At 39.6% G+C, this 144,179-nt stretch overlaps 3 protein-coding genes and 1 non-coding gene across 4 annotated transcripts; 3 read left to right on the forward strand and 1 right to left on the reverse strand.

The window, feature by feature from the left end:
- Positions 1-19,880: 19,880 nt before the first annotated feature.
- Positions 19,881-37,258, forward strand: LOC113116586 (sodium-dependent dopamine transporter). Its single transcript, XM_026284826.1, has 15 exons — positions 19,881-20,067; positions 21,160-21,504; positions 22,154-22,285; positions 25,160-25,373; positions 28,304-28,442; positions 28,780-28,914; positions 29,841-29,944; positions 30,056-30,180; positions 31,903-32,015; positions 33,972-34,100; positions 34,187-34,286; positions 35,943-36,043; positions 36,144-36,311; positions 36,547-36,618; positions 36,875-37,258. Exons 2-15 carry the CDS (start codon positions 21,216-21,218, stop codon positions 36,896-36,898), a joined length of 1,845 nt encoding a protein of 614 aa, XP_026140611.1. The 5' UTR covers positions 19,881-20,067; positions 21,160-21,215; the 3' UTR covers positions 36,899-37,258.
- Positions 37,259-51,081: 13,823 nt separating this feature from the next.
- Positions 51,082-80,366, forward strand: LOC113116587 (doublecortin domain-containing protein 2). Its single transcript, XM_026284827.1, has 9 exons — positions 51,082-51,614; positions 52,790-52,838; positions 58,011-58,087; positions 59,722-59,856; positions 64,569-64,718; positions 64,792-64,846; positions 64,926-65,100; positions 79,508-79,563; positions 79,682-80,366. Exons 1-9 carry the CDS (start codon positions 51,328-51,330, stop codon positions 79,979-79,981), a joined length of 1,284 nt encoding a protein of 427 aa, XP_026140612.1. The 5' UTR covers positions 51,082-51,327; the 3' UTR covers positions 79,982-80,366.
- Positions 68,329-68,410, forward strand: trnas-gcu (transfer RNA serine (anticodon GCU)). The gene has a single exon. It is a non-coding gene; the product is annotated as a tRNA-Ser (tRNA).
- Positions 80,367-82,338: 1,972 nt separating the features above from the next.
- LOC113116588 (neurensin-1) lies at positions 82,339-95,868 on the reverse strand. The gene is made up of 3 exons (XM_026284828.1): positions 95,746-95,868; positions 88,486-88,692; positions 82,339-83,739 (listed from the first exon to the last, which is right to left on the reverse strand). Exons 2-3 carry the CDS (start codon positions 88,681-88,683, stop codon positions 83,341-83,343), a joined length of 597 nt encoding a protein of 198 aa, XP_026140613.1. The 5' UTR covers positions 88,684-88,692; positions 95,746-95,868; the 3' UTR covers positions 82,339-83,340.
- Between the last annotated feature and the right edge of the window lie 48,311 nt (positions 95,869-144,179).

Consider the following 144,179-nt stretch of genomic DNA (forward strand, 5'->3'; position numbering starts at 1 on the left):
AGAGCCCCAGATACAGATCCCCTGTAAGGACCTTGTCTCAGATGACCACCAAGACAAGACCACAAGAAACAGATGATTCTTCTGCTCAATCTGACTTTGCTGCAGCCTGGAATTGAAGTACTGGTTTCGTCTGGTCAGAGGAGAACTGACCCCAACTGAGCCTGGTTTCTCCCAAGGTTTTTTTCTCCATTCTGTCACCGATGGAGTTTTGGTTACTTGCTGCTGTCGCCTCTGGCTTGCTTAGTTGGGGTCACTTCATCTACAGTGATATCGTTGACTTGATTGCAAATAAATGCACAGACACTATTTAAACTGAACAGAGATGGCATCACTGAATTCAATGATGAACTGCCTTTAACTATCATTTTGTATTATTCACACACTGTTTTCCTAATAAATGTTGTTCAGTTGCTTTGACGCAATGTATTTGTTTAAAGCTTTATATAAATAAAGGTGACTTGACTTTACTTGACTTTCAATCTGGAAGTGGACGCCAGTCATGCTGGACTGGAAGCAGTCCTTTCCCAGGAGCAGGGAGGCAGGGTGCAGCCTATCGCATACGCCAGCCGCAGTCTTCGGCCCACCATTTGGAATATGTCCAATTATAGCTCCACGAAGTTGGAGTTCATGGTGCTTCTTGTTGGGAAAGAAGGACAATTCCTAGTCGTGAAGAACGTTGTCTATTCTCTAAGTCAGCTTTAGTCCTGGCCAGGTGGCCAAGGACTCACATCCATTTTTGAGTTTTTGAGCCCCAGCTCATGTAACAGTTGTGCAGTATATTGTTGAGGGTTCTCTCGGTACGCCTTACCATCCAGTCGGTAATGGCCAGTGCGAGCCATTCAACCATATGCTGCACAACCTTTTGCGTACCCTCCCAGTTTCCAGAAAAAGAGTTTGGGTGTCTTGTCTCCTGACATTATTGTTTTGTTACAATACTACTGCCCACCAGACCACACATGAATCACCCCTTTCTTTCTTTCAACTTTTATTTTTACAGGCAAGTCATTAAGAACAGGTTCTTATTTACAATGGCAGCATGACAAGTGGAATGACCACTTAGGGAAAGGGAAGTTGGGTTAAAATAAATACAGAACATTAGAAATACATACAAGTTAGCATTTACATAAATACATTTTAAAACATCAAACATCATCAATCTATTTACTGTTATATTTTAAAAAAAACATTAAATAATTGTAGTGTAGTGTAATTGTAATAAATTTAGTGAAGCAACTGCATTCGTCTGTGAACTAGTTTTATTATTTATTTTATTTAAAGTTTATTTAACAGGGACCATACAAGCAAACATAGTTACAATACAAAGCCTGTAACTGATGTGCAACATATAGAGTTTATAGCTAGTGCTAATTTTCAACTACTGTCCCTGGTTGGGCATTTCTAAGAACATTATTAAACAAATACATACATAAAAACAAGAAATACCACAAAACTATGTATATACCTGTATAGATATACACATATATATATATTTTTTTTTGTTGCATCTTTCCTCCTTTAGGTATGCGTTGATTTTTATATGCTTCTCAGCCATAGAAAGGGCATAAATTTAGGGGAAGTCGTGGCCTAGTGGTTAGAGAGTTTGACTCCTAACCCTAGGGTTGTAGGTTCAAATCTCTGGCTGGCAATACCACGACTAAGGAACTGTTGAGCAAGGCACTGAACCCCCAACTGCTCCCCGGGCACCTTAGCATAAATGGCTGCCCACTGCTCCGGGTGTGTGTTCACAGTTTGTGTGTGTTCACTGCTCTGTGTGTGTGCACTTTGGTTGGGTTAAATGCAGAGCACAAATTTTAAGTATGGGTCACCATACTTGGCTGAATGTCACATCACTTAAAAGCAATTTGTTAATGTGTACAGTGTCAGCTGTTGCATATAAGCTCTGTATTTAAAATTATGGCTTCACCTCCTTTCCGCAGCGATCGTTTGGGTGGATAATATCCTCGCAGTGGCAGCACTGCTGTCTCGTTTGAGGTCAAACTTCACTGAGTCTGTGTGTTTGTTAGAGCACGGCCGTGTTGTCGGACCTATGCCAATGGATTTTGTCTTAGTTGTGTATAGGCTTTGTTTCAGAGAATTTAAGTCTTTATTTTGTGCTGTAGTTTTGTTTGTGTGTTTTTTATTTTTATTATATTCATCTTTTTCAAATTAGTTTTTTTTTTCTGTAAAGGCTATATTCATCTGAGTGGATTATGTAGCTTCTTAATATTGTGAAATCTTGTTTTGATTAAAATTTCTGTTATTTTGAGCTAAAGTGTATGGTTAAAGGCTTGTGTAGGTTATGATCTGGGACAACTTGTATTAATCTCTCTCTCTCTCTCTCTCTCTCTCTCTCTCTCTCTCGGTGCATGCTGGGAAGGGTTGGGGTACGTGTGAGGGTGTTCACGAGGAGAGGAAGACTGATTTTGTTTTTGTTTTTTCCCGCATATATTTTTTTTATTTTTTTTTTATTTTTTTATTTTTATTTTTTTTATATTTCTAAGTCTATGAATGTTTGGTTGTTTTTCTAAAAATAACATCTGATTTGTTTTGTGAGTGTTTGTGAGTTTTTGAGGCGGCACTGGGATGGCGTCTGTTCCTGCGAGGACAGTGTCACAGGTGTCGCTCCGCCATGGAATCAGGTGTGTACCAGCTCAGGGCGTCACTGTTGAAGACGTGTTGCTGGCAATCGGTGAAAAAGTTGGGTATGAGAACATTACTACAGCATCCAGGATGAATAAAGCAGTGGTGGTTTTTGTCGAGAAGGAAGACATAGTAAATCAGTTGATAAGCGACGGAATTGTGGTAAGTGGTGATTTTCTTATTATCTCACCGCTTGTTGCTCCGACAACGAGAGTTACGATATCCAATGTGCCGCCTTTTATTCGAAATGACGAAATTGAGAAAGCTTTGTCGCGATATGGAAAAAAGGCTAGTGAGATTAAGATGATCCCGCTGGGGTGTAAAAACGCTGCTCTTAAACACGTTATGTCTTTCAGGCGGCAGGTGTTTATGTTCTTAAATGAACCAGAGCTGGACATTTCGTTCAGAGTCATGCATGAAGGGAAAGCGTATTTTATTTACGCAAACACGGGTAGTTTGAAATGTTTTGAGTGCGGGGATATCGAGTAACCCCAGAGTGCAGTCTGGACGATGGGGCGGGGCGACACTTCGAGGCGGAGCGACACGTGTCACCCCGCCCATATTTGTTTTCCCCGCCTTTGACATTTTCCTCCGAGCCAGCAGGGGGCAGTTTGCGTTGAAACAAACAGAACGGTGGCAACTACAGCAGCAGAGTAATAACGCTATTCCGTTGATTGCTTGAGGTGAGTAAAAGTGGTTGTGTAAATATCTTATAATATGAAATGCGATGTTCGATCATTTATTTATCCATGGTACGTTCAATTTGAATAATTATTGTTAATAATTGTTATAAATTGCTCATTTTATTGTTCTTTGTGGATTGTAACAGTACACTGTACATGGCTTTAGTTCATAGGTTCGATTTTACAGAGGTATGGCATCACATTTGTCAAGTTATTTGAACAGACATGCATGATTTTTGTGTGTATATTATTATTATTATTATTTTTCAGGATGACATGATCAGGAGGTAGTGGTGTTCTGTTCTCCTGGACAGCTTTACTCCGCAAATGTATGTAGCTGTTTGAATGTTGCTACATGAAACATTACTCTGTACTATATCTAGCAATATACCTACCTCTTGACATTTGTTCTTTTAGAGCTCAACCACTGAGGAGAACTTCACCATTCACCATGTCTTCAGGCAGAGTCCAGCAAAGCAGGTTATTACATTCATTAAGAACTAATAATTACATATGTGTGTACATGCAGAGGTATTTTAGTTATTACAGCTACATAGTTGTTCAGATGTGAAATTGGTATTATGTACAAGTACTATATTGGTCAATACTGTGGATTATTTAATATGTAACTATCAGTTAACATCAGCATCAAAGACATTTAAAAACATTTCAGCTTAATTCATTTTCAGACAGCAGCAAGTTTTTTAAATAACTTCTGTTTGCGATCTAATGTGGATTTTGTTCACCATATAAGATAGAAATATTTATATTCAATGTAAAAGATCTTCATGTGGATCATGCATACAAGTATATACAAATATCTCACTGGATTATTACAATTAATGGCAAAATTAATGTGTGGAAATGTAAACTAATATATCCTACTGACACACAACAGCAAAAGATATAAATAATTGGCTTAAAACTGTTTTTTTTTTTTCAATTTGAAAATACTAACACTAATACTTCTGCACAGTACTGTATATATTAACATTTTATTAGTGTTATTATAAAAGAATGAGTATGCAGTTGTGACAACAATCTATAGAATTTTTAATGAGAGTTTTAAAGCAAGGTTGACTGTATTCAGTGTTTATATAATGTTTAATAACTTTAATATACATATATAAATAAACCTATGTATGTTTTTGATTCAACAGCTTCCACTGGAAATCCTCAGGGAAGTTATTTTGTCGGCGGGTGACTCTGCATATTTGACACTTTCTCTGGTTTGCAGATGGTTTAGGGTTGTGCTCCGAAGTTTTTCGGAAAGCGGCACAGTTTGCCTGGCTAGAGAGTAAGATTTCCCCGTTTAATGCTCATTCTCCAATTGAATTTTGTAGTAGAAGGCTGTTAAACTTTTTTTGTATTATTATTATTATCTTTCATGTATTTTGTCTTTACACTATAAGTTGTGGCCAACTGGAAGAATTGTCCTCTTGTCTCCTGACCGGAACGAGTTCAGACGGATGTACAGCATCAGGGAATGCTTGCAGTGCAGAGCCCTTTTCAAGTTTAACCCACCAGGGTACAGGGAAGAGACCGGCGTGGTGATCTTCTGGGCTTTTGTTTACACAGGATTTTGTTCCAAGGACTGTTTTTTTTTTTTTTTTTTTTTTTTTTTGCGGCATGAAACACATTTGTGTGTTAAGTTCATTGAAGGGAAATAGAGAATGGGCTGAGATCAACTGGTTTTGATGTATTAATTGATGTCATTTAAAGTTAAACTTTGCACTGTATAATGTTTTAATAAAAAAGCTATGGAAAACACGTGCATGACAACAGGTTTCAGTCATTTACATCAGTCTATCATTCTTTAAGGTTTCTCATATTTGATGATAACATGATTTGCTATGCATTGCTCATAATGGATTCTTAGTTTAGTTGTGACAGGATTGTGAGGATTAATGAGGTTTTCAGTAGTGCAGTTCAGAAAACAAATAACAGAAAGTAACAAGTGTTTTTGGGCAAGTTCTTTAGAACCTGTATAGTTCCTTCCTTGCAAAAAGTAACCATGGATTTATTGTAGTAAAAATATTTGTTGGCACATTAATTACTGTGAGCTGTAATTATAAAAACACCATAGTTTTACTATAGTTACTGTAGCAGAACCATAGTAAATTTTCGTAGGGGCCAAGGGAATGTTCAGAATATTATTGGTGACGTTCAGAGACTGGTAACAATTTGTTACACACACGACATACACACACACACACACACACACACACACACACATACACATATATATATATATATATATATATATATATATATATATATATATATATATATATATATATACACACACACACACACACACACACACAAACATATATATGTATGTATATATTATTTGAATATATAAATCAAGGTACTCCATGACTATCTACATGACCATACTTCGCAATCGCATAATATTGCCGTGACATTTTCAAACCAGTGAGTAATGCCGAGGTAGCGTCTACAATACAGCCATTGAGGGAGTAGACCATTTATTTTTATTCTGTTCGTCGTAATCCAAAACTCTTTGTATTTATATGGGATGTTGTGGAAATGCAACAATAAATGCAAAAACACAACATGTATATTCACTTTTTAATTTATATTAAAAGTTTATTCATCTTAGTGTCTACTTCCGCATTCCAATCCTGCTAAAAGCGTCAAAATTCTCTATACCAATAAGCTGTAAAATCGTCACTCATCTGTACACCAATAAGCTCATCTTAATCATAAACCAATAACCGCTGAGGTGGGCGGGGCGACACGTGTCGCTCCGCCCCAACGTGTCGCCCCGCCCCATCGTCCAGACTGCACTCTGGGATACTTGGGGATATCGGGCATAAACGGCACGCATGTCCACACAAGGCCCAGGTTAGTGAAGTTGAAGTTAGGCCTAGTACTTCTACTGCTGGTGAGAGCAGCAAGTCAGCTTCTGAGGATGTGCAGCCTCAAGCTGGATCACAGAGGAACATCGACAGTAATGGAGTGAGTGAAAGTCAGACTGAGAATGTCCATGAAATGGTTTATTCTGGTAAAAATAATGATATTTCTGAATTGGAGGACGCTAGTGTACTGAATGATGATGTAGCTACGGTAAGCGTTGAAAGGGTTTTTAATGAAAATTCTGAAATGTCTAATTCTGGTGAAATGTGTGATGCTGATTCGGGGATGAGAGATGATGATGCTTTCTCTGATATATCTGACATTGGATCACAGTGTGGAAGTGTGGACGATGTGTATAAATTGCAAGATATAAATAACTTCCTGGATGAGACCTTTGGAAGAACTGTTGAAGTTAAAGAATTTTTTCCTGATGAGAATAAATTCATACATACAGTGAAATTGTTGCAGAGAAATGTTAGCTTTGATGCGTTAAGCAAACAAAAAAGATTCAGGTTGAAGAAGATGTTAACAAAGCTAAGAAGGGATAAAATAAACGTTTCTCAAAACAAATCAAATGTTGAAGTCACATGTGGTGAACATTTCTCTTTGTTTTTTTGTTCTTTTTCTATCCTCTTTATATTTTCTTTCTTCCATGGAGTAGTTGAGGGTTGGCTCTTTAAATATTAATGGGGGTAGAGATGGTAATAAATTAGCAATAGTATCGGAGTTATTTGGTATTAAAAAAATTAATGTAGCTTTCTTACAGGAAACACACTCAAGTGTAGACAATGAATCTGAATGGAGTAGATGGTGGGAAGGAACGAGTGTTTTAAGTCATGGGACAAATATGAGTGCTGGCATAGCCATTTTATTTGCTAAAGGAATGAATGTTAATATTTTAGCTGTTGAAGAAATTGTAAAATGAAGAATATTGTTGTTAAAAATCAAATATGAGGGATTTGTATTTGTACTGATAAATGTTTATGCATCCAACAATGGACCTGAGCGTGTGAGGTCTTTTTTACAATTGAGGAGTGCTATTCAAAAAATTTATGACGATGTTTGTACAATCATTGGAGGTGACTGGAATTGCACTATTGATTTTATTCTTGATAGAAATGGAGAAGAACCCCATCATGAGTCAAGTGTTGTATTGTTAAAAATTTTAAAAAAGTTTGATTTAATAGATATTTGGAGAAGAAGAAACACGGGAATCAAACAGTATACTTGGCTCAAAGCATCTAATAATAGGGTAAGAGGAGCTAGATTAGATAGATTTTATATAGGTAAAGAATGGAATAATAAAATAGCTGAGGTTTCTATTTTTCCCGTTGGTTTTTCAGATCACCATTTGATATTGTTTACTTTGAATATGAAAAGAACTTCAAAACCAAACTATTTTTGGCATTTTAATACTAAACTATTACAAGATGCTTTATTTTGTGAGAATTTTATATTCTTTTGGAATGACTGGAAGTTAAAAAAGGTTTCTTTTGAAAACGTGCTTATGTGGTGGGAGGTCGGTAAAGCAAACATAAGAACCTTTTGTCAGAATTATAGTTCACATTCTACTTCCATGGTGAAAGCAGCGGTACAAAAACTTCAAAGGGATATACAATCTTTGGAGAATATTCTTGTGATTAATAAGGATGATGGAAGGATAAAAAATGAACATTTGAATAAAAAGAAAGAACTTGGTTCATTATTACAAGAACAAGTGAAAGGAGCATTAATAAGAGCAAGAATTTGTTCTATTAAAGACATGGATGCTCCTTCCTCATATTTTTTTTTTATCTTGAAAAGAAAAGTGTGCAGCAAAAGCAAATGTATCATCTTCGGCGGCCTGACGGGGTCATAACCTCTGACCCATTGGAAATAAGGAAACTGGCAGTCAATTTCTATGCGGATCTGTATGATGTTGAGACTTGTGATCTTGAATGTATGTCTGATTTGCTGAGTGATCTACCGAAATTGACAAATGAACAGAAGGAATCCTTGGATGGACAGATTACTTTCCAGGAGATCACCGAGGCAATGAGACAGTTATCAAATGGCCGTTCACCAGGAATTGATGGCTTGCCGGCAGAGTTTTATCAGACATTCTGGAATGTACTTGGAAGTGACTTGTATGAAGTTTTATTGGAAAGTGTAAGGAATAAGGTACTTCCTGTAAGCTGTCGAAGAGCAGTCCTTTCCTTGCTCCCTAAAAAGGGGGATTTGTGCCTGCTAAAGAACTGGAGACCTGTCTCTTTATTGTGCATGGACTATAAAATAATTTCAAAATGTTTAGCAAATAGGTTGAAACATGTTTGGAAGTATTAGTTCACAGGGATCAAACATACTGTATTCCTAATAGGTCAATTATGGACAATCTTTTTTTGTTAAGAGATGTCATTGATCTTAATCAATTCAATAATGTTGACCTGGGTGTTCTGTCGTTAGACCAAGAGAAGGCTTTCGATAGAGTTAATCACACATATCTTTATGAGGTTTTGAAAAATTTTGGGTTTGGAAAGAATTTTATATCTTATATTCAACTGTTATATTCTGAAGTGTTTGTGATTGTGAAAGCTGGTGGAGGATTGAGTGCACCAATACCTGTGTTAAAAGGGATCAGGCAAGGCTGTCCACTGTCTGGACAATTATATAGTCTTGTTATTGAGCCTTTGCTGTGCAGGCTAAGAAGAGATCTCAGTGGAATTAATGTCATGCGTGGAATCTCCATATCAGCTTATGCTGATGATGTAACTGTTTTTATTTCAAATCAAAATGATGTTAATATTTTAACTGAAACAATGAGAAATTATGGAAAGGCATCTTCAGCTAGGGTAAATTGGGGAAAAAGTGAGGGACTTATTATTGGTCAGTGGAAGGGTGGGAAAGGACCTCCAAAACTACCTGGTGGATTGTTGTGGGAGAGGGATGGGCTGAAAATGCTAGGGTGTTTTTTTGGAAATAAGCAATTTCAGAATAGAAATTGGGAGGGAATGCTGGAAAAGGTGTCTGCCCGATTGTTTAAATGGAAATCGCTATTACCATTGATGTCATACAGAGGAAGAGTTCTAGTTGTGAACAATCTGGCTGCCTCAACTTTATGGCATAGACTCATTGTAATGGAACCACCTGAAGAATTGATTTGCAAAATACAGAGGACATTTGTGGATTTTTTTTGGAGTGGAGAGCTTGGGATTCGAGCGGCAGCTCTCTACCTTCCAGTGTACGAGGGAGGTCAAGGTCTGGTGGATGTGCGGAGCAAGATCTCTGCTTTTAGAATACAAGCAGCACAGAGGTTTCTGTATTGTAAGGATTTAGCTTGGACTGAGACTGCAAAAATGATTCTACAAAAAGCAGGTGGTCTTAAATTAGATAGACATCTGTTTTTAATGGAACTGCATAAAGTGAATCTGTCCGAAATTACACCTTTTTACCGGTCAATGTTGCACTCTTGGAGAACTGTTTTTAAAGTGGAAAGAGATGTTGATGAATCTGGGAGTTGGATACGAGAGGAATGCTTGTTTTTCAACCCAATGATTCAGACAAGACTTTTGTCAGCTGTAAGCGTGCGTGCATGTTTACAAAGACATGGCATTGTGAAGTTGGGGCAACTTTTAAATAATGACCGATGGGAATCTGTGGAAACCTTGAAAGAATTGACAGGATTAAAGTCCTCACGCTTGACGGAAAAGCTGGTGGAAGAAATTGTCAATGCATTACCAAGTGGTTATAGGAAAAGCATTGGACAAGGATTTCTGTCAGACCCAAGTAATGAACCGGACTTTCCAAAAATAAGAGTTGCTGCTGTCGTCGGTGAAAGACAAGAGGATGAATCCACAGGTTCAATTTTGTCTTTTAAAACTCCACAGCTGGATTTGTTTAAAACAACATCAAAGAAAGCCATATATAACACTGCAGTAAAAGTTTTACATCAAGTGTTACTCAGAGGACAAAAGATCTCAAGGTGGCCAGTTTTGCTGAAGGCAGACTTTCTTGTAAGAGATAGATGGAGAACTCTGTATAAACCTCCAATCGAGAAAAGAACAGCGGATCTTCAATGGAGAATAATTCATGGTGCAATAGCTACGGACAAACATGTGGCACACCTGAACCCAGTAGTAGGGGTGGGATGTAGGTTCTGTGGGGAGGAAGAGAATTTAGAACATTTGTTTTTAAAATGTAAAAGATTGGAAGGTCTTTTGATGCTCTTAGTAGACTGTTTCAAGCTTTGGGTGAAGATTTCTCAGAGGAAGTTTTTATAGGGGGTGTGAAATATAATTTTTCAAAAAGAAGGAAGATGTGTCTGTTAAATTATTTAATAGGAACTGCGAAATTGACAATATGGAAAACCAGGAAAAATCGAGGTTTACAGTTAAATAGTACTGATGTTGAAGTGATGTTTAAGAAATTAGTAGCTGGCAGACTAAAGATAGAATTTGTATATTATAGTCTTGTAAACAATGAGACGGGTTTCAGTGATCTGTGGTGTGTTAATGAGGTTTTGTGTGTTGTTTCTGATGGACATCTGGTTTTGCAAATGTAATTTTTGTAAAAAAATTATTTCTTCTATATAATGTGAATTGTTGAAGATTTAGTGTTGTTTTAAATAAAGTTTTGTAAACCTCTCTCTCTCTCTCTCTCTCCCTCTCTCTCTGTGTGTGTGTGTGTGTGTGTGTGTGTGTGTGTGTGTGTGTGTGTGTGTGTGTGTGTGTGTGTGTGTGTGTGTGTGAGTTTTTCTTTAGGAGTTGCTGGTCTTCATAGACCAGTGTCGATGACTTCCTCTTTAGATGGTTGTGGTGTTTCTTCATTGTGAGCTGTGGCCTTTGGCATGCACTGGGGTTTATATTTTGGTATGCAAGTGTGTTTTGTAGCAATTTAGTCCCTGTAAATTTAGGCCACAGCTCCATGATATTTTTGATTGTAAGCTTTTCTGAGTTGATGTTTCTTTTCTATTGATTTTATGCTACTTTAATAAAAGATTGGTTTTTGAAGATTTTTGCCACTGGGCAGAGGACCTGTGCAAAGTTCGAGATTTTTTGGGTGAAAGTCCCAAGTGGCATAGTCAGGCATTCTTAGTTTTTTCATAACACTTTGGATTCAATTTAGTTTATTGAAACCCAATCCGGCCACACAAGCAGAGAGATGTCATGACAAACGTCATGACAAATGAATCGCAATGCAACTGTTTGATTGGTGGGCGCACTTCTTATTCCATTCATTCGTATCATATCGTAGCCTAAGGTTTAAATCATTGCCTTTTAAATATATACAAATAATAGAATGCGTATCTATTATTATAGGTGATATTACTTTTGCCAAGCTCTGATTTCTGAGAGACGCACGGAGAACCAACTGCAATGCAGTGTTTGATTTGCTCTTTTCATTCATAAAGTTTATATTCATTCGTCTCAAACACCAGACTGTTCCAGCCTCAGCCAAATATCCTTGCTGAATTATTTCTTGTCCGTTATTCGTTTTTGAAGCCATTAGCCATTCTGAATACAGTATTCTGCTTTGGGTACACCCTTAATTATTACATTACATATTTTCTTTTACATGCAACATAGATAAAGTCATAGAAAGTAACAGCTTTCAAGTTGTTGATTGTTTCTGACAGTGCCGACTAGTGGTTGAAGTAGGCTATCACTCAACTATGAAGTAGGCTATCACTCAAGCATGTCCCGTGGCGGCGGGACATGCTTTTACATCAATGAACGGTGGTGTACAGATGTAACTGTGTTAAACAAGATGTGCTGCTCAAATCTCGAAACACTCTTCATTAACTGCAAGCAATCCTATTCGCTGCAGGAGTTTCTCTCAATTCATTCTGGTCAGTGTTTACATTCCTCCGCAAGTGCATGTGAGCTCAGCTTTACAGAAACTCGCTGATCAGATCACAGACACAGAACATTGGAGTGTTTTTGAAGCTGCTGCCACCGATCTGTATGAACTGACAGAGACCGTAACATCATATATCAGTTTCTGTGAGGATATGTGTATTCCTACAAAGACTCAACTAAAACTCAGACATCTCCGTCAGGCCAAAGAAGATGCTTACGTGAAGGGGTACAATGTCTTGTATAAACAGGCTAAATACACACTGGAAAAAGAGATCAAAGTGGCAAAGAGGAATTATTCTGAAAAAATAAGGACTCAGTTCACTTCCAACGACTCCGCATCGGTGTGGAAAAGTCTGAAAGAGATTACCACCTACAAGACACCACCCCCCAGCACTGTAGAGAATCAATGACTGGCAGACGATCTGAACGAGTTTTACTGCAGGTTTGAAAGAACACCTATCACCTTCCCTGAATGCCTCCCCACCCAACCATTCACACCATTCACAACTCCTGCAACCAGCCCTGAATGCCTCTCCAAACAACCGTTCACATCATTAACAGCTCCTGCAACCCATCCTGAACACCTCTCCAATCAAGCACTCTCACCATTTTCACCTCCTGCATCCCCCTCTCCCCCACACCTGCGATTCAGATCAGCGAGGATACGGTGCGCCAGGTCTTCCGGAAGCAGAAAAGGAAAAAAGCACCAGGCCCAGATTGTGTTACACCAGCCTGTCTGAAATCCTGTGCTGACCAGCTGGCCCCCATCTTCACACAGATCTTCAACAGATCGCTGGAGCTGTGCGAAGTCCCTTCATGCTTCAAACGCTCCACCATCATCCCCATCAAATTACAGGAATAAATGACTACAGACCTGTGGCTCTAACGTCTGTAGTCATGAAGTCATTTGAGAAACTGGTGCGGGCCCACCTGAAGGACATCGCCGGGCCTTTGCTGGATCCTCTTCAGTTTGCCTACAGAGCAAACAGGTCTGTGGACGATGCAGTAAACATTGGACTGCATTATGTTCTGCAACACCTAGACAGACCGGGGACTTATGTGAGGATCCTGTTTGTGGACTTCAGCTCGGCCTTCAACACGATCATCCCAAACCTCCTCCTGCCCAAACTAAATCAGCTCTCCGTGCCCACCTCCATCTGTCAGAGGATCAACAGCTTCCTGACAGACAGGCAGCAGCTAGTGAAGCTTGGTAAATACACATCCAGCACCCGTAAAATCAGCACCGGAGCTCCCCAGGGCTGTGTTCTCTCCCCACTGCTCTTCTCCCTGTACACTAATGATCGCACATCTAAGGACCCCTCTGTCAAGCTCCTGAAGTTTGCAGATGACACCACACTCATCAGCCTCATTCAGGACGGTGACGAGTCTGCTTACAGACGGGAGGTTAAAGAGCTGGCTGTCTGGTGCAGTCTCAACAACCTGGAGCTTAACACGCTCAAAACAGTGGAGATGATCGTGGACTTCAGGAGAAACCCCCCTGCTTTCCCCCCACTCACCATCATGAACAGCCCTGTGACTGCAGTGGAGTCATTCAGGTTCCTGGGCACCACTATCTCTCAGGACCTGAAGTGGGACAATCACATTGACTCCATCGTGAAAAAGGCCCAGCTGAGGAAGTTTAACCTGCCACAGGAGCTGCTGAAACAGTTCTACTCCACCATCATTGAATCCATCCTCTGCACTTCAGTAACTGTCTGGTTCAGCTCAGCTTCTAAATCTGACCTCAGAAGACTACAGAGGGTAGTCCGGACTGCTGAGCGAATCATCGGTACAACCCTCCCTTCTATACAAGAACTGTACTTATCCAGAGTGAGAAAAAGGGCTGGCAAAATCACTCTGGACCCCTCACATCCAGCACACTCCCTCTTTGAACTGTTGCCATCTGGTCGACGCTACAGAGCACTGAGCACCAGAACGACCAGACACAGGAACATTTTCTTCCCTCAGGCAATCCATCTTACAAACAGCTGATAATAACTGCGAACACACTACACTTTATATTTATATACACACACACTTTATTTATCTAACACACATACTTAGTATACACTTACATTTTGCACATAATATACATGTACATACATAACTGCATTTTGTAATATACCTGCCTACAATTATCAATTTGTATATTGTCATTCACTATCTACTTATTTGTATTTTTTTTACTTTTATTATGTGTTTTATGTTCTGTCACTGTCATTCTGTTGTACTGCGGAGCTTCTGTCACGAAAAAAAATTCCTCATATGTGTAAACATACCTGGCAATAAAGCTCATTCTGATTCTGATTCTGATTCTGATACTCTAATAGTCTCTGCAAGCTTAGTGGGTAGAGACTCGTGTGTATGCGGGATGTGGAAGATTAAAATTATTTTTGGGACTCCAACAAAATAGAAATATCTAAACATAAAATATCCAAAAACATATAAATGTTTATTTATCTATTGCACAAAAGCAACAAGAACAACTATTATAACATAAAAAAATGATTAACAGGCACAAGAATAGGCATTTTTGATTTAAAACACATGTTTGCAGCATGAGCAGTGTAGCCAATTACAGACATATCTGTTGGTTTCTGCAACGCAATGACCAATCAAAAGTGTTTAAGAATCTACTCACTGCTCAAGATGATTTGTGAGCATGCAATATTCAGCATTGCATGAGAACTTTTATTAACATGCAGGTTTTAAACATTATGAAAGATTTATTGTACATATATTCATTGTGTTATAACAGAGCTTTATAAGATCGCAATGAACTGAGATGTCAGCTTTTTATACAGTATTTATGTGGGAGTGGGCGGGCGTGGGACATAACCTTGAGGGAGTGGAACTGAAAAATCTGTCCTCTGTAGGTCTCTACTACAAATACTCAGGAAGCGATTTACAAATGATGAAAAGTTGTGATTGTGACATAAGAGGATATTTGTGGACATATTATTATTATTATTATTATTATTATTATTATTATTATTATTATTATTATTATTATTATTATTATTATTTGCAAATCTCTTTTTTTTCCCTGTAAATTAAATTAATGTTTGAGAAACTCAAGACTTAAGATTTATTTGTGGATCTCATTGTATTTATTTGTCAATATAATATGTTTTATTTTTGTTAATATATATTTGTATATCATATATCATATATTTGTAGATCATAATCTATTTGTTTAGAATTGTGCAACAATTCTACACCCATACATAACCAATGTTGGCCATATGATACTTTCAGTTTTTCTAAATTTTGTCAGTTAATAATGTCTAATTCCCTTTCAGAAAATGGCCTCCCACTTTGCATAAGCATGCTTATGGGAAAAATCCTGTTAGTCTGAATGTTGAATCATGATTTGTTCATGTAGCTACATGAACAAATACAATTTCAGCCTGCCAGTACAGACAATTCATTTTCTCCTTCAGTTCAAAGATCATCTCCTCGCTGGTCACTGAAGAAGAAGAATGAAGACACCTGCTTACTCACCATAGAAGACCCCTGGCAGCAGAAAGACGTTCCTCTTCAGCGCATTTCCCCTCCACCCATCCAGCAAACACAAAGAGCAATTTCCTTGCGCCATTAGTGTGGCTTCAGATGGGCACAGTGAGTTTGTCGCCCACACTGAAGCTTTGCTTGCTGAGACAGACTGCTCTCACTGCAAGAGTATGATTTACATCTTCACCATGCTGTGGAGGAACTTAGGTTAGAAGGGTCGGCGTTCAGGTGTTTTGGAATGGGTGAGGTTTCTGAGGTCACAACTTCTTGCTATTGGGGTTTCTCAAGGGTCTGTACGTGAACCACTTCTCTTCTCCATCTACATGTCTCCTTTAGAATCTTTAACTCAGAAGCATGGCTTTTCCTATCATTGCTATGCTGATGACACTCAACTCTACTTCTCATTCCAAACAGACGATCTGACAATAGCTGCTTGCATTGCAACTCAACCTTGCTAAGACAGAAATGCTCATGATCTCAGCAAACCCAGCACTTCATCCCAACGTCTCTATTCATTTAGGTTTATCAACGATAACTCCTTCCACGACAGGCTGGAAACTTGGTGTTGTGATTTATGATCAGTAAACCTTCACAGACCATATTGCTACAAAAGCCCGGTCTTGCAGATTTGCCTTATACAACGTTAGGAAGATTAGCCCCTTCCTATCAGAGCAGACCTATCCTGCTCATTAACAATTCAGAGGCTAGCGGCATTATTCACATTGGGAGCTTTTCACCCCCTCAAAAGTTTTCCAGAGTATGCTCAGCCTCATGTCGCCTGCCTCTTCAGTGATTTCTCTGGGTCTGCTTCACATTTGGCACCTCCAATTCTGGCTCAGTGACCATGTACCATCCCACACTTGGCTTCTGGGATGCCTTCACTTCAAGGTGAACCACCACTGCATCAGAGCGGTGGCTCCTTGGAAGACCCCTTGCCTGTATCAGATCAGGAGAATAGAGACTACACTCTCAGGTGGTTCAGAAAATATGGTCTGTCTATGGAAGTACAGAGGTGGACCTGTTTGCCTCAGAATACTCTCACTGCCCAACTTATTTATCAAAGGAACCATTGTCTGCATGCCTTCCCTCCATTTGCCCTGCTCCCTCAAATCTTCTCTCCCAATCTAGAGGATTGATTTGGCAGCTCTGGCTCGATCTGTGGAGCCTTCATGTTTGGTCCCTCAATGGGAGTCTTGACAGCTCCACATGATAATAACTAACACCATTTTAGAGGCTAAAGCTCCATCTATGAGACACTTCTATGCCTTCACATGGTCTGTGATCTCTGACTGGTGTGCAGTCCAAATTGAGGAACCGTCCTCATGTGACGTTTCACCCATTCTAATCTTTCTGCGAGTGCAGCTGGATCAGGGACACACCTCTTCCTTTCTCAAAGTATATGTGGCAGCTATAGCAGCAAATCACTCTATTGTGGGTAACCAGTCAGTCAGCAATAATGACATTGTTGTTAAGTTCCCAAGGGGAGCTTGGAGATTGAATCTGCCTCATCCTCATACTGTACTGATTCTGGAGTTATCCACGGTCCTCGAAGCCCTTCCCTTTGAGCCGCTCTAGTCGGCAGACAGCCTCTGTCATTTAAGACTACCCTCTTATTATTGGCTTAAGCATTAATCAATCGACTGGGTGATCTGCAAGCACTTTTACTCAGTGCTTCTTGACTTGAGTGGGCTTAAAGACTGTAAAGTCATCCTTAGACCAAGACATGGCTAATTGCCCAAGGTAATCTTTACTTCTTTCAGAGCACAAGTTATCATCCTGCTGGATCTTCCTAAATCAGAGGATGAGCAGGGTCCTTATGCACTGTGCCTGGTTAGGGATCTTAAAGTTAATGTAGAGTGATCTAGACACTTTAGGCAATCAGAGCAGCACTCCAGAGGAGCCTGAATCAGAGATATCTGTGTGGCAGCTGGCGGTTCTTGATTGTCTACCTTCCCTAGCTTTTATAACTTGGATGTCCTTGCCCTTCAGGCATGGTTCTTGTCCACCTGATCACCCTGATACCCCATATGACTTTAAAAGGGTTTTGTTATGTGGACCCAGAGTGTTCCGGGGCTGGGCTTGCTTTTTTTTTTTTTTTTTCTCTGCAATTATTTATAGCACAGTGTCATTGGACTCATTCTCCATAAGCGTGTGTATGCAAAGTGAGAGACCATTTTTGAAAGGGAACACTCCAATTACTAACATAACCTTGGTTAACTGAGATAACAGGAACGAGTGTTGCATAGACCTCCGTACTATACAACTGCACATGAGTCGATGGCTGTTGCTATCAGTTGAATGATTATGTTGAAACTGCATTCATGTCATGTCTGCTGTCTGATCACCCTGTTCTTCGGTGTGTGTTTTTGTTTATGTCTTCATTTCATGCGCACATGGTGTTTTGTTTTGTTTTTGATCATTCGTCTTGCACCTATCTGTGGCGTTCCTTTTTGTTTGACTCCACTCACCTGCATTCAATGTCTGTTCATCTCTTCCTCTATTTATTCCCATCAGTCGCGCCAATCGATGCCAGATCGTTGTTCGACTACAGCCCATGTGTAGCCATTCTGTCTAGTCCTGCTCTGTCGTGCTATTGTCTGCTGCTACTGGTTTTGTTTTGTTTTTTCTATTTTTTCCCCTCCCTCATTTCCTAGACCGGACACCTGCATTCCTCAGAAGTGTTTTTGGTTTGCTCTGTGACGGGCTCTCTCGTGTCCTCCTCCCTCCTCCACTTTCTATGCGGCCGCGCCATCGGGCGCCCCCTGCCGGGTGTTTACGAAAGGACATTCAAGTTTCTTATTTTTCTGTTGGACATTTTTCCATTATTTCCCGGCCTGTTTTTGTTAGTTGGAGGGAGTTTTTCTTTTGGACTTTCTGAATAAATTCTCACACTATACCTGCATCTGTGTCCAGTTGTGTTCCTGACAATTCACTGCTGACTTATATATAAGCAGTTGGCTCCACCTGTTTTGGCGGGCTGAAATGCCATATATTTGTACAGCTACACAAACATGAGCAAATTAGGCTTCTGCATTCAGAGTTACAGGATTTTCCCCATATACATGGGCAACACTCATTCCTATTATCTCAGGGAACCGAGGTTACATTAGTAACCTGCCAGGATACTGTCTCACAGAAACTGATGTATGTTCTGTAAACGGTGATGAATTCTGGTCTTCTTTACTGTCTGTTCAAGTGTTTTGGTTTGGTAGAGTCAGATTACGTTTTTATTCTCATCATCAACAGAGGTCTTGTTGTTTGGCTGTGGATCTGTGATATGTGTGAAAGGGTAGGATGATAACCTCTGTTTGATCTGGTATTTGCTGCGCTGGAGCCAAACTGCTGTCTCACTTCAACAGATGCAGTCTTCAGATGATTAATGCTCAGCCTCAGGCCAAGATTAACACACTGAAATATCATCACATCGCCACAATCACGCCACATGCTTCCCTAAAACCACACACATTTAATTTATTCATTGGGCAGTGCTGTGGGCCACTGAGATCTCCTCAGTGTCTCAGTAGTTTCTCCATGAGTGTTAATGGAGAGCAAAATGATCACCTGCTCCTTAGACGTTTCTCTTCTGTTATCTCACATGATATTTAATAAAACAATCTCGGTGTTAACATTTCTCATCAAGTTTATCTTGCTGCTTTCCAATTATGTGGAAAAAAGTGAAAAAAAAGTGAAAAAATAAATAAATAAATACAATAAAAATAAAAATAATTTTCACTCAGAAATTCCTAGTAATCTTCACAAACAATTATAGAGAAACAGCAGGTAGCACACTGAAATATGAGATTTGGAAGCAGAAAGACTGAGATGGTATTGTCTTGTAAAATATACTCTAATGATCTAGTTTTTTATTTATTTATTTTTTATTAGTATTATTAGTATTATTATTATTTTACAGCTCTAGATCCAAAATTAGAACATTATAAGGTGTCTTTAGCAAAGACCAACCACTGATAAATCAAAATGAGATGTTTGTTTTTGTTTTCTTGTTTTAAGCATAAATCTAACTGTTTTGTTTCACTGTTAAAATGTTGAGTTTATGTTTAAAACAAGAAAACAAAACCAAACATATCTCAATTTAATTAATCAGTGGTTGGTCTTTTCTAAAGACACCTTTATCAACAGGCTGTTTAACAGGGTGTTTTAAAAAGAGGAAGAAATGAAATTCAGGATAATCTCTGAAAACCAGCCTCATTGTCTCCTGGTGTTGCTTCTTCTCTGGATTTGATGAGATTTAATGAAATGAAGGAACAGATGAGGAGGTGTCAGAGAGCAGGAGGAGGAGGAGACATGGGAAGGTGCTTGTCCTTCATATTCCATCTGCTGTGGTCAGGGGAAGAGTGTCTGCTTCTACCTGTGTGGGAGAAAGACCGTCCACGCTCCTCATTCACGTCTGCATTTGCAAAGAATGGCCATAATTATTGCACATGCTGACGAGGATCATCAACACATGGAGAAGTAAGAGGCCGTTTGGAGAAGTGCTTTACCCTACATTGAAGGTAAAATTGTATTATGCTTTTACACTGTTTTTATGACATGATTGCTTCTTGGACAGATAGTTCAGATCTCAGAAACCCAACAGGTGCTGCTTTTCTGAGAGTCGGGTTTTGTGCTCTTGTTTGGGCTGCTGTTGAGTTGGTCATAGAAACTAGATTCTTTACTAACTAAATTATTCTTGTGGTTTTATTTTTTTATTTTTTTAATTATTCATTTCAGTATTTGCAGCTTAATTGTGGTAAGACTAATTTAATATTTTGTTGAATTTATTCTATACACTGGGGGGAAAAAGTGAGGAAAAATATATTTTCTCCTAGAATATGCAAGTAACTATCACAGATAATAAAAAAAAAAAAAATGAAAGAAAAAAAAAATGAAAAATTTAATGAAATGTGAAATTTGTGAAGTAGAAAGACTCAAATAGTGTGTTATCTGTACTACAATAATCTTTATTTTATTTGGAACTTAAAAATGTTTTACTCTGTATATCAGTTAAATCAACCACACTCTGGTCTTTATTTAGCAATTAAACATCAACATATATATATATTTTTAAACTGATATAATTGGAGTATGTTTTCCAAGAAAATACCATTTCACTCTTTTTACTTCCAAAATTCATGTTCATTTGTGAAATTTGCCAAAATTTTTTTAATGAAAGCAGTTTCCTCACTATTTTTTTTTCAGTTGTATGAACATTATTTTTAAACAGTAAAACTTGAAGGAGATATATTTTACAATGACTTTCAATATTAGAAGAATTGATTTGGTGATTAGTAAAATGTTTTCATTTGAGTAAAACAGTTTATTTAAATATCTGTGGCTTTTGCTTGAAAGATTTGGCTATTCCGAGACATTTATAACATGTTTATTACAACATAATAACATGTTTACTACACCATAATGACTATTTCAGAGTGATTTCTTCTTGAATGGTTCTATATGTGCTGTATTTGCTTCTGTGGAATAGCTCGGTCTAGTTCAGACACTTAGTGAGCTCCGTCAGGTCTGGTTCTCTGATCAACATGGCTGATTTGCTCCTCCCTCCGTCTCTCTCCTCCTTGCGTCCATCTCTGCACTCTTCATCCCGTCAGAGAGGCTTCTGCATCTGAGCCGCTCTCTCTTGTTCTCCACGGCCCTCTGGCGACCCATGCTAAGAGGCAAACTCCCGGTCACACACATGTCCTCGGCCATCGCACCCGTCAAACCCTCCGGCACCGCCGGCCCCAAGGAGGTGGAGCTGATCCTGGTGAAGGAGCAGAATGGGGTGCAGTTCACCTCCTCTGCCCTGGTCAGTCCCAGTGGTCAGACACACCCATCCGGAGAGGAGCGCGAGACCTGGGGCAAGAAGATTGACTTCCTCCTGTCCGTCATCGGCTTCGCTGTGGACCTCGCCAATGTCTGGAGGTTCCCTTACCTGTGCTACAAAAACGGTGGAGGTGAGAGACAGACAAGTCTGAGATGTGCTACACAAAGCCATTTGGATGAGATTGATTAAACTTTTGCAAGAATATAGATTTTCTGTGGAAATCTGCCATTTATGGATAAATTAGACCGTTTGAGAAATCAAGAGAGACATTGATTTAAAATGTAAAAGCTTAACGATATACAGCCTGTAAAACCTTGACGAACCAATAATGTGAACTCTATGTACATCACCAGTTTGGACCAGGGTTATTATATTTCACTATAATAATAATAATAATACATTTTAAAAGCTTTAAAAAAAATCACAGATTTTTTTATTTAGTTCTAATTTTTATTTAGTTTAAATTGATATACTAAAATAACTTAAATTAAATGTACAACAACTATATATATATATATACATAATTATATTATATTGCAAAAAAAAACAAAAAACATTTTAGTTGTTAATTTGATCATTTTTAAGAGTTGTAACAGTTAGGGAAGAACAGTGCTCCTCTGTTTAGAGTGAATCTACACAAAGAAGAAGCTCAAACAAAAGCGAGTTTTCATTTTCAGATGATTTCAAGACTTCCACTGGTGTTATTTCAGAGATTTCATCATCATACTCTTTCTTTAACATGTACATCTGAGTAATGTATAATGGTGCGGTTGTGTCAGGTGCATTCCTGGTGCCGTACCTCTTCTTCATGGTGATCGCTGGGATGCCGCTCTTCTACATGGAGTTAGCTCTGGGTCAGTACAACCGTGAAGGAGCAGCAGGAGTCTGGAAGATCTGCCCCCTCTTCAAAGGTATGTGACCTTCAGAAAGTTTCCCTTAGAGAGAGCTTTACTATGATTCTCTGGCCTGTGTAAGTCTTATGGTGACAGTGCTGTTATGATCAGATGTTCAGTGGCTCTCGAGGCAAAAGGTGTTTGTGTTCCCGAAACAAACTCATCATGGCAAGCGGCGGACAGGTGCTGTTTATCTTCAGCTCAAATCATCTGCAGTCAAATGGAAGACAGAAAAATTGGCTTTTAGTATGAAATTTGCCTGCCAGGCCTCAGTTGTTGGTGTCACTTCACCGGTGTTGCATTATGACACCAGCATACAGAAGATAACGAAGCACAGCGACCTTAAGTTCTTCACTGTTCCTCAGTAAACAAGACTTTATACTGGGATATGAGATGCTGTCTGTAAAGAACAGATTATTCTGCAGTTCCTCAGAAAACCAGCTATGTGTCTTAAAGATCACAGAAACCAATGTGCTGGTCTAAAGAGACTGCAATGACACAGACTTCATTATTCTCCAATTAATCATTTAGAGTACATTACCAGTTTGGACCAGGGTTATTATAGTTCACTATAAAACCAGTGAACAATTCTGACATCATTTATTCACCCTCACCTCAAATCATTCCAAAGCTGTATGAGTTTCTATCTTCTGTCAAAGACAAACATAGATATTTTGAAGAATGTTGGTAAGCAAACATTCTTTTATTTATTCTATACCATATTCTATATCATATTATATATGATATACCATATTATATATAGTATAGCATACTTAAAATACACAATTAAAAGGGCTTTCTGATGTGGTAGGTTTAAAGAAAACCAATGTGTTGGTCTGAAGAAGAGAATTGGGACTTTATCGTTCTCCAAATGATCACAGCTGCTTGTCACAGCTGTTTGGATATATTAGCTGTTCCGGTGTTGGTTTGTTAGAACTGTTGGTGCATGTTGGATTTTAAGTGGAAAATTTGGAAAATCTTCTGAAGGTGATATCAGTCCATCACTGTAAATGCCTTTCAGCTGATACTTTATATCTAAACCTGATGTAGAGCCGTGTTTGTGAACACTCTTCTGGGCTGACAAAGCCTCATCTGTTTCCTAAAGACGCCTGTTTTGCGAGTCTATAACGGCTGTCAAGCATCTCGCGGAGAGAGAGAGATGGAGACGGACATTTTAATCACAAGTTCAGCTCTCTGTAGGCCTGCCGCTCGAGGAGAGATTACTGTAATTAGCACTGATCAACATGTTTGCTTCCTCAGGATCGATGGCCTGCGAGGGCCGGGAATCACACATGTGCTGCTGATGTATGACGGGAGAATCCTGCTGTTTGCTGTTAGACAAAGAGCTCCGTTAGATGAGCCACGGGGGGTTATGAAAACTAACTCTGAACACTCAGACTAGCTCCCACTGTGGTTCACTGGTCTTTCTGTCATTTGGATTGATGTGCTGCAGGAACTTCTTCAGGAGTAAAGACTGCAGTAAGCAGTTATAAGAGATAATGCCAAATATATATATACATATATAAAAAATAAATAAATTATACCAGGAATGGAAATTTTGTCTAAATGAGTCTTTGATTCAGCAGCTAGTAGCTAATTTGAGATTATTTACAGTTACTATGTATTTATTATTATAGTTTATTGATACAGTTTTTATTGATATGGTTATTGATAATGTATATTTGTTAATATAATCAACATTATAATGTTTGTATAATTTATCATGAAAATTATTATGATTATTTACTTGTCTTTCTGTACAAAGAGTTTTTTGGGGAAGTCGTGGCCTAATGGTTAGAGGGTTGGACTCCCAATCGAAGGGTTGTGGGTTCTAGTCTCTGTCCGGCAGGAATTGTGGGTGGGGGGAGTGCATGAACAGTTCTCTCTCCACCTTCAATACCACGACTTAGGTGCCCTTGAGCAAGGCATCGAACCCCCAACTGCTCCCCGGGCGCCGCAGCATAAATGATGAACACTGCTCCGGGTGTGTGCTCACAGTGTGTGTGTGTGTGTTCACTGCTCTGTGTGTGTGCATTTCAGATGGGTTAAATGCAGAGCACAAATTCTGAGTATGGGTCACCATACTTGGCTGAATGTCACTTCACTTTTCACTCACTTTAAAAATTATGTCACTTCCTGAGTGCGCTATAAAGTAAAAGTTATGTTCTAGTTATGTTCGAGTAAAATTATGTTCTAAGGATCTTTTACAAAAGTTTTTTGCTGAAAAAAAGTTAATGAAACAATAATTATTAGAAAATTAGGTTAACTTTAGTTAAATTAAAGTAAATTAAATTAATAATGATATTTAGATACATTTTGATAAGATTAATGCTAATTTGATTAGTCTTTTAAAATGTAGGAAATATATAAATAAAGCATGCATGCATACATAAATTCATTAATGAATAAACTAATTAATAATTGATCACTGGAGTACTGTACAGAGAAAATACTATTTCAGTTTTTTTTAATTCTGCTACTTGCCTTTTTTTATTATTATTATTTGTGAAATTTACTAGCAATTTCTGAGAGAAAATTGTTAATTGTTAAAGTAAATTCTATACCATTTATTCCACAGTTTCCGTCATCTGAATCGTTTGTTATTTCTTTTATTAAATTTTCTGTTATGAAGTTAAATATAAATGTCATCATCTAATGTCCCTGCTGAAAATATAATCTTAAACCAGGTAAGTGCCGGTTTGCTGCTGTTTTAGCTGGTGGTCTACCATAGGCTGACTGACCAGCATGGTCTGTATGGTGAGACTGACCAAGGAAGACGTGTTTGTTAAAATAGTTAGTTAACCATCACACCATCATTCAGAACATAAGCTGGTGAGCAGCTGATGGTGTTTCCAGCAAGAGAATCTTCATGTTTCTGCTTGTTTTGCTCAGGTGTGGGCTTCACAGTGATCCTGATCTCGCTGTATGTGGGCTTCTACTATAACGTGATCATCGCCTGGGCTCTCTTCTACCTGTTCTCCTCCTTCTCCGCGGAGCTGCCCTGGATCCACTGCAACAACACCTGGAACAGTCCCAACTGCTCCGACCTCAACTCCACGCTGCTCAACGACACGTACAAGACCACGCCGGCGCTCGAGTACTTCGAGTACGTACACATGACCTTGAATTCAATTCAAGTTTATTTGTTTAGCACTTTTCACGATACATATTGTTGCAAAGCAGCTTTACAGAAAATGTACATTTCTATTTTAAAGTTTCTACATTAAATTTAGTAGTAGCTTATCAGTGGTGAGTATGTTGAGCTGATGTCCATATGACAGAAATGTACGGTAAAAGCCATGCAGTTACATCTAATCAAACAGATGGTGAACACTATTAACAGCAACGACTATATGTTGCAGTCAAACTTGTAGCAAAGTTTGGTAGTTTTGTTCTGTTGTCTGAGGGGTTGGCATCATCTCTTCACAGGTTTCTGGTCATCTCAGGTCTTTGTAAGGGTTGTATCCAGACTGAAACTTGTGTAATTCGTAGTTAAAGTCAATCCTGTGGCAGAGAAAGAGAAACAAATAGAGATAAAACTAGCATAGCTGCTATTCAAACTAAACGAAAAATATATGTTCAACCCAAGCAAAATAATGAATATGTGCATTTGTACACATGATCAGATATAACTGCAGTACAAGATTATGAGATATCTTAAAGGAATGCTTGGCGAAAGAGATGTGTTTTTTATCTAGATTTAAACAGAGAGAGTGTGTCTGAACCCCAAACATTATCAGGAAGACTATTCCAGAGTTTGGGAGCCACATGCTAACCTAGGTACTGCCAAAAGTCCTGAGTTTTTCGACCTTATGGTGCGGGATGTATTGCAGATTGATAGAAGATTAGTTAGGTATGCAGGAACTAGACCATTAAGGGCCTTAAATGTAAGTAGTAATATTTTGTAACTGATGCAGAATTTAATAGGTAGCCAGTGCAGAGACGGTAAAATTGGTAAGAAAGTTGGTCTTTTTTCTATTCAGTAATGAAAAGATAGATTGGTATTATGTGTATTGGAAAAGTAATGCTGATGTAATAAATATGGACTCTCTGTGTGTATTTTGCTCCAAGTTCTCACATTGACCTAGTTTTCCCTTGTGTGTGACATGCCCATATTTGGATATTTTCCTATTCCTGTTCCGATTGTGTTTGATTTATCTCAGGTGTGTCTCATTAATTCCCTCGTTTAGTTCAGTATTTAATGTTTGTCCTGCCCCTTGTTTCCTGTCCAGTGCTAAACATCTTCCTGTCCATTTACGATGCTACGTGTGTGTTTCTGCCTGCCCTGTCTTACTCTTCCAAGGATTAATAAAGACTGTTATTCATATATTTTCCATCATCTCCACATTCCTTTGTTCCTCACAGTATTAAACCCTGACAGAACACTGGAACTACTTACAGTATTACTGCATGTTCTCTACGTTTTGTCCAGTGTTTTTTGTTTCCATTGTTCCACATGGATTCCCATCGCCCACCCTGAATACCGTCTTCTCTTGCTGGAGCAGGGGGAGTGATCATTCAAGGGTAATAGCAAACTGTTCCTGGTCCTCATGAGTCTCACCAGCTACCTGGGCAACGTACTCTGTCTCTCCACAATGCCAGTTTGAACACCGTGTGCAGAGCTCCATCATCTGATGACAGTCCTCAAGTGAATTTCACCACCTTTATGGAATGGACACTGGTGAAAAATGGATCTCCATTCCCCTTCTGTTCCCAGGAGAATCTTGCCAGTTAATTTTGGGTCTGGGACTGTACAAGCCCTGAAAACCTGATGGCTCACAAATGCCCACCTACCCGCCCGCTCCGGCCTCCTCCACCGCTGTTGTCTGGCTGCCTCTCTGCTTGCTCTCAGCCCACAATCAGTACAGTGCGAGCTCCGTGGATCAATGGTTCATCGTCACCATTGCTGGAGAATTCCTGGCCTCTCTGCCTCCAGCTTCTGAGTCCTGGACTCCACCTCGGCCCGTCAACCCAGTGGCTCCACCATGGCACTTAGCTCCATTCTGTCCACCGTGGCTCGTCTGTCCACTGGTTCTGCCGGGCTCCGGCGTCCCTCTGGATTTTTGATTTGTCATCGACCATCCGTCGCCTTGGGACTCCACTCATCTGGTTTCACCCTTGTCCCTTCATCCCTATGGTTCTGTCAGGCTCCTCCATCCCTTCGGCTCCATCTGGGTCCTCTGTCAGTCCAGCTCCACCGGTGCTCTCTGGATCCCCGCCTCCACCTCAAGCCTGAGCCATCTGCTCCACCTTAGACCTACTGATCCTGCCCAATGCCCTGGATCATTGGTTCTCCATCTCTGCCTTCCTCCTCCATGGCTCCTCCCTCTGTCGGCTCCACTGTGGGTTGCCGTCATAGCTGTGGCCTGGTTCTGGCTTGGCTCCTCCTGCTTCAAGTTCCCCCTGTTATCTCCATGGCTTCTCCCTCCATCTGATCTGCACTGGTTCCCCCTGTTTCCTCCTTGGCTCCTCCCTCCATTGTCATCTCCATGGACTCTGTCTGTTGGCCCCCTCCCGGGAGTCTGTCGTCTTCCTGAGCCTCCTCCCAAGTTCACAAGATTCCTTTAACAGGTTTTTTTTTTTTTTTTTTTTTTTTTACAAATCTTTGCAAAAATGCCTTTCCTAATAGCGTGCTAGTCCCAATTTGCATTACTGAACAATCGGGGGGTGGCCCGATTTTTCTGTTTTTCTATTGTGTTTTCTCAATATGATTATTTAACTGCTTCCGATTGATATTTACGACTACCATAGCTTAAACTTGTGTATGGTCTCCCATGGTTTTTAAATCGGTTAAGATTTGAAATTTGTCTAGTGTGCAGCCAGCTTAATTACCCCTTGGCAACTGTAAGTTGTCAGGACCACTCTTTCTGAAAAAGATTACTGTAGAGATCCTGAACTGTATATTTGGTGGCAGGTTATCCACAAGCAAAACCCGTTCAGGGTTTGAACCACCACCAAACTATCAAACAAGTTTAGGCAACTAGCCCATGAACCCGTAAATGTAGAGTATGATCATGGGTTGATGTTGATCTGCAGGCGAGGCGTGCTGCATCTTCATGAGAGCTCCGGCATCGATGACCTGGGTCTGCCGCGCTGGCAGCTCACCTCCTGTCTGGCCGTGGTCATCGTGGTGCTCTACTTCAGCCTGTGGAAGGGAGTCAAGACCTCAGGGAAGGTTTGAGATCTTACATAAACCTCCGGTGGTTTGATGGTCTTCTACTTTCTCCAGACTGGTGCTTAGGGCGGAAGCGCACAAACCAGACTGGCCAGGCCAGAAGACCAGCAAACATCTATCAATCAATGTTTCTGATAGACTAGATGTGCTTTCAAATTTTCACAACACCATCTTCTCCAACCTACTTTACAGCTGTCATGCAGTTCTGTTCTTGGAATATAAATATTGTTTGGTAGTTTAAGCATCGTATAAATGTGAAGTATTTATGTTGTATGGTGACATTCATGATGTGTGTGTGTGTGTGTGTGTGTGTGTGTATGTGTGTGTGTGTGTGCAGGTGGTGTGGATCACAGCCACTATGCCCTATGTCGTCCTCACTGTCCTGCTGCTGCGTGGCGTCACACTGCCTGGAGCCATCGATGGCATTAAAGCCTACCTGAGCGTGGACTTCCTGCGCCTGTGTGATGCTCAGGTACACACACACACACTGGTTTTTATGGTTTACGGAGACATTCCACAGGCATAATGGTTTTAACTGTACAAACATGTTTTCTATAACCCTACACCCTACTGTATCATTTTTTGTCAAACAAATGCAGTCATCTTTCAAAAACATAAAAACATAAAATCCTGATCCCAAAGTTCTAAACAGTAGTGTATCTCATTTTATATAGACTTTATATAGAAAGATAATAATAGTAATCGTGTTGAAGCCTGTGCAATCTTTTTGGAATAAAACAATATTTAATATCCAACAACTGATATTTGGATCATTTTAGCTTTGAAATGTCCCACAGCTTTTGGGAGGTTTTATCAGAGCAATACACTTCTGGACTCTCTCTCTCTCTCTCTCTCTCTCTCTCTCTCTCTCTCTCTCTCTCTCTCTCTCTTCTCTTCTCTTTCACACACACACACACACACACACACACACACACACACTCCTATCTACTGAGATGTGTAATGCTCTCCTTTAAACGCACATACAGTATAATTGTATTAAAGAGCAGCAGAAGGTTTATCGCTCTTTGAGAGCCTGTGACATTTGTATTATAATTTTGGTCGGTCAAGTCTCACAGATTTAGACTTGTGTGTGTGTGTGTGTGTGTGTGTGTATTTATGAATCAATCTCATGTCCTTGTAGCGCAGCGGCAGGTGAAGTTACTATCAGGCTTAAGTAAGTTTTTCCACGATCTGCGATTCTTTCCCGGAGCACCACTTGGCAAAGAGACCTCAAAGCGGCAATTTCAGAATTAGATTAGACACATGTGTGCAGCAGCAATTTGCAAAATTACCCTGTATTCACAAGTGTCTTTCATCTTTCTGCTGAATGAGTTTCCTGCAATTATCTCTAATGATAGCTGTTGTGCGGCCCCTTTGTGCGGGCCGTTTGTGTCGCAGGTCTGGATCGAGGCCGCCACGCAGATCTGCTTTTCTCTGGGAGTGGGGTTTGGTGTGCTAATCGCCTTCTCCAGCTACAACAAATTCAGCAACAACTGCTACAGGTGAGCAGAGAGTTGTGCAGTGCAGAGCAGAGAGAACGCAAACACAGTTTCACAAACGTCACAGCTGAATTCACATGATGCTTGTTTGAAGTGAGTGATGTTGTGTTACAGAGACGCCATCATCACCAGCTCCATCAACTCTCTGACCAGCTTCTTCTCTGGCTTCGTCATATTCTCCTTCTTGGGTTACATGTCGCACAAACACAACGTGGCTCTAGATAAAGTCGCCACAGATGGTGAGTAAGTTTCTGTTGTGTGCCTGTCATTTGACTGAAGACGTGCAGCTCACAATAACATTTATAGACCATTTATTAATATTCATATTATTATGTACTAACACATTTGAACTTTCAATTAACATTAACTAATGCATTATAAACAAACATGAATTAACAATGATCAGTAATATTATAGTTTATGATAACATATTAACAAATGTTACTATTTTGTAAAGTGTTGCCATAATATGTTGCCATAATATGAACATGAACTACAGTACTTTGGGAAAATGAAGTGTTGTTGTTGCACAATAATTAACAACCCCTGTACAAGTGTTATACAGCATTTAAATAATTTACATTCAAATATATATATATACTATTAGAATTATTTAATTTTATTCATATCAATTTAAAATACATTCTAAACTATATAAGTAAAACTACATTCTAATAATATGAATTGGCTTTAGAGCTTAAATGTGCTTGATGTGGTCTGTAAATGTGAAGTCCTGATTGCTGTTCACCGTGACAGACTCTCATAAACAGCAGCGTCTGGAGACAAAAGAGCAAAAGTGAAGAGCAAAATCAATAATGCGTGAGAGGCAGAATGTCAGTTGAACAGAAACATGTCGATTTGTCTGATTCTAAGCAACGTTTCTGTTTCTGTTGGACTGATTTGTATTTTCCGTCAAAAATGCATGACTAATTTATGTTTTCTTATGATCTTTAAAACCGTTTGATCTGCTGAGTTGTGCCCAAATGCTTGGAATTAATTTTATAGATAAATATCCATTCGAAAGAAAGAAGTCTCTTCTATTCAGTTGATTAAACATACAGTAGGCCTAAAAATTGCAATGTTAAGAAATATTTTTTAAATTATATTTAAAATGTTTTCTGTGTGAATCTCTGTTAGAGTGTAATGTATTCCTGTGATGTGCAGCTGTATTTTCAGCATCATTACTCCAGTCTTCAGAATAATATGATGATTTACTGCTCAAGAAACATTTCTGATTATTCAGTGTTGAACACAGTTGTGCTGCACAATATTTTTTCTGGAAACTGTAATATACGAATAGAAAGTTCAGAAGAACAGCATTTATTTGAAACAGAAATCACATTATAAATGTCTTCACTCACTAATGATCAAATTTAATGCATCCTTGATAAATAAAAGTATATATTTCTTAACACACACACAACTTTCTAATCCTAATGGTTTGAAATATAGCATAAATTATCTGCATATGTACATATTTGCAAAAAAAATAATAATCGTAATAATAATAAAAATAATAATAATATATATCCGTATATATATTTATATATATATATATATATATATATATATATATATATATATATATATATATATATATATATATATATATATATATATATATATATATAATGTATAAGATAATTCAGATAATGAAGGAAAATGTTTATTTCACCACCTGATGGAGTTTGTAATTCCACTTGTTTTATCGCATCACTTAACTATTAAACTAACATGTGGAAAATAGTAGCAATAAAGTAATAATAGATGTATAGTCAGGTGTTGTGTAAAGGAAAATGTAATATGTATGTTTTTGGTGATGGCTTATAAAAATATAAAGTGTGCTGTTATAAATTGAATTGATATGATTGTGATACTCTAATCAATTCTAGATTAATACAGCATCCTTTTACTGCAGTGTATGTGGAGGTGTTGAGTCTTTGTTGTTTGCGTCTCACCAGGTCCCGGTCTGGTGTTCATTATTTATCCAGAAGCCATTGCTACACTGCCGGGTTCATCAGTGTGGGCTGTGATCTTCTTCATCATGCTGCTGACTCTGGGAATCGACAGCGCTGTGAGTCTCAGCATCTTCTCTGATCTGATCTCCAACACAAAAGTTTGTCAGTACAGTATTAACACTCAAAATACTATACATTCAAAAACCTTTAGACTACTTTCACGTTCTGGGTCAATCTGGACCTGAAGAATTGATACATAAAACAGTCATAACTTCATATTTTCCAACTAAAACCATATCATATCTGATCGGCAACTTCTCAATAATGATAAAATATAAAAAATAAAATATGAAATTATTGAATTTTATAAGCTCATACAAAGAATTTGGTTCCAAAACACGATATTTTGTTGTTGTTGTTGTTGTTTTTTTGTTGTTTTTTATGTTTTCGCCAAAATCAGTGTGGTTACTGGTCTGTTTTAAAAAGTACATTTTACATTTTAGCGCAAAATGTGATATTCACAGAGTTATTAGGTCATGTTTTCTCCCTTTTTTCCCCAAACGCGACAAGCATCAGTCCTGCTTTTTTTTTTCAACCAATCAAAGTGTACCATTCCATGCACCATGAATACACTCCGCATCTTAGTTTTACTCATCTACTTTATACTTTGTGATCAACATACATGGGCTGCACGATAAAAAGAATTAAGCCTTTATAGAAGTAACAGAGCTTAGTCTTGGTAAAGAAAACACATTATTATGCAAATTAATCAAAATGGATGCATTCCATTTTTATTAATCACTTTGGAATACATATAATTTAATTAAATTCTTTGAATTTATAACACAAGATTGGTCAAAAACCAACATAGACTGAAAAACAAATGTATAAATGAATATATATATATATATATATATATATATATATATATATATATATAAATAAAATAATAAATAAAAATAGAAAAGCAGCACCTGTGGTTGTCAGAATAGCAACATTTTAAGTTTTATGGATTTGACTTACATCTAAATACGGTAATTTCATTAACTGATGTTATATTAATATTCAAACCTACTGAAGTAGTGAAATCTGTTGTGTATCTCTGTAATACACTGATAACCACCAACAGCAGACGCTGATGAGAGTCACATGACGAACCAAAGCCTATTACAAGGTGCACACAAACACTAATCACCATCATGCTAACCCACATGAAACTGAAATAATACATTCATCTAACAACATTAGATATACAACCCTAATATACATGACTCAGTTATTTCTATAAGAAAATAAAAAAAAAGTAAAATATAACCCAGGGAATTCTGGGAAGGGCAATTTATGGTTATGCACGGTAAATTATACTTTATTTTTCACTTCCAAAAACTGTATACTGCTGTAAAATTACATGCAATGTCCAATACAATTTTTCACCGTATATAGTAGGGGAGCTTAGCATTAATCAATTAACAGGTTTTTTATATAGCGTTGTACAGTCTTTTACCTTTAAAATTATGGTCATTTTTTACATATTTATTTCTAACAAAACAACATCAACACAACATTGATATTACTCTAAAAAGATTTCAAGCAAAATAAAGTAATTTTACGTGCTTTTTAATTTGCTTTTACTTGCAGATGAAAAACTGCGATCAGTTTTTCATGCTGCAGTGGTTTGTCAATAGGTGAAGTATTCATGTTTATCAACAAAATTCAGCCCAAAAGTGTGTGAAACATGGGCAAATGTTTTTATTTTTATTTATTTATTTTATTTGATGATGCCTAATGGTACTCCATACATACGGGGTCCAACATTACTTGAACACAAAATATTGTTAATTCATTCATACAGTCATTCAAATTCTCATATTTTCTAAAAATATTTTAAGTTATTCTGTTCAAAGGGTTGTTCCATTGCTAATCTTTTTTTTTTAATATTTATTTTCTATGTCTGTATCTATTCCGGGTCAAAATGGACCCGTGTGGGTCAGGGTCAGTGCTGTAAATGAAGACCGCAGGCTCAGTCCTGATGAACGCCAGTGCTGTAACTGCATCTGAACGCTGTTTTTCAGATGGGAGGGATGGAGTCTGTGATCACGGGACTTATCGACGAATTCAAGTTCCTGCACAAACATCGAGAGCTCTTCACACTCTTCATCGTGGTCTCCACGTTCCTCATCTCTCTCAGCTGTGTCACAAACGTACGTGAGAATGAGTTTTCTGTCTGATTATGAGGAGCGTCTGGCGTGGAGTCTTGATCTGGTCTCGTCCCTCGGTCTCTCTGCAGGGGGGCATCTACGTCTTCACGCTGTTGGACCACTTTGCTGCCGGGACATCGATTCTGTTTGGAGTGCTGATTGAGGCCATCGGCATCGCCTGGTTCTACGGTGAGACGTGTGCTGCTCCTGCATGTGTGGTGAAGCTGATGTGGTATTAGGGGCTGATGGTCTATCAGACGGCTGTGCTCCGGGGCCGCTGGCGCTCATTAGGACCCCAGAGCTCAGATATCAGCCGAGGAACGCTCTTCATACAAACACCTATCAGACATTCAATTCTAACTGCAGATTGACAGTTTGATCTAGTTTTGATCTAACATAAAATGTTTCTTATTTTCATTGTTTAATTTGATGTGTTGAAATAACTAAATCTGAAAATAAAAATAATAGTAATAATAATAGTAATAATAATTATAAAACAAAACTATATAACTAAAAAGACTAGTAAAAACAACAAAACATATTTACATATTTATTTAAAAAAAATGATCTGAAAAGTTTTAAAACAAAACAGATGAAAAAAGTGCTCAGTTTTTCATGCAATGGTTCATCATCAGGTGTTAATCCAGCCCAAAAGTGTGTGAGACAAGGGGTAAAGGCAAAATATATTTGACAAAAGTTTGTGCTGTCAAACTGCCTGCATCCAAAATAAAAGTATGTGTTTAAATAACATATGTGTGTATACTGTGTATATGTATGATGTTTATTCTCCTCAAATGTCTCCATGTAATCCAAACACTGACTTTCTCCTGGAAAAGCCATTTCTTTGCCTTCGGTGATCTGGCATGCGGTCGCAGGGATGTGATCTTTGCAAACAGACCCGAGGCAGCGAGCGGTTCCTGAAGACCTGATCTTCAGCGTGACTCAGTCAGCTCAGGACCATCAGAGCGTTTGACCTGTGCGGGTCACAGGCTGCCAGACACACGGGCCCCGGGCCCCGCTGGCCTTTCTGGAGGCTGCTTTACCTGCACCTTTGTCCCTGAGCTCTGCTCTCGCTGTCTCCTGCGATCAGACGTCAAGTCTCGATCAAACCCTGCAGCCACAGACTCACGGAGATCTGCTCTACAGGGCGTTTGCTTCCAAGGATCCTGTCATTTTCATCAAAACTCAAAGTGATAGTGTTTCCTGTGGAGCGTGGCTTAATGCTGTCACTTTGTCAGTATTGCCATATTCACATGTTAAAATATGCTGTTTGTTCAAGAGCGTTTAAGGGGAAGGGACTGTGATCTTTATTATGTTTATTAGTGGCTTCTACAAATCTACATGCCAGCTGTGATATACCATGATAAATATTTGTACTGGCCACTATAGTTCAAAAATTATATATATATATATATATATATATATATATATATATATATATATATATATATATATATATATATATATATATATATATATATATATATCCTATTTATCAAGGATGCATTGAATTTATAAAAAAGTGACAATTCTAATGTTCCAAAAAGATTTATATTTCAACCAGGTTTCTATTCATCTATGAAAAATAAAATATTCCACAAAAAAATAAAAAAAAAAAAATAAATTGTGATGCACAACTGTGTTCAGCGTTGATAATAATCAGAAATGATTATTGAGCAGCAAATCTGATTTGATACGTAGAAGATGTCTTCAAACTATTTATAATTCAGACCAGCCGCAATAACATCTTTGATTTTTGTGATATCGATTGACCAACAACATCAGTAGATATCATTCAGAGTTTGGATTGAATGGCATGAACACTGTAATGTTGTTGGTGTTCAGGTGTGGATCGCTTCAGTGATGATATCGAGGAGATGATCGGACAGAGACCTGGACTCTACTGGAGACTGTGCTGGAAGTTTGTCAGTCCGTGTTTCCTCCTGGTGCGTTCACCGTCTCTCTGTCCAGCACAACACAAGTACAGTATCATCAAACCTCTTCAGACACCACTAACCGTGCCTGTTTCCTCTCCCCTGCACTCAGTTCATGGTAGTTGTGAGTTTTGCGACGTTCAATCCTCCCAAGTACGGCTCGTATTATTTCCCCACGTGGGCGACGATGCTGGGCTGGTGTCTGTCCATCTCCTCCATGATCATGGTGCCGCTCTACGCCCTCTACAAGTTCTGCTCTCTGCCCGGAAGCTTCTGTGACGTGAGGATTTCATATTCATCAATACACAAAACACTTCATCAAGCTGAATCAAGACACATTAACTTCTATAGGGCTTTATACAAACACTGTTGTGAAGCAGCTTCGCAGTAATAAAGTGGAATAAGGAATACTTAATTAATTATGATACAAATTCAGTAAATTTTAATCAGACTCAGATCAATCGATGGTTGTTTCTGTGACTCTGTGTGACTGTGCTGCTGGATTATTTCGGTAGAAACTGGCGTACGCCATCACTCCTGAGACTGAACATCACCTGGTGGAGCGTGGAGAGGTGCGGCAGTTCACGGTAAGATCATGGCTGCTTTCATGTGTTCGGATGAACAAGGAAGATTACATAAATTTCATGGGTGAACTTTCAATTATGCTAAACGTGACATTTTACTGCACCGTTATCCCAGTCCATCTCCGGCGCAGATATGGTGTGATCGTTCTGGACTCACTAGTGTTGAATCTTCAGTGATTTCTGATCTGATTTCTGCTGGTTGTATATTTTGAGCTTGTGTTGTGAAGAGCGCTGAATGAATATGACTTGTTTCTCACAGCTTCAACACTGGCTGGTGGTTTGAGGTGGTGATGAAGATGATGATGATGATGGCACACGAGGACTTGCTTCACGAGGGAAACGCTGACAGAAGCGTATTACTAGTTGTTTCTTTCTTGCATAATCAGACATGTGGCTGTTTCGTGACTTGGATCACAGTGTGTCAGTATCAGTTTTACTCTCTCCCTATATGATGACTGTTATGATGCCTGATGTTGTCCCCACTGACTGTTTATTATATAGCTTTTGTTTGTGGTCAGGGTTCAACTGAGCCTTATTGAAAAATGTGTTTGACGTGTCAAAAAATGTACAAAATACATCTTTAGCAACACTGACGTTTAGAGACGTGTAAATAGTGCTATTGCAAAAAAAAAAAAAAAAAAAAGTAAATAAATTAACTCTATACTCTCTGTGTCTGAGAAGTGCAAATGCATTTACGACTGAACAAGTTCAGTTGACCACAACAAAACTCTTTCATTTTCATGCTTGCTTTCAGTGTGGATCATCTGCTGCATTAGAGCAGAAGACATTAGGTCAGTGGAAGGTCAAAGCGCTGGTCACTGTAGGAAACAGCATGCAGTGATTATACCGTTTGCAGACTTCTACAGGACAGATTTACTCCATGCAGTGGTTCACCTTCCAAACCAATAAAACACAGCAGCTTTTAGAGGATTTCTGTCGCACTGAATGTTGTCATCTACAGCTGTATTATGGGACTATCAGACTTTTATTTACATGAAAGTTTATTACAAATATTTAAAGTCTTTACATTTAATGATTTCAGTGCCTGCTGAAATTTGTCAACTACTGAAATGTCAATAAAAAGTGTTTATGAAAAAAAAAAGATTTTGATTAATTTTTTTATTTTTCTGACACTAATGCACGATGCATGTTGTTTGGGTCAATATTCATGGAAGAGAAGAGCTTATTTTAATGGTGTGGTCATATTAAAATATCTCAAAACAAGTGACAATGATGGGTATAAATGCAGGGTCCAGTTTCTACTCAAACTAATTCAGTTTAGGATATTTTATTCTACTGCATAACAGTCCATATACAGTCTACACTGTACTATAAGTTAATATTGTGTGGGTCAGAAATTATAAGCAAATCTTAAATATTTTCACGAATATCAGAGTAGATGAACTGTGCATGAATGTGTCACTGCTCGGGTTAGGGTTAGGGTTCTTCATTAATTAACATTTATTAACAGTGCCAATTAGTTCAACATGAAATTATATATGTAAAAAATAAATAAATATAAACTGCTGTGAATGTGCTCACACTCAAGTCATCTGAGATCAGGATGAGTTTGTTTCTTCATCAGGTTTGTAGAAATGTAGCACTGCATCAGTGTCTCATCAATGGATGCTCTGCAGTGAATGGGTGCCGTCAGAATGAGAGTCTGATAAAAACATCCCAATAATCCACAGCACTCCAGTCCATCAGTTAACATCTGGAGAAGACAAAAGATGAAACACATCCAGCATTAAGATAATTTATAATCTATAATAACCCTTCCTCCAGTGAATAAGTGCATCTCCTGTTGTTTCTCACATATTAGTTTAGAGCTGTTCAAACACTGCTTGATTTCTCTCCTGGTTCAGATCAGAAAAGGGCAATTATGAAGCATGTCTGTAACAAAGAGTTGAATTTGTAGCTTTAGCGGAAGTTGTTTTACCCCCCGCGTCTCATGTTTATAACAGTGATCTTGAGGGGTAGACTTGTTTAAAGTGGTGCAATCATCAGGTTTTAGCCAGGTTTCTGTCAAACAGAGCACATCTAGTTTATAATCAGTGATCACATCATTTACAAAAAGCACTTTCATAGAAAGAGATCTAATATGCATCTTATGTCTGTTTGTTATTTGTTGAACATCAATGAGATTTTTACCCTGTCCTCACATGGAAACTAAACCAGTCCTTTCAGCAATTCACTCAAACACACCTGCATCTGATTACAAACATGACCACTTAAACATTCATGCATTTAATTCACTTGATATGTAAGCTTTCACTCAAATTATTATGCTGATATAATAAACAAAACCTCATAATATAATAAGAAAAAAGAAAAAAAGATAGGACCATTTTCATTATCATTTCCCTTAATAGTTTTTTTCTTTATTTCATTTATAATTATTAAACTCATAATCTTTAAAGATGTAAACCATCATAGTTGGCCACTAATCACTTATTTCACCAAACTTTTATCACAAAGTTATTCTGAAGCAGATATAGGGGTGGGTTCTAAATGGTTTTAACAAATTATTTTTTGTTATTTCCAATTTGTGGAAATTTTGCAATCTACAAAAAAAAAAAAGAAAGATTTGAAGCGTGTGAATGCTGTTCACTGTGCTAACAGTGAGACGGTCTAGAACAGATTCATTTAGACACATGCAGGTGCTTTAGTGAATGAGACACATATTTGAGTGTCTCTATACTGTTAAACTACTGTAGAATAAAAACGAGCTGTTGCACACACATTAATGAGTCCATACACTTATCGTTGATAAACACTGCCAGTTTCCATTTTTCTGGCTGACATATTTTCTGGGATGTTTTGGCGGTCAATAAACCATCAGACGGAAAGGTTGTATTATTACATAACAAATCATCCAGCACTTAATAAAGGAACAGCAGAGGCCTCGTGATCTTTCTGGAGATGACCGCTGTGTTCCTGAATGCTGCTTGTTGATTATGTGCGAGGGCCTCGATCTGAGGAAGATTTCCCAGCACAGACACACACCTGAGGACAGATGGGTAAATCAGATCGCTTCAGAGCTGTCCGACAGCCACAGCTTCATATTAGGCAAATAAATGAGCTGATGTAGACGTGCAAATGACACACTAACCCTCATTGATTGAAGCTGATCAGCAGCTGCGGACGCTTAGCAGACAAATTGGCATAAATGTGTCCATCTGGAGCACATCATCACCAGAACATGACACCTGCTGCGCTCAGGACAGTACGGCTTTACTTTAGTCATTAAAACACATTAGCATTGAGCTTTGGTCAGTGAGGGGCTGACAGTTGGATAATTTTCATATTTTCAACATCTTTTGAAATGCCACGACTCAAGATTTTGTTTTGTTTTTATACATATATATCACAGATAGTTTCAAAAATCAAATGTGTACAGTACCTATGCAAACAATAGTGTGATAAAAGACGACTAACTGAACTTAGTTACATGATAAATTGCTATGATAATTTTGTGCAGTATGTTGAGACCTGAATGACCGTCTTACTCTGGGAAACATGATCTGTGCAAGATCTGTGAAATAGTTTTAGTTCCATCTGACAGATGTTCTTCTTCGGTGGTGAATCCAGCGAGCGATGTAAAGGCAGATCTGCAGAAGGTTTGTGTTAGAGATGATTGTGAGCTGTGTTGTATGTCGTGTGCTGACAGTGTCGCTGGGATAGAGTCGTCTCAGTCCTCGTGTAGTCAAAGAGCTCCAATTATCAAGCACTTTGGGCTGCACAAGGACACAGTGTAAACGCAGCCATCACTACAGCCAATAAACAACAGCAATTACCCGTAATTTCATGTCATGCTGCAACGGTTGAATCTAAAAGCATATTTGCAAAGGACAAAAACAAGAGCAAAGCCCCTGCATCTGTTCCTCTATCTCATAAACACACACAGCTTCACATTAGCACATATTACTCTTAAATGGCAAACTGACCGCATATCACATGTTGCTGTTACCTTTTTCCTCTCATTTGATGCTTTTGAATACTCACATTAAAAAAAACTCAGCGTTAAGTATTTGAGCCTGATCTGAAGCGTCTGAGCAGCACATTCAGACCAGACTGATTCATGAATCTGTGCTCATATAAAGATTCAAAACTGGACTGGACCGAAGACCACATTCAGATGACAAGGTGCTCTTCACATATACAGGTTTCTTTATAGACAGAGGTTGGAAATCTGTCATTGGAAATGCAGAACACAAAAGAAGATATTTCAAAGTATCTTCATTTCAGTTCCACAAAATAAACAAAGTCTTTGGAAAGACACGAGGGTGAGTAATTGATGACAGAACGATAAATAATGCCTCTACTCTCTAATATTTATCTGCACAAAGTATCCAAACAAACACACATGAGTGAACTATTAATCAGTTTAACATGTCTTCAGTTATGTCATGCTCAAATAAATCAGTTTCCTCACACAGAGTTGCTCTATTCCTCAGTTTGACAGAGGGCGCCACCTTGTGCTCAGTGATGATACTGCGGTGCTTTCTTCACTCAAGTTTTGAATTACAGTGTTCTAAAAATCAGCATCAAGACAGTATGAAGACAATGATTCTAAAAATCTGAAACATGTTATTAAATATTTCTGTATGATTGCAGAAAATAAGCCGATATGTGAAGCTGTATGTTTAGCAAGCACAGTAGCAGTCTCAAGGGAAGACAGTAGAGCGTAGTGAGCACTAGAGAGGGGTCTATATTCCCCTACAGACCTGTTAGCGAGCATCATTTATCTTTGTGCAGCACTGACTGGAGTCCCAGCTGATCCACTGAATAAAATGAGTTACATTCCCTGTGTTCATGGATCAGAGGAAAGCTGTGGTCAAAAACAAAGAGCACCAAAATGAGGCACTTTTCTTACAAGAACCATTAAAACCATGTTGTCGATTGCTTCCTTGTTTTCAAACGTTTGCATCTGAAGTCACAGAACTCTCAGTCACAGTTGTTTCTGACAGTCGAGCTAAAAGTGTGTGCACAATGTTTTTCTTTCTGGCCAAGAGCACGAGACATGAAGGATCTTCAAACTAAGGTTTGTTTCTATTGTTTTGGTGCAGTTTGATAACATCATTTCATCCTTTCAGCACAGCTATACTGAACTCATCTCCTGCACTGTCATGAATCAATGTCACTGTACTTTAACATCAGTTTTCTTAAAGGCTGATGCTCTGAAAAAACAAATATATATGTATATATATATATATATATATATATATATATATATATATATATATATATATATATATATATATGTATATATATATATATATATACATATATGTATATATATATATATATATATATATATATATATATATATATATATATATATATATATATATATATATATATTTCAGCTGTAAACGGCGGTGTAATGCACGTGTAGGTAAGTTTTGGGAGTAATACAGGCACATTTCCCAGTGAGCCTGAGCTGATATTTCCAGTCCTTTACACCTGTCAGACCTGAACCCACAGTCTCTGTGATGTAAGCTTTGTGTCTAACCACATCCTTAGATTAATCAAAAGTGATTAGATGATTTTTGTGAAATTCTGTGACTTTCATTTGTATTTACATGTGTACATGTAAAGAATACAAATGTTGTATTTAACAGGGAAATGGCTAGTGTGCTTTAAAGATGGGAAAAATAAAGAAGGGTCTCAAGAAAATAAAAATGTGCCAATGACTTGCTGGCGTGCATGAGTCCCAGTCATGTACTGAACATGTCTTGTTTGGTCATCGTAAGGTCTCATGCCATCTTCATTCTCTTCCTCCACCTCTTCGTCTTCCTCCCTGATGTCCAAGGGCACTCTTGCCCACACTGCAGTGTTGTGCTCCATAGCTGTTACAGTTATTACAGCACAGCACTTTAGTGTCACAAAGAGAAGACCACCACTGGACTTGTGAATAGCCGAATGCATAGCTTCCACCTCCCTGGGATCTATTCCACTAATTGCAGAAGGCAATTGCATTAATTACCTCTTCCCTTATTTATTTTCTTTTTTCTCTTGCAAGGTATATTAATAGTCAAAGGTGGTGGTTTTATAAATTTATGCTGATAAACCATATGCCCAATAAACATTTGTTCTGCACCTATTAGAATGTAAATGTTACATGATAGATAGGCCCTAATAATGTACATTTAATTGTAAATAGCCACATTGTCACGGAGATGAAACCCCGTGATTCCCTCTGCTGGCAAGCAGAGGGCACCCTCACCTGAATACTGACACACACGCATCCATTCATTCACTTACACTGACGACACTATATTTCCCACAGGCCCCGTCCTTGGACTCTGATCACCTGCACAGGTGATCGTCATCAGACTGTGTATTTAAGCTGGACTTCCACCACAGTTCAGACGTGAAGTCTTGATTTGCTGTGTCTGTCATTTCTAAGCGTTATTACCCATGTTTGATTTCCTGCTACCGATTGTGCCTGTTATCTCTATGTACCTCTGCTGCCTGCCTACCGACCCCTTGCTTGTTAATGGATTATTTATTCTCTGTTCTTCCTACACTGTTGATATTGCTGGTTCCGACCATTGCCTGTATGACTACGAGCCTTTATAATAAAGCCTGCATTATGGATCCTATGTCGAGCTCTGGTCCGTTACAGAAGACTTCGCCACAACGAGATCCAGTGGCTTTTGAAGGTCTTCATACCGCCATGGCGGTCCAGGCCAGTCAGATCGTGGCCAATCAGTTCCAGCTGAATCGTCTAACCACGATCACGGAGTAGCTCGTCAAGGCCGTTCAGAATCTCCACACTGCTCCCACGATCCCACCAACGCTGGAGGCATCCGCCATTGCCCACACGGCAGGAACGCCATCTCAGGCCAACCCCCGTCTTGCTTTCCCGGATAAATACAACAGTGACGCCAGCAAGTGTAAGGGATTTCTATTGCAATGCTCTCTGTTTGTGGAACAACAACCCTCACTGTACACTACGGATACTGGGAAAATCTCCTTTGTTTGTTCTCTTTTGACCGAGAAAGCACTCGAATGGATTACGGCAGTGTGGGGGTCCGATGAATCCACATTTACCTCCTTTCAGGATTTCCTGCAGCAATTCCGGGCCATATTCGATCATCCTAAGGAGGGAAAGGGGGCTGGAGATCGCTTACTGGAGTTGTCACAAGGAAGGATGACGGCGGCGGATTACGCTCTACGATTTCGCACTCTAGCGGCACAAACTAACTGGGTGAGTGACACATTAAAGGTACTCTTCCAAAGGACTAAATTATGATCCACAAACGGAACTAGCCTGTCGAGACGAGGGCAGAGATCTCAACAACTTCATTGAGCTGACCAGATCCATTGACAACCTGCAACATGCCCGGCGATCCAATTCCCATCACACTGTGCACCCAGTATACTTGCCTGCTCAGGAAGCTACTGAACCCATGCAGGTTAACACTTACCACCTATCTACGGAGGAGAGAGATCGATGCATTTCCAATAGATTGTGCATGTATTGTGGACTACCCGGCCATCAACGCCATAACTGTCCTACTCGTACGTCAACCTTCTCTCAGCGCTCGGTGAGTACTCCCCTCACTTCCATGTGTGATACCCAGAGTGTAAGCATTCCTGTTGAGTTTTGGATTAACGACAGACAAGTTGTCACCTCTGCCTTACTCGATTGTGGGGCTGCTGGTAATTTTATCTCTGAAGAATTCGCTAAGAGCTTTAATGTTCAAATTATCCCATGCTCTACCTCTCTCTCAATGGAAACAATAGATGACCACTCGGCTCTGGGTCCATCAATCATCTCACCCACAAAGTTGTAATGGTGGCTGGTTTGTTGCAGAAGGAGAGGATCCAATTCTACATCCTCCCCACATCTCACACACCAGTGATTCTTGGATTACCTTGGCTACGTGTACATAACCCCCAAATCTCATGGAGAGAGGGTCAAGTGGTGAAGTGGAGCAATTTCTGTCAACAGAACTGTCTTTCCCTGGTCAAACCTATTCCTGTCTGTTCCGTGTCCCTTACCTCCGCTCAAGAATGCATTCCCAATCTGCCAGGGGAATACACAGACCTTCTGGAGGCCTTCAGTAAGAAACAGGCCAACACCTTACCTTCTCACAAGTCTCGCAAGTATGACTGTGCAATCGATCTTCTACCAGGGCATTCTCCTCCAAAGGGTCACATCTTCCCATTGTCTCAACCTGAGTCCGACGCTATGAAGGATTACATCAAGGAGGAGCTTGGCCATCCACCACATGGCCATCCAAAGCGCTTTACAATTTGCCTCACAATCACCCATTCACACACACATTCACACACCGACGGCGGTGTCTGCCATACAAGGCGCCATCCAGCTCATCGGGAGCAGCTGGGGTTAGGTGTCTTGCTCAAGGACACCTCGACACTTGGTCAGGTGGAGCCGGGGATTGAACCACCAACCTTCCGGTTTGTAGACAACCTACATGAACCACTGAGCCACTGCCGCCCCTTAATTATCAGCCAGGCCAGTGGGTATGGCTATCCACAAGGGATCTCTGGCTCCAGCTCCCATGCCGCAAGTTGAGTCCAAGGTACGTGGGTCCATTCCAAATCACCAGACAAATAACTCCAGTTTCATTCTGCTTGGCACTGCCTAACACATACCGTATCTCTCCTACCTTTCATGTATCCCTGCTCAAGCCCGCTGCTGGTCCCAGAGATGAGGGAGAGGGGGGGTCCTGTGCACAGGCCCCTCAACCCATTATCATAGAGGGCGAGGAGGCTTACCAGGGGAGGGGAGGGGCTCTGTCACGGAGACGAACCCCGTGATTCCCTCTGCTGGCCAGCGGAGGGCACCCTCACCTGAATACTGACACACACGCATCCATTCATTCACTTACACTGACGACACTACATTTCCCACAAGCCCCGTCCTTGGACTCTGATCACCTGCACAGGTGATCATCATTAGACTGTGTATTTAAGCTGGACTTCCACCACAGTTCAGACGCGAAGTCTTGATTTGCTGTGTCTGTCATTTCTGAGCGTTATTACCCGTGTTTGATTTCCTGTTACCGATTCTGCCTGTGTTCGGAAGAGACAGGATTGAATTAGTTAACTGGTAATATGTTGCATTCGCTACAGGATGTCAGTCACGACTCAGGGAGACAGTATCAGGTTGATGTAGGTTTACTTGGATGTTTATGAGTCAGAATCAGCAATCAGCACGGTATGGCATACAGGTATTTCTTTCTGTGGTTCCAATCTATACAATTAGATATATATGGATGTGGTTCTAAAATGAACAGAAAGAAGGAATAATTACTAACTGCAATATTATCATCCCAAATAGTACAGTATTATGCTCACACACTAAGATATTAGAACAATATCAAACCAACATTAGGATAATATATTAGCAACAGAACAGCAATCCGCTTTATGAAGTAGTCAACTGCAGCCATTGATTACGATTACAGAATGAATAGTCACCGTGAATAATCGCTTAATGCTTGACAAACTTCGTACAAATGATGTCTTTCACTACCAGTCAAGATTAGCTTAGCATTAGGATGAATCGTCACATATCACGTCATTAAACAGTGACTAGACACAATCTCAAAGTAACATTAATAATAAACAGTGCACTTACATATCGTCATTGACGCACACCAACTAAAACCACTCAGGAATAATCAGAACAGGTGAATTTAGCAGGAATCAAGCGCTAACAGTCCACATCTGACCGGAGCTTAAGGTAATTTCCTCATAACGCAATCGCAGCTACAGCTGATGCAACACTTGCAATGAACGTAAGTGAGGGTATACTGCCACGTACTGGACATAGTAGGTAATGCTTCCGAATTAACTATATACATACTTGATTCCTTGAGGGCCTTTTGTACAGCCTGTTATCTCTGCGTACCTCTGCTGCCTGCCTACCAACCCCTTGCTTGTTACTGGATTACTGATTCTCTGTTCTGCCCACGCTGTTAATATTGCTGGTTCCGACCATTGCCTGTACGACTACGAGCCTTACACACATACACCCTCAATAAAACATATAGGGCTTGCATGCTTATTTTTGAAAAGTACTACAAGTAGCCTTTTAAATTTGAAACGCTTATAATAAGAAAACTCCTGCTGTTGTATTTCATGAGTTGATTAACACACTGATTTGAGTTTATGGTTTGTTCCCCAGGATCTGCAAAAGACATTACAAATCTTGTCTCCTACAGTGCCATTCTCCTCTCTTCTCCTTCTTGAGTTCAGTGAGTTGCTTCTGGAAGTTGTTGTCCATCTCATTGTCTAATGTCTTTTAGAACTTCTAGTTTCTCTTGCTCCAGATGTCCTGACTACAATCATAGACATGCTCAAATTGCTGAGGTGTTGTGTCTGTAGCCTGAACAGTTGAAGACGGAGACTGTGGCATGGATGGAGAGTTGCGAGGTGTCCCAACAATTTACTTTTCTTCTTCTGCTGTAAGAAGGGGGATGTCAGCACACCACCTGTTTTATTAATTATTGTTCTCTGCAGTGCCCTTTTTCTTTTAGCAGGGGTTGAGTAGTCCCACCACGTCTTAATTACCTTCTTTGATCTTTCAATGCCTCTTGTTGCAGTCAGTTTTGTAGCAATATTGTATTATTTGTATGACTGCCCTTAGCAAAAAGTTGTATACTTCAAGTTTATTTTATTAAGTTTACTTAAGTAAAGTTCAAGTATACTTTTAAGTATACTTTATGTAGCAAGTATACAAAGTGTTCTAGTAGTATACTTGTAAGTGTACTGTTTCAATACTCCTTGGGACTAAATCAGCCCACTTTCTAGTATATAAAATATACTTTTAAATATACTTTAAGTATAACAATAGCAAACTTTGAGTACACAACTAGTTTACCTCTATGTTTGTATTTTGTACTGCAATTATAATAAAAGTGAACTTGATTTGCTGATAGTTTACTAATTAAATACTTTGTACACTTATACTACCAGTATACTCATAAGTTTTCTTTAAGTGAACTTCATATCATACTTTATTTAGGTTTGAATTTTTATACATTCTGTTACATGAATATATGAGCATGCAAAACATACAAAGAAAGAACAGTGTATCTGCTTGTAAACAAAAACATTTAATTTTAGCTTCATACATTCTTTTTTTAAACATGTTATTTTGGGAAAGTTTTACCAGTTGTTACCTACAGTTTATACAAACATTATGATCATCGACCAGTGATTGATATCTCAAACATAATAATAGCGGTTAGATGTTGGATTTTGGTTGAAAATGAAAATCAATTTGACGTCTAAATCCAACGACTGTTTGACATCAAGCTCCAATGTTGGGCAGATGTGGAATTTTGGCTGGAATACCCCCCCCCCCCCAAAAAAAAACAAAAACATAAAAAAATTGGGAAATGCATGGCAGTAAACGTATCACCAGCTTTACTTATTACTAACCAGTTTGACTTTATTTCTGTCAGACGTCTACAGAAGTTATTTTTGAGAATTAACAGAGGTTTAGATGTTGATGTTTTATTTGAAAATGTTTGGTCACTGTTATTGGGATCAGTGTTTGCTAAAAATATTATCATCATTGACCCAATGTGGTTATTTATTATTAATGAACAATATTCAAGAGACAATACTTTCTTTCCTCAGATCAGACATTCTGAATTTTTATTTTTAAATGCATTTTGGGAGAAAAAGCTTTCAAGGCACATAGACATCAACAATCAGTATATGAATCTCAACAATAGGTTAAGTTTTTTGAGCTCATGTTTGTTAAAAGATTTTAACTGATTGTTATAATACCGCTGGATCTCATGTGGCAGAAACACAGGGTTTATAATATGAATGTACTAATGAAACAACATAATTGTTAGATTAAAAATCATCAGCGAATCAGGTTATTTCATGATGATTATAAAACCATTAACAGGTAACAGCCATCACTTGATCTCATATCACTGTAGCTTTCTTTGATGTTGCAAATTTGCTCGACAAACAAACTGTCACAGCAGCCACAATAGCCAAAACATATAATAAGTGTTAAGAGCTCAACTAATGGAAGCACTAATCACTGTTATGGTATTTAACTTTTATTCTGTTATGGAAATTAAACACACATTAGAGTAAAACCCCTGTTAATTTTAAAGAGCTTTTATAGACGTCTGACAGAAATAAAGTCAGTCTGGTTAGTAATACGTGAAGCTGGTAATGCTGTTTGTGGAGTTGTTTAATCCTCCTCTGCTGAGATCTTGAGATATTTAATGTGCTGCCATGCATATCACCCATTGTTGCAGTGTGGTGCTTATTCCAACCAAAATTCAACGTCTGTCTGATGTCACAGTCTGACGTCAAACAAAGTTGGGTTTAGACGTAAACCCGACTCTAATTTTCAACCAAAATATGACGTCTGACTGACGTTGGATTAGTTGGAGTCCAACATCTTCCTGACGCCACATTGATGTACTGTGCCTGCTGGGTGGTTGTTTCTTTTTTTTCTTCACTTCTTGAACATTTAATACAGAAGATGCATACTAGCACCCTCTACCATAAAACAATGAAAACACAGATTCTAGGAGTATAGATCAAATATATTTAGACTTTTTGTAAGTATAAGTCAAGTATACTTAAATGTAATTTTAAGTATATTTCTGAGAAGTACAAAAAGAGCATTTCTGAGAAGTACATAAAAACTATTTTAAGTTTAAAAGAAGTGTACTAATAGCACACTTGAATAAACTTATTTTTCATAAGGGTGCCCTTAAACCTTCTAAAAATTATTAAAAAAAAAAAATTATTAGCTCCACCTCCTCTAAAATAACAATATTTTTTTGTTTTGTTTTGTTTTAATCATTTTGTCAACCATCTGGGACATTTAGAGTTATTCACAGATTCTGAAAGTGTAGTCTCCAAGCTTTCCAATTATGTGTAACACATGGAAATCTGAAAATATTTGGAGAAGTTGTGGCCCCCCAAAAAAAGGTTCTTCTATGGCAGAGCTGTAAGATTCTGTTTCTGGAGAGAGTTTAGGGCCTGTTTACACTTGGTCACTTCATGCATTTTCTCTTTTTGCAACAGGAGAGAGTGCGGCACTGGGATAGTTGGCTACTGCCTGGGGAGTGGAGGAACATGCATAAGAGAATTCATGATTGGAGGTGGAACACATTTTTTAATTCACTCAGGATGAGGGCATCTGCTCAGTTCAGACACTGTTTGATTTATATCACCTCTCCTACATGTGAAAATGCTGTGTGGAGAGATGCAATAATTAACTCAATTTTCAGGTCTGCTTTCCCTTGCCACTGATCTTCCAAATGGTCAAGGCATTTAATAGACTGTTGCTATGCAACACACCAAACAAACATGTTTTTTGTTCCAAGATTTAACTAGGTTTGAGCAACAGAGGGGCTATACTGAACTCCTTGGTGTCCAATTAGAATGAACGAAGACTATTGGGTGATGTACACATCCTCATTCAACAGGGGCATACATGAACGTCTGGATGGAAAGCACTAAAATGGTCATTTCTGATGGTAAATCCTGTAAAATCACAATTAGTGGAAAATACTCAGCATGGCAAGTCTAGTAATATTTAAGCTTGAGTGAGATCATCAGTTAATCATCCAAAAGTGATTAGTACAGTATATTTGACCAGTGATTAGACTATAAGTACTTGTTCTTCTAGAAAAATAAATATATAAACTGGTATAGACTGGTTTACTAGTCTTAGCTGGTCCTCCAAACTGACCGAGTTAGTCTGTTAGCTGGTTTTAAAAAGTTTGGGTCTGGTCAGTCTGGGAGATTAAAAGCTATTTTTAATTTTAATAAAATATTTTATTTATTTTATTTTTTAATTAAAGCTGCAGTCCGTAAGTTTTGCCTCTTTTTCACCATCTATGTTTGAAAACATATTGTTTTATTTTTTTTTTTTTATTAAAGCTGCAGTCCTTATGTTTCTTGCATAATTACAGGAGCTTATCAATAAATTGGAATGTCGAGGAAAAAGTTCATTTATTTCAGTAATACAACTCAAATTGTGAAACTCATGTATTAAATAAATTCAGTGCACACAGACTGAAGGAGTCTAAGTATTTGGTTCTTTTAATTGTGATGATTTTGAGTCATATTTAACAAAAACAATATTTGGATCCACAATTTAAATATTCTCAAAAATTAAAATGTTGTTGTAATGTGGAAGTGTTTATGCTGTTACATTGATTTTATATTTAGTGGCATAAAATGGTCTTTAAAATGACAATAATATTGATTACCTAATTATTTCTGGGGCAATATATCTCACAACAAAAAGTTGTTATTGTGACAGGCCTAACATTGTTATTGCCAATATATATTGTGAATGTTCTGAGAGCCACAAATTGTTAGCTGGGTTAAGGCTAAATGTTAAAGCAGCTTGCCATACACGTCTCTGGAGTTAGTGTAGTGAGGTATCAGAGGGCTTTAAGATGTTAATGTCTCGATAGAAACTGCTCGAGGAACATAAGAGTTCCCATCATCATCGCTTCAGTGCGCTGCATCTTTCTCTTTATCCTCATCAACGTCCCCCTGGAAAGTTTTATTTGCGCAAAATCCACCGTTTCCAAAAATCATGTTGATTTGTGAATCAGACGTGTGTGTGTGTGTGTGACTGGAGCATGAGGATCAGATGCGCTGCTCTTCTCTGGAGATATAACCGCGCTGCGCTCGGACTCTCCGTCGCTAGCTTCACCTCTCCTGGCCATGAGCGCGGAGAAGCCAAACTTTCTGTCTCAACCTGAAGTCAAAAATGTCTATTTCTATCGCAATGGGGATCCGTATTATGAGCCCAGGCGTTTGGTGATTAACTCGAAGCGGGTTTCGACCTTCGACACGCTTCTGCGGGAGGTGACCGGTGGCGTGAGGGCTCCGTTCGGCGCGGTCCGCAACATCTACACGCCCAAAACCGGGCACCGGGTCCAGTCCCTGGAGCACCTGCGCAGCGGAGAGCAGTACGTGGCCGCTGGACGAGAGAGGTTCAAGAAGATAGAGTAAGACATCCATACATCCATCTATCTATCTATGTATCGTTTACATACATATAGTTGTTTTCCATATTCCATAATGATAGCAAAGTCAAAACCTGTGAAATAGCGCAAATTGAAGTTTGGGAATCATGTAGAGATTCATCATAGGATGCAATGCTGGGGGAATTTACTTTAAAAAGTAATGCATTACAACATTGCTTTACTCCCTAACGAAACCAATTAGAGTTACTTTCCATGGAAATTAATGTGTTATATTACTGCTGTGTTAATGTTTAAATCTGGTCAGGGCTTGCTTGTTTGTTAAAAATGTAGATAACAAATTTTACAAATCTAAAATAGTTCACCCGGAAATTACAATTTTCTAAAGATTTCCTCATCCACAGACCTTCCGGATGAGTTTGTTTCTTCATCAGATTTGGAGAAGTTTAGCCTTCCATTACTGTGTCAGGAACGGATGCTATGCAGTGAATGGGTACCGTCACAATCCACAAAAAAAGTTATCCACACAATCTATTAACATCTTGTGTCTGTATGAATCGAATCCACCATTAAGACTTTAAAATAGAAATGGGTCCATAATCCATAATAGCGCATCCTGCAGTGAAAAAGTTTTCTGGTCTGAATCAGGAGAGAAATCTGCACAGATCAAGCAGCGTTTAAACAGATCTAAACAAATATGTGGCTTTATTTTGATGTGAGAGACAACAGGAGATGCACTTTTTCACTGGAGGAAGCACTATTATAGATTGTGAACGTCTTAATGCTGGATTTGTTTTAGCTTTTGTCTTCTTCAGATGTTAACTGATGGACTGGAGTGCTGTGGATTATTGTGATGTTTTTATCAGCTGTTTGGTATCTCATTCTGACGGCACCCATTCACTGCAGAGCATCCATTGATGAGACACTGATGCAGTGCTACATTTCTATAAACCTGATGAAAAAAAAAAAAAAAAAAACTCAGATGTAAGATCTCAGAAGGGCTTTTTCCAAGAGTTCACTTTTGTTGAACTCTTGCTTTAAGCATGAGCTTCTAGATCAACCACAAATGGTTTAACAAAAATTAGTGAAACATTTGATTAGAGCTGTCACTGTTTTATGGCAACTTCACAAAGATCTTTTTCAATTCTGAAAAAAAATAAAAAAATAAATAAAAAAAATTAATTTTGCTCACTTTCTAGTTATTTACAGATAGGAACCAGGAAGAAAAAAATGCTTCAACCTAATGGAGTGGTAAGAACAAATATTTATTTATGTCTCAAATCTCTGTATGTGTGTATACAGTATAACTCCTATATAAAACACTGTTAATCACATTAACTGAGAACATCACAAACACTGAGTGTAGCAGTCAATCACTGCACTAGTTTGTCGGGTGTATATGTTCATCCACACGTCCTTCGGGGAACTGAACCAGAGCACTGAAGGATGACAGTCGAGCACAGGAGGTCCATACACTGGCAAACAAAGCCAGTGATTTAAGAGCATGTTTTTCAGCACACAAGTTATATGTTTAAAGGAATCCTGGAGCATTAGTGTGCTAGTTCAGCATATCGCACCTGCTTTAACGTTCAAGAAAGACTACCTGAGCGAGGTGTCATGTTTAGACACACCGTCTGTGTTCTCGTCTGGAAAGAATCACTTTGTTGTGGGCTCATTTGGCAATTAATTATTAACCTGTGAATTATTATCCACCTCCTTGGATGCATATTTATGTCAATGGCTCCGAACCAGAGTGCAAACAAAGCCTGTGGAGACCGTCTGAATGTCACTTCATATACTCCCTTAGAACTCAAGACTAGTTAAAGAAGAGAGGAGTGAAAAGAAAGAAAGAAAGAAAACCAGAACAGGGACTTTTTTTTACCACAGTCGTAACATTTTATGAACTCTCTTAGGCAAAGAAAGAGCATCGTCACACCTGCTCAGATCCCACTTTATTATTGTGCTGAACTAAAGGGCTGTTGCCATGGTTATTAGTGAAACAATGTCCTAATCATCATTAGTCAAGACTGATCGGGTTCTTTTATTTACCACGAGGGCCACACTTTGTTTCCACTGGCTCCTTATTGTCTCAATTAGAGCGGCCGCTTTGGTTTGGCAGCGTGCCAGAGACGCACTGTCTCTGTGCTCTGTACACAGGCGTCCCGCGGGGAGACACCGAAACACTAGATGAGAGCAGCTGTGTGTCTGAACTGAGCAGTGCCCTCACTTAAACACACTGGTTAATCGTACTCACGTCTGACCCTGAGAGCGACAGAGCTGAGCTCACATTTCATGTCTCAAGCCGTGTTTTCTGCTGACTGGAATGCAGTTTCATATTTATTGATTTGTTGAAAAGTAATGCAATAATTGTAGTTGAAAAAAAAAAAAAGATTAACAAAGCTGAACAGTTATTGTAATATTTTTATTTTAAGCACCATGTGAAACTTGGTAGTATGTCACGAATGCAATGATTCTGAAAATATCATTTGCAACTAAATGAACATGTATTGTAGTTTACATTTATATTAATTGCTATTTGCTGCACCTCAAAGTGATTTATTTTTTATCCAGTTAGATAGGACCATTTGTACTGAGCCATTACTACCTTTAACTGAAAATTGAGTGTTTACTATTGTCATTCTGCATTATTGACACTATTTTCCTATTTAATACTGTAAAGCTGCTTTGACACAATCTGTATTGTTAAGAGTGTAATGCAAATAAGGTGACTTGAGTTGACCAGCTGCTTTCTAGCTTGGTCATCAATCCCAAGAAGTCCAAGGTCCTCCAAAGCAACTGCCCTGTGAACCCACTTCTGCAAACCAAGATCCCAAGACTTATATCCTTCCTGTAGGCACTCAAGAAACAACTCCTAACATTTCTGAAGCTTACTCTCATGTGCTTCTTCTATCCTCTCTTCCCAGAGTACTGTCAGCTTGATAAGTACTGTACCACCTCCTTGGTAGGTCTGCCTTCATCTCCCTGTCATTTGCCTTGGACAGTACTCCTTTACTCCTCCTTTCTCACCTTCCCTCGCACATTTGACCTATCTGGCCTGTTTAGTCATGGCTGCAGACTTAAAGTGCGAGTACATTTTTTTTGTTAATTCTTAGTTTTTGCCTTGATAATAGAAAAAAATGAGCTAGGCATCACGTATGACAGTCAAAAATGGGATATGAGCTACAAAATGACCAGATCCAGGTGGTACAGTACTTATCCAGTTGACAGCACTCTGGGAAGAGAGGATAGAAGAAGCACATGGGTGTAAGTGTCAGAAATATTAGGAGTTGATTGTTGAGTGCCTACAGGAAGGATATAAGTCTTGGAATCTGCTGGTGTAGGTTTGCTGCATGGGTTTTGCAGGGCAGTTGCGTTGGAGCACCCTTGGATATCTTAGCATTGATGACCAGGCTAGGAAACAGGCTTTTGCGATAGCAGGCCCTAAACTATGGAGTTGCTACCAGTATAAATCCAAACTATGCAATCTTTCTCTATTTTCAGGTTAAAGCTTAAAAATGATTTATTTACTGTGGCTTTTCAGAATTAACGACTTATTGTATTTTGTGTATTTTATTGTATCGATTGCAATTTGTTTGAATTGATGTACTGATTATAACGGCACTTTGGTCAACCTTGGGTTATTTAAAAATGTGCTTTATACATAAACAAATAATAAATAAATGCATGAATGAATAAATCCCAGTGGATATAGATCAAAAGGAAAAAGCAGTATCAGAACCAGTATACATTAATTTGGAAGTCGAGAGCGTTGGTGGAATTGGATGCATTAAAACATCTCTATCATGTGTTTACATGTATTTGTAATTACATGTACACATTTATAAGGACAAAGTTGCAATTTAGTGCATTTAAAATATATTAACCCTAAACATAATGCTGATAAACACACTGGAGTTACTATCCAATATCTTCAAGTACTTTAAACAATTTTTTATTATTTTAGCTGCTGTCCAAAACATATTGAAGTTACAGTTATATAATGGATATGGGCTTAAAGTGCACTCTCTGAGCTTTAATGTGAGGGTACTCTCATCAAAATTAAAGAAATTACAGCTCTTTAATATGTACCTCACCCTTTTTTAAAGGGACCATAAATAATTGGACAGTCGACACAAAAGCTGTTTCATGGACTGATGAGTGGTATTCATTTGTTATCTCTATATCAGTTAACCAGGTAATAGGTCTGGAGTTAATTTTAAGTGTTCCATTTGCATTTGGAAGCTGTTGCTGTGAACCACATCATGCGGTCAAATGATCTGTCCATACAAGTGACACAGACATTGTTAGGAAAGAAGCACGCACTGGTGTTCTCAGAAACATAAAAAGACCTGATGCCTGTTTCACACATACTCCGTCTGCAGTGCGTATGCGTTGCATATTTTTTCACGCACCCATGTTAACGGATTCCAGCGTTCACCCTGCACGCGGTTACGGTCCGTCAGTCCGTTCCAGGAGCAGTGCGTCTGCAGCAGTGCAGCGATCGTTTACGTACAGAGTCTATTTTTGCTGTGCTGCATGTGCTGAATTAAAGTGACAGCACATTGTAAGCGGGAAAAATGAACATGGATTGACACGGAAATGCAGAAATTTCACAATAAATGTATACTAATTAAAGCCTACTGTGTTTCACACTTAACACATGGGCTTTGGCTAAGTTTAAAACAAGAAAAAAAAGCACCTTTACATAAACAAGGGAACGTGATGCACTTTTATGACAAAAAATAAAATAAAACAACAATACACAAAAACTCTCGTAGGACACACACATGCACACACACAAGGGGAGATTAATCAAAACAGTGGTTTCCTTGGTATGTCACTACACAGTTTCCTTGCGATCTTATAGATTTTTTTTTTTTTTCAGTTAGGTAAAAAACAATTAAAATCACTTATAAACCCAACAAAGGAAAGCTTAAAACATCTCCACTTACTGCTATGAATATGATATTTACCCATAAGAATAACCATATTGACTAAATACAATACTGATGAATCTAAAATTTCCATATAAAAGAGGATGTGTGGCAAAGTGAGATTAGGGATATTATCTTAATATTATCTTATCTTAAGTAACAGCCAATTATTTAACTCAGACCAAAAACTACTGGCCACGGGATTCTGCTGCTTCAAGTCGAGGGCGCCTAAAGATTTAAATGCAAAATGCACGAAAATCGACTGTTTGTGTCAGTGGTGTTTTCATTTTAAATATTTGCAATAGCCTATCAGAAAACTAGGCTAAATGTTGTGTTTAAATGTTTTGCCGCTTGCTTGAGCAGCTTATTATACAAACCTAGAAGTCAAATGCATGAATAATACATTGTTTATAGTTATTGAGTTTAAACTAATGTCTGTGAAAGATTGTTACTGTACTGTGATAAAAGAGTAGCAATCCTGAAAAATTGTGTTTACACGTTTTGAAATCAAAATAATGAACAAATGTTGTGTTTGTGGACTAAACAGCCGCAGATCAGTAGTGCACTGCAAACGCGTCCTGTGTGAAAGCACAATGAGTCTGTGCTTCTTCTGCACCACATACATAACGCACACGGACTGCTTACGCACTGCAGATGGAGGATGTGTGAAACAGGTGTGAACGTCCATGGAGAACAACAGTGCTGGATGATCAGAGGATCCTCTCCATGGTAAAGAAAAACCCTTTCACCACATCCAGCCAAGAGAAGAACACTCTCCAGGAGGCAGACATTTCTCTGTCAAAGTCTACAATCAAGAGAAGACTTCACCAGAACAAACAAAGAGGCTTCACCACAAGCTGCAAAAAAAGCCAGATTAGACTTTGCCAAAAAACATTTAAAAAGATCCAGAGGACTTCTGGAAAAATATTCTTTGCACGGCTAAAATTAAGATCCACCTGTACCAGAAGGATTGGAAAAGTAGAAAAGGATATTACCCAAAACATACAAGCAACCCATGAGTTTTTGAAAGTAAATAGTGGATTATTCTGCAGTGACCGGGTCAATCTCATGATCTCAACCGGATTGAGCAGCACTTCACTCGCTGAAGACAAAACTAAAAGCAGAAAGACCCACAAACAAACATTGCTTATTTAAAGGAATGCTTAAATTCTGCTCTTCAATCACATCTTGATTGTTTTATTTCAAATCCATTGTAGCGGTGTATAAAGGCAAAAGCACTAAAACTCAGTCTGTGTCTGAATACTTTTTGTTGTGTCTGAATACATATTTTGTTGGACCTGACTGTATATACAGTATAATGTTTATATAATTCTAAAGTTGAATTCAGATTATCATGAGCAGATTAAAACTGTTAATGTCGTGTGTACAACGCATTTATGTTTTGTTTGAACTGGATGTTTGTCAGCTGTAGTTCTTTCTAGATAGCCTCTGCAGATCCTCACCTCCTATTTTTCCCTGTGTGTAGCTGAAACCTGTTCCTCAGAGTCGTGTGATTGTATCTGCCAGATTCCTGAAGCCCATCAAAGAACCCTGTGCAATATTGTAAGTACTATTTATTTATTTATTTATTTCATAATACTGACACTTTTCTCGACAAACTTAATAACTTCATGCAGTAATGCTGCAGATTTAATCAAATATTTCTGTGGGACACTAAAAAGCTTAAAGGTGCCATAGATTGCAAAAATCACTTTTATAAGGTGTTTGAACACAGTTGTGTGGCCACAGTGTGTGAAAACAACCAGTCTATAATGGTAAAATTCCACTCACTTATTGTTTTATAATATAAAAAATCATAAACAGTCTCTCTACATAAGCAGTTCCAGACTATGAAGTCTGGTGAAAGTCCCGCCCATTTGTGACACTCTCTGCCCTATTAGCACATACACATCAATTAGAACCAACGAACATTAGCCCCTTTCACACTGCCATTCTGGCAAATACAGGGGTAAAGTGGTCCGGCAATTGTTCCCGGGTCGCTAGATTTTGCACTTTCACACTGCCAGTGATGACCCGGGATATGTGCATGCTTTCACACACAACCCGTAAAGATCCCATAACGACATGTGACATCAGGGCGTGATGTGTAATGTATGAGTCGAAAACATTAGGCACATTATACTTTCACTGAAGCAAGCGAACGATCTCGGCGTCAGCGCAGAAAGTGAGGAACTATCTGATCTCTGCTTCATTACAGTTTGAACATATTTTTTAGTCGCGAACCTTGATCTTCCTTCAAAACAGCTGGTAAAAGAGTTGCGCGATAATGCACGTCATCACTTCGACACGGAATTAGATCTGGCTTTTGTTCACACAGCGCTTGTCCCGGGTTGAATCTGCTAATGTTACTAGGTCCCTGACCTGGGTTCAATGCCGGAATCAATCCCGGGACGTGTTTGCTTTCACACAGAAGGCGACCCGGCAATGTTCCGGCAATATGACGGGTCCGACGTGCAGTGTGAAATGGGCTATAGGAGTATCCATATACCGCTGAGGAAATGGTGGTTCCCTTTCATTTTCGAAGGAAAGAAAAATGGAAAAGTCTTATACATTGATATCCAGTATCGTGAGAACACTATATATTAATTTTAATATATATATATATATATATATATATATATATATATATATATATATATATATATATATATATTGTCACGATACTGGAATTTCCAACTTCGATGCGATACTGTGAAAAATATTGATATATTATTCTATTGAATATAAATATATAAAAAAAAAATTCAGTACTGTTAATAGAATGTTTGTACAAAGTAATCTGGTTTTTAATAATGTTTTTAAAATATTAGCACAAAAACATTATCTATGTGTTAGGTGGACGTTCATCTAACATTTTTTAAAGGCAGCTTCCATTTGCTGTTGAAGTGCAAACAGCCATAGATTCTATTTACACTATGTTAAAATAGCAGATAATAAATGTCTTTCCGATGTGATATGAGATTTGAAAAGGGAGTAAAAATGTTTGTCAAGAGGTGGAGTCAAACTCGGGTTAATCACTTCAAAAAGACCAAGACATGCACTTTACTATCCACACTACTGCAGCTGTTTGTTGTTATTCATCTTTTTATTATGTTGACTATCCCAATCACACATTGGTGGCCAGAGTTAGTGTAAATAGCCTCTGGCAATAAGGTGTGTGCCTGTGTGTTTCTCAGTGTTGTGGCAAATGGAGATGTCCTGAACCCAGCGGTGAGATTGTTGATTCCTAGCCGTGTGATTGGCCAGTTTGAGCGGATTCTGGAGATGGTCACTGAGAAAATGGGCCTGCGAATCATCGGGGGGGTGCAGAGGTATGCAAGCACAAGAAATTAACAAAGTTATTTACTTAATGAAAGTAACAATGAAGTGAAATTAATTCATATTTGTGCTCAAAGCATTTTTAAATCTGATCATATGCTGGTCATGAGCTAGTTACGAAAATTAACATTGTATTTATTGTAGTAAAAGTGTAGTAACCATGTTTTTGGCATATCGATTACCACATTGTAGTTTTACTGCAAATGCCATGGGTAAACTATAGTTTAGTCCTTATTTTATTTATTTTATACTTCTGTGTTGAACCTACGCAATAGCTACACCATAGGTGATATGTAGTATGGCGTAGCCTGACGTGCACATCTCCAAAAATCTAACAGCACATAAATTCTACGCAGACTGCAAGTGCTGAAAACTGATGCATTTTTATGTTGACTTCATCACCAAGGAGATTTAATAGGCCTGTATTGGGCCACCTGGGTACCAGCAGGACCTCGAGTGCTAATGAGGGAGAGACACACACACACACACACACATGTGCTTCACTCCCAGAAGGCTCTCTTCGAGGAGGAAGCCTTCACCAGCATTCCTCACAGTGCCGGCCCCACTTCCGCCGAGGTGGAACAATGGCTGCGCTCGTGGGAATCGAAAATGGATTTGGTGGAAGGAATGGAGATGGGCAAGTCCCTCTCTTCTCCCTCACCCGGCAGATTCAGCAACTGCTCTCTGAAATCAGAAGCCTGCTCTGCAGTTTATTCCCCCTCGGGAGAGGGCTTGACTCTCCGCCTGTCTTCCTCCGATGTGGAGGGCCTTGATGAGGATTCGCTCACTCAGTCGCCCCAGTATGAGGAGTTATTTGGAGGTAGTTACTCGCACTGTGGCCAAGCTAAACATCGACTGACCTGCTGATAAACAGGTTGAACCACAGAATAGCAGGCTTGATGAACGCTTTCTGTGGAGTAAGCCACCACCTCCACACTTGAGCATGCCTTTCTACCCTGACCTCCACAGCAAGGTGTTGAGGTTGTGGGCAAGACCCTTCTCGGCCCACATCTTCAGTCCCACCTCCAGTCATTATGTCAACATGGCGGGGCTATGTAATCACGGCTACAGGGTGATGCTCCAGGTCAAACAAAAGCTTGCAAGCATACTGTACTATATCAACTATTGGTTGATATTAGCTCAATCAGAGCAGACGGCAGTCTGGCATCAAGATGTCACATGAAAGAGCTGGGGTTAAGACTAAACACCAAGAAAAGATTGCTTTCTTCAGTACAGAGAACCACTTATCTGGGTGTGGTGTGAGATTCAACCACAATGCAGGCACAACTGTCTCCTCGGATCAAGACGCTCTGTACTGCAGTCGGGAGAGAAAGAGAAGGCCAGTCACTCACTGTCAAACAGTTTCACATACTGCTGGGGCTGTTGGCAGTTGTGTCCAACTTGTTTCTAGAATTGAAACACTTTATCCCAGACATAAGAGATTGCCGTGTGTTGATGCACACTGACAACACAGTGGTGGTCTCTTACATAAACCACCATGGAGTTCTGCGTTCACGCCCCTTTACAGGCCGGGGCACCAAATCCTTGTGTGAGCCCAAGGGAAACTCACTGAGAGCATCCCTGGGTATCTCAATATGGGAGCATATGACGGCTCTCCATGGAAGACTCCCATTAGGAGGGACCTCCTCTCACAACCGGGGTGGCACCCTAGGTAACTCTTGCCCAGAGCTGTGAAAGTTGCGGGTGTATCCCCCGAGGGGGTACAACTTGTTGCTTCCAGTCTCAGAACCGAAGTTGTTGAGACCATCCTCCAGTCCAGAGCTCCCTCAATGAGGCATCTGTACACCTTGACGTGTAAACTTTTAACTTCTTGGTGCAGAGACCGCCAGCTCGAACCAGTTAACTGAACAGTTGGTACAGTGCTGGGGTTCCTGCAGGCCTGATTCTCCACAGGGTTGACCCACTCCACCTTAAGAGTTTATATGGCGGATATTCTCTTTGAATGTACTTTCGAGCCTATTGAGAATGAGGAGTTGTCGTCATAGCACAAAGCCCCTCCCTCGATATCACGGTCTTCGCCATGTTAGCAGGCGGCGAAACAGGATTGTTTACTTGTGTTGTTAACTCGGTAGTAGAGGAGGTTCTCGCAATTCTGCACTTTTTTACCATGCCTGGAAGTTACTACTGCATTAAAAACTGTTCCAGTACCTCTCACGATACATATGGAAAAACATAGGAACAATGGAATACAGTTTTTTTTAGGTTACACCAAGCGCAAAACAGCGGTATTTGGAGAAGCTCTCAAGCATCCAAAATATACCCATACGAGCTCCCTGCAGCAGCACAGAGACCTGGACCATTTACCTCCATGCACACATATTGACATTGGGAATTATATTGTTTTTGGTTTAAGTTACTACACAATGCAGGAGTTTAAAAGCCACAAGTCTTTGGAAAATTACGAGTCTTTCTGCTGTGGCTGGGTCCATCTACAGCAGGTGATGAAAACAGCATTGTACTGGCCAAAGTAAGTTTATTCACATGCGTTTTAGTGTATTGTAATTACATTGCATTTAGAATGCACTTCTTGACCAAAATGACAAAGTAATTAACTGCGACTGTTTCGTAAACACTAGATTGTAACGAGATGTTCAATGTATACGAACGTTTCCAACATGTAGGCTAAAGCTGTGTATGTTTAGTTATTATTTGATTTTAGCCCGATGACACATACTGTACCAGGTTTTTGTGTTGGGGGCTGCAAAGTGGACAAACCAGTTCTAGGTTAGCTAGGGTAGTTAAATGTGTGATTGCAAGATGTCCTGGTTAGATTAAAGCCATTAACAGCGTGAATGCAAGGTGACTTACATCGTAAACAATATAATTCACAATGTCCATATGTGTGCACAGAGGTAAATTGTTCAGGTCTCTGTGCCGCTGCAGGGGGAGCTCGTATGGGTCGATATTTCGGATGCCTGAGACCTTCTCCAAAAACTTGGTGTGAGTTTGTTCCTGTAAGGACCCCTTTCTTTCGCCTTATGTTTTTGCATTGCTTTACTTTCTTCCTTTTCTTTCGCGTATTCGTAGATCCGTCTCGATCTGTTCCACCGACAAAATAAATGCGCACAAATTAAAGATCTCTGAAATGTTTAGTCACGCCTCTGTGAAGTTCTGAAGGCATTGCTCCTGGCAACCGATAGCGTATCCTGCAAACATGGCCGATCGGCTCAGACCCCTCCCAATTAAACCCAAATCGGCACGTGACTCCTCACTCTCAATAGAGGAGATATATGATCGTCATCTTACTATTAAGACCAACTTTATTCTGTTGATTTCTTCTCTTAAGAGAGTTTGAGATCTCCAGGCCCTCTCAGTGGTCCCTTCTTAGTCTTTGTGCCTGGTCTGGCCAAAGCATTTCTCTGCCCTAGAGAGGGTTATTTACCTAAAGTTCCTTCCTCTACACCATAGCCTGTCATACTCCAGGCCTTCTGTCCTCATCCCTTTCGTGAGCCTGACCAGCAGAAGTTTAACTGGATGTGTTCAGTGCTTGCAGTGGACACATACATCCACAGAGATGCCCTGTGGAGAAGGGTGGACCAACTTCCTAGTGTGCTATGGTCCCCCCAAGAGAGGTCTTCCTGCTACTAAACAGACCCTCAGCAGGTGGATAGTGGATGCCATTTGTATTTCTTATGAGTCCTCAAATCTCCTGTCGCCCTTGGGTGTCAAGGCTCACTCTACAAGAAGTGTGGTGGCCTCCAAGGTCTTACTGGCAGGTGTTTCTATGCAGGAAATCTGCAACGCTGTGGGTTGGTCCACGCCCCTAACGTTTGTCAGGTTCTGTGGCCTCGATATGTGAGCCACTTTGGGCTCTTTTGTTCTCTCACCCTGGCTGTGCCCATTCACCCTAAGCAGAGATTTGAAAGTCTGGCGGCATGGGCATACTTGCTCCCATTGCGTTTCGATGCAGCTTGACTTCCTGAGGGGAAACGTTTCTAGGTTGCGCATGAAACCATGGTTTCCCTGAGGGAACAAGATGCTGCTTCTCTGTGCCATACGACCAGCATCCCTGTGAGTTCTCACTTAATTTTCCAGAAGCTGCTGCTGTATCCACCGCACATGCTTTTAAGCTTCCTGGTTGCTACGTCACCTCACCCGTGACATCTTTCCCATTCATTGTACTGATTACACATGTGATTCACAGAGTTGTGATGCTTAAGGTATTCCCATAGTGTTTCGAAGCAGCGTCTCATTCCCTAAGGGGAACCATGGTTGCATGCATTACCTAGAGACATTTTTGGTTTAATTTGTAGTAAAACCATGGTTAATTTTCGTAAGGGTTACGCTGTTCCTGAACTGGAGCTAGTTGCTTAGGACCAGTTAAAACCAGCTCAAACCAGCAGCCATGCTTCAAAACATACCTAACCAGCATATGCTGTTAACTCTTACTGTTTGCAGGTGATATGTGCACCTGTAACCGTATTGCTTTTAGGGATAATTCCTAGGGTACAGTCATTAAAATATATATATATATATATATATATATATATATATATATATATATATATATATATATATATATAAACTTTTTGATTTACTTTCATTATTGTGGTTCTCCAGGACACATTGTAAAAGTCTGAAATGCTCATGAAAAGTCATTTGGATGATAAGTAGCCTTTTCTCATTAGGGAAAAGGAAGCATTTCTGAATAACCTGAGCTGTATTTACCCATCTTCTCTTACAGCCTGTACACCTTTGAAGGGACTCTCGTTATGGATGGAAAGGAGTTAGAAAACGGGCAGTTTTACGTCGCTGTTGGCAGAGACAAATTCAGAAAGCTTCCATACAGTGACCTACTGTTCAATAAACCCATCGGCATGAAGAGAGTGAACGGGTAAGAGAAAGGCAGCATTTTCACTAAAGATGAAGGATGTTTTCAAACAGAATGTGAACGAATGTGATTTCAGGTCTAAAGCTGCATCATTACCACCGATATACAAATACAGAAGACAGAATGGAGATGTGAGTACAAAAACATTATAATAGCAAATGTTTGCATTGGGTTTTCAAGTGTTTAATCATTGAATATTGGTGTTGTGAGGTGGGGAACCATCATCTGAGCAAGCCTGAGTGTGGACAGGAGAAGAGCAGTCCTCCGGCGCAGAGCTCTAAAGAGCAGCTGTCCTCTATAGTCAGAGAGATCTCACAGGCCAAACTCATGAACATACGCAAGAAGAGGAGTGGACTCATGGCTTCACAGGAGACTCAGGACAATGGTAAGACATCAGCACATCATCTGAAACCAAGACGTTCATTTGGAACATCTGGCTGTCAAAGCAGGATATAGAGTATATACAATACTGTTTAACCATTTGAGGTCAATCAGATGTTTTTAACATTTCTGAAAGATGCATCTTTTGCTCTCCAAGACTGCATGTATTTGGTCAAATACAGTTAAAATTGTGAAATATTATTATTATTTAAAACAGATGTTTTCTCTGGGAATCTATGTTAAACTGTAATTTATTTCTGTGATCAAAGCTGAATTTTCAGCATCATTCCTCCAGTCTTCAGAGTCACATGATCTTCAGAAATCTGATTTGCTGCTCAAGAAACATTTCTGATTATTATTAATATTGAAAACCGTTTTGGTTCCCAATAATTTTGTGGAAACCATGATACATTTTAATTTTCAGGATTCACAGATAAAGACAAAGTTCAAAAGAGCAGCATTTATTTAAAATACAAATATTTTTAAGATAATAAATGTATTTACTTTTGATAACGATAATGCATAATTGATTAATAAAAGTATTGATTTATTTGACGCTATTATTATTACAATTTTACAATAAGGTCTATTTTGTAAACATTAACATTAAAAATTAGCAATATTGTTTTCAGCATTTATTAACCTTTTTAAAATGATGTTAGTTTAAAGTGCATTTAATTAATATTAAATAACATTTTTTTATTAAATACACATTTTAATTTATGCATTTAGCAGACGCTTTTATCCAAAGCGACTTACAGTGCATTCAGGCTATCAAGTTTTACCTATCATGTGTTCCCGGGGAATCGAACCCCCAACCTTGAGCTTGTTAACACAATGCTCTACCACTTGAGCTACAGGAACATATAAATATACAGATGCATGTTTGAATAATATGTGTTAGTCTATGTTGAGATTAACATTAAGATTAATAAATGCTGTGAAAGTGTTTTTTTATTTTTTTATTGTTCGTTTATTTTAACTAATGCCAACAACCAAATAAAGATTTCTGACCTCAAACTTTTAAAACATGCGACTAATTAGAAAGAATTTGCAAAAACTGTATCTTTAGTAGTTTGTCACCGGCCTCTGGCTTGCTGGTGACACTTAATTTCCTGCGATATCGTCGACTTGATTGCATAGATATTATTTAAACTGAACTGAGTTGGATGATGACATCATTGAATTCATTGATGAACTGCCTTTTTGCATTATTGACACACTTTACCTATTTAATACTGTTCAGTTGCTTTGACTTGTCTTGACCATCTTGTCAACAATGTGACGAAATTAAGTGAAATAAATAGGTTCAATAATACAACACTGTAAGAGATCATAAGGCTCCATCATCTGTGAGCATTTGTGCTGTTTTTTGTGATGCGTTTGTGTCTGTAGCCACGCATCAGATTCTCAGCAGCCACTATTGTCTGATAATGGTGATGTAATTCTCTGAACCTTATGTAAGGCACTTCCCTGCGTGACCATAAGATGGCACTGCTGTTCTGTGCATGTGCTGCTCACGCTTTTGCTGTGGCATGAGAGGGATTACATCATGCTCCTCACCACCATCATCATCATCATCATCATCATGTTTCCTCAGATTGCAGCCGGAGGTGTGCGATCAGCGCCATGCTCCACTGCACATGTCTCGTTCCACAACATCTCACCAAGTGATGACATTTCAGTGCAAAGAGAGCCTCGCAGAGATCACTCGCAACGCTATTAGTCACGCTTCAGATTCTGAAAGAAATTTGATTCATACTTAAATTGATGTGGTGAAAAATAAAGATCAGGTATAAGAGGTTTGGCAGTGAGGGGTGTCGCGTAATGAGCAGCGTTTGATCTGGAGCAGGAGCATCCGTGTGTGTGAGTGTGTGTGTGTGTGAGTGTGTGTGTGTGTGTGTGTGTGTGTGTGTGTGTGTGTGTGTGTGTGTGTGTGTGTGTGTGTCTCTCCCTCATTAGCACTCGAGGTCCTGCTGGTACCCAGGTGGCCCAATACAGGCCTATTAAATCTCCATGGTGATGAAGTCAACAAAAGCACATCTCTTCTCTTCTCCATGCTTCCATTTCTTGAGCCGTTTCTATGTAAAATCATTCTTACGTTATCTGTTGTAATATCATATCTTATACGCAGTGTTGGGGAAAGTTACTTTTAAAAGTAATCCATTACAACATTGGGTTATTTTTTGTCACATGCTTGTTTATATGTGTATTTTTAATAACAAAAATCCCCAAAGTTATGTTTTTGGCCCTTTCACTCAAGAAGTGTGTAAGAAATGAATAAGCCTCGGGCTGAAGGCAGTGTCTCTGCGCTCACTGCTGATGTCTCTCAGCATGCAGACTGGAGAGCAGCTCTCAGTGAATACATGGAAAAAAAAAAATCACTTGCATTACTTCTTTGTAAAAGTAACTCAGATATTTAATTTTAATTTTAAAAGCGTTACTTTACTAGTTACTTCAAAAAGTAATCTATGTCACTCCCAACACTTACTTATAAGCCGTTCTGAAACATACAAACTTTTAGAGAATGGATGTTCAATTAACGATGGAGTCATCTATAAGTAAGCTTTTAAAATGATCTGAACAGGACTATCTGAGTGTTAGGAAAAACCAAATACAATATGTGTTTGTGTGTGTGTGTGTGTGTGTGTGCGTGCGTGCGTGTAATTTCTTCACAGCCTTTAGAAAATATGTTGTGTATGGAATGAATTTTCTAGTATCTGCATGTATCTTGGATTTACTAAATCTTGTTGTCACAGTCATGTGACCTATTTTGCTGGCATCACTTGCATCACTTTACTACACAACTCCTCTCACGAGTTAAAGTGTCCATTGAATGCACACGTCACAATCTCACTAGAAGTTATAGTTTTCACAGAGCAGAAAATGTTTTGTGTGTAAAAGCATACTTTTTTAGCATAAGAATGATTTTACACAGACACTTGTTCATTTAATTTTATAAATGAAGACTGCAATGGCTCTTATTTCCAGGAACATATTCACCAAAGTCACTTTAGGTGGTGATTTAAGTATGACAGAATCAATGACCAAATGGTAACAGTGAGTCAGTTTAACCATATCAAATGGTAAATTAATGAAGTTTCCAATGTCACAAGATAAATGTCTGCGTTTGATTCCTTCATGCAGCATATAGTGTTACAGAACAGGAGTTTAGTTGCCGTGTATTGCTCTGTGGTGTAATCTTCAGCGTGATTCAGCGTGATGCACAAGTGACGAGGTGGCCGAGTGGTTAAGGCGATGGACTGCTAATCCATTGTGCTCTGCACGCGTGGGTTCGAATCCCATCCTCGTCGTTCCTTGCTCTGCTCGTTCATCTGCTCTGCACATTTGGTGCACTTCCCTTTTTAGGGAAGTCGTGGCCTAATGGTTAGCGAGTCGGACTCCCAATTGAAGGGTTGTGGGTTCTAGTCTCGGGCCGGACGGAATTGTGGGTGGGGGGGTGCATTCTGAGTATGGGTCACCATACTTGGCTGAATGTCACTTCACTAATTAGTCCTGTATTATAGCACTGGTTGTGTTCAGGTGTGTAGAGCAGTGCTCTTGAGTGTCAGGGTTCAGGATCTGTAGTAGTCTGTTATTTGACATCAGAACATACAGTCCTGTGCTGAAATACTGAGTCTAGATTAAAGTAAGTGTTGAAATGACCAGCAAAATTCATCACAATCTGCTTTTGTTACGATGGGCAGAATCGTTTTAAATGAAAATGAGGTTAAAATGGCCATTTAAAGGTGCACACAGTCATTTTGTGTTTATACAAAGCAATGCCAAAGTCATGCGTTCCGTTCGCAGAGAAAGCAAGAACTGATAAAAATGTAAATATCTGATGCAATGCAAGTCACGTCGGATAAAAGTTTCTTACAGATGTGAAGATTTTCAGCAATGATGAAAAAATGAATTTAGATAAAAATTACAGAGTGAACCTTGTTTAGTTGAAAATAATAATTATGAATGAAATGATTTTTACGCATGCATTTAAAATGTGAATGAATCATAGAGACTCAGTAAATCTTAAATCTTAAAGCACCACTCTCAACACAGGCAAAACATTTAGTCGCTCTCGCACTGTTGAATATCTGTCTTTGATAACTAAACCGTCCATTAGAAGGAAACGCCGTGCTGGAATATAAAGCTATGTGCATTCATTTGAATATCAATGATTTGCAGAGGATCTGACACCATTAATGAGGGAGTCTAACAGATGGCACAATTGTTAAGTGAATGTAGGGCAAATCCTCCAATCACATGGCATCATGAAGTCAGAGAGGCTGAGGATGTGTGGATGTGTTTGAGAGAGGGAAGGAGGAATCGTACTCCAGTAATGACAGGGAGGATCAGAGGAGTGTGGAGCGCTGATGGCTTTCACACTTCAGTATCTCAGGGCTCCTGCTGACAATCCATCCACAATACTGTAATAATGCTGAAATAGCCCATTAAGGTGCCTCTCTCTGTGCCTCACTTCACTGAGCAGACCGCACGTGTGTGTGTGTGTGTGTGTGTGTGTGTGTGTCTGAGGTCTTCCAGCTCCTCCGAACAGACTGAGATGTGACAAGTGCTAAAGTCTTGCTCGCTTCTAATTAGATCATGGCCTGCAGTGATGGCAGTAATGTAATATCTGAACCAGAGGCGAGAGACAAGAGAATAAAAGAGGAGCCAGATCCTTCTTTAAATGTACAAATGTCATTTTCTTGTCACACTGTCTTTTCCTCATCCTGTGCGAGATTTTGTTTTCTGTGTCCAATACCAGTGTGATCTCATTAGTATTTGAAGATAGACCACTGGAACACAAAATGTACGTTTTTTTTTTTTTTTGTTTTTTTTTTTTTTTTTTATAATTACAAATAATATAGCATTTCTGGTTGCACTTTATTTTACAGTACGTGTACTAGCATGTACTTATAGTGTACTTAAAGTGTATTTATCTAAGAAAGTTCTGGTAACACAAGGTAACTACATAGGGTAGGGTTAGGTTTGGGGTAGGTTCAGGGTTAGTACTTAGTTATTACATAGTATGTACATGAGGAACAGGACTGTAAAATAAAGTGCTACCGCATTTCTTGTTAATGCCATGTAGGCCATTTCTAAAACATAAAGGCATTCAAATAATGTTGATTGTTTTTTTTTGTTTGTTTTTTTTTTTACCAGGTGAAACTAAGTGTTTGCCAAAACCTGTTAGCATTCCATACTTCAGCTTTAAAATTATTAAAAACATTTGTCATACAAATACATGTAGGTCAATCTATCAGTCCCATCTGGATTTTAAACATAAAATTCTGAAGTAGAAAGACTGAAATTATATTTACTTGTTAAAAAAAGAAACATTAGTCCAATTATTATTATTTTTTTATTTTTTTTTTTCATTGTATGAATACTATTAATATAACATCTGGCCCTCATACCAGACGGGACCCAGCTAAGAATGATTATAATCACAACAAACCTGTATTTAAATAGTGTATCAATTATTAATGTGTACAATTAAGCCTAGGGCTGAGTTAGCGTTTGCTTTAGGATTGACCCATTGATATATGATACTTCAGAGGGACTTTCACAGAACTGTATGTGAAATCCTTCTGAAAGAGTCTGGTGTGTGTGATTGGCCGAGGCAGGGCCTGTGTGACAGTTGCTGGGCGGAGCTTAGACGGTTGTCTCTGTGGTTTATCTGCCGCTGGTAACAGTGCTCTCATAGGAGTGTCCTGTCTGCCTCTGACAAATCAACAGGAACGCTAGAAAACACTCACGTGAATGAGAGTCAGCACCGATTAACCTGCCCCTGCTTTCTGTACACACTTAGACAAGGAGGAGGTGGTAATCAGTGCCATTTTATGCAGTCCTCTCTCCAAAAGCGGTGGTTTATTTTTGTCAGAACTGGCAAATTGCTTTCCACCAAAAGGCGCTGTGCGCCTTAAGATATTACCCAATTAAGCCCCATTGCAGAGCAATTCGTACTGATTATACAGTGTGAAGGCCATTAAAGACTGAAAATCCTTGCAGTGACTTCCATTGTGAGCCAGAATAGCTTGATGTTACTATTATAGGTGAAGAAATTGCTTCTTGAGAGCTGTGCTGTCAGTCAGATGGGCTGCATTAGTGCTCTTCTTTAAGGACATGTCCACACGCACACGGGTATTTTTATAAACTGAGTATTTTCTTCTTCTGTAAAAAAAGAAAAACGTCCACATGAAAACACAAATGCATGCTATGAAGCACTGGAAAGAGCATGCCATGCCATGCTGATATTATCTCACAATGAATGGCCAAACCATTTTTTTAATAGCCACGTTCATGTGGACAGGGCATAAGACTATCACTATTGATGTATATATACTGTTTTAAATGCTGTGTATTTGTTCTCTGTGTTGAGACCAGTATATCATAGAGATCTGGGGTCTTATACATCGGGACTAAACAACAATCACTCCCATCTTCTTCTGAATAATGCACATTCTTACATGTATGCATGTATCTGGAAATACTGCCACAGGAGCCAGGAATCATCCGTCTGTTTGTTTGCCCTTGTGCTTTATAGAGATATAACAAAGCGCCTCATGTTGAATATGTCTCTTTCATGGTCTGCGTTCTCAATCTGTAATCAGAGACTGAAGGTTACATGCTTACATTGCTGGATATAATGACGTATAATTGTGCTGCCACACAGTCAGGGTTTTGTACAAGGCATTTAATGATTAAAACATGGTCTCTGTTGTTACTTTGGTCATTGTTGCATTTCAAGGCTTACATCTATTTAGAAATCGTGTCTTTGTTGGTTTGTTACAGTGTAATCTTGTGGTTTTCCTGTGAAATGGAAAGCTGGTAAATGTCATGTCCGTGAGGTCAGTTGTGGCTGAAGGGGTCAGTTTGGTTGAACTCTGTCTTCATGTGTTGTAGATGACAGCGAGACACTCGTGTGTTTATGATGCCACGGTACCCTGTGATTAAAAGTGCTTGTTATTCTGGCTGTCAGTGTGTTAAAAGCTGCTTTTGTGTTTGGTGGAAAAGGCATTTCTGCATGTTTGTAAAGTTTGCTCATGGCTTCAGAGACTAAAAGTGTAAAGGAGCTGATGAGTTCAATAGCATTTATTCTGTTTTTGTCACTGACACTGTACGTGTAACTGCATTAATGCCATCAGAAGAAAAGCAGATCAAACTAGACGATGAATTTTTCATTTTCCTTCCAGTCTCTGATCCTCTGGTCTGTAGATACGGCTCCGGTCTCTCTTTGCACACTTTGCATAATAAGTAGAATTCATTATGATTTCAAACCAAATTACAACCCTTAAAAAAAAATAAAAAAAACATTCATATCAAAAGTCTCAGCATGTTTGTGTAATGTCACCAATGTCATGCTAATGTTCATGTTAGTTGAGGTGAGGTTATAAGTTTACACACACACCTTGAAGAATATGTATGTTTAAGCTGAATTGAATTTTCACCCTATAGAACAAATGTTCAAATATAGTTCAATAAGACAAAATAATAACCAAATTCCCAAAGTAAATAAAATGCAAGTGCAGTGCAACTCCAGAGTGTAAAGGTGTTATTAATGTGTCTGTCGTACATATTTCATACACTCTCTGTGTTGATGAGGTTTTGAATGTGATTGTTGCCTCTGGAGCTGCACATGTTCTGTCCTCATTTGCATAAGAGCAAAATCATCTAATGCTGGTGATGCCAGGTGCGTGTACCACATTTTATTACCATATTCTGATGTTTGGCTCGATCACGTCTGCTGTAATTGATCTGCACCAGATCCGTTATGTGTCCCGTGATAAGACTGAAGAATTCATGACGGATCTCTTGCTCTCACGGCGTTTGCTTGGTAACATTATGAAAGAAAAAAAAGAAAAGAAAACATAATTATCTAAGTATAAAATACAAATCAAAGTGTATATGTAGCATCTTTAGATTTCAGTTTCTCTCAGATCCATATCTGGCTGTGAAATTAAAAGCCTGGTTCCCCATCGAGGGAGAGACGATGCGTCGATAACGCTTTGGGAACGCATTCTGCGTGAGTGCGTCTGAAGCATCCATGTCAACTAGTCCAATGGCGAGAGTGAGCGTCAGGAGTGACGTCACGACCAGGAATTGATAAAAACCCCAACCGGAGCAACCGGTGTTAGCTTTCTGTGCCTCAGCAAGCAATCTGTGTCAAACCTGTCTGTCATATTTACTGTTGTCTTGTGCAAAGTTTATATACTATGGCTAAGCAACTATTCAAACCGTGTGCTTCTCCCTGCCCGCGTTATTTAACGGGTGGGGATACACACGAGCTTTGTGTAGTTTGTTTGGGAGTGGAGCATGCGTTATCAGCCTTCGAGGAGACTGATTGCCCGCATTGTGAGAAGCTTTCGCTTCGCATGCTCCGCTCCCGCTTGTCACTCTTTGATGAGAAGAGCGGCGAGCCTCGCGCTCCTCAGGGTGCAGGACCCGCTTCTGCCGAGGCAGAACGGAGAGTGCATTCCTGGGGTTCGCAAATGGATCTCTCAGCGGGGTTGGAGACGGGTCCGAGGGCTCTTTCTCCTCCCTTACCTGGGAGATCCATAGCTCAAACTCCGGTGTCGGAAGGCCGCCCCGCGGCTTCTTCCGCCCGGGGGGAGAGCCCATTGCTTCGTTGCTCTAGCTCCGAGGAGTTAGATGTAACGGGCAGTGAAGGTGACACAATCAGGGGGGAAGAGGATTCGCCATCTCTTTCCCCAGCATATGAGGAGTTGGTTGATGTATTAACACGAGCTGTAGATAAATTACATATATCTTGGCCATCTGATAAACAGAGCGCTCGTCCTAAAAGCAAATTAGACGAGCGTTTTCTGTCTTCTAAAACATCGCCTACATCACGGGGTCTCCCTTTTTTCCCTGATCTTCACAGTGAGCTGTCTAGATCGTGGAATAAGCCATATTCATCACGTCTTTTCAGCCCTCAAGTGCGCATTTATTCTGATATAAGAGGGCTGAAAGAAAATGGTTATGAAGCGATGCCCCGGGCGGAGCAGACGCTCGCGAGCTATCTTTCCCCTGGTTCAGCGTCATCTATTAAGAACCCGACTTTGCCCACGAAGCCTTTAAAGATCACATCTAATTTAGTGGGTAAAGCTTACACAGCAGCAGGTCAGGCTGGAGCTTGCCTTCATTCGATGGCTTTGCTTCAGGCTTATCAGGCTGAGCTGCTGGGGGAGTTAGATAACAGTGAGGGAGTCAGCCGTGACGAAATTCGCGAACTTCGTCGGGCTACGGATTTATCTCTCAGGGCGACTAAAGAAACAGCACGTGCTATTGGTAGATCTATGGCTGCTTTGGTTTCTACAGAAAGACACCTTTGGCTTAATCTTTCAGATATTAAAGATAAAGATAGATCTTTTCTTTTAGACGCTCCCATTTCTCATGAAGGTCTGTTTGGTGATGCTGTGAATGAAGTGGTTGAAAGATTTCAAGAAAATAAAAAGCAATCTGAAGCTTTTAAAAGTTTTCTCCCTCGCCGTTCTAATCCTGACGCTGCTGGGCGTGCAAGGCAGCCCCAGCCATCATGCTCCTCATATCGTGTTTTTCAAAAAGAGAGTGTTGCGTCTCGCGCTCCTCCTCAAAAATCACGGGGACCGAGCCAGCACTCACAGCCAAAGCAATCTAAGCAGAAGCCGGATCTGAGGACCGTTCTTCTCGCTAAGAAAGCTTCGGCTCAGAAGAAAAGGTCCTGACGCCAAATGGGTCAGACCTGTGAGGGCAGCCCCAATCGAGACAGTGCGGTGTACACCTCAGTATACGGTGCCCGTCCGGTCTCGGTGCTCTCACGGGGCCGTCCTGCCAACCCCGCCACCCTTGGTGCCTCGGGGCGCAGCGGTCTCCAGCGGGTTTCTGGCGCTGTGTCTCCCAGACGCTGCGTCAGGCTCGCTCCCTCTGAGGGGGGTCCAAGAGCAGTTAGCTCGGGTGGTTCCTGCGCTTCGGCTTCAGGTCCCCGAACTAGCTGTTCTAATTACACCAGAGGCCAGCCTCGAGAGCGAAAAATGCTATAGAGCAGGTGTATCCTCCCGACAGGGCATCGGGTTTTTACAGCCGTTATTTCATTGTTCCAAAAAAGGATGGAGGGCTGCGTCCCATTTTAGATCTTCGTCTGTTGAATCGTACAGTTCAGAAATTAAAATTCAAGATGCTGACACTCAAACAGATCGTGACTCAAATCAGATCCGAGGACTGGTTCGTCACAATAGACCTAAAAGATGCGTACTTCCATATCTCTATCCTCCCTCAGCACAGGAAGTTCCTAAGGTTTTCTTTCGGGGGCAAAGAATACCAGTATCGGGTACTTCCCTTCGGTCTAGCTCTCTCACCCCGCACATTCACGAAATGCGTAGATGCAGCTCTGGCCCCGCTCAGGCTGCAGGGCATACGTATTCTGAATTACCTGGACGACTGGTTGATTTTAGCAGAATCAGAACAGTTGGCGGTTCGGCATCGAGATGTCGTCCTCGCTCATATGCAAAAGTTGGGTTTGAGGCTCAATACCAAGAAGAGTGTGCTATCTCCATTACAGAGGACCACTTTTCTTGGGGTGGTATGGGATTCGGTCACGATGCGAGCCTCTCTTTCGCCCGCTCGTGTAGCCAACATCCTCGCAGCCACTTCGGAGCTAAAGCTAGGCCAGTCACGCACTGTAAAACAGTTCGAGAGATTGTTGGGTCTCATGGCAGCAGCGTCCAATGTGATCCCCTTTGGCCTGCTGGGCATGAGACCTTTACAGTGGTGGCTCAGGACCAGAGGGTTCTCCCCGAGGGGAAACCCACTTCGTACGATCAAGATCACGCGGCGGTGTCTCCGCGCCTTGGTCATATGGAGAGAACACTGGTTCCTGTCCCAGGGTCCGGTATTGGGAGCTCTTTGTCATCGGGTTACCATCTCGACAGATGCTTCCCTTACGGGCTGGGGAGCGGTAATGGAAGGCCGCTCAGCTCAGGGTCTGTGGGAGAGCCATCAACACTCTTGGCACATCAACTGCCTGGAGATGATGGCTGTCTTCAAAGCTTTGAGGCACTTCCTGCCAGACCTGAGGGACCATCATGTGCTGGTCCGCACAGACAATACATCGGTGGTCTCTTACATCAACCGTCAGGGGGGTCTGCGCTCGCGCCCACTCTGCAAATTAGCGCACCAGATCCTCCTGTGGTCTCTGGGGAAATTACGCTCTCTGAGGGCGATGTATATACCAGGGACTCAGAATATTGGAGCAGACACCCTGTCGAGGCAGGTGCTGAGGCCAGGGGAATGGAGGCTTCACCCGGAGGTGGTGGAGCTCATATGGGAATGTTATGGCCAAGCAGAAGTGGATCTGTTTGCTTCTCAGTACACGACGCACTGTCCACTATGGTTCTCCCTTACTCATCCAGCCCCCCTGGGGTTGGACGCTATGGTACAGACGTGGCCGAGGCTACGTCTGTACGCCTTTCCCCCTGTTGCTCTGCTCCCAGGAGTTCTGGAGAGAGTCCGCCAGGACGGAGTAAGTCTACTTCTCGTAGCTCCACACTGGCCGAGTCGAATCTGGTTTGCGGACCTGATTCATCTCCTCGACGGTTCTCCCTTGGAGATCCCGATCAGGAAAGACCTTCTATCTCAGGCCGGGGGCACTATATTTCACCCCCGGCCAGAGATTTGGAAGCTTTGGGTGTGGCCTCTGAGGGGGCGCAACTCATAGAGAGTGGTCTCTCAACTGAGGTTGTGGAGACCATTCTTAGCTCCAGAGCTCCAGCTACGAGGAAACTTTATAGACTCAAATGGAATGTTTTTTCTTCTTGGTGTTACCAACATCAGTGTGACCCCGTCCACTGCTCTGTTGGCTCAGTTCTTGAGTTTTTACAAGACCGCTTCTCTTCTGGTCTATGTCCATCCACCTTAAAAGTTTACGTGGCGGCCATCTCGGCTTTCCACGCCCCAGTGGGTGGTGCATCTCTGGGTCGAGACCCTCTTATCTCTCGTTTCCTTCGTGGCACCTTGAGGCTGAGACCTGCAACTCATTCTAGAGTGCCGGCCTGGGACCTGGCTATAGTTTTAGAAGGCCTTTCTAGGGCTCCGTTTGAACCCCTAGATTCGGTTTCTGAGAAGTTTCTTTCGTTTAAGACTACTTTTCTCCTTGCTATTTCGTCCCTTAAAAGAGTCGGAGACCTTCAGGCTCTCTCGGTTTCTCCCACCTGCCTTGAATTTGCACCTGGGATGGTCAAAGCATTTCTCTACCCGAAGCAGGGATACGTCCCTAAGGTACCGACCGTTGTTCCGAGACCTATAGTTCTGCAGGCTTTCTGTCCTCCCCCGTTTGCATCGTCGGACCAGGAAAAGTCTAACCTCTTGTGCCCGGTGCGAGCATTGGACACTTACGTTCATCGGACTTCTTCTTTTCGGAAATCCGATCAGCTGTTTGTTTGTTTCGGGTCACCTAAGATAGGTCTTCCTGCCACTAAACAGACACTTAGTAAGTGGATAGTTGGGGCTATCCTTCTTGCCTATGAGTCTTCTGACCTACCGTGCCCTTTGGGGGTCAGAGCTCATTCTACTAGGAGTATGGTGGCCTCTAGAGCCTTATTATCTGGGGCCTCTCTTCAGGATGTTTGTGATGCGGCAGGCTGGTCCTCGCCACTCACATTCGTCAGGTTTTATAGCCTAGACCTGGACGCTACTCCCGGGTCTCAGGTTTTTAATTCTAGAGGCGTTGGGTTTTCTGTCTGACACTCAGGCACTTGTAATATGGCGGTTTGGGTATTCTCGTTCCCAAAGCGTTATCGACGCATCGTCTCTCCCTCGATGGGGAACGTCTCGGTTACGTCTGTAACCTCGGTTCCCCGAGAAGGGAACGAGACGATGCGTCTCCCTGCCATACTTCCTTCATTCCTGTGATCGACTTGCTTCGGCACTGTCGAAGCTAACACCGGTTGCTCCGGTTGGGGTTTTTATCAATTCCTGGTCGTGACGTCACTCCTGACGCTCACTCTCGCCATTGGACTAGTTGACATGGATGCTTCAGACGCACTCACGCAGAATGCGTTCCCAAAGCGTTATCGACGCATCGTCTCGTTCCCTTCTCGGGGAACCGAGGTTACAGACGTAACCGAGACGTTTCTCCACTTCAGCAGCAGAGGGGTTTGTTCATATTTCCTAAAAATCATAATGAAAATGTGTTTGTTTTCTGTCTGTTGATAAAATCTTCTGATATATGGAGAAACCCAAAATCTCCTTTGGAAAAACCCTTTAACTCATATAAAAAAAAAAATAAATAAAAAAACTTGACTGGTTGTTATAAATAACGAAAATCATAAAGCATCTTTGAAATAAATGTTAGCCTATTTTAGCTAGTTATCAAAATAACTTTTCTCATTTTCATGTAACTTGATGTACTAAAATAACTGAAATAAAAATGACAACTACGCAGATATATATAATCACAAACTGATTAGAACACCAGTGTTTTCAGCAGCTATAAAATGGTTTAATATGCATGTTATTAAGCAACTAGATAGTATTTATTATAATATGTGAACTGTGTTTAAGAGTTTCTAGCTGTCTTCCCACTGGAACAGGAGTGAAGAGAAGCAGTGTTTAATTAGCAGAGGAATAACGAACAGCAGTCACCGCTTTAATGAAGGCAGCTTTTAGAATGCTGTATTTAATTTGATTCAGCATTTTTATGAGACGAGCCCTTCTCTCAATCACATTTAACTGTTTATTGTTACATTAGCGCTCCTGCTTACAGTCGGGCTTTTGGACTACAGTTAATAAATGTGAACCATTTCCATAAAATATTCAAAGAAGCCCATTATTGCTACGCCGGCTCATCTCCGCTGCTAAACTTCAATCAGTTTTGCATTTGAAACGCATTAAATGCCTGGGTAAAACGCTATCATCTGCACAGCAATATTTTTATAGCCGCTATTGGGGAAAGCTTGGATTTATATGAGGTGCATTAATTCTGCTGTTTAATTATTCTGAGCGTATTGATTTCACACACAATCTTTGGATTTATTACTCATTAAGTATTTAAAACACTCGTGTAATTTTCTTGTTTACTAGCGAGTACAATGGTATGACTGTAAATCTCACAAAAATAATTACACGGAAGCGTCGAAAGCTAATGGTCATTTTAACAGCGACTCTGTCATTAATTCATGAGAGGTTTTAATAAGAGTGTGATGCACACACATGCTCCATTAAGATCTGAGACTATAGGACTATCTGAAATTTAGTCTATAATGTTGATCAGTGTTGATTTCATCAGTGTTTGTCCTTTTTCTGTCTTTATTAATAGTTTGGAAACAATTACAATTAATTTGTGTGTGTGTGTGTGTGTGTGTGTGTGTGTGTGTGTGTGTGTGTGCGTGCGCGCGCGCGCGCGCGCGTGTGTGTGTGTGTGTTTGTGTGTGCAGATGATGGAGAGGACAGAAGAGCAGAAGATGATGAGAAATCTTCAGCGGTCCAGCAGGTGAGGATCTCTAATACTCTTACTGGACTGTCAGACTCTCAGTCGACACACACGTGTTTCTCTTCATCACTGAGCTCCTCAGAGATCACACACTGATCTGTGATGTTGTTGTTTTAAGGAGGCAGAGGAGGCCAGACCTGATGTAGACGACTCCACCACGACAGAAAGTGAAGCGGCCCGAAACACAGAAGAATCACAGTGTGACGGAGAAGAAGAAGAGGAGAAGAAACCAGAGGATGAAAAGAATGAAGAGGATGGAGAGATAAAGATAGAAGAACCAGAGGCACATGACGACAGTGAAGAGAAGGATGAAGAAGCTGAAGAGGGAGATGAAGAGGAGAAACCAGAGGAAGAAGAGGAGAAGCAGGAGAACACAGAGAAGGAGGGAGAGCTGAATCCAGATCCCAGTGAGGACTGACCGATAAACTGAAGGAGTAGTTCAGCGAGAAACGTTCGTCATGTCCTTCAGCTTCTCTATCTGCTGCAGAGACAGACCAGAACATTCCTCAAATATACTGTTTTTGTGAGGAGACAGGAATCATACAGGGTTGAACCATCACTCCTGGGTGAACTCTCCCTTTAGGAGACTTGATTACTGCTACTTTAATCATATTAATCATTTATTGTATTGAGCTTCTAATACTGTGAACATATTTAATAACACAGATCATTTAGCCAGTTAGGATTTCAGAAAATATCTGTTTTCCATTTTGTAACATACCATATTTTCCGGACTATAAGTCACACTTTTTTTCATAGTTTGGCTGGTGCTGTGACTAATAGTCAGGTGCGACTTATTTATCAAAATTAATTTGACATGGACCAAGAGAAAACATTACCGTCTCCAGCCGCGAGAGGGCGCTCTATGTGTTCAGGGAGAGGCTACAGGAGCACTGAGTAGCGTAGAGCGCCCTCTGGCGTCTGGAGACGGTAATGTTTTCTCTTGGTTCTAAATAAATGCGACTTATAGTCCAGTGCGACTTATATGTTTTTTACCTCATCATGACGTATTTTTGGACTGATGCGACTTATACTCAGGTGCGACTTATAGTCCGAAAAATACGGGAATTGTTGTAACAAAGCGAGGACAAGTGCTAATATCTGCTAAACTGATAGGTGTACTGTTTGCTAAAAAATATTTATTTTTAGATACTTTTTGTCAAATAAACCAAATATATGGATTTCTATTTTATCTTTCAGTGTCTGCTCAGTTGTGTAATTTCATTATTGTGAGTTTATCATTTTAACTGACTTGATTAACATCAGTCCTGACGAATAAGCTACGGGCAAATACAGTCGACTGCTTTCACAGATCTGTGTCATTCATTAATGTGTGTGTGTGTGAGTGTGTGTGCATCTGCTTGGTTGCTTTTGAGATGTGTTTGTTATATTTTGAATGCAGTGCTTCATTTTGGAACAGATTTTAGGCTTGTTGCATTTTGTGTGTAATTCTTGGATTTGTGTGTAACATTTTGAAAAAAATAAATAAATAAATAGCCAAAGTTGTAAAAAATGTGAATGAATAAATTAATTAATGTTATGATATTCTAATTATTATTTTATTTATAACATTTTCAAATTTCAAACTACACTTGAAGCACACCATATTTTGTAGGAAAAATCCGATTATACAATTGCACAATCTGTAATTCTGCTTGAGCACTGAAAGGCCAATTTCACATCAGAGTCACTTTGTTCAGGTAAATGTGCTAATGGAAATCTGCTTGGGTTAAGAGTGACTTCAGTGTGAGCCAAAAAATTATAATAATGTGACTGCATCTAAAGGAATTCATGCAATTTTCTGTAAGAGAGAAATCTTTGCACACACAGATTTTGCATCAGGTTCAAGTCGGTCATATCAATTCAAAGAGCTTTTGGCTTTAACTTATGTGAGCGAACCTTTATCTGCTTGTCAGTTCATCAGCTAATGAAACACTGATTCCAGGTTTAAGACTCAAACTCAGGATGTTCACTGCAGTCCCAGAAAGACCCAGAAACTTTGTCTTGTGACACCAGACTTGGACCAGATAGACATTTTTAAAGATTGAGGATCTTAAGAGCATTAGTGTTGACTAATGAATATACCACGTGAGAGATACAGCATATTTTAATTTGATTTGATCAAATGATCATTTCAAATGGCAAAATTAGAGCAAACAAATGGAAGAAACAGTCACCAAAAGACAATAACATTAACAAACAGTTATTTTTATTCTGTTTGTTGAAAAATAGACATGTTCTGAGAGTAAGAACAACTCCAATACCTTCTTTCTCCTTCCCAAGAGCAGACGGATAAACCAAACTAGAGGATTTAACAGTTTGAGACGATTACCAGCATTGTGATCAACACACATCCAAAAACACATCCATATATGTCAGTTTAAACAAGAAGAATCAATTCTTGAAGCATCTGATATATATATATATATATATATATATATATATATATATATATATATATATATATATATATATATATATATATATATATATATATATATACATCATAACATTTTAAGACTTCATCTAGGCCTGTCCGAGAGATTTAATTGTTAAATATCCAGTGATTGGTGTGAGAGATTCATTAGCAAGCCTTGTCATTTTCTAACATCTGAATGCATATATGCAATATGTTCAATGAAAATGTATAATCAGTAAATAACACAAAACATTGCTCTCAGAAGTGACAGTGAGGGTTTTTAATTCCTATCAATTTTCACTGAATGGTGGGATCATGCAACATTTGCACTAATCAAAGTAAAAATAATATAAAAAATAATATGACGCACCAGCACAAAATAATTGTTTTAGGCATGGCTGGTACAAATACTGTACTTCCAGAGAAACTCTGGAGAGAAAAGCACAGCATTTAGTCTACTAGGAAGCCAAAGAGAAACACAAAACAAGAGAAGCAGCCGGAGAGAAAGATAGCACTAGCGTATGGAAAGTCTTAATGGGCTCGGCTGCGATGAGTGTAATTACCTTCAGACAGTGACTGTGCTTAACAGCCTCTTGAGGAAAGCCAGGCTGGAGCAAGAATGATGTGCAACACAATGAGAGGATATTACATAATCCCACAGGCGCATTTATAACCATAATCTTTTTTCACTCCATGACATCGCAGGCGGTGATGTATTTGAGCAGAACGGATGTGCAGTATTGAGATGTGTGAAATTGTGGCTCTTAATGCATTGCGTTCTGTCAGCTAACTATTGATTGACTGTAGCAATATTCGCTAGGAGAGATTCGGAGAAAAATTGCACCTTAGGTGACAGCAGTGAACCAACCTGACGCTTTCTGAACGAGCAATGACAAGTCATTGTACTTTCTATTGACAATGCTAGTAAAGCAGCTGTGATGAATTAGCTGCTAACAGGCCTCCGTTCTGCTAGTTTATGAGTTTTACCGAGTGACTTTTCTCATATAACATAATGGAAATTGTGAGAGGCTAGGTTTGGGTTCACTATAAAAGAGAAACTATTCTTGTTTATTCGGTATGAATACACACATGAAGAATATGTTGCACTTTGGAACAGCTGCCTAAAGATGTTCTGATTCCTAGCTGTAGCACATGAGTATATTTGTGCTGTGTGTCTGTATTAAGGAGCACCAGTGATGATCGACAGGGTACACTTACGCTAATCACCATAAATACTCTCGATGTTCTCGCTCAACATAGACAAATGATATGCGCCAGAGAAAGTGCAGTGTTATCTATCTCTACTGTTCCAAGGACTGATGTTTTGTTTTGCATGGAAGCGTCAGATGCTTAAGAGGTCAGGTTTCTGCTCCGGGCTGGACGCTCTGCACTTTGGAGAGTGTGACGGGCACCTTGGCGTCCCCAGGGGTGGGAGCGCGGGTGACAGGCTGAACGGAGGCCTGGATCTCGGCGAGCCGCTCTTTGAAGCGCTGCTGCAGATAAAGCTCTTCCTTGGAGCTGCCCTGAGAACAGGCGGCCAGCAGCAGCCCAACCGCCATCCCGCTGCCACCCACACAGAACAGCACGGCACCGGCCAGCTTACAGGCATCAAGGGCCCGGTTGAAGCGCACCGCACGGCTGTCCACAAACAATAGCTCATCTTCTCCGAACGCTTCGAGACGAGGCGGCGTGGCGTATCCCACCAGCAGCACAGACAACCCCGCCACCAGAATCAGAGCACCAAGCGCGAGACAGACCTGGTGGAGAGACACAGCGGAGCCGTATTAATCCAATGTTCTGGCATGAAACTAGGTGGTGCAGTCCGATAGCTCAAACTCAATCTGACATAATGACATCATGATCACAAGGCACAGCACATTGGTTCTTTTTGTATGAGCAGCCAATGAGGTCACTGCTCAACATCCAAATATATGACCAGTGCTTGCTGTACTGTAGCAGTTTGCAGCACGCTTCAGAAACCCTCCACCTCCCCAGCTCCACCTGGATAGATCTGCTACAGGGTGATTCAAGTATGCTATTTATGGCAGTTATTCATATGTTATCTGTGCAGCAGCAGTATTTCTGCTGTCGTATATGCTCAAAGAAGCATGTTGTGGATGTATTGGCAGTAGCATGTGTTGGTAGCAGCAGCGTAACAGATCTTTTCCAAGTTCAAACACATTAAATGATTAGTTCACTTCCACAATAAAAATTACTCAAAATTGACTCACCCCCATGTCATCCAAGATGTTCATGTTTCTTTCTTCAGCCACAAATAATTACGTTTTTGAGGAAAACATTCCAAGATTTTTCTCTATATAGTGGACTTCAGTGGTGGCGATTTCAATGTGTAAAAATGCAGTTTCAATGCAGCTTCAAAGGGCTCTATGCGATCCCAGTCGAGGAATAAAGGTCTTATCTAGCAAAATGATCATTTTCATTAAATAAATATTAGAATATAATAATATTTATACACAAATGTTAAGCTTGTGCTAGCTCTGCAATGCGCATTGCCAAGAGATGATATCTCAGATCATTATTTAGTTTTGTGCAAATTTCATAGCTTAAATTATAAATTCTACTTCTTGTTACAAGTATGGTTGAAGTGATGGTTCTTCCATACTTGTAACAAGAAGTAGAATTTATAATAAAGACTGCTTTGTAAGTTATCTTCCTGATTTAGCATTTTAAATACAGTTGCTCCTTTACGCTTAAGGAAGAGTAAGGAAAACAGCTGGAGGAAAACGCAACTAGAGGTATTTCATATTGCTTGGCAGAAAATTAACCTATCCTACAGAAAAGCATTAAAAACTGCTAGATCTGATTGATTTTCATCTCTTTTAGAAGAAAACAAACATAACACCAGGTATTTATTCAATACAGTGGGTAAATTAACAAAAAATAAAGCATCAACAAGTATTGACATTTCCCAACATCACAGCAGTAATGACTTTATGAACTACTTCACTTCTATACTTGTTTCGATATTTAATCGATACTATTAGAGATAAAATTGTAACCATTCAGTTGTTAGCTACAGTATCGCATCAGACGTATCAGCACTATAGATCCCCTGAGGAACAGTTCCACTCATTCTCTACTATAGGAGAGGAAGAATTGTGTAAACTTGTTAAATCATCTGAAATAGCAACATGTTAGACCCTATTCCATCTAAGTTTTTAAAAGAGTTGCTTCCAGAAGTCATACATCCTCTTCTGACTATTAATTCCTCATTGTCATTAGGATATGTCACCAAAACGTTCAAACTGACTTTAAAAAAAAAAGGACCCCAAAGAACTAGTTAATTACAGACCAATCTCGAATCTTCCTTTTCTGTCCAAGATACTAGAAAAGGTAGTATCCTCGAAATTATATTCCTTCTTAGAGAAAAATGGTATCTGTGAGGATTTCCAGTCAGAATTTAGACTGTATCATAGTACAGAGACTGCTTTCCTTAGAGTTTCAAATGATCTGCTCTTATCATCTGATCGTGGGTGTATCTCTCTATTAGTTTTATTGGATCTTAGTGCTGCGTTTGACACAATTGACCACAGCATTCTTTTGCATAGACTAGAAAACGTTGTTGGCAGTAATGGAAGTGCATTAGCATGGTTTAAATTGTACTTATATTATCGCCATCATTTCTTAGCAGTGAATGAAGAGGTATCATATCGATAACAAGTGCAGTATGGAGTACCTCAAGGCTCAGTACTGGGGCCATTACTCTTCACGATTTACATGTTACCCTTGGGAGATATCATCAGGAAACACGATGTTAGCTTTCACTGTTATGCTAATGATACTGTACGCCAGGGCAGTGTATTGGCAAAAATCTGGCGATACTATAATTATCACGATACCAGGGTTGCGATACGATATGTTGCGATAATGTAAGCAAGGCGATATTTCCTATTTTAGGAATATTATATATTTTTAGGAAAGCTGTCATTAAGAACACACCACCATATGCACCTTAGCAATAAATAAATAAATAAAAATGATTTAACCTTATTAACCAGAACACACTGGGATCTGCACTTGCAATAATCAGTCCCTGTAACATACAACGTTATTGAAACACCTTTTGTGCAGTATGAGTAAAAGGGGAAAAATTTAAAGTGCATGCAGGATCCTTTAGTTAAATGTATAATACATATAAAAAGTATTTTATAAAAAGACCATATTTATTTTAAGACCCTGCTTAAAGGTTCTCAGTTTAAGTTAACAATTGTTACATACAACATTTTGATCTGAATAAAATAATTGCATCTGTTTACTATCAATGTAAAATAAAGTGCTTACAGGATTCCTAAAGAAAACTAAACAATTGTAAAATAATAAAATAAATACAGATGTTGAACCTTTCCACTTTGATTTCACAGGTTTTTTCAGTTTGTATTTATGTTCCGTGCTGAATCGGCGGAACTGTGACCGATGTCTAGGGTCCTGCACTGCGCGAGCCTCTTCACATGGGTCGCGGCCACCAGTGGAACCAAGGCGGCATCCGTGTCACGATGCTGCAGTGGAGGTTACCATAAAAGCCCAAATGACGGCACACTTCAGCTTTGTACAGTAAACCAACACGGGAACTGGGACAATTTTCCTATCCTCCATTACTAGCAGTGAACTATATTAACGCTAACATTAGTGGCATGCTCTAATGCTAGTATTTCCTGTCACTCAGGATTTGTTCAGAGATGAAGACTGCCATCTAGCGATCGGGATATAAGCTAAAAATAAAATAAGTGCCATGAATCTTGTATGATTTTTTTTCCCTTTTAATCGATATTCCATTTTTGAGAATCAATACAGTATCGATATTTTCTTACACACCTACTCAGCTCTATATTTCTTCACAGCCCGGCAAAACATACCAATTTGATAAACTATCAGAATACAGTCGATATAAAAAACTGTCTCAGGTTACGTATGTAACCATAGTTCCCTGAGTAGGGAACTTCAAACTGCGTCCTCTTAGGGGGTCGCTTTGGGGAACCCGTGACCCGTGTCTGAAGCATACTTTGAAAAAACACCAACGCGTTGGCCGACAACAGCCTCTGACGTCACTACCGGCGCGACTATAAATAAGCGACCGGAGAGCACGTCATTTATCTTCTTCGTCTGAAGCTTGTGTCCGAAGCATGACAGGGAGCTAGAGGAAGCAGTGTCTCGTTCCCTACTCAGGGAACTATGGTTACATACGTATCATTCTGTCACCGATGGAGTTTCGGTTCCTTGCCGCTGTCGCCTCTGGCTTGCTTAGTTGGGGTCACTTCATCTACAGTGATATCATTGACTTGATTGCAAATAAATGCACAGACACTATTTAAACTGAACAGAGATGACATCACTGAATGCAATGATGAACTGCCTTTAACTGTTTTTTTTTTTTTTTTGCATTATTGACACACTGTTTTCCAAATGAATTTTGTTCAGTTGCTTTGACACAATCTTTTTTGTTTAAAGCACTATATAAATAAAGGTGACTTGTCTAGACTTGACTTCACACATTACGTAATCCTGCTGGAAAGTTCACATGCGGTTAGTTCTTTGTCTTTATACTTCAGTTTAAAAACTGAATTACATTTTTTCCTCCAACTTTAAAATCATACGGCATCATTGTTTTACTTTTGTTTTTTACCTTTTTTACAATGTTAAACATTGTTAATGTATTTGGTCTTGGCAGAATAGATCTGCTATGCTGCTGCAGAGGAAATACCAAGACTTGCTACAATACATCCTCAACATGAATCACCTCGTAGCAGAGCTATACAGGTGGAGCTGGGGAAGGTAGAGGTCTTTCTGAAGCAAGCTTCACTGCTAACAGCAAGCATTAGTCATATATTTGAATGCTGAGCAGCGAGCTCATTGGCTGCTGATACAGGAGGGGAACCAATCAGCTGTGTCATGTGATGATGTCATTATGTCAGATTAAGTTTGACCTATTATACCACACCATCTAGAATTTCATGCCAGAACTCTGTATATATATATATATATATATATATATATATATATATATATATATATATATATATATATATATATATATATAAATAATTAATCAATAATCTGAGTTGGAGCCTTAACTAAACGGTCTGGCAGAGAGGATTTTTATTTTTTATTAAGGGGTGGAAGCACACCACTATAAAGAAACAAGACAAAACAAAACAATCATTGCAAAACAAAAATCTTTCTACCTAGATTTTTGGTTTTAATAATCTTTGGAAGACAAAATAGAAATTCAAAATAAAATTAATTCAGTGTTTCTGAAGAGGAAACAGCTTTGAGTTTGGATTCACATATTACTATTTAAATAAATATAAACTAAAATTAATAATAAAAAATAATAATAATACAAATAAATAAATAAAAATAGTAATATATAAAAATAGTAAACAAATATAAAAACCCATACAATAACATGCAAAGATAAAAACAGGTCTGCTGGCACATTTTTGCAAAGAAACAGCAGAATTATGGCATCCATCACAGCAGCTCACCTTCCAGAGCACAGAGCTCCAGCGGCTCGGCGATCTCTGTGTCTGGAAATCTTCATCGCGCTCCCAGATGGAAGCGGTGCACTCCTCGTAGAACTGGTGCAGGTAGGAACGCACCCCGTAACCCTGGTACCCACTGCTGAGAGCGCCATGGCTCTGCTCAGTGTAATCCGAGCCACAGATCTCTGAGCAGGACCTCATGCTTCACATCTGCACACAAACACAGCAGTCTCTTTTACTTTCAATTAATTCACCGGCCATAAAACTGTACTGTATGGGCATTATGTCATTAAAACACAGGTTGAACAAATTGAGGACACACTAATTATTGTTATTATTATTATTATTCACTCAAATTCTGCAAACATTAAACAAGTCAATTTTTTTTTTTTTTATATATTATAGTATTAAACTTTAAAGTATTTCATATTAATACTGTAAAATTCTGTTTCATTTGGCACTTAGTGAGTGTTCATTTTAGGCCCATTTTACATTAAAAGGGCATTGTATCCTGAGGGATACAAAAATTACTTAAAAAACAAGAGTCACTTAAAACTATAATAATAATAAATAAATTGTATTATTTGAGTGCCAATAAGATGTAAAATAGCAATAAATAAATTTTCTGATGTCTCTTCATGGTTTCGCCCTTTTTAGGGTTATGCATTTAGCAGACAGAAATCTGCTCAAATGAACATTCAGGCAACAAACAATCTAAACAAACAGCATTCTAATGACAAGATATGCACAAGTAATTTTAATAAATTAATCCCTCATTAACTGATTGTCCTTTTGTTAAAGCTGAAGTTTGTGCCACTTTGGTTCCACAGAACCAAACAGAAGATTTGTAAAGAAGGTTTCCCATATCCTGCCATTTTCCATTTTTCAGACACACTGATAGCCCCGCCCCAAACTGAGAATCAGCCTATGAAAGCTTTAATTATCAAAGGTGACTCTGGATATTAATGTGGAGAAGAATATTAATGCACACCCACACCAAATCTGTAAAACCATACACTAATTCTCAGCCTTTGACTTTTAAATTTCATAAAACACTTTTTTGCACAACACACAGTTTGCTATATAACACACAAATCTAACAGGAACTAATATTATGGCAAAGGTGTTTGCAAATGTTTGCTTTTGAGGTGATATTTTGTGCTTCAGTGCTTCATTTTGCAATTGATGTGAGGAATTTTGCATTTTGTGTGTAAAGTTTTCAGAAAAAAAAAAATTGTGGTATATCGGCCAATACATTTTTCTGCTTGGCCGATGTGTTCGACTTTTATTATGACGGCGCTTTTTTATTTTGACACTCTCTCTCTTGTTTGCAGTCTGTCTAATACTGATAGAAGTCTGTCTAATAATCAGATAGAACGGGTTAAACAAAGGAATTAATGTATACAAAAAAAGTATTATAACGATTGCTTTTATATTAGACCTATTAGTAATAGAAAGGCAAACATTACAATACTTTCTCCTGTGCCGTCAGCATTAAGCAAATATGCATTTATATAATTTAAGTAAATCTTTGAATGAGAGAAGATGAACATTTAATTTCACAAATCTTGCAAACTTAGTCGTATCCAACTGTGAGATCTTGTGAAGTGATCTCTGCGTGATGGTCAGTCCGTGTGAATAGGGTATATGTCGAAACGTCACCTGACCAAACACGGAAAACGGGTCTCATCGATTTCCGCTTCTAGGGGAACGTGCTAACAGCCGTAATAAATAGTAGCAATGTCTATGGACTTTTAAGATAATCATTTAAACTAGCTATAACTGGTTTTATTGTTGATGTTTTATTAAATATTTTTAATGTTAGTGAAAAAAATTTTTTGGTATATATTTTGAAGGCATCTTGAGTAAAAACTGCTCCATATTTAACGAAGCATATGCAAAATGCTTGAACTGGAAGTGGCGAGACCAGGTTAATACAATACAGAGTCTGTTGGGCATAACCCCAATCGAATCCTTTAGACTTTAAGCTCGTGATTTTAAATGATGCTGCTTTATAAATTTGCCAACTGCCGTGTCATTTTCTCTGTGTACTCCTGTGTAAAATTAGGGTTAAGGTGGCTTTATTTAAAAAATATGACTCCCAGTGCACACAAACTTCCCAGAATACGGAGTGCCCTGTTGGTTACAGTGTTTACTTTCTTTTTAATTATATTTTTTATTAAATATTTATTTATTTGTGAAAAATACTTTATCATCTAAAGTATATTTCTTTTACACATTTTTTTTAAAGGGGGGGTGAAATGCTATTTCATGCATACTGAGTTTTTTACACTGTTAAAGAGTTGGATTCCCATGCTAAACATGGACAAAGTTTCAAAAATTAAGTTGTACGTTTGAAGGAGTATTTCTGTTCCAAAAATACTCCTTCCGGTTTGTCACAAGTTTGGGAAAGTTTTTTTTCGAGTATGGCTCTGTGTGACGTTAGATGGAGCTGAATTTCCTTATATGTGTCCTGAGGCACTTCTGCCGGAAGAGCGCGCTCCCGTATAGCAGAGCACTGAGAGCACAACAGACTAGAGCCCGACCGATATGGTTTTTTGGGGGCCGATGCCGATGCCGATATTAACTCGAAAAGAGCCGATTTATAAGCCGATATTTTGATTTTGAAAATAAACTGGATATTAGACCCATTTCCTATATACTGCACTTACACAACATTCAATAGCAAAATATCTGCCTGTTCTATGTATGTGGGCTGTATAAACCATTTTCCAGAAGAGATTATGTAAAAAAAAAAAAAAGCCTTAGATTATAGTCTCAATGACTTAACAATTGCACATCAAAAGTATATATTTTTTAATGATAAAAAAACAGCCTGATTTTAAACATTTAACACTTTTACTTTCTTCCAGTTGAAGCTGGTTTTAACAGTATGTGTGTGTTCTGTAAATAAATTATAATACTAAAGTTAAAGTATTTGCAGAAGTAGTCCCACACTTTGCTGCTACAGAATGCCCTTTTTCAGCCATCTGTAGGGCAGAAAGAGACAGAGAAAGAATAAGCATGTGTATTAATAATATCACCATGTATCATTACTCGTGTCATCATTAGAATTAGAATTATAATAAACAGGGATCTCCTACATAGGCAAAAATGAGAAATATATATATATTTTATTTGTCAACCAATAGGTATTACCTATTACCTACTTCTATTTAACAATATTACAACATTTTCCTGTTATGTCTTTAAAGCTGCTTTGAAACAATCTGTAAAAAATAAAAATAAATAAAATAAAAAAGCGCTTGTTCAGCTCACATTTATTTACATGTCCTATCTGGTTAATCATTTCTGACGCATCTAGTCGAAGTTGAATGGTTAACGTTAGTGTCATGAACACACCGCTGTCAATTTTGAGAAGAACCACCTTCAATCAAGTTAATAGCAAGCATTTAAGGGGCCTGCTAAAAAGGAAGCTATATTAGCGTTAGAATAACATAAGGCTGTAGCTATCGAATATTTTAGTAATCGAGTCTATGATAGGCTTTTGTACATTCTGCTGAACAACAGTCTTTAACTGGACTTTTATTTTGACGGGTTGGCGTACATTTACAGTTCTGTGTATGTGATGTGATGCTGCTTTTACTTAAATCAAACGGTCAAATGCTCATGAAGTGACTGTCAGAGCAGTTCTGGAGATGTTGTTCATGTGTTCACGTGATTATTTAGTGAGACAGCAGACGCTGAATTCACCGCGAGCTTAATGAGCTTACGTGTGTTTAATGAATGAAGAGGCGCTTCTGCACCATTCATTAACAGAGACACGCAGAACATGCAGGATTCATATTTAAAAAGACTATTCCGGCTTAATACTTACAGATATTCGTCCATATCGTGATTTGATGTAAGTGCAATGACCTATTTTTAATGAATTCATTCAATAACATAACAGCTGTTGTTTTTTCGAGGCACGCTGAACATAACTTCTAGTCATTGCCCCCCTGCCACAGTTACCCGGTCATTATGTGGGAAACACTGCAGATATATTTAGAATAAGTTAAACGATAACGTTATAGTTTGACATCTTATTAACGTTCGCACTCTTCCACTGATAAACATGGTATTAGCTCTGTGGCTAATCTAATATAGCAATGCATTAAGCGGCTGTAAGTGATGTTACAGAATATTTATAAGTGATAATAATAGGACCGTTAGCTAGAACTACCACATCATTGTATATACAGTGTATGAACTAAATCATTTCATATGAAGAACGACAGACTCACCGTCAAAACAGAAAAAAAAAATCTCCGTGGCTGGCTTGGCTGATCGCTTTCTTCGCTAGTGAATTTCTGGCGCTGTTGTCAACTCTGGAGCTGCAGAGCTCCCTCTGGTGGGTAAACTATGCAACACTCATAACATGAGTAAAGCATGAGACTGTTTCTCATCATTCATCGGCCGTTATAAACGCCGATGCCGATTTAAATGCAATAAGCTCATATCGGCCGATAATATCGGCCGGCCGATATATCGGTCGGGCTCTACAACAGACTTCACTGATCAGAGCCAGAGCGGCGCCAAATGTCACAAAAGAAGTGTGTTTTTGGTTGCCAGGGCAAGACAACCCTGCACAGATTACCAAAAGAGAAACCGCATTAAGGGACCAGTGGATGGAGTTTATTTTTACAGAGCATCAACGGAGTTGTGCAAGTGTTTGTGTTTGTTCCCTGCATTTCGAAGATGCTTGTTTTACAAACATTGCCCAGTTTGATGACGGGTTTGCACATCGTTTATTTCTTAAGGATGATGCAGTCCCAACGAAAAAGGGTTACGATCGTGTGTTGGAACCGCAGGCGGTGAGTAAAACTGCTTCAAATATCTCTGTGTTGTTAACTTAGCTATCGGCGAGTAGCACATCAAGTAAACAACATATGATGTTGTCATCAAACTGCACTTTCCACATGTACAGCTTAAAAAAAAAAAAAAAAAAAAAAAAAAAAAAGACGACATAAAGTGGAACTTAGTCATTTTCCAAAACCGCTAAGCAAATATATACAGTTTCAGTACATACCACATAGCATACCGCCTTTGCTGATGCTGCTCTTGTTAAATTTCAGCCTCTGTATCTGTGTCACAGCTTCCAAACGCTCTCAACTCAAAAGCCTACTGGTGCTCGTGATTCTTTAGCTCCGCCCACACGTCACGCCTCTAAGTGCTCGTGTTTTTCCGGTAAAAATCGGTACAGACTATCTTTCTCTTATAAATATAATAAAAATAAAGACTTTTTGGAGTTATGAAGGATGCAGTACTACTCTATAGGTACTCAGGATTAACAGGATATTGAGTGAAAACGAGCATTTCACCCCCCCCCCTTTAATCCATTGTCAAATGATTTTACATTTCTTAAATATTAATAATAATAAAAAAATAATATCGACTTTATATCGGCCCCCCTGCTTTCCAAGATCGGCCGTCAAAACACATATCGGTCGACCACTGGTTTTGAAAATGTGTGTCAGCAAGAACTGTAACATTGAAACAATGACAGACTCCAGCTTTAAGCATCAGACTCAGCAGATCTGATGACAGCTGGGTGCGGTTTCCAGATGATGAGAGCAGGAGGGACACGAGGGACGAGGCTGTAATGAAATCACAGATACCTGCTGAATCTCATGAGGAAATGACTCAGCTGTCCTTCAGCATTTCAATGAGCCTCAGTCCTGCACACTACAACAGTGAGTTCATTTAGAAGTTCAGGCTCATGTTGCAGTTAAAGTGATGGCATGCAGAGATACAGATAAATGAAGAAACATTCATCAGTATAGAATTTATAAGACATATATTTTTTTTCACATAGGATTGTTCAAGGATCATAAGCGATGAACCAAGCAAAAATATTAGAAAATCTGACAAAAACACAAAGATACAAGACTGTGAACTAAACAGCTTTAGTGAGGGAAACAACTACAATCCCATTAAACACTGTGAACGACAATGGAGAAATATACAACTATTTGGCTAAAAATCTTGGTTTTATCTACTTAATATATTTAGCATTTATTGCAAAATATGCAAATAATATATAAAAATATTTGAGTAGTTTGAGAGTGTAGGGAAACTGATGCAGCATTTGAAATCGCATACTTACCTACTATATAGAATACAAAAAAACAAAAGAAAGAAAAAAGAATGTGAGGCAAGCAGTATGTCCAAATTTGTAGTATAAGGAAATTTGTAGGCAAGACGTCCCTGGATGACTACGGACTACATCCAATGAGATTCTGAAGTGTGCATCCGATGGACACTTTACTATCGCATGAGGCCACGGGGGAGGAGTTATGAAGTTATCACATGACCATAACAGCATGGTGGATGTAGTATGTCCAGATGTCATACCATATATGTGTTCATACTATAGGCATATTAGCCTGACTACGTCAGACTTCCTACTTCCGCTCAATTTAATTTCGCTTCTGTACTACGAAGCAAAGTGAAGTAGCAGAGTCTGGTATTACCAGGCCATAGGCATATAGCTATATAACATACTTTATTAACAGTAACAACTTGCAAAGTTAAAATTTCAAATTCATTCTCAGATGGTCTGTGATCTCATCTGCAGTGCTACATGGGAGTGGGTGGAGCTTAAAAATATTTCTTGATACAATTTCCTGATTCCCGATTCTGTGATTGGTGGAGATTACAGAATCATCGGTAATGTAGTTTCTCACAAGGATCTGCTGTTATACTGAAAACTATCAAAATAGTGCAACACAATGCAAACAGATGGGTTTAACAATGCAAATATCATTGATTAACAGCCTTGTAGAACACATTAGGTCTGTCTTTAAATGTTTATGAGACACACACACACACACATATATATATACATTTCTCTTTTTGAGCAGCGTGACGTAGCAGTCTGTGACTCACAGATGACCCCTCCTCAGATCTTCATGTCATCTGATGTTCCTGAACATCTGAGACACACTGTCCTCTCCTCTCATTAGAAATGTGCAATTATACGATTGAAGTCTATTTATACTTGCGTGTAGGCTATGCCCAATGCGTCAACGAAAGTTTAAAAACTACAGTGTCATCCTTATTCAACAAAAAGTCACACAGTAGCATCTAACACGTTTAATGATCCATATAAAAGCAGATTGATCCAGCAGTCACAGTCTTACCAATCAAATGCATCATTCGTTCGGCGACAGTGTTTAGACAACAACGACAAATTCAGCGCAAGACATTCAGAGACTTCGACAGATCAGTGTTTGGAGTATAAATGAATAAACCGAGTACCTGTCATAACCGGGCTGGAGCTGCTCTTCTTCACTCCGCACAGCTCGACTCCCAGCGACGCACTGCGCATGCGCCAGAGACAGAGACAGAGCGAGGCGGGAGTCTGTCCTGATCAGGTGCTCCTCTCCTCTGAGTCACCTGGCTGAAGAGAGAGAGAGAGAGAGAGAGAGAGAGAGAGAGAGAGATGAGTGTGATGCATTTAATCAGGTTAAAATGCGCTCTTCTTCCTCACCTGTTCATCTGTAGGTCACACCACTGATGTTTCATGTTTCATGTTATGTAACAAAACACTTGCATGTAAATTATTATGCCTTTTTATGACTTTTTCAATAACATTTAAGAAGTGAACTCTAATAAAGTACATGGAGCATGAGATAATGCATTTGGTATAAAATGGTATTTTAAAATGTTAATCAATGCAATTGGTGTTTAAAAAAAATAAATGAATAATAATTATTATATATATATATATATATATTGCTGGACCAAGCTTTAGTGTGACTCATCAGTGTCAAAATAAATATAAAAAAATTTATAAAAAATCATTGTGTGTGACATTCATGTTGAAAATCTGATCCTCATTAATCAACATTAATCACAGTTTGTGATAAAACAGAGTTAGACTGGATAACTCTTTGTCTAAGCAGAACTGTGCAATCAACACAGATAATGGCACCGGCTGTTAATCAATATTCTGTAATTAACAATGTAAATGAGAGCTGGCCGATTCATTTTCTTTTAGGCTACTTAACCGCACTCTTCCCACTGTATAGCACTAGTGAATTATTTACATCCCGAGTGCTGGTTGTTTATAGTGAGCTTTAGGCCAAAAACCATCAAAATAATGACTAATCAATAGACATTCATTCAAATGCCAGGTTTCACAACCGTCTCGATCTCAGATTGAGCTGGACTGTGATGATCGTGTCAAGAAGTTTGTCTGTAATTAGTCTTCTCTTCAGCACTGATTTCTTATACAGTGTAATGCATAAAAGACCTTTTTACAGAGCAGTCGACTTCCCCACTCTTGGTTAAACAGTTCATTTAGGATCTATCTATTATGTAGATCCATAAAACAGCTGAAGACACCTTTCCTGTTAGCACTTAACCACTCCACAACCTTAAACTGACGTCATTCTTTCTCTTGTCTGCATTTCTCCTCTTCTCTATAGTTTATTTCCTAATCCAGTCGAATAAACGTGACATTGTATACTGCAAATATAGTTGATAATAGCTTCCTCTTTTGTAAATCACTTTAGTTAAAACTGTGGGCTTAATGCATAAATATAATGCATTATATATGTGGGACATATATTGAGAACCTGCTGAGAATTGCATCATTTCCTACAGTACAGCAGAGCTGATCTGAGAACAGCACAGCACCTTGTGAGGATTCATCTGTTATGTAAGCTGCGCTCAGTTGACATTTGCATTTATTCATTTAGCAGATGTATTTATTAAAAGTGATTTAACGGCAAACAAATTGTTGTCAGACATATACAGTGACATTTTGCATGGATATTTGTTTGGCATCCAGTTCATTTTAAATGGGGTTATGCACCAAATATTTCCAATTTCATGGCGTGTGTACTGTCATAGCATGAGTCCCGGTCCCCCGCGGCTCCTCCTGCACGAGCCATTGACTCGCTACAGAGAGACCTGGAAACTGCCTCTAATGTTTTTATCATGGGAGCCTCTATAGCAACCACCCAGCGATCTGTTGCTCCAGTGAAGCTGCGGTGCTGTAAACCACACAAAGGATTGCTGGAATAAGAATCCAGTGTTTTACAGCTGTTGTGACATTTATATATGTTGGGCTGCATTAAATACAGACTTGCTGACATGCTGATTTCTGTTATAATAAGGTGATTTCTGTGGTTCTCATTATATTGTGTTTGTCTGTGAACGATCACCTGGGTCTGATTACAGTGTATGCACACCCTTCCCATCATGCAGCTGAAGATTAGTCGCTGTGTATCTTGCCTGCATCTGTAAATAAGAAACTATTTAACTGTGCATGCATATAAAACAGGTCTGAATCTATTTCCTCAATTTATATTCACTGGTGTTTTCTCTCTCTCTCTCTCTCTCTCTCTCTCTCTCCTGCTCTATCTGTGTGTGGACAAGCTGTGCTTCTCTCATTCTGTTTCTATGGTTACAGTCAGCGAAAGGTCACCTTCTGGTAGTCGCTGGAGAGCATACGCCACACAATGACAGTCCCATAATCACACTTACAGCAATAACAACTGATAAAAGCAGACTTCATTAAGCCTGTGTGTGTGTGTGTGTGTGTGTGTGTGTGTGTGTGTGTGTGTGTGTGTGTGTGTGTGTGTGTGCGTGCGTGTGTGTGTGTATGTGTTTGTGTGTGTGTGTGTGTGTGTGTTTCTGTCTTTTGGACGTGTTACAAGAGCCGCTGCGCTCCATTACACAAGCACTTTTACTCGCACACTCAGTTCTATATCAGCAATACAACATTACAAATTAGACAGTAATCTGAAGGTTGTGTTATAAATGTGTATGTAACACAGCTTGAGTAAAAGAGAAGAGCTCAAGCTGATGTCATTATTTCCTCCGTGTTTTCCTCCAGGTTAAATGCAGTCATCGGTGTTAAACCATCTGAATGTGTGTTAACCTTTTATTGGAAAGGGGAAAAAGGCTGTATTTTTGATATAGTTCTCCAATACAAAGCACACATCCATCTTACAGTCAGACTGAAGCGACAGAGTGATGCTGTCTGCCTCCTAGAGGAGGATATTGGCATGACAGCAGATTTCAGATGGAGGAGCACCAACAACAGCTATAAATCAACATATGTTTATTTACATGCACACGTATGAAGTGATTTTTCATGACTTCTGACCGTTCCATCAGTCACAAAGTGAAGGATGTTGTATGTAAATATGATTATACTATAAGCAGATCTCTTTGTCTTAAGCTTGCAGCCAAAGGCTTTTTTCTGTCGTCCTTCATTCAATAAATGATAAGCTCCTTCACCTGTGTTGCTGTAATGCTTGGTTAATCATTTAATAACCAACCCCGGGATGCTCAGTAATCAGGTTACCACCCCGGACAACCTCATCTTAATTTCCACATCTCTAATGATGGTTTTGATCGGTCATCTGTCAGCTCTGCACGTTGATGTATGGAGTTTGCTGTCATTAGCCTCTGGCTCCCAGCGAGAGCTGACCGCTCCATTCATCACAGCACTCGTCTGTCACTGAGAGCCAGCAGGAACAGGCACCGGTCACTGTTTGTCATGTGTCACACTGATCACACACTACCAGTGTTTATAGACCGAAGAGAGATCTAGTTAAATACCAAGGACTCACAAATGTAATCTTTGTTTTGATGCTGATTTCACACATTTGACACATGAAAACTATTGAAAACATAAGTATTTAATGACTTGCATCATGCACGTTCTTCTGTAAAACGCTAAAAGAAAATATTTTAAAGAAATAAAGTCATACAGGTTTGGGAAGACATGGGAGTGAATAAAAGTTGACTGGATTTTCATTTTTGGGTGAAGTACACCTACTTGGGCTTAAAAAAAAAAGTCGCAACATTAGAGGCAGTTTCACATGAGAGATTAGAAACGCTCCTTTATTGTCATCCTTAGAAGGAACATATATGCATGGAAGACGGGATAATGCGTGGTCACAGGAACGGCGGGACTGTCTCTCATTGTCATATTCCAGGAGAAGTAACACCGACCGCTGCATTCTTGATGCAGGCAGAGTTGGAACTGCAGACTTTGGTCTGAATATAGCCAAAAGTGGTTTGTGATCTGTCAGTAACACTAACTTTCTTCCATATGGATACTTACAGAATTTCTTTACAACAAAAATTATGCTCAAAGCTTCCTTTTCTATTTGAGCATAATTCTGCTCACTCAATGTCAGGGTATGGGATACTGGTTTACTTTCTTGCAACACTCAGATTCATAACCATCTTTAAAAAGATCCTTATGGTTGTCCAAAACAGCTTTGAGAGAGGGCTGAGTTGCTATCTCTTGTTTTAGACTGAAAATCTTATCCCAGTCGTCAAGTAGGAGCTCTTTGTTTATAAGACTGATTCTGGAAAAAGAGATGCGCAGTGTCAGTCTGCATGGGTACTGTCTTCCCTGAGACTTCCAGTTTGCAGATATAGTCCATCTTTCTGTTCTTGAGCAGTGTAAACTGTGGAAAGTTCAAATGCATCGTCGGAAGCATTTAATTTATTGGTTGCAGCTGAAACAAACTGGGTTTTACCGGCTTGTTTACTGCTTTTGCAGACCTATTTCAAACAGCCTGTTTTATCACATGCATGACATATTGCAGTGTGAAACATGGCTGATTACCCTCTCTACTACAACAGTGGCTAATCATTTTTCGTCTGGCTGAAAAGCTCTGTGCCAATCTACTTGATGCAGCTAAACTTGAATATAAGGTATGTCGTCGTTAGTGTTTGTTAACTACATCAGCCTGGCACTGATACAACTCCCAGCACATGCGCACAATGGAAATACCATAATACACGTAACACAGTTGCACAAATATACCACAGTGTGCCTTTCCTCTGCCTAAGTGTGACTGCTGTAGATTACATTAGTAAGATTCTTGTAGATGAAAGATACAGAAGAAAATCAATGCAAACCTGCTCTGATAACTGCTCTTATCTAGTCTGAATGCATCTCTTCACTCCACTATCACTGGAAATTGTATTTGACCCACATCATTATTCTGTCTATCCTGAGTTCAGTCACTGCAATATTTCCATTAACACATAATATTGGCTTTCCAAGGGAAAAAAATGGTCTCAGCCAGTGTGTGTCTGTATTCATTTCTTTCTATTGTAAGCTTATTCATGTGCCGCTGCAATAACCTGCTCAGAGTTTCAGACGCAACATCATTTCCCCGTGACTCTCAGTGCGATCATGCCATGCTCATTTCCCCTGGCGTTGTTAATATTAAAAACAAATGTATTGATGGTGGAAATGCGGTGTGAGTGATGCAGATCCAGAGGCCATGCACCTGCTTCAGCATCTACAGCGCAACACACATCATTTATCATGCAAAACAGTCAAAAGATGCCTAACGCTGGAAGGGCAGGTGCGGATGGGCTTTTCTCCCTTCCAGTCTCTTTATTTGTGTTTTGGATAAATCTGATTTGGTGCTCACCCTCTGTTTCTTTATTCTTTTCTCCTTTTCACCGTAGCTCTTGTATCTTACCCTCTCCCTCTCACTTTCCCCTCCGCCACTTTTATACCTTCTATAATTGCTCATTTGTTTGAAAGGCCTCTGATTGGGGATTAAGGAGTCCAGACGGGACAAAAGCGCAGTGTGTTTCCTAGACAGCGGCTGCGGGGCGACAGACTCTCGTGTTTGGCTGAGACTGTAATGACGCCTGCGGCTGAATCGGCACTGAGGTCCATGAATACAGGCAGCTCTTCTGCTTCTGCACCTGCCTCTCTCTCTGTGTCACATGTCTTACAGTTCTGATCTCTGAAGCAGGAGTTTCTGAAAGCTGACAACTGAAGGGGTTTTCATAAGAGTCCCCGCAACACCACAAGGGAAAATTCCCTGAATTTGCCTAATGTTCTGGCATGGTTCTCTCAAGGTCATGATAATCAAAACCAAACAGATGTTTTGTTGTTGGTTGTTTGTTTGTTTGTTTTTGGCAGAGTGTCCGAGGTACGAGCTGTAAAGGCAGAGCTTGTCTTGCTAAAGGGAGATGAGAGGGTCTGTATTACTGGAGAAAGTGTAACTGCTAACTCAGATCACGTGTGCCTTAATAACCAATCACATTACACATCCGAGTTGTTTATGGGTGCCATAGGAATGAATGAGAAGTATCTTTTCAGTGACTTCTCTTATAAAACTTCATTTTTTCATGGTAAGCTGTAAAAATAGTTAAATCCAAAAGTGTCAAACATGTCAAAGATTAGACGATAGTCTGTCAGTTCATTAAATGATAATAAGTTTCCTCTAAAAAGCTGTTTGTTCAGCATAGTGGAGCCTCTAGTGTTAGCTAGTGATGGCCGATTTGTGAACGAATCGTTCAATTTAACCGGTTCTTCTTAGTGAACCGGTTGAACTAGTTCACCAAATCGAACTGAATCGTTTGAAACAGTTCACGTCTCCAATAAGCATTAATCCACAAATGACTTAAGCTGTTAACTTTTTTAACGTGACTGACACTCCCTCTGAGTCAGAATAAACCAATATCCCGGAGTAATTCATTTACTCAAACAGTACACTGACTGAACTGCTGTGAAGACCGAACTGAAGATGAACACCGAGCCGAGCCAGATAATGAGCAAACATTGGTGTTACTGTATTTGGGTGTTGTTGCAAAATTCAAATGTAAACTTTACATGATTATGAGGTTTTTAACTGACTAAAGTTATGATTACTGACTTTATATATTTGAATGTTTGATAGACGTGACGCCATTACGTCATCTTCAATGACATCATTACGTCGAGTGTAAAAGAACCGCTGAACCGTTTTTTTTTTCAACCGGTTTATTGAATCGAACCGTCCGAAAGAGTCGGTTCGTGGAAAAGAATCGAACTTCCCATCACTAGTGTTAGCATTAGCCATTATGCTTTTTCGGCTAATGGCTGCAGGCTTAGCTTTTAGTGGCTTTGGTAAAGGCACATCCCTGTATCAGAAAAGTGGGCGGGGATCAACAGCTCATTTGCATTTAAAGAGACATGAATGAAAACAGCGTGTTTCTGCTTCCACTCAAAATGGGCATTTTCAAAATGATATCATAAATGATCTATGGGGTATTTGAATTTAAACTTCACAATCACGTTCTGGGGACACCTGAGACTGACATAACATCCTGTAAAAAGTGACATAATAGGTGCCCTTTAATAGAATGTTGGTTTAAAGTTTACAATGGAATATTCTCTTAACCAAGAAAAAATATATACATTATATATAATAACATATTTTCTTAGCTTAACACTAGAAAAACCTTCTTAAAACATATTTATGTTGGCTGGGTTGGTTTTGTCACTCTCTGTTGTGTTGGAACACGAGGCGCTGATGAACTCATGAAAGACGACTTATGTATTCTTTAACTGATGATCTTTGATGGTGCTCTTCACTGTATTTCCTCTTTCCCTCTCCTTCTACTGCCATGTCTCTCACTGACACAAATTACCCACAAACCCCTGCTTGCCCTCCACCAGCCCCTGGACTGAGGTATAGGTGGAATTTAATAGAAGAGCACGGCTCTAATCTTTCGAAGATGTAGTTGAGCTGCAGGTCTTCTGTCAGACTGGGAGTGTGTTTCCCGGCTCAGAGCGGATGTGTGGAGACTGCTAATAGATCTTTTTTAATCCAGAGCAGCAAAGCTTGAAATAGCTGTTACAGCCCAATTTCGAAGCCCACTATGTGTAGAGAAAACTTTATCGCTGCTCCTAAACTTGAAAGGCCCGCACTCAAGTGTGTTTAAAGCACGTGAGCTGAGATCAGCGATAACGAATGATCCCGTGTCAGAGCGATTCGGCTTGATCTGCAGACACTCCGAGGCTCAGGAACAGCAGGTTACTGCTAGTTTAACCACACCATTATTCATCTGATGAGATATGCTATGATATGCTGCATGGGAGGACGGCTGATGTACGATTGATGTACTGATGAAGGTTATGGGAGCATGAATTACCATCCCGGCTGGTTAGAAGCTGGTTTAGTTTAGCTGTGTTCATTTATTATGTTCATGGTTATTTACAAAATAAACAGAGAACACTGTGATAAAACACTTTATTTTAAATGAAAAGAAGGTCCAAAATTTAACTGGGTGGAAATGTCCTCATCCTCAGGCCAGCAGGAGAGTTTGTTTCTTCATCAGGTTTGTAGAAATGTCTCGTATGTCTTCATAATTTGATTTTTATAGTTTTTTTTTTTAATTTATTGTATTCTGGTTTTGTAATGTGTTTGTTTTTGCTTTGCTACATGCTACATTTCTTCAAATCTGACGGAGAAACACACTCATCCTAAACTTGGATGAACCTGAGGGTGAGGACATCAGCAAATTTTCATTTTGGGGTTGACTGGTTTCTTTAGGTTAACGTAGTTGCACTTTACATACATAAAAGTAAAACAGAAAATCATTTATCAAACAACTTACCCTAAACCAGTTCTTTACCCTAATCTTAAAGGGATAGTTCAACCAAAAATGATAATTCTGTCAAATCTCTCTCTTTTTCTTCTGTGCAGTGAATGCCTGCAGTCCTTCAGAAGATTCTGGGCTCCTGAACCAATTCCTCCACATAATGATGAGATTAGAGCACTGTCAGTCTCTCCTGACAGAAGTAGTTAGACCCGTGAGCATCTGACGGACACAACAGCAGCATCAGGAAGCTTTACAGGTCCGCATGTGAGAGTTTTGTCAATTTAGTGAGTTTAAAATGCATTCCCAGGCCCAGGCTGAGTGTGTTCAGGGACTGCATGCAGGAATAATGTAATTCTTCTCTTTCTGAGTCATCTCGGGTTATATGTGATATGGCACATGGTGCATAGTGGGATATCAGGTACATGATGAAAAAAAGCAAGAAAATACGGCTCACACAGAGCCAGAAGTCAGACTGGTCTGCAGCACAAGTTCACACTGATGAGTGGACTGTTTTGTTCATTGTTAGATGATCCCACGAGGTGATCCGCATTAAATACAGCACTGAGAGCGATCCCGCGGCACGGCTCCACTGACCCACTCATTGAGCCCAGTGATAGATTCACACACACTCTCTGATAATAAGGAGCCGGTGGACCTGCGAGCTCCATCTCCTCTGAATTCATCATGCGCTAGTCACATTACAGCCCTTTACCAATGGAAGGGTCTCCTTTAATTGTGAAGCGACCCCCTCCTACGTAACAAATCACCTGTCTGTGGAAGCAGTGTTTCTCAGACACACAGAGGAGGCCAGAGAGAGAGTAATAAGGCCGTTTTTCTAACGGATGCTGGGACACAGGGGAAGATGTGTCAAGCCATCCAGCATGGTGTCAGTGGACGCTCCAGGTGGACGAGGTGGTCTGTCAGACAGAAATATTCCCCAGGTAGGACTGATGGTGTAAGAGCAGCAGTGGAGAGATGAGCTGATGTGGAGGAACAGTTGTGGCACAGGGCACCAGATGGCAGTATTAGTCCAGCGAGCACTGAGTGTGCACAAAGAGTGATGTAATCCACCAGAAGAGAATGTAGGTTTCTCTTTACTGCTGGCCCTGTTTTTGCAGTAACTATCAGCTTCACCAGAAAAGACATATATTGCTTGCTGCTGGCTATAGTGAGAGGTCAGGGCACGTGCTGTAAACATCAATGACTCCTATATCAAATGCTAAATTGTAGGTTAATGTGGATGAAATGCATGGAATTGGTATGTTGTATCTATAAAATAAATCTAAAACCATTGCAGTCTCTAAAAACTAAGATTTTCGGCTGAATTTGAAAGCGATGTATGGATTTTTTCAAGTTTATTTATGACACACATGCTATAAATGACCCTGATTTATATTGTCAGCAGTCATCCACAGGCACAAACATATTTTTTGTTTAATAAATTTAAAACAAATACACATCAAAAAGGTTGCGGCCAGTACATTTTATAAAAACATATATATTTTTAATGTTTTTTGAAAGAAAAGTCTCTTCTGCTCATCAAGAATTATGTACTATTATTACTATTTAAAATAACCATTTTCTATGTGAATATATAACTCTGATTTATTTTGGTGATGCGCAGCATGAAACGGCATTTCAGCATCATTCCTCCAGTCTTCAGAGTCACATGATCTTCAGAAATCAGAATAATATGATTATTTGCTGCTCAAGAAACATGACTAATTATTATTAAAGTTAAAACCGTCTTTGTGGAAAAAGTGATACTTTTTATTTTTCAGGATTCACAGATGAATATAAAGTTAAAAAGAGCAGCACTTATTTAAAATATAAATCTTTTGCAATATTTATAATGTCTCTACTGTCTCATTTGATCGATTTTATGGATCTGTGATTTCTTTAAAAACTTTTGAATGGTAGTGTATATGATGCAATGTTTAAAAGAAACAAGTTTCCCAAATGTGGTCAGAGCAGATTTCTGGAGGCCGAATGGTTTTCAGATGCACATTTTTCCCACATCTGCAGGCGTCCCATCTACTTCCAGCGTGTTGGATTGTGGGGGGCTACACAGCCAATCTACAGAGTAACATGAGCAGGGACAAGAAAATCATTACCACAAGATTCATATCGATAGCTGTTCCTTTAATGCTCAGAGACCAAAGTTTAGCCTTAAAGTCCTGCAGCGAAAGACTCAAGGATAGATCAATGTCAGCAAACCGGGAATGGCACTGCGACCCTCACAACGAGCGGAGCTTCAGGCGTGGAAACTCATATCGTGATGTCTGGCTGCTATGGTTTCATTTCATGAATTCTTTAATGTGCTAAGTCCAAATGGTCCCAAACGTCTCCTATTGCTTGCCAGTCTAAAATAATTGAGGTGTTTTCCAGCAGTTTTCTCTCAGAAATACATCCTCTCTTTCTGGGCTCTCATGACTTTCAGGCCAAAGAGCCGGGGTCCGATGATGGAGCTGCGTACGGTCGTAATCTACAGATGTAGCGGCAAATGGCCCCCTGGAGAACGTCCCCTGCCTCCGACATCATTTATCCTGCTGTCCAATCACTGCTCTCGTAGATCAATATTACAACTGAACAGAACGAGAAAGTAGAAAAAGTCAAGTTATTAAATGTGTGCTAAAACAAAGATGCCTTTTGAAGCGTCTGTTGTTGATGTTTGTTTGGTTGAAGATCCAAATAAAGCAAATAGTATATTATAAGTAAAAATGTTGTGTCTGTTGCAAAACCTGGTTAGCTGTCTACTTTCAGACAGGAAGCAGTATAAATAACCATGCAGCTGACTGGGAACGCTCTCCGTGGGTCGCCTTGTGAAAAACGAAACAAAAACAAAAAAACATTGTGTTGTGCTAAAACACAAGGGTCTCAACTCACAGCTGATATCCAGCTCACTTTCTCATGTTATCAGAATGCTGGCAAACATTTTTGCAAGGTTCCCTAAGAGTTATGGAAAATATAATGTTGTCAAAACATTATATATATACAGATCAATTAATTTCAAGTTTATTTGTATAGCGCTTTTTATGATACAAATCATTGCAAAGCAACTTCACAGAAAATTCAGTTTCAAAGATATTTAGTTGTAGCTTATCAGTGGTGACTGACAGTTTATTTACATTTACATTTAGTCATTTAGCAGATGCTTTTATCCAAAGCGACTTACAAATGAGGACATTGGAAGCAATCAAAAACAGCAAAAGAGCAATGATATATAAGTGCTATAACAAGTCTCAGTTAGCTTAACACAGTACACGTAGCAAGGGCTTTTAAATAATATAATAAATAAAAATAGAATAGAATAGAATAGAATTAGATTAGTGAGTGCTGAAGTTAGAGGGTCTAATAAAGATGGAAGAGATGTGTTTTAAGCCGATTCTTGAAAATGGCTAAGGACTCAGTTGCTCGGATTGAGTTGGGGAGTTAATTCCACCAGAAGGGAACATTTAATTTGATATAACATAAAGTCCGTAAAAAGTGACACTGTGTTTTTTTTTGGATGGCAAAATCAAGTGACGTTCACTTGCAGAACACATATAAGTATGAAGTAACAAATTTATGTAAAGGGGTGCAGAGCCAATTGTGGTTTTGTAGGCAAACATCAATGCCTTGAATTTTATGCGAGCAGCTATTGGTAGCCAGTGCAAATTGATAAACAGAGGTGTGACGTGTATTCTTTTCGGCTCATAAAAAAGGTTCTAGATTAATTGTAAAGGTTTGATAGAATTGGCTGGAAGACCCGCCAAGAGAGCATTGCAATAGTCCAGCCTGGACAGAACAAGAGCTTGAACAAGGAGTTGTGCAGTATGTTTCAAAAGAAAGGGCCTGATCTTCTTGATGTTGAATAAAGCAAATCTGCCATGTTTCTGAATGACAGAACCTAATGATGCCATGTAGACAGAGAAGAGAAGTGGTCCAGGAACTGAGCCCTGAGGCACCCCAGTGGAGAGATATTGTGACTTGGACACCTCACCTCACCTCACCTCTCCACCTTTCCAGATACATATCTAATAGGTAAGACTCAGACCACTGTAGTGCGGTTCCAGAGATGCCCTTTGTTAGTAGTTTTGACAGGAGAATTTGGTGGTTAACCATGTCAAAAGCAGCGGAAAGATCAAGCAAGATAAGTATTGAAGATTTGGATTCCGCTTTTGCCAGTCTTAGGGCTTCAACAACTGAGAGCATGGCAGTTTCAGTTGAATGTCCACTTCTGAAGCCAAATTGGTTGCTGTCAAGGAGGTTGTTCTGTGTAAGAAAGGCAGAGACTTGGTTGAACACAGAGTTGGTTGAACACAGCTTGTTCAAGTGTTTTTGTAATGAATGGAAGACGTGAAACTGGTCTGTAGTTCTCTAAAAGAGATGAGTTAAGAGTTAAGTAGTGGAGGTATACAAGCCTGTCTAAATGATGAGGGAAAAGTACAAAAGGAGGTCCACAGGATCGTGGGTATCTTCACAGAAACATTGAGAACATGAGCACCAGCGAAACAGTGTCCTGTTATATATATATATATATATATATATATATATATATATATATATGCAATGTTACTATCTCAGAACTTTCAGAGAATATTCAAATGAAAAATATATAGGATCCCTGTTTTATTGATGCATATATATATATATATATATATATATATATATATATATATATATATATATATATAGTGTAAAAAAATTTAGAAACATTTCAACTAGAATTTAACTAGCCAAGATAATTCCACAATTTTCCAACAAGCACAGAAACACACAGCATTCTTAATCTGTTTTCAAACTTTTCTATACTGAATGAATCACACTGGAATGTTATAATAGTATTTTTTTTTTATATATATAGAGCTTGCCACAATTATTTGGAATGACTTTCGTATCATAAGCACCTACATTGCTTTAAAATGCTGTCTATGGAGCAGCTCGTTATGTTCTGGATCAGAGCCCATACAGAAAAACTTTCACAAAGGCTCTGTAAAACAATGAAGGATCGTACATTTGTGTGGAATTCAGAGCAGCTTGAATTTATATCTTTTCCACAGTATCTTTTATTTTATGGCGAAAACTTTGACAGGCACAAGATTACAAATATGGCAGATTATTGGCTCCCTTTGACAAAAGAAACATGTAAAAGCATAAAGATAATTTCAGATGCACCTCATTAACCAACCCATCATATTCCACAACAGCAAATCATGAGGATGACAGTCAGAATGTGTTTTAAACAAATACCTCATCACGGATGGAGACGAGCGAGCTGAATGTAAATGCATGAGGGTTTGTGCATGTGAAGTCATTGGTGGCCCGTGTGTTTTGGAGCACAGGATGAATGGTCCAGACAGACACCATGCCCACAAGCCCTGAGAGATAGTGTTATTTTCAAGACGAACAGGCAGCAGAGTTTTAAGGTACACAACAGAAATCCAATGAAAGGGAACATCGCATCATTTGATGAGGCATTCAGGGCATCCCTGGGGAAATTGAGCCCTGTGGATATATGACAAATGTGCAGTGATTTTAGAGTGGCCTGCAACACACATTGCCTGCACTCTTCGTCCTTGAAGATGGCTTTTCTGAAGTCCACTACCCTACTATTACTCTGTTTACCCTCCAGTCTCGTTTGAGGAATGCTGGGTTAAGGAACTGACATCATACAGCATGTGTTTATGAGGTTTGCAAAAGAGGGATTCCATTTAGTCCCGCAAAGAACCACATTTTCTAGGTCAAGAACCTTTTAATGATCTAAAGAAGCTTTATCCACTATAAAGAACCTTTTGTGGAATGGAAAGGTTCCAAGGTTCTTCTTGAAACCACTGATGCCGAGAAAGAACCTTTATTTATTTTTTTATTATTCAATCACACATTCTTCTTTAAAGCATGGTGAAACATGTGAACATTAGTGTTGAACTTCAACAAGTGCATTGCAGTTTGCATATCTATTGGCATTCATTTACCCCATTATCCCAGCAGAACTGCAGCTGCATTTGCTTTCTGTCCAGAAAACCTCTGTGTTTGAACCATGTCAGAAGTCTTTGTAGCCACGAATCTCCTGTCCTCGATAAACCTCTGCACTTCAGATTCTCTTGACTTGTTTTGCAGTTCGGTCCAGTGCACTACTGCTGCTTACAGTGTCAGTCAATTTCATTTCGAAGCAGGTTTTCAACCATTTACGAGAGACTGACACCACATCCATTTAACTGACAGCCAGCAAATAGCCCTCCAGTCTCCATTTACTTCCACAGGGACGTCAGCTGAAAATAGCAGCACAGTCTCCGCGCTGGACGTTCTTCTGGCTGAAGTTTGAATAACTTGATAAATGTGTGATATGAGCTTGTTTAAATGAGTTTAGCCTTCTTTATGTTTGAAACTCAGCAGTACAACCTGAACTTTTTCTGCAGCAATAAACTCCATGCATTATGGATGAAGGCTGGGAAATGCTCACACTTTATTTCTGAAATGTCTATGTGAGCTCTGATAGTTTGGTGCATTGTCTTTCTTGGATCTGTAAATCAAATAGACTTTTTTTAAGTAATGTGTACCAAATGCAAGCCTGTCAAATTTATTGAGTGTATGAGTGAGAGCCAACATGAAATCCAATGTTTTCCCTCAAGGACGCCAGAAACATCACTCTCTTTCTTGGTATTTTGGGCTCTTTGTCCCGAACACTGCTGCCTCCCCCATTCATCTGCATGAATATGCACAATATTTGATAATTCTTAATTACACCACTGCATATGTTGCATATAAGTGTAAAACCAGTGTATACATGCAGAATAAAGCATTGTCTTTAGTATCAAAGGATGACCTTAAAGTACAGTCCAGACCTTCCCAAAGCATATGCAGTGTTCTGATGAGATTCCCATTCAGCAGGCTTGTCAGGATTTACTCAGCGGTCCGTTATGAAGAGCATCTGCTGAAGAATTTGCAGAGCCCCAGTGGCTCAGAAATCCAACTTTACAGTGAGCAGGTGTCAGAAATTTAAACAGATTGTCTTTTTGTTCCCTTTCTGAGTACATTGCCTCTAATTCCAGGAAGATTGAGTCACTTCGACCCGTGTCCTGCCCTTCATTTGAGAGAAACACTGGGAGAAAGTCAATGCTGTGTCTATTGAACGCACAACACCAAGGGGGACAGCGTTGCTACACATGCAAAACATGACTATCTGTCATCATTTACTATGGCAGAATGTCTGAGCTGCTCTCTTCCGAACAGTGAATATGAATGGAGACTAAAAAGGACAATAAGAATAAAAAGTGTTTCATATGACTTGTGTGAGAAACCTATCAAATTTAATTGTTCATCAAACCTGGCCTTGAAAATCTTTGTGGAAAAAAGCAAGTTGAGTCATTCTGTTATACTTTTCTATTACCCTTTCATATTTCCATAAATATCAGGTTAACATGTAAGATCTATTCAATCCTACTCTTGATTTGTAAAAGAGAAACAAAAGCGATTTGTCAAAGAGCCAACAATATTCACATACAGTGCCACATTTATTAGACACTAAGATTAGCAAGAGAAAAAAAAAAGAAAGTGATTAAGTGAAAGAGAGCATGTTTTAGTTTCAGACAAGGATTATGCATGCAAACTGCTCAAGAAAATGTTTTGAACATTTCGATTATGCATCTCAGCTTTCTTTCAGTGGCAACATTTCCTGCAATAGTCCACTAAGGAAAGAGGACTGCAATCTTTATTAAAGTACAGACAGAATTTCCAAACAGTTCAACTGGACAATTATGCAATAATAAACCATAATCTGACTCATGCATCGACTCAAAATTGATCATCTTAATTTTGTCACAAACGAGTGCACAAAAGCATCTGGACCGGAGAGTTGGCATCCACTCATTATGAGAGCTTGATGTGTTTCACTGGGCTTAGTGCTTCAATCATTGTCAAAGCAAACCTGAACATGAGCACTCATTTCAGACATGAGCATACGAAAGCATGAGGAATATTTCTTACTTTAATGGCAATTTGATCAAATCTGGAGCATCGATACAGCTGAGTTCTCAGAGAGGGAAATTGGATCGTCTGTGTGAGTTATGCTGCGTGGATGACGTGCGTGATTCCATTTGCACTTACAGCATTGGGGAATACTTCCATCTATCATTGCGTAAAACAATAACGCCTGCCAAAGCCAACATGCTGGCTCGTAGATCACATCCCCACTGTCACCCAACCTGGCGGGATCTGAGCAATCAGACAAATATTTGCATTCTACATAACCGGCCAGTTTCTAAATAAATGTGCTTTAATTGTTTAAACAGAGTCTCTGTATGTCCTCATGCTGCTGGACTGCAATAAGCTTGATTTATTTGCAGAGCTGAAATTAGAAAACTATAGATCTTCTGTTTCATAGGGATTTTAACAACAACAACACTCATCTACAGTAGGATGCTTCATAACCACAATCAAGAAATGGATGCAGAACAGGCCAAAAGGAAGCCGGTCATTATTTAGGATGTTCTAGTGTAGTCTTTGTAAAAGTGACAGAACTTATCATGTGCACCAGTGAGAATGTCAAAGACATGAATTAAAGAGTTCATGCAAATATTAAAATGAATAAAAAATGAATCCTTATCATTTATTAATTTTGTCCCAATCCTGTTCACTAAATGTTGATGCTTTTCATCGTAAAAGCTGACAGTGACCAGCAACTATCAAACACTGAAACGTGCAGTCAGTTTGGTAGCTTTATATGGAAATGAGCTGCTTGGACATTCTACATAATACCTCTTTTGTGTTCCACAGGGTTTGGTGTGACATGAGGCAGAGTTACTGATGACATCCTTTAGGTGAATGTCTGTAAGAGGGAGAACACAATCATGTTGTGTCCCCATTACATTTGTAGTAAGCAACAGTCAATCTTTACAGCTTTTCATAAACCAACATTCATTAAATTACAGCATCAGCATTAGCATTAAAAACTTTATAATGCCTTAAACAAGCATTAGATGGCAGTGCTTCTCAATATAGACACAAGTATGTTCCAGTCACCAGCATTACATCACTGTAAAAACCTTATGTTGATACACTGACATATATACATTTATATATTTACACTAACTTTATTTGATCAGTAATAGTAATATTCCGATCAGAACAATAATATTGTAAAATATAATAATTTAAAATATGTGTGATTATCTGTTAAACTGTAATTTATTCCTGTGATTAAAGCTGAATCTCAAAGTTGCCTTCACGATCTTCAGAAATCATTCTAATACGATGATTTACTGCTCAAGAAACAATTCTGATTATTATCGGTGTTGAACACAGTTGTGCTGCTCAATATTTTTGTGGAAACTGTGATACATTTTATTTTTCAGGATTCACAGATGAACAAAAAGATCAAAAGAACTTAGAAGTGTGGTATTACTTATGGTTTACTGCTTCCTATAATCAATTTAATGTGTCCTTTGCTGAATGAAAATAGTAATAAAAACACACAAGTGCTGAATCCAAGGGAACTAGACAACACAGTCCAAACCCTGTCTCAAGCATCATCTGTAAGTCTCGGGTCCATCTGCTCCGCCTCCATGCTGGGTGGCTTTCTCTTATAGTCGGCCCCGGAGCCATTAGCGGCGGCTCTGCATCTGGTGCTCCCACCTGCGGTGGCGATGCAGGCCTGTGCTCAGGTTGTGGATGGCCGATGGCGATGGCAGTGCTCTACTCCACAGGATTCATCGCTCATACGGCTGTGTGGATGAGGTGACCTTCACTGGAGCCGCTCCAAAGGATGTGTGCTTATTGTGACTCTGGGCATCATTAAGAGAACAGACAAGAAAAATAGACATGGGAATGCTCAATAAATCAAACCATTACGATATTTGCGAGTTAATGCATACATTATTTTAATTATCCCTCCTGGGTTTGGTGCTTGCATATTTTAAACAGGAGGGCAGCTCTGTCGTTTGATAAGATCAATGTGTGGTTTGTGGGCAGTTTCTTCTGGCGTGCTTCATCAGACCGTTTGCAAATTGATCATTCGACCGTAACATATAATTATATTCAATAGCGATCAGTCACACGCAGGATGAACGATGCAATTTGATCAGCATGTTCTGCAATAACACTTTTCCATGTTCATTTGTCATAATCGTTTCTGTTTTACTCACGCATAATCCAATTCCAGTTCATAGTTTTAACGTTGTTACGATTCAGCGTAAGACATGACAGAAAGACAATGAGATTCAAGCGTCCTGGAAAGTTGCTGGCAGAAATGAAATGGAGCGCTGTATGTGTCTCCTCTCTGACACAATCACATGTGATGTTCATTTCACTCTCCTTGCGGGATGACGAATCAGAATCGGACCTGTTAGGGTCTCCCAAGAGCCCAGAGCCAATCACAATCAAATAACCCTAGACTGAATTATTTCACTCCTTTCATTGCATTGTATTTCTTTGTTGATTTTTTTTCTCTGAAATCAACACAGATTTGATAAACTCAGATGCTGAGTGAAATGTTTCCAAAGATCTTCCCAAGCAAAATCACTTAGAATGAGCCATTTTTGGCCTGTGCTTTAAATAAACATCACCTTCTCACACAAAGGTTTGTCTTAAACTGAGACAAGTCCAGCAGATCGGCATTTATCACGTTAACATTTGCAGACTATCGTTTAATGAATCGACAATCTCTAATAGAACTCTTGAGAGTCAGTGCAGACAGAAGCAAAACACAGAGGTGTGCGGCGACAACGATGTGGAGCCATCTTTAGAGAGCTAGCTTAAGGTCGTTAGCGTCCACAGAACAACTCCGGGGAAATTTGATGGATTCAGGAGGGCATTTGCCCTTCAAGTCTCTGCTATTTGCTGCAGGCTTACCCCTGGTTAGCGTTTAATCTAATGCCAACTGTCTACGGCCCAAGAAAAATGAAAATATCGCTGGTGAAAAATGAGTATTCCCTTATCAGAAAAATGCTTGGCTACATTTATTGGGCCTCCGAGGATCCTGTATTTGCCCTCCTAGGAGAAGTGAACAGAGCCAATTATGCCAGAGTGATTTACCAAAGCCGTATATATTTCTCTTTTAGAGAGCTGATGGAGCGCCAAAGGTTTCCAAATGTTTGTCTCGGGACAAACAGCGATGTCTGAATAAAGGTTAGTCCTGATATAATAACACAGAACACCTACTGTACAGTCTAGAGGAGCAAAACTGAAATACATGTGATTTTTTGACAAACATTTGAGCAATTTTTTTTTTTGACTTTCTGTCTCGATTTTCGAGTGCAAAACACTGACTAGATGTATTCTTACAAATGGACTGTCATGATTTCTGAATGAAGTAATATATATATGTGACCCTGGACCACAAAACCAGTCTTATGTGTCAGTTTTTCGAAACTGAAAACTGAATAAATATGAATAGATCCAGGTAAGCTTGCAGAAGATCCTAACAATAACTAAAGTTAATTAAACCAAAATTGATTAGAATTGCAACATAAAACAAAACAAACAACTGAAAGGCTACTTGCAGGCTTGTTGCACCATGCCATCTTAGCTCAATGCACATGGTCGAATAACTGTTTGCTCTCACACCAGCGCCCCCCTCCTGTCAGGGGTCACATATCCTTTTAAACATTTTTCCCTCCACACCTATAGAGGGCACACACTCAGATTTTGACCTATACAAGGTGTATTTTTTTTTTTTTTTTGGCTATTTCTACAAATATACCCCAGCACCTTAAGACTATACACACACACAGCACATATTAAGAAATGGTTTATATAAAAAAAGACAACACTGGAAAGTCACATGTGATCTAATCCCTCACTCTATACATCTTAATTCTTATCAGTCACCAACTTAAGGCAGTGTTTCCCAACCTGGATCCTTGAGGCACACCAACACTACAGATTTTCAGACTCTTCCTAATTGAACACAGCTGATTCAACTCATCAGCTCGTTAGTAGGGAATCCAAGACCTAAAATAAATGGGTCAGATAAGGAAAAATTCCAAATACTGTTGGTGAGCCTCCAGAAAATTCCAGTGAGAAAAAGTACACTTCAAATATCTGGATGATGCACTGGAAAAAATGATGTGTGGAGTGTTGGACACTTCATGCACTCAACTGTCACTGCAGTAATCACGTAATTGAAGGAGTATAGCTATCAGACTTGGATACAAAATAACTTTACGAAATTCATACACTAGATGCTAGAGTACATAGTGCATAGTGTGTATTGCATCATGTGAGAAACAGCTTTAGACTTTGTACATGCATGTTTCTTTGCAATCCCTTGAATACAGAACTTGACAAAGTGACATTATGAAAATCTATCTGTTGTAATTAGGAAATGTAGCAAAAAAAAAAAAAAAAAGGTTTATGTACAATAATGGTACTACCAAACACTATCATAGTAATATCATCCACAGATCTGGTGTACTCCTGTGAAGCCCTGTGGACTGAGCTTTTGCTGAACAGGATTTCTGTAAAGTTTTCCCTGTGACTCTCTGAGAAATGAAACTTGATATTAGTGTAATGTGCTGTATTTTATCACCTCTCATATGAATTAAGAGGCTAATTCCAGAAGTCTATTACACTAGTGCTTTCCACTCTGAGCTCTTTACAGCTACAGTTAAATGCTGAGCCCTAACAAACTGCACCCAGCAAGTGACTAACTCTGCACAGGATCGGTCCACATCTCCGAAGAACATGGAGGTACAAAGCAAATAACTCTCATTCATTTCAGCCATGTCCTAAAAAACCCTCTTATCGGTCTTGTGATGAATAGTTTCTGGATATCATCTTCTGGAACACATCAATATTCCTCTCACAAAGACCCTCATTGCTGTGTCTTGCCTATAAAGTATGGGAAGGGTTTTACTCTAAAGGGAAGCAGCTGCTTTGTAAATTATGAGTCTTTCTGCACCATCCATTTTACATCCTCCATCTGGGAATGTTGCCAAAGCAGGAGGAGTGGGAAGGTACAGTGTGACTGTGTGTGAAGGCCTGTATTCCAGAGCGCTGTGGAAAGGTGTGAAACATAAACACTCTTGCTCAGCCATGTGGCTCACAGAGGCAGTTTTGTCTGAACTGCAAGACCACCTTGACTGGGGGGAATTCAGTAAGTGCTGTTTATTTGCACATGCGGTCTGTGTGGTTTTATTCCCTGATCCACTAAAGGAATTATGCAGAAGATTCCAGCTGAATGCAATGTGCATGGCATGAGGATGCAGCATACAATCTGATGGCTTTATAGGTCAGCTGCAGAAAATACTTCTGAACGCACCAAAGCTCTACAGATGGTCTTCCATCATTTGATCATATTTCAACAAATTACTGTTGGAATGGCAAAAGAAAATGTAGACGAACTTTGCAGCTGCGTTAAAGCCAGCATTCCCCTGCTTTATATTCTTAATGTGACCAGCAGTCAGTAACGTGCTAAAAAAAAGTAATAACTGATTGGAAATTCTTATATGGGCAGAAATTAACTACGACTTAATAAAACATTCACATTTCTTGCTTACCATTAAAACATTGATAATCAAAATCAAGACAAACACATCTCACAGGCAAGATGACATACATTTACTTCTAGTCAAATTAGATTGTGATTTGTAAATTTCTAAAGAAGTTTTCAGTTTTAATTGCCACACAAACACAATATGAAGAACAAGTCTGTTAGTTAGCCGTTCATGTTTTTGTTTCTTTGTTTAGTATTCAGTTAGGACGTATTCTGAATGAATATTTAATGGAGAATGAAATCATTGAGTGGAAATGGAATCAGTGTGTTTAAATTCGTCAAATATCTTATGATTCCTAGTTCACTCTCTCTTTCTCTCCATCCATCCTCTGTTCCTCTCCTCCAGCCTTTCGTCTCGGCCGCACACAGCAGATGCTGCACTCATCGAGTCCTGGGGCTCCAGCCGCCCGATCCCTCCTCCTGTCCGTTTATTCCCTCCTCTCTCCATTACCACATCCCTCGGCGGGATAAACCTGGCCAGGGCTAATTGCAATCTCTGTCTAATGGTGACAGGCTTAATCAAGCATGATGGGTTCACCTCTTTTGCTTTGGTTTCCCCTCTCCCTCTTTGTCTCTCTCTCTCCGGCTCCTCGTGGATCTCTGGCTGTTGTTGCAGGCCGTCCTGTCAGCTGCCAGATGAAGCGAGTGCTGCGGTCGCATGTGTGGGCAGCGCCGCGGACACATATTGAGTGCAAATTGGGCGAGATGCCACAGTGAAGGAGTGGGACAGGATTCGACACAAAGCATCCACTCATCTATTATACAGAAGAGGAACGAGAAAATGCAGTCCTCTCCAGAGTAAGAGGATAGAGTAGAATATTGGTTGTGCATGTTTATGAAGAAGGTCGTTGTCTTTGCAGCCGCTGGTGGACCGTTGCCAACATCTGAGAGCATTAATAAAAGCCTGGACCTCATGGAGCCGTCGGACTGAAGTATTTCAAAAGCAGCTTCCATTTGCTCGTTCAGATAAACACTCAGTCCTTCCCGTGTTATCAACAACACAGACGCCATCCTGAGCCACTGGCCTCTGTCAGCATAATGCTTTTGGAGAGGAACTTGTTAATCCCGTGCAGCGCTTCAATTTTCTCTAGCGTTCATCCACCTGCTCCAATAATGAGGAGTGTAGCAATGTAATCTGCAACTTGAAACTGTCTATGTGTCCAACAAGTCCATATGTGGCAATTGTACCATTGTCTGGGGAATAAGTGTAATGGAGAGCTTTGAAAGCTGCTGTTGTTAGGGACTGAGGAAATTAAACAGTTGAATGAAGTAGGGGTATTTCTGATCTACATAAAGCACATGGACACACTAAGTGCTGAATGTTTAGCGAAGCTTAATGTTTTGCATGTATCACTGATGCCAAATGCACAAGGAAGACTAAAGGTCATTGCCCTGAGTATATTTCAGTTAAAAATGTATTATAATGTCCATGAGTAGTTGGATACTGATGGACATCCAATGTAACATTTTGTGTCCGAAGTCTGTCTCTGGTGTAGCAACAGCCAATGGGGTCAAATCTGCATGAACTTGTCAGCAGGGTCATTCCTAGAGGACCAGTTTTGGTCATTTTCCTGGTCACCTTCGCACCGGCAGCAGGAATACTGAAGCAGCCGACAGCCATGTCTCTATTCACCGCATTTACAAACATCAACATCCGGTGAATGGACAATGCCATGACCAGAGATGTTTTGTGTGTGTGTGTGTGTGTGTGTGTGTGTGTGTGTGTGCATCGTGGGTTTCGAGGTAACAGAGATGGGATGTAAATGCACAACTTCCATGATTGAAAAAGCATGACAATCTGACTAAATCTCCTTTAACTTGCAGTGTTACATATCATCGAGGCTAAGAAAAGAATATAATGCTGCGGATATCACTGTTTTCCATGTCCGTGGAGTAAATATTTTCTGCCAATAGTTCTATAAACTGTCTGAAAGCTAATTGCAATATACGTTTGTGCTTGAGGAACGTGTGAACTTTAAGACATGCTGCTGTGGTGGTCTACTTTTATTATGAATACAATCAGCAAACATTTGGAGAAAAGAATACATTGCTTCCTTTCAAAACCGTCTCCCAATCCTAACTCATTTCTGATGCACGTTTCTGTTTAACATTCAGAACAATTCTTACAAGGTTATGCAGAAACATGGTTCATTATACTCTGGGTCTTGAAGATCAAGAGAACATGGCCTTCCTCGAACTGTACAGACGGAGGGTGCTTTTGTCACACCACTGCAGAGCTGGAAGGAAAGCAGATTTGATGTATTCTGTGGCTCAGATCAACATTATGTAAGCAAAAAATGAGGACTGTCCCACTTTAAATGGCATATGTGCGTTGTCTTGTGGGATGGCGCTTTGGCAACTGTCCTCATGCCCATTCGTGTGCATTGCTTCACACTGGGAGGAATATAGAGCGATCACAGGCTAGTAGAAGTAAACATATGAATAATCTTACAATAAAGGGATGTTTCTCAAAAGAATCTTAGCATGAGTAGCACTTGAAATTGGTGGTCAATCTGCGAGTGCTGTGAAATGATTGTAAAGGGCTAAAGTGCATGACAGGAATTAATTCAGGCTGAATTCTCCTTTAAAAACACACCATCACATCTGCATCTTTATCTTCTGTCCAGCTGTGTACGCTCTTCTCTCCCCATGGTGAGATGTTTCCTGTGAGAGGCGAGGAGACATGAACAAAAATAAAGCTTCAGTGAGAGCCTTGCAGTTTATCTGATTGCCCAGACAGAGAAATGAGTGAGAATAAACCAATCGCTTTGAGTTGATTTGCTGTAACATTTCACCAGAGGAAGAGTTTGTATTTGCATACATTATTTCTATCTAGATCAGAGGTCGATTAAACCATAAAGCCCTTATTTAGTCTCAAACCGAACACAGATTTATGAGCTTCATTCACACAGTGCAGACAAACACAGTGTGCTAAATTAAGATGAAGTGTTAAAGGGTATAGGTGCAAATAGATAAAGTGCAACAAAATAAACTCAGAAAAGTGTACATTTAGATAGTGCCCACTAGTCTGTAACAAAAAAAAAAAAATAGTCTAAAATCTCAAAATCGTCTAAGGCTTGAAACAAACAAACAAACAAACAAAAAAACCTTGTTTGCATTGTCTCGCTTTAATATACTACGGTTAATTTTATTGCATGAGGTCACTGTATATGTACGTGATTTTTGGGACTATATGTTTTTTTTTGCTTTTGAAACATACTTTCCTTATGTAGAAAAGAGCAGCATGAATATTCTGCTAAACATCTTTTGATATGCTCCTCTGAACAAAAGTCGCAGAGGTTTGGAATAACACGAGTAAATGACTCAATGCTGATTTTTGGGGGAACTACTAAGCCATTAATTCTCCAGAGATATAAAAGAGAAACCTCTGAACAATGAAAATGTGTTTGAGGAAAAGAAATAAATATAAAACTCCCTCCCATGCTTTGTCTTTCTTAGACACTCAGATATGTCTTTTAGAGCAGGTCAAGGCAAAGAGCGCCCGCTGAGAGAGACCCGCACTAAACTAATGAAGCTCCTGCGTGACCCGAGCGCTCTTGTGTCCAGACAGCAGCGGTTTGACTAATGCTGACCAGCTGCCCTTCCTCATCTGCTTGAACTGGACCTGTACAGGGTGGACCGGTGTGAGTCAGGTCACTGTATCCTTGTCCAGGCCTATAATGTCAAAACAGCAATCATTTCAGACAAATTGCTGGAGATAATAAAAAAAAAAAAAAAAGCTAATTCTATTTTTGGCCTGGCAAGGACAATGGAAGAAAAGGGGAAACAATAAAGAAATCAGACATGGATCGTCAATGTCTGTGACAAACTGCATGTTCTAAAAATAAGACAAAGTAGCTCCTCAGTTAAGTGTTTGTGCTTGCTCTCTCAGCAGAGGCCGGAGCTGATATAAACCCAGTAATTGTGTTGGGTCCATGTTCTCTGCTTGTATGCTGGCCTGACTCTGTGGTATGAAAAAAATCATGCAAAATCTCTTCATACACAACTTATTACTCTACCATTTCATTCAACTTAGCCCTTAAGAAACCCAAAGGTAAAAAAGTGTGAGTTTGTGTTATATGTTTTCTGAAATGCTATATTTAAATAAGCAAATTAGGCAGTATCTATATAAATATGCAGCAATTTGCATTGATTATACTGTTAATACTGTTATACTATTCTTTTATATGAAATTATATATGAGCAAATCCCCTGTAAAAACCTTCGTAATACAGATACGAATTAAACTGTTAGTGTATATATGTAACGGTTTGTGCACCAGTGAAAACACATCCAATAACAGGTATATTTAATTGAGGTAATCCAAAACCGTAGTCAAACATTCCATGGGTCAAAACCAGAATTCAGTCCAAACAAAAAAAATAACAAAACAAGGAAGGGAACAGGAAAGGGAAGGAAACGGAACAGGAACTCAGAATATGAGAATTGAGGAATCTCCGGGAAGGAGAAGAAGGCACATTGAAGGTTAAGGACTCCATACAAACAACAGGGAAAGACAGGTATTTATAAGGAGACTAATGACAATAGATTTCCTGCACCTGGTGCAATTAACTGGAGTGCAATTACTGTGAAGACAGGACCAGACTAGAGGAATTATAGTGCCTATGGTGAAGTGCCTAAGGAGAAGTGAGCTCACTAGTGACCACCACAGACGTGTGGTCAGGGCTGCTCATGAAGATTATTGGTGACTTGCATTTGTTCATGAAGATCCCCGGTGACTTGACTCAGTCCTTGAAGATCACCGGTGACTTGACTCGGTCCTTGAAGATCACCGTTGATGTGACTTGACTCTGAAAGGTCAATGGTGACTAGCCCTGACTCCGGAGGGTCAACAGGAATCTGACTTGATTCTGGGGAATCAACTGGAACGTGACTCGACTCCGGAAGGTCAATGGTGACTAAACTTGACCCTGGAGGGTCCATGAGCACCTGACTCGACTCAGGATGGTCAACAGGAGCCTGACTTGACTCTGGACAGTCAACTGGAATTTAACTCAACTCTGGAAGGTCGACAGTGACTAACCCTGACTCTGGAGGGTCCATGAACACCTGACTCGACTCTGGAGGGTCAACCGGAACCTGACTCAACTCTGGAAAGTCAACGGGCACCTGACTCGACTCCTAAAGGTTAACAGGAATCTGACTCAACTCTGGAAAGTCAACGGGCACCTGACTCGACTCTGAAAGGTCAATCGGAACCTGACTCAACTCCGGAGGGTCAACGGGAACCTGACTCAACTCAGGAAAACCCACTGTAACTGCCATCCTCTGCAGTGGCTCTGGGCTGACGGCCATGTTGCGCAGCGGCGCTGGGTTGGTGGCCATCTTATACTGTGGTGCTGGCTCAGCAGACGTGACGTGAACAGTTTTGGGAATCTCTAGGATCTTTGACAGCATGGAGAAATAATCCAAAAACGTCTCTGTGGCCATCTTGGGCGTTCACTATGGTGAAGTGCCTAAGGGGAAGTGAGCTCACTAGTGGACACCCAGGGAAACAGAGACTGACAGCGTTACAATATACTGCTAGAGAGAGAAAAAAAAAAAAAAAAAAAAACTTAACACACACACACACACACACACACACACACACACACACACATTTTAAATCTACATTTGCATTTAGTCACTTAGTAGACACTTTTATCCAATGTGATTTACAAATGAGGACAATAGAAGCAATCAAAACCAACAAAGGGGCAATCTACAGATAGAAATAGATAAAGTATAATAAAAGCATCGTCTAAATCGTGTTTTCCTTTCTCTAGTTTAAATTTTTTTTTTTTTTTTTTTTTTTTAAATCTCAAAACTGACCGGAGCATTAAAAATCTGTGTTTTTGCTTCTAGTGCTTTGCTGAAAGGCATCTCAGCTGATTTGTATAGATCACATGTAGAGTTAACTGTTTAACTGCTACGGTTCAAATCTTATCTTATTCTTTCCCTTCTCATTTTGTGGTATATAGGGGCAACAAATATTATAACATTTTTAGCACCCATTTTCAGTATGAGTCTCTTCTAAGTGGTTGAGATGTCCATTAATGGCAGGGCCGTGCACAGACCTTTTGAGGGGCATGTGTTGAAAGTGAAAAAGGGCACCCCCCCCCCCTTTTTATATCAAGACTATTTAGTAAGCCTGCATAAAAGGAAGAAATGGTCACATCTTCATGACAAATTCAATAACACAAAATAATAGTCTCAAAAGCTTTAGATTTATTCACGATTAATAACGACCATAATAATAATATTAGATAATTAGATAATATAGATAAACAGGGTTTTAAGGGCTTCTTTAAACCTAATACAACAGCAACCTTCTGTGAGCCATGTATCTGGCAAAAAATTTGATACTGTGGTGGACCAGGGATGTTGGTCTCTTGAAGGTCTCTTATTCACTACACTTTCCCTAAAATAAGCCAGCAATGAAAAAATAAATAAAAATAGTGAAAAGTACAGTTGCAGTGAAAAGCATTTCTGAAGGATCACGTGACACTGAAGAGTACTGAACTGGAGTAATGATGCTGAAAATTCAGCTTTGATCACAAAAATAAATTACATTTTAAAATATTCAAATAGAAAACAATTATTTAAAATTGTAAAAATATTACACAATATTACTGATTTTGCTGTATTTTGGATCAAATAAATGAAGCCTTGGAATGAATCATGAATTACATTCTGCATGATAAAATATAAAGATTTCAGTGATCTTCTGTAATTTTTTTTTTTTTTTGTTACTACTAAATTACTGTAGTAAAACAATGTTTTACAACATTTTATACATGTGAGGACGAGCGGAGAGTATACCATAACATGATTAGCCTAAATGTTAATAAATTAAGTGTATCAGCAATCATAAATCAAAAAAGAAATTTATTATCAGGTGACGAGGATCACTCGTCGCTTTGTGTAAGTTCCAGTACGAAACAGCGCGGGGGGCGCACCTGTTATGATTTTCCGATGGTAAAAACAAATTATATGTTGTTGTATTACTTATCAATTTATCGTTTTTGACCAGCGAATGTGTGCAAAAGTTGTTGTTTTTCTGTCCGTCATTAAAACGGCGACGGCGCCTGCCGCTGCCGGGATCACATTACATTTTATTCTAGGTTACAAATTAGTTTTTGCTATATAGACGGAGCGCTCAGTTTTTCCTGTGGTAAAATGCATTTGGCCAAAATAGCATTTTATTAAAGATGAAATGCAACTGTATGCACAGGCTATTTAAGTGTTGGCTATGACTAGATGGCAAATGCTAGCCCTGTCTCTCAGGCGACGTCCCACATGTCTCAGTCAGTCAGTCAGTCAGACATCAAATAAATAAAATATGAGCCTTTATAGACATAGTGTTTAGTAGTACTTATTCAAACAACAAGATATTTATTTACCCTTCGGAAAACTTTGTTCAGCTCAGCTGGTGTCTACTGTGCGGCTGCTGTGGAACTTCAGTTGATTCAATGAATATAGAGGGGGCGGAGTTATCAGCTTACTGACAGCTTGAGGATCGAATAAGATTTACACAAGCTCGTTTTAAGAACTTTCATTTGCTAAATATTTGTAAAACAGACAGACAGACGTAAAGGGTGACCAATAGCATTGAAAAAAAAAAAAAAAAAAAAAAAAAACACCACCAAAAAAAGGGCACTTCGGAGTGTAAGGGCAAAAAGGGCATGTGCTCTGCACAGGTTGAGCCCTACCTGTGCACGTGCCTGATTAATGGTTAATGTGTTGTTTCATCACTCAGCATTGATTTCTGTCATTCACAGTCAATTTAAAATCTTCCTCCACTATCTCTTCCTCTACATACACTACACCTTTTTTTCAAAGTAAAAAAGGCTCATAAACCACAGTTGTTTTGTTAAATGTGTAGCAACTGAATCAGGCAGAGACACTTCAGACTGAATACAAATGTTCTTCGGTAGGATTTAATAAACCTTTGCCTGTTCATGTTCACTTACACAAATCCAGTGTGATTTTCCCCATGTCTTATAACAGCACTAGACATTCGTTTATTTTGAAAAAGCGAGCATTTGTAATCATTCGTCACAGAGCTGGATGACTTCTGAGTGATCAATGTTGTGCTGCTGATTGTAAATGATGGATGTGACACATGATCCATCGTTTAGAAGAGTGACATGTCAGTCAAAGCTGTTAAACGTAGAGTCATGACAGTCTGACACAGACACACAACCCTGCTGTCTGTCTGATCGCTCAAGACTCACACCAGCATGTTTAGGCTATAATGCTGTTTGCCAAGCATCAATATTATGAATGCTAATAATTAGGGTTAATAACAACAACTTTCATTATAGCCACTGTCTAACACTACACTAAACAGCACTCAAGACCCTGTCTGTATATGTATATTTAATGTACTGGTGCAAGAATAGATTAAATGCTGTCAGGAGACAGTCAGAATGAGTATAGCAGCTCATGTAATGAGTATTTGCCAATGTAATGAATGATTGTCAGGAGCAGCCATAGGTTAAATGCTTCAAAGTTTCTTTCTTGGAATAATTGTAATAAAAGATATCAGCTTTCGTCTGTCCATAAGCAGTGTCCTCCTCTTTGTCAAAATGGTACAAGCTATTTCCATCACTTTTATGTTCATTTTGACTTAGCAAAAGTCCAGAAAATCCACCTCAGACAAGCTCATAAACATTAATGTGACTTTTGAGAGGTTGTGATTCAAAGCTTGGATCGAAACCCAACAAGAAAGTCCTACAAGACATATATCTGCAAAATATGAGCAAATAAGTAGTGTATCTGCTGCCATAGTGACTGGAAACAAAGAAGCAAGGACAACGGACTGAAGAAAGCAGTTTCCCACAGAAGACTGTTTCAAATATAAATCTACTGTGGACTAAGATTTAGATAAGCCACTCTTTTTAATATACTCACACAATAATGTAACTTGGTTCATTAACTAAAATTCTATTAAAGTTGTGTACCTTCAGAAATGATATTATTTACCACATTTTCCTGTATATTGAATACAAAGTAAATGTAAAATATGAAATCTAGAGGAATCCAAGAAACGGTCAACCCTGCTACACTTGCATGACATCCTGCAGACAGAATGACAGGCTTTCAATATTATTATTACATGAGAGTTTGTAGATTTATGATGAGGTGGCAGCAGCTTTTCTGAGACACATGTGCCATCCATCATGAGGCTGAGCATGTTCACTGATCAAAAAAACACTCGTCAAACACTTAATAATAGAAATAATAATATCAGAAATGACTGCAATCAGATATTTTCTCTTTCTCTTGTTTTTTTTGTGTCCCTTTTAAAGGTCTAAAAAATTATTTACAATTATTGATTTAGCTGCAACATATAGATGAGGGAAAGTTTTTCATTTGAAAAATGTGCACAAACATTTTGTAGGGAAGCTAAAAAGAAGTATCAACCTCCAAATAACTTCTTTATAATGACTCTGAAGATGTGATGAAGAAAATGACACATTTCACCTCTGAAGAAATTGGCTTCTTAAAAACTTTCTGCTGCAAAATAAATCACATGTGAATGGAATACCTAAGCAAAGCCAGATAACTCATGCCGGTTCTGTTGAACACTGAAAACACTGCTGTTTCCCTCCAAAGCTGTGGAGTGATCAATCAAGGTCACTTACGCTGACAGCTCTGTCCGTGACACTGAGGGTAAACCTCTGAGCTGTTAGTCCCAGATCCCTCACAACCTGAGCACTGACACAATCCCGCATCCATAAAACCCTCTAAATTACTGCTAGATGTCATCGGGAAGGACGTTTGATTGGAGGCATGCCATTTTTCTGACAAATGCTGCCGTATCAGCTGGTAATGAATGAAAGACACGGGGGAGAGAGAGAGAGAGAGAGAGAGAGAGAGAGAGAGAGAGAGAGAGAGATGGGAGGGCATGAAGAAAAACTCTACAAATCGATTATAAAGTGATGGCATCTCAATATAGATCACGTTAGCAGCATCTTCCAGATTCACAAACTGTTTCTGAAAATAACATTACTTCATGACTTAAGAGTTGGATTAGTTAATTTAAAAATGAAAACTGTGCCATTATTTTAGCTTCATGCAATTTTAAACATGTATGATGGACTGACTGTCTTCTGTGAGATGGTTTAGAATATTTCCATAGATGAGTGAAAGGTGTTCACACTGTCAAACTCCAAAGAAAGACCATAAAACTAGTGCAATATGACTATTCCTCGTCTTCTGAAGTTACGCAGCAGCTATGTGTGAGCAAGGGACGGATATTAAAGGTGCAACTCCACTGCATGGGTACAGCTCGGTACGGTTCACTTTTTGGAGGTTTTTCACTGAGTGCAATACCTGGTACCTGGTAAATTTTTTTAGTACCACTTCGTTTGAGACTCCAAGTGAACCATACCATTACCAAAACATAACATAAACTCTGCTGATCACTGATTGGTCTTTTTAACAACCCAAAAGTGGTTGTTTCATTGTCTGTTGAGGAAGTACAGACATTCCTCTCTTTGATTACAAAGAAGTGGATCCAGCATGAAAAAGAGTCGTGGCAGTAGAGGCAGCATGTGAATAATGCCAGCTCTAAAGCGTTACTGAACTGCAGTGGAAACACAAACCAAGCTGAGTTGTACCACACAGTGGAAAAGCGCCATAACACAGGCTTGTGTTTTGGGCCCATCTCCAGTGGATCATGTTCTCATTACACCCAATACAGGCAAAGCTGTGGGCGGCCTGGGGTCCTCGTAGCACCTGTGAGTGGTTGGGCTAGCGCTAACTCTCCCAGTTTCAATGATGCACTTGAATTGACGTTTGGATGTGTTTATCTTTGTTTGTGTGTATAGTGATCAGCTGATGTCTGACTGAGAGGTTTGAGCTCGGCCAATCTATCCGGTGGGGTTTTATTTATTTATTTATTTTATTTTTTATTTTTTTTGTAGTTCTGTATATTAGATAATGAAAGGGTGGTAAGTCTGATTTCACACACATTGTGATTTTTTTCTGGATTTGTATTGTTGCTGTGTGATTTTGTTGCACATATTTCCAGCCCTCCAAACTACTATGTATGAAAAGTAAATGATGGATCAGCATTGTGTCAAATGCCTGTTTACTGGCTGGAGAATCAGAGTATCCCCACCCCCACCAGTGATAGCCCTGGTTGTTAGAAAATAACAAAATGAAATGGATGAATTAGAGAATAATACAATCACCTGTAAACGTGGGTACAATCACCTAGTTACACCCCAATTCAGCAGAACAGTGTTCCTCCAAAGGGACTGTAACTCAAATTTCTGCTTCAACTACTAAATCATTAAGCTTAGTTTGTGTGTGCAGAAGAGTTTAAATGTATTAATGTTTTCAGACATCTCTGTTTTCAGAGACCTTTGCCACTCAAGTTTTAAAGCTTTGAGATGGTGTGTGTTTATATGAAGTTGTCTGAATGAGTGATGAATGTAAACGCTGATGAATAGTTTGACGAATAGCTTCATTCTCGATTTTGAAAGTCACTTTGGATAACAGCTTCTGCTAAATACGTAAATATAAATCTAGTTTTCTCCAGCTTTTATGGTCTTGACCCTGAAAGATATGTTTGAATAAGTTTTAATGTGTGCAAGTGCAATATATTTTGAAATCTGTGGGGTATGGGATGATTTCAACTAGTTCTTTCATGCCAGTCTGTTCTTCACACAAACAGCTTCAAAAAATAGAGCAGATGTCAGACTACGGTTGTGGACTCACAATTATAGACTTATTCACATTTTCATAGTTTGTCAGTGCAAATCACCACTCACTCATGTTGATTGGAAAGTGCAGTACATTCTATTTTTTTCTTTGTGTGTTTTGGGAAAGAAATAGTAATAGCCATAATAAATGTAAATACATCTAATGTTTTACGATGAAAATGCATGATCCAGCCCTTCAGTGATTTACATTTATTAACTGGATAGTAAAGAGAGAGGGGTAATGACATGAGTCAGACTTGAGCTGACAGTCTTGACCGTTTCTGGCTCATGACCTGAAGTACAGTATAAGAACAAACATCTCAGTGCAGTCATCAATCAAAGAGAACAAAACCATGAATTCAACACGCACACAGCAGAATAAAATCCTTATCATATCTAATCATTTTTACCAAGTCTTCATTCCAAGAGAAAGATATTGACTTGTGAGTGTTTGATTTACGAGGTGTGGACGCTGGAAATTTCCTTCTCAGATGTGATCAATGCCACCCAGATAAAAGCAAGGAGTAGGTTTTAGGCTCTGCTCAATTGCACACTCTGATTTCCTGCAGTCCTCAGCTCGCTGTCAGCACTGTTATATGTGCTGCTCAGATTAGTGGCCTGAAGTGAGATAACCTCGTGGAGACATCAAACCGGGCAGGAGAATGATTTACAGTCCCGTTTATAACAAACACTCTGTTCCTCTGATGCTCTGGAGCCGGCACAGGCTTGTAAAGCTGGTTATAGATCCACTTTGATTTCAGGGAAAAAGAAGTCCTGTGTCAGCTTAAAATATGGAGTTCAGATGCTGTAGGTGTTTTCTTGGTACCTGAGGCAAAACTCATGTGCTTACGTGTGTCTTTGTGGATACGTTTATAAACCTATTACCAGATTAATTGAAACAACAATCTGTTCAATCACATTTTTAATAGATGCACTTACATATACATGAGTCTAAACTTTAATACTCACTAATAGCCAAATAAAAATCAAGTATGGTTTGGTGAGTAGGTAAAGGAAGGTAAATATGCCACTCTTTGATTAACAATATGAAATATATTTGTGCTTTAGTTTTTAGGGAAAGTGACTCTTAAAATATCCTGAAAAAAATAATAATAATAAAATTGTCTAGAGCAATGCTGGATTTACTGATCTGTCATCTGGCCAGTGGCTGTGTTAGAAACTGACTATTGTCACATTTGCCATTTTAACTATGGATTTTTTTTTTTTTTCATGTGATGGCAATATGTAGTATATTTCATAAATGTTTCAACCAAAGAACAAAGACTTATGTCTTGCCATATAAGATGTAACAAGACCTGCACAGTTTAATTAATGTTCTGGAAATAACAGCAGAATATTCCCATCATTTACTACACATAAGGACATTTTCTCAATTCATCCACCCAACAGTCCTTGGTGCAACTCTGTTTAATGTCAGAATTTTGTCAGGTAGGCAGGTAACGCATTGTCTCAAGGAAACTTTGAACTGTGTTTTCTAGGAATCGCTATGAGGAATGCCTCGTTCATCACCCATGTCTTAAGGCATACATTGAAAAACACCAACAACACATTGGCCTGCGACAGCCCATGACATCACTACCGGTGTTACTATAGTATAAATAGGTGCAGGGAGAACACATCATCCTTTTCTTTGTCTTTATTGACTGTTTTGTATGAAGCATACAGTGTTTAGGAGTGCATGTTTCTAGCCAGAGCCTTTGCCCTGATAACTGCAGTTCACACGGTTTGTGTGCTGTGTGTGTGTGTGTGCGTATGGGTCTAGTGATAAGCAAGCACGTTCAGCTCTCGAGGGAGTTGGATGTGTTCTGCTGTGCTCATTGTGATGCATTTGCGGGACTACTGAGGGGGATGTAAGTATTTCAACATTTACCCGAGTTTGTAGACAGCGTTTGCATGAGTGTGTTAACCCCTCGTGGCGAATGGCGACTCATTCACGGGAGCAGTTTTGCTCATCCTTGATTTCTGAGGTAATATAGTGGTCAGACGGAGCGCGTTTAGCTCCCATGGGAGCTGAATGCATGCTGCGCGTTGTGTCACAGTGAGAACATGTTTCTTTTGAAGAGATGTAAGCCTTGAGAAGTCCAGGGAGGCGAAGGCTTGTTCAAAGCCTTCAAATCCTTCGTTCCACGAAGGTCCTGGTCTGAGCCTGTACAATCCCAGGGGTCCTGGGTCTGAGGATCAGAAACGGGTACAGCGAACCATTGTGCTATTAATGTGCTGGATGGATATGTGTGTATAATAATCCTTCTGTGAGATTTCTTTGCAGTGTTTTTTTTCGAGACCTATGGGTTTCTGTCCTTTCTAAGGTAAGTCCTCTGTGAGCACTCCCCTTTGACTGGATTCAGAAACCGGATGCTCGACTTGCAGTGTTATTTCACTCATCGATATTGTGTCCAGGTGCTATGATAGCCCTGGTTCTGGCTTCATGCTTCCTGGATGCTGCCAGGTCATAGGCTTCTGCAGGAGCCTTCTTGATCCTCAGGCCCCCGGCAGGGCAATACTAAATTTCCTGGATGTCCAATTATAGTAGGTCATCCTTACGGGCTTCCTGGTCACTAGGATATCCCCTCTTGCTGAAGCATTGAGTGGAAAGTATAGGTGGCATTTGCGAGAACCTTCTTGTGAATACTGTCTCAGGCAGTGCTCCCCGCACCTTAGAGGGTTGTATTTGTGCTTGCCTCTCCCATTTGCTTCAATACCTCTGGGTATCTGTGAACAAATGCTTAGGAAGTTTTAAGTACAGACGCTAAGATCTGTGTACTTTCTGAAATCCACATGGTGGTAAGTGTGCACGTTGAACACCTTGCACAGTTTCTAAAATCCACATAAGTGGTAAGTGTGCATGCAAGACTTTCTGAAATCCTGTACAGTAAGGGTTATACATATTAGCTTCATTCCCTTTCTCTGAGTTGGTAAGACCCTGGTAGCTTGAGCTCCACTCAACCAATGTGTCTATTAACACACTCTGAAGCTTTATCCCCCTCAGCATTGAGGGTTATTGTGAGCATGGTGCTTCCTTTCGGGTGCTCATGTTCTTTCTCCTTCTGAGGAGTTCCTCAATCTATGGGCTGTTCTCATGGAAATTTAGCAGTGCTCCCCTTTACCAAAAAGGATTGCCTATGAACACACTACTCCTTTCTGAATTTGGAGTTCTTGTCTCACGTGAGAGTTAAGTTCTCTGTTTTTCCAGAGCACCTGGAACCGGCAGCATCAGGTGAACTAGGCCCTTCCTAAACCTCTATGATAAACTGATTTTTTTGGCTAGCTTGCAATATGCTTACCCTTCTGATTCTAATGATCATGCTGTAGGTCAAGCCCCCTCTCTTGTTGAGAGCTGGGTTTATGCTCCCTCAGCTAGGAAACCTACTGCTAGCCGTTCCAGTATTGGAACATCCTGTAGGTTGAGCCCCCTCTCTCATTGAGAACTGGGTTTATGATCCTTCAGCTAGGAAACCTACTGCTAGCCGTTCCAGTATTGGAACATCCTGTAGGTTGAGCCCCCTCTCTCATTGAGAACTGGGTTTATGATCCTTCAGCTAGGAAACCTACTGCTAGCCGTTCCAGCATTGGAACATGCTGTAGGTTGAGCCCCCTCTCTCGTTGAGAACTGGGTGTGTTGCCCCTGTGTGAAAAACCAAGACTTAGTATGATGCTAGGCTCTGGTTGTATCCCTTTAAAGGAATCTATTCTTGTTTCCAAGTCTTGAGCTCTACCCTGGGCCCAGTTTTTACCTGGTATACCATTCCCCATAGCCACCCCTAAAGGACGCCGTTTGAAGTTCCCTTGAAAGGGAATGTCTAAGTTTACTTATGTAACCATGGTTCCCTGAGTAGGGAACGAGACACTGCGTCCTCTAGCTTCCTGCTATGCTTTGGACGCAAGCTTCAGATGAATAAGTGGGTGACGTGTTCTCCAGGCACCTATTTATACTACATTCGCACCGGTAGTGACATCATCATTGGCTGTCACCAGCCAACGTGTTGTTGGTGGTTTTCAATGTATGCTTCAGACATGGGTCATGACGAGGCATTCCCCATAGCAACCCCTGGAGGACGCAGTGTCTTGTTCCCTACTAAGGGAACCATTATTACATAATGCCGCGTTTCCACCGAAATTACCCAGAACATTTTTACCAGGAACTTTTTTCCCCCCAGACCTGTTGCTTTCTGCGTTTCCACCGCGGTGTAAAGTACCAGGAAGATCAGGCAAATTACTGGTGACGTAGGTCCATGCGCGTTTCTCAATACAAAGTACCACTGATTTAAAAAAAAAAAAAAAAAAAAAAGTACACTGATTTTTGACGTGCATCATTGGTAGTTAGTTCAGACTTTGTGCATTCGACTGGGGAGTGTGATGTCCACAATGACGCAAGTCCGGTAAATCTATAAACAGCAGCGTTCTTGATAACTTCAGTCAGCTCGTCTTTGCTACTGCTATTTTCCTTACTGTGTATTTACAATAAAACGAAATAGGATATCAAATACCACTGCCTCCTTTGGTTTCCATTTAAGCATAATAACAACTGCAGAAATGTACGTAGTTCAGGGATATGTGTATATGCAACCATTACAATGAAACAAAATATTATATAAATTTGCCTTTTTTATTTTCATTTTAACATATGGATAAATTTAATACAGACCAAAGAAAACCTGTTAGATTGACCCCGCAGCTGAATTATATTTTATGTTTTACCACTAAGACACATCAGAGCCAGCGGCACACATCAGAAGGTCTATCCCAGGAGAGGCTGCTCTCTGTGGATACATGAGGACTGAGCTCCCACTGATCGAGTCTCTCAGAGATCGACGAAACACATTTTTAAATAGGCGTCTTTATAAATAAACCACAGATTTGAGTTTTAAACAACCACATTCTCGCCTGAAATACTTTTAAAATTACATTTCATGACACAATAACAGTAATATTTGAAAATTATCCAAATAAATGGTGTTTGAACTCAACCAATGCTGCGTGAACTCAGATGGCTTTGGCTACAGCAATTTTTCCCTCAGTATATTTACAATAACACAAAATAGGATATAAAATACTACTGCCTCCTTTCGTTTTCATTTAAACATAATAACAGCTGCAGAAATGTACTTACTTCAGGGATATGTGTAACGTTATATACAGCCATTACAATAAAAAACGAAATATTATAGACTTGCCTTTTTTATTTTCATTTTAACATATAGGTAAATTTAATACAGACCAAAGAAAACCTGTTAGATTTACCCCGCAGCTGAATTATGTTATGTTTAACCACTAAAGAGACATCAGAGCCAGCGGCACATATCAGAAGGTCTATTCAAGGTGAGGCTGCTTCTCAGCGGATAGTTGATCACTGACCTCCCGCTGATTGCGTGGAGCTCACCGTCTCAGAGATCGGCGAAACACATTTTTAAATAGGCGCTGTCTTTATAAATAAACAAAAGATTTGAGTTTTAAACAACAACATTCTCACCTGAAATACTTTTAAAATTACATTTCATGACACAATAACAGTAAAATTTTGAAAATGTTGATCTGAATAAATGGTGGTTGAACTCAACCAATGCTGCGTGTACTCAACCAATCAGGATGTTTAGCGCCAAAGTCCCGCCCCCGAAAGTTCCTGAACTTGGAAAAAGTACCACCTCGCCAGCAGGGACTTTCTGAGGGGCATTTTTTTACCCGGAACTTTATTTAGTTCCTGGTTCCTGCGCTGGAAACACACCAAGTACCAGGCCAAAGTCCCTAGCTCCTGGGTAAAGTTCCTGCGGTGGAAACGCGGCTTAAGTAACCTGAGACGCTTTTTAGTGAGAAACCTTGCTGTCAAAAGCTTGTTATTAAAAATATCTTCATAATTTTGCTGCATGTCGTAAAGTAAAAAATTATATTCTAATAAACCATATCATTAAAAAGGTTGGGGTCAGTAAGATCTAATTAAAAACAAATTAATACATGGATGCCTTAAGTTAATTTAAAAAAGTGACAGTAAATATAGTAATAACGTTACAAAAGTTTTCGATAGCAAGTAGATTATTATTATTATTATTATTATTATTTTTCTTTCTATTCATCAAAAAAGTCCTGAAAAAATGTATCACAGTTTCCAGAAAAATATTGTGCAGCACAACTGTTTTCAGCATTGACAGAAATGTTTCTTGAGCAGCAAATCAGCATATTAGAATGATTTCTGAAGATCATGTGACACCGAAGACTGGAGTAATGATGCTGAAAATTCAGCTGTGCATCACAGGAATCAATTACAGTTTAACAGACATTCACATAGAAAACAGCTATTTTAAATAGTAATAATATTTCACAATATAAATGACGCAGCGGTGGGGTTTGTGTTTACATCAGTGATGTGTGGTGACGCGATGCTGTTGTGGTTTGCAAACACTGCTCACACAACAATCCGCCATCCGTGCAGTCGAGACAGAAGCCCACCAGGGCGGTGCAGAAGACCACCACAACCGTGTGGTCGAGACAGGAGCCTACCAGGGCAGCACCGAGGATCACCACAGTGGGATCGATGATACATGAGAGCAAGTCTGGATATGCAAGTCTGAAAAAGAGAACATGAAGAAGTTAAGGGTGGCCTCCGTGCCCACGACAGGATCAGTCGAGCGCTCAGAGAGTTCGGCTGAGATGTGGAGAGGCTTTGGTAGTTCAGCAGAGACGTGGAGAGGCTCTGGTAGTTCCGCAGGGTATAGACTGGATTCAGGAAGATCAATGGTGACTTGACTCTGCTCATGAAGATCATTGGTGACTTGACTCTGCTCATGAAGATCATTGGTGACCTGACTTTGTCCATAAAGATCACTGGTGACTTGCCTTTGCACATGAAGATCAATGGTGACTTGCATTTGCTCATGAAGATCAATGGTGACTTGCCCTTGCCCATGAAGATTGTCGGTGACTTGACCTTGCCCATGAAGATCATTGGTGACTTGACTTTGCACATGAAGATCAATGGTGACTTGAATTTGCCCATAAAAAGACCACCAGTGATTTGACGTGACTCCTGAGGTCTGTGGTAGTGCTTAACTCATGAGTGTCAACGGTGACTTGACCTGACTCTGGAGTGTCAACGGTGACTTGACCTGACTCTGGAGTGTCAACGGTGACTTGACCTCACTCTGGAGTGTCAACGGCAACTTGACCTGACTCTGGAGGGTCAACAGCAACCTGACCTGCGTCTGGAGGGTCAACGGCGACCTGACCTGACTCTGGAGGGTCAACGACAACCTGTCCTGGCTCTGGAGGGTCAACGGCGACCTGACCTGACTCTGGAGGGTCATCTGTGGCTGTCATCCCATGTAGACAAGCGGTCATCTTGTGCCATGACTCTGGACCGGCGGCCATCTTGGCCAGTGGCGCTGGGCCGGTGGCTATCTTGGGCAGTGGCACTAGGCTGGCGGCTATCTTTGGCAGTGGCGCTCGGCCAGCAGCCACCCTCTGTGCTGTGGCGCTGGGCTTGCGGCCATCCTGGGCAGTGGCGCTGGGCTGGCAGCCATCTTGCGTGGTGGCGCTGGGTTGGAGGCCATCTTGTTCTGTGGCACTGGGCTGGCAGCCATCTTGCGCGGTGGTGCTGGGTTGGTGGCCATCTTGTGCCGTGACTTTGGGCTGGTGACAACCTTGTGCTGTGGCGCTGGGCTGGCGGCCATATTGTGCAGTGGTGCTGGGCTGGCGGTCTTACTGTCTGTAGACCCCGTTCTAGAGTCGGCCATCCCACCGAGAGAGACAGGTGTGGCTGAGTCATCCCACCGAGATCGATGCTGTATCTCCAGCCCCTTCATCTCCCACCCAGGAAAAGGGTCATCCAGGCAGCTCTTAAATATGTCCTTCAGGGCCTCATCATTGTACCCCAAATCTACCGCCAATGTCCAGAATTAATGTGCTACACCGCCCACCTTGTTCCCCCTTTGACGGAGGGCGGTTAGTTTACTGAATCTTCTCCTCCGCTCCATGCTGGCTGGGGAACAGAGAAAGAAAAATCTCACACCGCTGGATCTTGATGGAGTCCTTCTGTCACGTTCGGGAACACAGGAGACGGAAGATCCAAGTGCAGTGTGAGTTTAATAGGGTTAACCCAAAATCAGAGTCCAAAACAGAAACAAACAACACACAGGAACAGGAACTCGAAGACTAGGAACTCGAAGAAACTTGGTGACGGAAAGTAAGGACTCCATGCATACAAACAGAAAAGGACTAGTTAATATAGGGAGGATAATGACTAATAAGTAAAGACACCTGAGTGCAATTAACAGGAGTGCAATTACTGTGATGAAGGGACAAGGCTTAGTGGGAATTGTAGTGCCTACGGTGAGGTGCCTATGGGGAAGTGAGACCACTAGTGGACACCCAGGGAAAAAGAGACCAGACAGCGTGACAGGAAGCTTATGTCACTAAAACAAATTATTTTTATGCGCAAGCATACATGGTAAAATTTCTGATACTGATTCTGATTTTGCCAACTACAGGTGTGAGGTGAGCCACCTGGTTGGGTGGTGCAATGACAAAAGTCTCTCTCTGAACCTGGAGAAGACGAAGGAGATTGTTGTTGACTTCAGGAGAGCACACACTCAGCATGTTCCTCTGACCATCAACGGTCCAACTGTGAAGAGAGTGAGCAGTAGGGATGGGTACCGAAACCCGGTATTAAACTGGCCCCAGGGCTAAATGATGAAAGACCGTAGTATCAGTAAGATCTGACGCTATCGGTTCTGCTTTCGGTACTGGAGGGACAAAAAATTTATGTACTATGTATTTTCGCTTGATAATGTTATCGTGCACATTTTATCTCACCAAACATTTCTAATGTGTGATCATATTAGGAAGTTTGTCTGTGAGATCTGCGAGATCTCTCAAGCGGGCCGCAGAGGCTGTCTGTCAGTCACACACACATGACAAGAATAAGCGCGGCGCATGCAAACGCATAAAAGTATGAAAACTCCTGCTTAATACAAAAAGTGACGATGGCGGAGAGAGCAAAACGTTTCAAAGTGTGGTTATACTTCACTACAGTTGATGCAGACAACGCTCGTTGTCATAAGTGCAACAAAATTTTGCATGTAAGGGTGGAAACACAAGCAATCTGTCAAAGCATCTTTCAAAAGTGCATTATGTGCAGACAGAGAAATGCAAAGTTTTCGACTGCCTAGCTAGCTCGTCTCTGGTTGTTGCCCCATCTACGTCAGGTATGTATGCTAAAATCATGTTGAATCAACGTTGATCACGTCATTTAAAATAAATGTAAAAATCTCCCTGGTTTGCTAACCTTATGTAGAAATTCTGTTGATTTCTTTTGGAAGAAATGAGAGAATGAAATCAACATATTTTCTACTTGTTTTTAAAATTCCAGATAAAGAAAAACCAGTAAGTAAATGTAAACATTTATTTGGCTAACTTAAATGCACAGCACTTGTCCACATTTTGCAACCTTTTTATTATACACACAACACAAAGTACCGATAAGAATACCGTTAAAGTACCGTACTGTTAAGCAGTATTGGTAAGAGTAGTAATACCATTAAAACCTTAACGATACCCATCCCTAGTGGGCAGCACCAAATTCCTGGGTGCGCACATCACAGAGGACCTCTCCTGGACTGAAAACACAGCAGCACTGGCCAAGAAACCACAACAGCGTCTCTACTTCCTCCGCAAACTGAGAAGAGCCAGAGCCCCGCCCCCACCATGTACACCTTCTACAGAGTCACCATAGAGATTATCCTGTAGAGCTGCATCACTGTGTGGTATGGCGCCTGCAACGCGTCCTGCCTAAAGACTCTGCTACGCATAGTGAGAGCAGCTGAGAAGATCATTGGTGTCTCTCTCCCCTTCCTCCAGGACATTTATGGAACCCGTCTCACTCACAAAGCCCTCTGCATCGCAGGTGATCCCACTCACCCATCACAGAGCTTCTTCAGCCTGCTGCCATCAGGGAGGAGACTGCGGAGTCTCCAGGCCAGGACCAGCAGACTGAAGGACAGCTTCATTCGTCAGGCTGTCAGGAAGCTGAACTCCCTCCCGACCTTGCCCCCCATCCCCTCTTTTTCCCCATAGACGGTTGAACTCTGAAACCCAGATCTCCCGCCCCAGTCCCCCCAGCTCCTACCAACACACTGGGACCTGCACCAGACACTTTGTACAGCATTGGTCTGCTCACTACCTCATTTAGCATTGACATTTTAACCATACTAAATAAGCTGTTTTGCACTACAATAATTATATCGGCAGTGTTTACTTCACTGGTTTACACTCTATCTGTTATGTGCCTTGTGCTACTTTACTTATCTTTATTTTTTATATGACCTATTTGTATAGCTGTATTTTATATTTTATTTTTATTTTTTATTATCTGTATTACATTTTTGTACTGTTAGTGCTATCTGTATGCACCAAGGGTCTGAGAGTAAAGCAATTTAAATTCTCTGTATCTATGTGCTGTACATGAAGTGTATATAAAAAGTGGGAACATGATCTAAAGCAACCGAAAATACATTATCACGGATTTTCATTATCAATTGTTTTCTTTCTCTCTTTCTTTGCATTTTAGGAGTTCCTTTACATCATTCGGGGAAGGAGGTGGATGAAAGAGTTTCATATATATATATATATATATAGCTCCAGAAAGAAATCAAACAGTGGCAGGGTTTGAATGCATTCAGCTGCTGGAGAATACAGAGTCTGATAACATACACTCATCATCACACACCAGCTCAATGCTTTCAGACTCAAAGCTTCACAGATGCTTAGCTTGCAGATGCCCACTGAGTCCCTGGAAGAGCTTGTCTGAAGTTAGATTCTGTTAGTTTCCCGTTTATTACTGTGAAGTTGCTTTAAAACAATATTGTATAAAATGCTATAGAAATAAAGAGGCTTAATTAGTATTTACAGTATATCAGCTTGTGGAAAAGCTATTTGTGATGAACTTTGATTCTTTGTGTAATTTCCTCTGTTCACAACAGAACACAATTGTACTTTTTTTTTTTTTTTTATGTTCAATCTGTAAAACCTAAAATATTGGTCCTTTGTCTTCAAAGAAGAATCCTGGATACCACATCTGTTTCGTTGTTGTTTGTTTGTTTGATTGTTTTTTAATCAACCCTTTTTATAAAAAAAAAAAAAAAATCACAAATTTACGTTTTTGTTTACATTGAAAACAACGGCACATTTTCAAAAACTTGTACTTCAAAATCTGTTATCAAAAGCTTGCATTTTCATGTTGTATATGAATGGCCATATTGCATAAATAGTTTTCCATTTTAGTTGTAAACAGTGTTGTGTCAATGCCCCCTTAGATCACAGAACTGCCTTTTAATGGCAAAGTGACCATTATGAACGAACCCAACACTGAGCTCCCGAAGCGCTGTGCTCTGAACAAACACACGTGTGTCACGCGTGATGTGATGTATGTAAGGTCAGCATTTTCTTCTGTCCTGTGTGATATGAGCATCAGCTGACCTCTGTCCAGGAGAAACATGAGGCTGACCCCGTCTCGTCCTGGTCACCACCATGTTTCACAAACACAGAGTGTCTGACAACATCCTGCTGAGGAAGTCACGTTGATTCTGAGGTTTGTGGATGAACAGTGCAGCTCTTTCTAGTGCCTTCATTAATTTATGTATCTGTTGATGTCTTGTTCATTTCCTCAAATCAAGGCTCATCAAGAACATGAACCCAAACTATTCTGAACCTCATTAACATGAAGAAGGGTCACGAGCCTCTTATCGACAGTAGAGATGTACACTAATTTTACTGTGAAATATTAGCTTGGTTGCCTATTTTCCACATCACTAATTCAATTATTTAATCAGTTAATTATCTGAGTCTATGTCAGGCTTGAGTTATTGGGTTGATTAAAGAGGAATCAGAAATCCACCAATCTCGCAGTTGCATGTAATCGCTCCATCCGTACCGTTAGCCGTTTAATTACTGAGCTTCACACTCTCACTCTGAACATACTGGTCAAGTAATTTCAAATTAATAACTACACGGTCTAATTAGAGGCACTGTAGAGGAGGTTATAATTGGCTTTCAATGACATAGTTTCTATTGTAACAGTTAAACACACGTCGAAGTAACCAGAGCAAACGCTTTGCATGTGAAGAACAAATGGATTAAGTGTAACTCAAAACTCCTTCAGATTGCTTTGAAAATGAACCCATAATTGGCATCCAAAATGATGACAAACAAGACCGCTCCATGCATTTGTCCCTCTACATTACAAATGCAACAGGGAAAATAATGTTACGATTCAAAATACACTCTTCACCTTTAGCTGAAGTTTCCTCATGATGTGCATTGAACATAAATGTTTTTGTGTGTTCATGTGTGTGCTTCGTGTCTTGTGTTATGACTTCTGTCCGTCGTCCCATATGAGTCTGAATGGCTCGTATGCAGCACACATCAAAGCGGGCCGATCCGCTTGGTCCAGGGGAATTTCCCTCGCTGGGTTTGTCAGTGTTTCAGATCAAAGCAGTCAACATTATATTAGTGAGTGTGGGGCTTTTTGAAGTGTAAATGTGTCTGTGGAACTGATTTCCCAGATGCCATAACCTCACTCCAGATAATAAAGGCACACGTGTAATCATGCGGATGCACCCGGCTGCTGCTCTGGACGCCGTCAGACCTTCAGGGCTTCAGCAGAGACACACGCTGTTTCATGATGGTCTCTAATCGAAGGCTTGACCAGAGTCGACTGATTGAATGTTTCATGTGCTCCCAACCAGATTCTTCAGGACATTTATGAGAGATTTTTCTCAAAAATTATAATCCTGTTTGACCGCTAGGAATTTGAATCGATGAGTTTAGCAGAATGTTCAAGCTGCTCTTCTTCATACAATGGAAGTGAATGGTGACCAGTGTCTGTCAAGCTCAATAAAATTGGGGCAGTCCTGGCCTAATGGTTAGACAGTGAGACTTATAATCTGAAGGCTGTGGGTTCAAGACTCAGGTCCGGCAGGGATTGTAGGTGAGGGGAATGAATAACCAGCGGCCTTCAATACCACCACTGAGGAGAGACCCTTGAGCAAGAACTGAACCCCCCACTGCTCCCTGGACACCATAGCAATATGCTGCCCACTGTGTGTGTGTGTGTGTGTGTGTGTGTGTGTGTGTGTGTTGGGTTAAATGCAGAGCACAAATTCTGAGTATGGGTCATCATACATGGTCACCTCACATACTTTTCACTTTCAAATCTAATATAGTTGTAAAAATAATTATTATAATTGGTCGTTATTATACAGTACAAAGCCAATATGACTCTTCAGTGCTATTTTAGTTATTTTAGTGCACTTTCAATATTATTTTAGTTCCAAAGAGATACTAGTACAGTTTTTTATTAATAGTTTGAATTAGTTTATATTATTATTATTATTATTATTATTATTATTATTATTATTATTATTATTTAAAATGTTTTATTTATGTATTAAATAAATAAATAAATAAACGTTATTTATTTATTTATTTATTATTAATTGTCACTATTTTTTTTAAATGTGGGTCTTTGTCATAGTATTTATTTATGTATTTGTTTGTTTTTTTATTGTATGTATAATTATTTTCTGATTTTAGTTTAGTTATTTTAGGATGTCAAGTTAACTAAACAAAAAAGAGAAATGTTTCCTTGGAAACTAGATGACATAAATTAAATATTATCTTTCAAGTTATATATTATTTCATTATTTTATTTAAATTAACATGTAATTTACTTAAATTAACTTTTAATGGTTTAACTTGAATTGTTTTAATTGACTATAATAACCCTTGTACAAATATTTGCTTTGTTAGAGCAACAGACTGTAGTTCTGTGTCTACTAAATGAGGTAAAGGTGCAGAGCTATTGGTATTGGCATGGAGGTAAGGTATACATTCTTTTCATCAGAAATTATGAAACACATGCAACCGTTTCTGTGCAGTGTATGACTGTGAAAAGCCAGTAATGTGACCATTTACAGTGCCAGGTAATTTGACTGTTAAATTGTTAAATCCAAATTTGTATGTGCTGTGCACAGACGTGTGCTTAAACTGATCTGACTTCCATATGACACAGTGTGCGTCTGATGGAGCCGTATGTTCAGTTATCAGTTATCAGAGAGACCGAGGCCCCTGAGGAAAGGAGCAAGACAGGCTTGTTCCAAAGCAAATATGAACCAGCACAATGAATAGGCTTGAATATTCCCCAGCCACTTTGCATTTTGTGCTTTATCAGGTCATTCATTTTCCAGTGCAGAGCATCACCGGCCGGTAATAAGCCGGCGTCACCTCGGGGCTCCAGCAAAATGAAAAATACCTGATGGTTCTGCGAATACTTTCACTCTGAAATACAAATTTTGGCAGGGCAATCATTCTAAAGGCCAGCATCTCCTAACAATGTTTGCTTAAGTGCGTCTGCAGTCTGAAATATCATTCTGGAGTGGAGTTTGAGCTGTGTTTCCCTGAGACTGCTTCAACTGATGCAGTTAAGGTTTACAAACCCAAGTGAACTCAGTCACCTCAGGACTGAGGAACCGTCTCAAACAGGAGATCCCAACAATGCTATCCTATTCAAGGAGAAATAAATAAAAACCAATCCGAATGCAATCTTTCCATCAGCCGGTGTTGGTGTATAATGATATCTGACTCTCTTTCAGTACAGAGGTGAGACTGAAAACAGCAGACGAGTGAAGAATGCTGTCCAGCTGTAACATATTGGCTGGATTTGAGGCTCAGACAGCTGTGATATACTCCCTGATATACATGTATAACGTCTGGAGGATCTCAATAGATTCCCAGCTGCTATCTGAGTCCCGTGGAAAGCCTCTGTGAATTCCATTACGGGCCGCTCTGAAGCCGCGTGGAGTTGTTTTGCATTACAAAGTGAGTGGTCCGGTTTCTGTGAAGCTTTATGGGTTTTCCAGCATCGAGCGACTGGAGTTAATCTTATCACAGCACATCATGCTTATGTTCAAAAAACATGAGGACAATGCATCGGTTTAAAATCTGAATACAGGTAAACAGTATGTACGTTCACCCACCTGTGTGGAAACTGAAATGACGTGTTTCCCAGGAACATGTTTCAACTGATTTATGCAGATATTACATTATTAGAAAACTAAGACTGATGCAATGTATAA

Source organism: Carassius auratus, chromosome 16 (assembly GCF_003368295.1).
Source record: "Carassius auratus strain Wakin chromosome 16, ASM336829v1, whole genome shotgun sequence".
NCBI lineage: Eukaryota > Metazoa > Chordata > Actinopteri > Cypriniformes > Cyprinidae > Carassius > Carassius auratus.

What these genes read in the sequence shown, in the direction of transcription:
- LOC113116586 (XM_026284826.1), top strand. Translation starts at nt 21,216, where the DNA reads ATGCTAAGAGGCAAACTCCCGGTCACACACATGTCCTCGGCCATCGCA. An exon ending in CCGGCGCTCGAGTACTTCGA is followed by an intron (nt 25,374 to 28,303) that starts GTACGTACACAT and finishes GTTGATCTGCAG; the next exon opens with GCGAGGCGTGCTGCATCTTC. An exon ending in TTCAGCAACAACTGCTACAG is followed by an intron (nt 29,945 to 30,055) that starts GTGAGCAGAGAG and finishes GTTGTGTTACAG; the next exon opens with AGACGCCATCATCACCAGCT.
- LOC113116587 (XM_026284827.1), top strand. Translation starts at nt 51,328, where the DNA reads ATGAGCGCGGAGAAGCCAAACTTTCTGTCTCAACCTGAAGTCAAAAAT. An exon ending in AAAGAACCCTGTGCAATATT is followed by an intron (nt 58,088 to 59,721) that starts GTAAGTACTATT and finishes TGTGTTTCTCAG; the next exon opens with TGTTGTGGCAAATGGAGATG. An exon ending in ATCATCGGGGGGGTGCAGAG is followed by an intron (nt 59,857 to 64,568) that starts GTATGCAAGCAC and finishes CTTCTCTTACAG; the next exon opens with CCTGTACACCTTTGAAGGGA.
- LOC113116588 (XM_026284828.1), bottom strand. Translation starts at nt 88,683, where the DNA reads ATGAGGTCCTGCTCAGAGATCTGTGGCTCGGATTACACTGAGCAGAGC. An exon ending in GGAGCTCTGTGCTCTGGAAG is followed by an intron (nt 83,740 to 88,485) that starts GTGAGCTGCTGT and finishes TCTCTCCACCAG; the next exon opens with GTCTGTCTCGCGCTTGGTGC.